Below are 119,012 nucleotides of genomic sequence, written 5' to 3' on the forward strand. Positions count from 1 at the left end.
ATTTGTAATTGAATACTAATTAGATTAGAATTAATATTTAAATCTGTTGGAGATAAATTAATATTTAAATATTAATTAGAGGATAAATCTAACTAGATTAGGATTAATATTTAAATCTATTAGAAATTAATTAAGATAGATTTAAATATTAATTANTCTCTTGGCAATGGCAAGGTTACTGTTAGGTTTTGATTAGATTTGTAATTGAATACTAATTAGATTAGAATTAATATTTAAATCTGTTGGAGATAAATTAATATTTAAATATTAATTAGAGGATAAATCTAACTAGATTAGGATTAATATTTAAATCTATTAGAAATTAATTAAGATAGATTTAAATATTAATTAAAGTCGGAATCTTAAATATACTAAGATTTGGTACATCTTTAGTTGACCATTATATATAATGCATTAGAGGCTATATATTGAGGGAAGAGTACGGCCAAGAGAGGGAAAGTCTCTTGGGTATGCCGTACCAGAGAGAAAAAGAGAAAGAGAGAGAATAGCCAAGAGTTGAGTGCACGTCAGGTGTAATCTTCTCTTAATTAATAAATTTTATTTTACTCGCATATTTTTTTCTTTTGTGATTATATTAGTTTTTGCTGAGGAAACAGGTTTATGGTAAAAATCTAATTTGACACTTTCGTTACGGAATCCCAACAATCAGTACCGGATCCACAGCAGTCGGTATCAAAGCGGGTTGCGGATTCATAAGATCCGATACCGGAGCGAGTACCGAGGCAGGGTTACGACACTTGTAGCAATTCTTGTGTCACTAATTTTCTCTTTATACCTTGTGCGCTGACCTCTTGTGTACGCTGACCTCTTGTGTAATGCAGTGCAAGGTTCTTGTCCTCTCTCCCCTGCAGCTCCTTCTCAAATAGGGTATATCCCCGTTTAATAAAAAAAAAACAAAACAAAACAAAACAAATATCTGAATTTACAGAGATTTGAATATCTCTCTAGACTAGTTGGTAGTTTAAGAAGTTTATTTTCGTCTTCTATTATTAGTGTTTGAGTAGGAGATCTGTTGTTCAAACTTGTTCAGAGAATCAATATATATATATATGTATCAGAAATATAGGAATCATTGAAACAAAACTTTACTGAAACTTCATACATGTATAGCTCACATCATTTTAATTAACTAAAATTTAATTGGGTAGCTACTTAGGGCTTAGTGAGAGACCAATTCTCTAGCTACGTACATTTGATCTGCACTTTTGTTGGCATCCTATACATGAGTATATTTTCCTTCAACCACGAAATTTGATGATTACAGTTAAGTAGAGTTCATTCGCCTACGCATACAATGAAACTTCACCATGATTCATAAATAAAATTATATTTTAGCATGTAGCATTAAACCAAGTACTTTAAAGGCGCATTAGTACATGCAAGTACACCTTACTAGGTTGTGCTTCCTTTTATATCCTTAATTCCTTCAATGAGCCTAAAATAATTGAGATTAAAAGCATTATTATTTCGGCCATTCACAGCATGGAGATTCTATTTCCATTAGTTCACACTCTCATAATTTTCTATTTGTATATAAGGAGACACAACGCAAGATGCGGTGTGGTGATAGGGTATCAAATTAACTTATTTAATCTAAAGATGACGATAATTAATTAGAAGAAATATTTAAAGTTTAATTCACGACAGCTAATGATTAATATAGCTATGTACATGCACGTTTAAAAATAACCTCCTCATGTATCAATTAATCACTTGTCCTAAAATCTACGGTTATAAGGACTAAGGAGTAGTTGGCATTTGTACCAGGATGAAGCAGCTTGCACATGGAATTAAATTGGCCCCTCGTGGCTTTCGAGATCACCAGCTACCTCACATTTTGTGAGACAGAAAATAAATAATATTGGAGACTGAGAGAAAAAAGATATTGGAGAGAAATTTAACGAGAAGAGAAATTAAGACATTCAATTTCTTCTAAAAATCTCTTCATTTTCTTATTCCAACCACCGATCAAACATAATGGGTGGCTAAAAAGTTAGAAGCACAAAAACTGCTGTGCTCCTAATAGCACAGTATCCTTGCTCTCTCTCTCTCTCTCTCTCTCTCTCTATATATATATATATACTTCTCACAACTCATAATTTGTTATGAAAATAAAATAAATGAGAGAAAATTAGTAACATTAGAAGGTTTTTTTTTTGGAAAGCAAAAAAAAATTAGAGCTTGGTGAGATGGTGGTGGAAAAAGTTGAGAGGAAATTAGTAATACTAAAAATTTTTTTTTGGAAACCAAAAAAAAAATTTAGAGCTAGGCGAGATGGTGGTGGAAAAAGTTGCCAAGATTCAAACTCAGAATTTTGGTTCTATTGCCATGTTAAAGAATAATAAATAATTGTTGTTTTTAAAAAATTAAATTATTATAGAGTGGTATTTTAATATTTTATATTCAATATTTATAAACAATATATAGTTAAATTCTTTTGAAAGATGTGTGTATGTGTGTGTGTTTTTTTGGCCATTACTTGACCTGCCTAACTTTTCCTTTTATAGATCTTAAAAATTGCATCTATACTAGGTCCTTATTGTCACCTTTAATTATTAAATCTAAAATTGTAAATTTTATAATTTTATAATCTATCGTTATCTAGAAAGAACCATATATTTTAACCACGTATTAAATCTTTTTTTTCTTGATTAGTTTGAATATGTTAAAATATGTTTTGTGAGTTTGAATTTGACTTCAAATTATAATATAAAAAAATAATATTTACAAATTGAACAATGCAAAGTAATTGCAAAACAGAACTAATCATAAAAATAAAATTAATCTTAATAAAACTCGACCATCATCGAACAATTTCCGACTTTGTCTCCGTCAAAATATCAACAAACCTAACCTTTTCTTCAAGTGTAATGCTTCTATATTTGTTTTTTTTCGTTACCGTTCATTTACTCCTATTCAACTGCTCAGATTTAATTTTTTTTAAATTGTGACTTGCAATAGCAGATCACTTTGGGAGAGGTACCAGTTACTAGGTACATCAAAAAAGAGTATTTTTTTATTTTAATACATGGACAATTTAAAATTTTATCTCTACTATATTATTAAAATTTTTATTCTCTCTTTATTTCCTTTTTCTCTCTCTATCTTTTCTCTCATGTTTTGGCATTTCATATAAGAAAAGTTTCAAATTATTTGACAACATAATTTTAAAAGATAATTTTTCTTTTCTCTTTGTTTAATTGTTTAATATTACAAATGATTTTAATTTTAAGAAACTATTATGCATTAAAATTTCTTGCCCTACCTATATATTGCTTTCTAAATCTATTTTTAATAAAATAAGAATGAAATTTAGATTATTTTTTGATTTAATTTTTTAGTTTTTTTTTCTAGTTCGATCTAAGAATTTTCAAATTTTATCAGATTGTAGGATATTTATTTGTTTCAGTTTTGATAGTAATAACTTGTTGAAATTTGCGATGGCTAATGAATTAGAAAATAATATTCCGATGGAAAAGTTGTGCGGTATTATCTTAAACCTTCTTTTCTAATATTTGTTGATTAACAATTTTTTTTATTTTATAAAATTCGCTAATCATATTCTTATTTACCAACATTACAAAATTTTTAAATAGTAATACAAAATTCCTCTAACTTAAATTTTAATTTTTAATTTTAAATATTTAATATTTAATATTTAAATTCAACGTATTTAGAAATAGAACTATTTCTAAAATTCTATAATTTAAATTAATGCCTAAATTTTAGAAACACTAAAATTTCTAAAATAAATGCCTAAATTTGGGTAATCAATTAATTTTTTAAATTAGTGCAAATTAATGTGTAAATTTAGAACATCAATTAAATTTTCTTTAAATGTTGTATAGTTTAATTACAAAAATAACCTCGAATAAAGTAATCCTTTTACCTGCTAAATATTAAAATTAAATCTTTATTTTCTATTAATCAACTGTTAAGATCTTTTTTATTTTTTTAAAAATAAAGTACCGAATCACTTCTCGTGTTAATTAAAAAAGAAAAAGCAACCGTTTGAAGGGCACCAAATATATTTTGATATAACAATTCCAGTGTAACAGTAGAATTGATCATGGCCCATGCATCCAACTAATACCACCTCTTATCCCTATAAATAACCATTCCTATGGCCCTAAAATCTCAAATCACAGCAACAAATTGATCACTTTCATTTTCGATAAGCTTCTTGTTCTATATCCATGGCTTCTCCATTTCTACTCTCGCTGTTCTTGCTTTGGCTTTTGCACAAGCTCTTGCTTATGATCCTAGCCCTCTCCAGGACTTCTGCGTCGCGGATTTGAATTCCCCTAGTATGTTTCAGTTTCTTGTTTAATTTTCGTTGTGTTCTATGTTATGTTAGTTTGAATATATACTGCTGCAAAGTCGGTATTTATGTCTATTCATCTAAATACTCATGTGTTGATTTTTTATTTAGATATTTGTAGCCAAACACATAAAAAATTTAGTAGGATTTTGAGGGGTCTACATACAAATTTATGCAAGACTAAACTTCTCTCCTGCATGGCATGTATGCATGATTCAGTTTTCATCAATGGGTTTGTGTGCAAAAATCCGAACCTGGTGACGGCGCAGGACTTCTTCGCTTCCGGCCTGAACATCGCCGGAAACACGCAAAACAAGGTCGGGTTCAACGTGACGCTCGTCAACGTCCAGAGGCTCCCGGGGCTCAACACTCTCGGCGTCTCCATCGCGCGCCTCGACTACGCCCCAAACGGCCTCAACCCCCTCCACACCCACCCCCGCGCCACAGAGATCCTTACCGTCATCAGGGGAACCCTCCTCGTCGGCTTTGTTACCTCTAGTCCTAACAACACGTATTATTTTTCTCTAAAAATTTAAGCCGTTCGTAGGACACATTCTTTAAATTTTTCAACAATATTGTTTATTTTTTTTACAAAAATATTACCTTACTAGGTGGAATGTTTTGTTTTTCATTTTCTAACAAAGATTATTAAATACTTGCTATGCTTCTATATAATAAAATCAAAAGTACCGGAAAGATTTATATAATGAAATTATTAATTTCCATATGCTCATTTTTTATATTTTGGAGTACAAAAAATATATTTAATAGTTACAAATAACTTTGATGCAAGTAAGTGATGTAAATGTCTCTTTTCCTGTCAACTTAAGTTATTAAAGAATATTATTTTAATTCTTTTTTTTTCCCTACAATAGGCTCTTCCAACGGGTCCTCCGTCCCGGTGACGTTTTCGTGTTCCCCATTGGCTTGATCCACTTTCAGTTGAATGTCGGCAGAGGCCCTGCAGTCGCCATTTCAGGGTTCAACAGCCAGAACCCAGGGCTCATCGTCATCGCGGACGCTGTATTCGGGTCGAACCCGCCGATCCCTGTGCAGGTGCTGGAGAAGTCGTTCCAGGTCGGGCAGAACGTGATCCAGGAGCTCCAGGCGCAGTTCAAGTAGATATGAGATTCTGAGACCTTAATATATATGAGGTCTCTGATTGATGTTCTTAGTTGTTGGATTTGTGTACTGTGGTTGTTTCGACCTTTGAATAAAGGTAGCAGGTATATATATGTAGTAACTGCTACACTTTGCAACCACTGCTCTGGTTTCGTTATGACTGTGAAAGATGTATTTGCTTTTGAATAATATTGTTGATGATGTGATCGCTTGAATAATATATATATATTCCTTAATGAGATTTCAAATTCTTAATTAAATTAATCTAAGGGTGCCTTTGGTTCGCGCGGTTTTTTTAAAATTTCTAATAATCCAATAAAAATAAAAAAAATATGACGGTGTTTGATTAAACGCACTAAGTAATCTAGTTGGTAATAATAGATTTACTTGGGAATAAGATTTATTCCAAAATACTAATTTCATTTTCTTGAGGGAGGGTGGGTATTCTCATATTAATTGATTGGAGTAATCATAATATGTCTAATCTCTTTCTTTCTCTCTACCCGCCGGCTAGTTGGTATTATTTTCTTTACACTTAACCTTATATATCTCTCTAAACTTATCTTTTTCTCTCTCTAAACTAAGCTCTTTTCCCCTGCTTTTTCTAAAATTTCAACTCTCTCGCTCCCTCTAATTTTGACTATATTTCTCTTTCTATTTATTTAATTATGCTCTCTCCCTCTAACCTATATTCTCTCTTCATTTTTTCTAAAAAAATGTTGAAATTTTTTATAACATTATCTAAAATTAATTAAAGAAATAAATAAATAAATTATATATTTTTTGTAAATTTAAATAACATGACTAAATAATATGACCATACGAACTAAACACAGAAATACCATATTCTTAGTAATAGGATGAGTAGAAATAAAATTCTCGGACATTTTTTTATTGCTAGTAATTTTTCATAGTGCGAACCAAACGCACTCTAAAAGTAAAAAAATTTGTCCGGAATAGAAAGATACATGACATAGACATGAGATGGGAAAATGCAACATGAACTGACCAGTTCGATCTAATCTGACTCGGGTTCAACCAAATTTTACTTTACTCATCAAGTACATATATATATATATGCACCTATCATGTAGAGTTCACCACCGCATGAGGTTGAAATGAGCTTTTGAGTTCGAAACACAAAAGTTCAATTGAAAAATTAACTTTATTCTGCTTTTTCTGTGAAAAAAGTTATGATTTCCGAGTAGCTTTAATAACAAAAAAAGAATTTAATTTATAGTCAAAATATCGAAGTGATCACTGAAGTCGATTCACACTTTGGATTGAACCTGCGAATTTTCAATCGGTGAAGTTCTCGCTAAGGTCACGACGCGTTCTCAAAAGATAGGCATGCAACAACATTTATGGATCGGATAAAATCTAATTTAACACGAATTTTATTGTTACTTGTTTGAAATTTTTGTGGTCGGTCTAAAAAGTAAATAGGCATTACGAGAGATTATCATAAGAGGGAGATTAGTTTTCGCCGCGCAATAAGTTGCAGTTTTTTTCTTAATTTAGAATTAAAAGTGAGTTGGATTGTTATATTGAAACAATACAAAGATGAAATCATACAATGAATTTAGCGTATGGGAATTTAATTAATTAGTCCAAAGTAAAATCAAAGAGTAATTAATGCTAAACCCACACATACTCTTTTACAAGTCAAAGTTCCTGAAATTTCTTACTGTATCAATATTTTGTTTTTTATAATATTAATTCACTGCAATGCATGGATTACTTCACTAGTTAATTATGAAACTAGAGCCTGCAGTCATTAATAAATAAATTTGTATTTTTATTCTTGCTAACTCACATGCAAACATTACCAAATTGTTTGCTTATTCAAACCAATTAATACAGTCAAATGAATAAATCCACAGAAATGAATAACAAAAGCAGATTACATGCGATAATTGGGAAAACCAAACATCAAAAGTAAATTACATCTAGTATATATCTTAGTTTCAATTGGTCGATGCGAACTGAGCCTGAATCCAATCTATGGTTTTCTTGTCCACCTGAAAGGTCTTAGCAAGAATATCATCGGAAATGGAAGGATTTGAACCGAAGACCGATTCACCAATCCTAATGAGACCCGGATTCTGGCTACCCAGGGAACCGAGGGCGACTGCCCTAGTTGGACCATAGTTGAATTCAAAATGAATCAAACCCTTAGGGAACACGAACACATCGCCCTTGTTAAGGACCTTAGAAAAGAGCTTGTTCTCAGGGTTCGACGTGACGAATCCAACATAGAGGGAGCCTTCTATCACAGTCAAGATCTCGGTGGCACGTGGGTGAATGTGTGGCGGGTTGAGACCATTAGGTGCAACATCAAGACGAGCCATCGAGACGCCTAGGGTGTTGAGACCGGGAATCTTGCTTGCGTCGATTAAAGTCACTTTCGATCCGAACTTGTTGGATGTGTTTCCGGGCTTGTCTAGGCCGGAGAAGAGGAAATCCTCAGCTTTCGCCAGTTTTGGATCTTTGCACACGAATCCATTAACAAACACTGCAGGAACATAATTAAACGCATAGTTAGTGTCACTAGTAAATACATATGTACGTAAAAGGAGTAGCAGCTAATTAAAGACCCAACTCCAACTACTTAACCCTAGCTAGTAACTCAAATGGCCGAGAAGAGCTATGTATTAAGTTGCTTACCATGAGACATCTCATCCGCGACGCAAAAGTCTTGGAGAGGACTAGGATCGGAAGCGAATGCAAACGGAGAAGCGACTAAAAGAAGAGCGAAGAGGAGGATTTTAGCTGCCATTTTATATATGTTTCCTAATGCTTATAGGCCACTGCAGAGTAAATGGAACTTAAGTAAATGTTGTTGTTTTTGATGATGGAAAAGAGGCTTGGGTGTTATGAGTCTATATAGAAGAAGAGGAGATGTGGGACTCGGTTTTATGATAAGGCTTCGAAAAGGTCATCATATGATAGAGCCTTGAAAAGGTCATGTTTACCTTTACAAAAAGAATTGAAGCTACATTCCTGGTAGTATGAATTGGTCCTCGTTCTGATGTGGTTGTTGTGTAACTAAAAAGCACTTAAATATGATCAATATAGTAACCTTATCAAAGTACAAAAAATAGTAAAAAATACGGCGGCCGACTGCATAATTAATGAAGGTTGAAGTAGTCCTATATGTGCATGTAAGTTACCAAAATGATTTTCCAGTTTGATCTCATGAACAGTGTTCTCTAGTGTGAACAAATTAATAAAGGAATCGGGGTTGTTGTGGAGCACCTTAAAATAGTTTTCTCTTATTCACTATAATTTCAGCGCATATAAGAAAGTTTTTTTTTAAGAGAAAGATAGTATTCTACCCGGTTGGTTTATTTTTTTTAGAAATAAACTTAGTTGGAAATGTAAAGTAATTAGACTTCCGATTTGGGATCTCAAGTACCAACCACAAATTAAGTCCTTTGCCCTTTACGCTAGAGACGGTCGGTGTATATAAGAAAGTTGGTGGCTCCAATAATAGCACTTTTCTATAGAAATTGATGGGTAATGTTCGATCCTATATTGCAACTTGATCGCTATACGTTTCAAATAGATATATATTCTAATCCCCAAACTTTTACGTATATTTTTGCAATTCAGTCTTTGACCTTCCAAAAAAAAAAAATCTAATATTTCTTGAAAATTGACGATTTTAATCTCTCCTATAAAGTGGCTCATATGTTAAAAAAAAAATTACTTGTATAGCTCAGTTTAATTATTAATTACAAATAGTGATCATAGAAGGTCCTTTCATTAAAAATAGTTCTTTTTTTTTTTCTGTAAGACTCAAACTAAATTGCAATAAATGTGACGGCTTAGAATTTAAGTGTTTAAATAAAACGTTTAGAGACCAAATTTTAATATCACAGAGATTAACCACCCATAATTAGTCTTAACCCAGCAAAAAAAAAATCAATTAACTGTATGTGTATTTAAGTAGATGTTTATAGTGAAGAAAAGGACTACGTCATGCATGAAGAAATTAATGTCTCAATGGATAAGTCAATTTTGATGGCTTCTCTCAACAACCATTGCTATCATCTTATATCCAAATTAATAAGCTCGCTACTTGAAAAGTATACATTTCTATATCATTGTGTGTATTTTATTCTTTTCCCATATATAAGCTTTACCTTAAAATGTTAAATACAAAAATATTTAAACATTATTTTTTTATAAGCTTAAGTTTCAAAAAAATAACGACTGTCACTACAACAGAATTAGGTTATAGGGACACATGTTTGGGACACTTTTGAGTAAGTGTCCCATTTATGCTAAAACTTAAAAACACATCTACTAATGCCTAAATATAAAGCCCAATCCAACCAAAAATAAAAGATTACTCTACTCAACCCACCACACCCAGTCCATTTGGCCCGATTACAAACAGAAAAGAAAAAAAAAAAAGAAAAATCAATTACCATCTTTTCTTCTCTCTTCACTCAATCCACTGAAATTCTAGACGAAGAGCTTTTACTGTCGTCCTCCTCCGCCACCGCAGCCAACGAGATAAAGTTTCGGCGGTTGTTAAATGCTTAAATAAGTGTTGGTAAATTAGCAGCACTCTTTTAGGTTATAGAGACATTCTTTAACTGTCACTATATACCTAGCGACCCCACATATAGCAACACTTTTTAAAAGTGTCGGTAATTTTAGCTAGCAGCACTTTTTTGACATATACCTACATTTAAAAGTGTCGCTATAGACCGTTTTTGTTGTAGTTGTATAATTTAATGTGGTATCAGAGTAGAAAATTCAGAATTCGAGTCATGGGCTAAAAGTCTCCGGTCTAGACTCAAGGAATTTTTAGAAAATAATAATTATTTCGTATTATTTAACACGAAAGTCACAAAAATATGCACATTAAACTTCTTGGGATGAAGAGTAGAGATCGACTTCTTGGGCTTGGCCCATTTTGTGATGTAGCGCGAAAATTTAGAGCTGAAATCACCAAAAAAAAACATAATAGAAATATAGAATGCCTAGATTTGGAAAGGTATGAAGAGTAGAGATCGAATTGTGTTCAATGAGGAGTTTGGCTTGTTCATAGTTAAAAAAAAAGCTAGAAATTCATATACGAACACTACAACAAAAACAGGCTATAGCGACACTTTTAAATATAGGTACATGTCAAAAAAGTGCTGCTATACACTTTTAAAAAGTGTTGCTATATGTGGAGTCGCTAGTTATATAGTGACAGTTAAAAAGTGTCGCTATAACCTAAAAGAGTGCTGCTAATTTATCAACACTTATTTAAGTATTTAGCAACCGTCGAAACTTTATCTCGTTGGCTGCGCTGGCGGAGGAGAACGACAGGAAAGGCTCTTCGTCTAGAATTTCAGTGGATTGAGTGAAGAGAGAAGAAAAGATGGTAATTGATTTTTCTTTTTTTTTTTCTTTTCTGTTTGTAATCGGGCCAAATGGACTGGGTGTGGTGGGTTGAGTAGAGTAATCTTTTATTTTTGGTTGGATTGGACTTTTTATTTAGGCATTAGTAGATGTTTTTTTTAAGTTTTAGCATAAATGGGACACTTACTCAAAAGTGTTCCAAACATATTTTCCTATAACCTAATTCTGTTGTAGTGGAATAATTTCATATTGATAATAATGAAGCTTAAAGTGTGCTTTACATAAACTACTATATTCCAAATTTACAGGTTTAAGTTTTTGGTTTGGATAGGCTCTAATAAATACGTTATACCTGTGGTTTTGTACGAACTTGCATTATAATATTCTATCCCGGAAAAATTGAAAATTGCGAGATTTGACTGAAATATTTTATCCCAGCTAAAAAATGCTTCTTTTGCAACTTTCGTTATCCCCGCTTTATTCTAGAACCAAATGGGTCTAAAGCTTTATAAATCCAGTACAAAAGCTTAGGTCTTTGATGGAGCTATTTAATTAGTTACTTTTTTTTGCATGGGAAATGCTATTGTACACCAAAAAATTAGTGTAAATTTTGCATTCAGCTTTCTTGAACTTTTTATATTAAAGAAAAATATTGATAATGTGCATGTAGGATGTAAATTTTTACCTACGTTTTGGATGTTTAATTAGCTAGCAATATTGCTCTTGCTCCTCATACAATATTTATCCATAAAACAACAGGAAAAGAGATTCAGTACATTAACTACTATCCAGTAATTAATCATTATTAAAATAAATCTTAATTACACACATAAAATAATAATGACACACGTGAATCAAGACATATTACGACTTCCCTTAATTTTATTGTTGATACATGCAAACAAACACACAATGTTTGCTTATTGAGACGAATTAATTAGTACAAACAATCAACTTACTAATAAAATCACACGAAATTAAGTCTCCTTCACGCGTTTATTGTTAATTGTTCTTGATCATTTATATTTGAGTTTGGATCCAATCTACAATCTTCTTATCTAGCTGAAATGCTTTGGCGAGAATGTCGTCTGAGATTGGGGGATTCGACTTGAAGACTGCGTTTGCTATAGTGATGAGGCCAGGATTCTGACTGCTAAGACCTGAAATGCCAAAGCCACTTGTCTTTCCGATATTGTATTGAAAGTGAATAAGCCCTTCGGGGAACACGAACACATCGCCCTTGTTCAAGACTTTGGAGAAAAGTTTGTTATCGGGGTTAGATGTAACAAAGCCAACATAGAATGTGCCTTCTACTACCGTGAAGACCTCGGTCGCTCGCGGGTGAGTGTGAGGTGGGTTGAGACCATAGGGTGCAAAGTCCAATCGGGCTATGGAAATGCCGAGCGTGTTGAGTCCGGGAAGCGCCATTGCGTTAACTAGATTTGCATTAAACCCGAGTTTGTTCATTGTGTTACCAGGTTGGTCAAGCCCCTTGAAGAAGAAATCTTCAGGGGTGGTGAAGTTCGGGTTCTTGCAAATAAGTCCATTGACAAACACTGCGGGAACATAATCCAACACAAATTCCGTTCATGTTAAAATAATCTAGAACAGAGTAATAGAATAATATTAGAAGAGAAGGAGGAGACATGCACACCTGGAGAGTTCTTATCGGCAACGCAAAAGTCTTGGAGAGGACTAGGATCGGAGGCAATGGCCTGAGAAAACACAAGGGCAAAGAGAGCAAGGAGGAGAAAGCGCGTAGCCATTTCTATAATATACCGATCTCTTCTTAGTTAGAACGTAGAGGATGTAAATGGTCGAATGTGTTGTGGTGCTAATGGGTTAGGGGAGAGGGGTATATATAGAGGATAAGGCTACGAAAGAGTCGTTGATAGCTACAGTGTTAGAGGAAGAGTACTACAATGTTAGGTATAGTAATTAATTGAACATGTCAAAGCCAATTAATTAAGATTTTCTCTTTTATACACGTTTCTTTGGAACGAGCATTGCATCGAATAGCAATCCATGAATTTTATTTGATAAGAATTTTTCTATATTTCTCTCTCTCAAAAAAAAGAATTTTTCTATATTAATGCTCCACTAATTAAACCTTCAAAATTTTTGTCTTATCCCTTGAAAATTGCATATAATCATTTTTCTGCTTTTTTTTTATTAATTTCTTAGTTAATTAAGATAGTTTTCGTTTTCTCTCTTTTTTTTTTGGACATCGAATAAACTTAAGATAGTTGAAGAATTAAAGTTAAAAGACTACGTACTATTGCATGACTCATCCAATTAAGGTATGCGAATTCCAATTTTTTTTTTCTATGCAAACTTCAAAAGCTACTTTTCTTTTCAAACAAGACTTGATTAATTAATTTAACAGCTTTTCTCTAGAAACTACGTATAAACACAATCTTACACTTGATTTCTAGTAAATTAATTTTGTGATACATTGAGAGACTTTTTCTTTTACCCAGTTCTAATCAACTGAGTCAAAAAAAAAAGGACACATTAATCGAGGTGCATATTTAAAAACTCATCTTAAACCAGGTTACTTCAATTTATTCAACTGCTCCCTTTGAATTAGTGTTTTTTTTTTTGAGAAATAGATAGCGAGCTACCTGTTTCATTTATTAAGTTAAATGAACTGGGCATATATGTTGGAAGCAGCTTGGGCTTCCAAGAAACAGGCAAAAATACAGGCAAAAAAAGAAGTAACAAGCATAAGAAGAGCGTAGAGGCTAGGGAGGAAAAGAAATAAAGAAAAGAAGAAGGGGTAGAGGATCGCTTTTAAAGCACAGCTGACCAGCTACTGGTGAGAAGTTTGACGCACTCTAGCGACCTTGAAGCATTGGGTACAGATCCACGGAAGGTAGATTGATTCCTTTCCCTCCAGACCACCCACCAAATCGCTGCCAGGTTACTCAAGCAATGTGATGCTTAGCTAGTCCTCAACACGATGCCATGACTTGCAACGAAATTAGTAGCAGCACGTGTTTTGGATCTCCGTAATTAAATGATGAAAGAAGCATAAAATGTATGAATAGTTTCATTGCAACTGGGTCCTTGTTTTTTTTTTTTTCTGACTTAAACATTTTCGTTTATAAACTTTTATGTACATTATATATATGCACTGTAGTCTCAAGCCTTAATTTTGTTTTTATAATATGTTGATTTCGCTCCCTTTTTTTTTTGCAAAATTACTAGCTTATGGCAAAAAACAGCTTGTACATGCATGTAGAATACATATTCTTTTAAATTTGATGTTTAAATCTTTAGAACGTCGGCTCATCCATTTCACCTAGGAGAGAATAGAATTTAAAAAGAAATTAGGTTGAAAAATATGGAGAACTATTCTCTAGCTTATAGTAGTAATAATAATCATAGAAACCTTTCGTTCACTTTAGAGAGAGGGAGAGGGGAAAAAAAAAGAAAAAGAAAAAGGAGGAGTTTATATACATGTACAAAGGAGCATAATTTATATGAATCACACGCAACTAACAACATATAAATTTTAGAATTTAGTGGACTAATATATAAAAATCCCTATCAAACAAATAGTACATGATGTCATTCGTGTCGCAGTGCATAGACTTTTTCATGCAGAGACACGTAAAGCTTAATTTTTTTTGCCATGGAAATAAAAAATTTTAGAAGGATCGACGCTGTTGGAGAATATTTATGAGGTCATTGATAAACCTTTTGTATTCTCACATCATGACCAAATCAAATGTAGTGCTTGGACAATGATACGGGCAAAATAAAGAGAAAAGTTAACTTGACTTTGACATGTTCCATTAATTAATTGACTACTACCTGCTCAACGACTCTTTCATAGCCTTATCCTCTATATATACCCCTCTCCTCTAACCCATAGCACCATAGCATACTCAATTACATCTTCTTGTTAAATAACTAGCTAAGAAGAGAGATAATAGAAATGGCTTCTCGCATTCTCCTCTTTGCTCTCCTCGCTCTCGTGCTTTCTCAAGCCATTGCCTCTGATCCTAGTCCTCTCCAAGACTTTTGCGTCGCCGATATAAACTCCCCTGGTATATATCCTTTTTCTTCCTGTTTTGCTCTTTGTTTCTTTTTCTAGTATTGATTTTAGTATGATTGCTTAGTGGATTTGTGTTTTTGATTTCTTCCACAGTGTTTGTCAATGGACTGGTTTGCAAGAATCCGAACTTCACCACTCCCGATGATTTCTTCTTCAAAGGGCTTGACCAACCTGGTAACACAATGAACAAACTCGGGTTCAATGCGAATCTAGTTAATGCAATGGCGCTTCCTGGACTCAACACGCTCGGCATTTCCATAGCCCGATTGGACTTTGCACCCTATGGTCTCAACCCACCTCACACTCACCCGCGAGCGACCGAGGTCTTCACGGTAGTAGAAGGCACATTCTATGTTGGTTTCGTTACATCTAACCCCGATAACAAACTCTTCTCCAAAGTCTTGAACAAGGGCGATGTGTTCGTGTTTCCTGAAGGGCTTATTCACTTCCAGTTCAATATTGGGAAGACAAGTGGCTTTGGCATTTCAGGTCTCAGCAGTCAGAATCCTGGCCTAATCACTATAGCAAACGCAGTCTTCAAGTCGAATCCCCCAATCTCAGATGACATTCTCGCCAAGGCATTTCAGCTTGATAAGAAGATTGTAGATTGGATCCAAACTCAAATATAAATGATCAAGAACAATTAACAAAAAATGCGTGAAGGAGACTTAATTTCGTGTGATTTTATTAGTTAGTTGATTGTTTGTACTAATTAATTCGTCTCAATAAGCAAACATTGTCTTTGTTTGCATGTATCAACAATAAAATTAAGGGGTCGTAATATGTCTTGATTCACTTGTGTCATTAGTATTTTATGTGTAATTTAGATTTTTTTAATAATGATAATTAATTACTGGATAGTACGTAGTTTATGTATTGGATCTCTTTTACTGTTGTTTTATGGATAAATATTGTATGAGGAGCAAAAGCAATGCTACCTAAACATCCTAAACGTAGGTAAAAATTTACATCCTATGTGCACATTATCAATATTTTTCTTTAATATAAAAGTTCAAGAAAACTATCTAATTTTTGGATGATTGAATGCAAAATTTACACTCATTTTTTGGTGTACAATAGCATTTCCCATGCAAAAAAAAAATGTTACTAATTTAATAGCTCGATCCATCAAAGACCTAAGCTTTTGTACTGGATTTATAAAGCTTTAGACCCCATTTGGTTCTAAAATAAAGCGGGGATAACAAAACAGCCAAAAGGAGCATTTTTAGTTGGGATAAAATATTTCAATCAAATCTTGCGATTTTCGGTTATTCCGAGGTAGAATATTATAATGCAAGTTCTTACAAAACCACAGGTATAACGTATTTATTAGAGCCTATCCAAACCAAAAACTTAAACCTGTAAAGTTGGAATATAGTAGTTCATGTAAAGCACACTTTAAGCTTCATTTATTATCAATGTGTGACTATTCATATATGAATTTCTAGCTTTTTTTTTTTTAACTGTGAACGAGCCAAACTCCTCATTGAACACAATTTGATCTCTATGTACTCTTCATGCCTTTCCAAATACAGGCATTCTATATTTCTATTATGGATTTTTTTTTTTTTTGGTGATTTCAGCTTTAAAATTTTCGTGCTACATCACAAAATGGGCCAAGCCCAAGAAGTCGATCTCTACTCTTCATCCCAAGAAGTTTAATGTGCATATTTTTGTGACTTCCGTATTAAATAATACGAAGCAATTATTATTTTCTAAAAGTCCAGACTCGAATTTAGAATTCAGACTCGAATTCAGAATTTCTCATGTTTGGGGTGAAGATTTTTAGCTCGTGACTCGAATTCAGAATTTCCTACTATGATACCATGTTAAATTATATAATAATCGTTATTTTTTAGAAACTTAAGCTTATAAAAAATAATGTTTAAATATTTTTATATTTAACATTTTAAGGTAAAGCTTATATATGGGAAAAGAATAAAATACGCACAATGATATAGAAATGTATTACTTTTCAAGTACCTAGCTTATTAGTTTGGATATAAGATGATGGTAATCGTTGTTGAGAAAAGCCATCAAAATTGACTTATCCATTGAGACATTAATTTCTTCATGACGTAGTCCTTTTCTTCACTATAACATCTACTTAAATACACATACAGTTAATTGATTTTTTTTTGCTGGGTTAAGACTAATTATGGGTGGTTAATCTCTGTGATATTAAAATTTGGTCTCTAAACTTTTTATTTAAACACTTAAATTCTAAACTGTCACATATATTGCAATTTAGTTTGAATCTTACAGAAAAAAAAGAACTATTTTTAATGAAACGACCTTCTATGATCACTGTTTGTAATTAATAATTAAACTGAGCAATACAAGTAATTTTTTTTTAACATATGAGCCACTTTATAGGAGAGATTAAAATCGTCAATTTTCAAGAAATATTAGATTTTTTTTTTTTTGGAAGGTCAAAGACTGAATTGCAAAAATATACGTGAAAGTTTGGGGATTAGAATATATATTTATTTGAAACGTATAGCGACCAAGTTGCAATATAGGATCGAATAGTACCCATCAATTTCTATAGAAAAGTGCTATTATTGAAGCCACCAACTTTCTTATATACACCGATCGTCTCTAGCTAGCGTAAATGGCAAAGAACTTTGTGGTTGGTACTTGAGATATCCCAAATCGGAAGTCTAATTACTTCACATTTCCAACTAAATTTATTTCTAAAAAAAATTTAAACCAAGCCAATTGAATACTATCTTTCTCTTAAAAAAAAAAAACTTTCTTATATGCGCTGAAATTATAGTGAATAATACAAAACTATTTTAAGGTGCTCCACAACAACCCCGATTCCTTTATTAATTTGTTCACACTAGAGAACACTGGTCATGAGCTCAAATTGGAAAATCATTTTCGTAACTTCATGCACATTTAGGACTATTTCAACCTTCATTAATTATGCAGTCGGCCGAGGCGCATTTTTTAATATTTTTTGTACTTTGATAAGGTTACCATATTGATCATATTTAAGTGCTTTTTAGTTACACAACGACCACATCAGAACAAGGACCAGTTCATACTACCAGGAATGAAGCTTGCAATTCTTTTTGTAAAACTGAACATGACCTTTTCAAGGCCCTATCATATGATGACCTTTACGAATCCTTATCATAAAACCAAGTCCCACATTTCCTCGATCTTCTTCTATATATACTCATAACACCCAAGCCTCTTTTCCATCATCCAAAACTACAACATTCACTTAAGTTCCATTTCTTCTGCAGTGGCCTATAAGCTTTAGGAAACATATATAAAATGGCAGCTAAAACCCTCCTCTTTGCTCTTCTTTTAGTTGCTTCTCCGTTTGCATTCGCTTCCGATCCTAGTCCTCTCCAAGACTTTTGCGTCGCCGATGAGATATCTCGTGGTATGAAATTTAATACATAGCTCTTCTCGGCCATTTGAGTTACTAGGGTTAAGTACTTAGTCGCAATTGCGTCTTTAGCTGCTACTCCTTGCATGTACATATGTATTTACTAGCTAGCGTCGCACTAACTATGTGTTTAATTATGTTCCTGCAGTGTTTGTTAATGGGTTCGTGTGCAAAGATCCAAAGCTAGCCAAACCTGAGGATTTCCTCTTCTCCGGCCTAGACAAGCCTGGAAACACATCCAACAAGTTCGGATCGAAAGTGACCTTAATCGACGCAAGCAAGATTCCCGGTCTCAACACCCTAGGCGTCTCGATGGCTCGTCTTGATGTTGCACCTAACGGTCTCAACCCGCCACACATTCACCCACGTGCCACCGAGATCTTGACTGTGATAGAAGGCTCCCTCTATGTTGGATTCGTCACGTCGAACCCTGAGAACAAACTCTTTTCTAAGGTCCTTAACAAGGGCGATGTGTTCGTGTTCCCTAAGGGTTTGATTCATTTTGAATTCAACTATGGTCCAACTAGGGCAGTCGCCCTCGCTTCCCTGGGTAGCCAGAATCCGGGTCTCATTAGGATTGGCGAATCGGTCTTCGGTTCAAACCCTTCCATTTCTGATGATATTCTTGCTAAGGCCTTTCAGGTGGACAAGAAAATCATAGATTGGATTCAGGCTCAGTTTGCGTCAACAAATTGAAACTAAGATATATACTAGATGTAATTTACTTTTGATGTTTGGTTTTTCCAATTATCGCATGTAATCTGCTTTTGTTATTCATGTATGTGGATTTATTCATTTGACTGTATTAATTGGATTGAATATGCAAACAATATAGCAATGTTTGCATGTGACTTAGCAATAATAAAAATTCAAATTTATTTATTAATGACCGGCTCTAGTTTCATAATTAACTAATAAAATAATCTGCACATTGCGGCGGATTACTATTATAAAAAAAATATTCATACAGTAAAAAATTTTATGAACTTTGACTTGCCATGAGATATCTATAAATATAAATAATATAAGAAAAAAAAGTAGGAAGAGATCTTATTTTACTTATTTTTTATTATAAAAGCGATTTGTTAGAGAACAATAGATCATCGAAATATATTAATTAAAAAGTGAGTGGGTAGAAAGATGAAGCATTAAGAAATGAAAAAGGAGAAGAAGATAAGAGTGACGGAGAAACTGTCATATGACAACTTTTATGAAAGATAATGTATAAGTATAGATATAGATTACGTGACCTCTTCTCTCTCTCTCTCTCTCTCAAAAAAAAGGCAATTTTTTTTGCCTTTTTTGGTTAAATAAATTGACATTTAATTGGCTTCACATTCGAAGGCAGACTTTAGATATGATTATATATGCCAAGCGGTTTATATCAGAGTCCTCTTGTCTAAGCATCATGCTATTCAAAATGAATAAGTATTAATTAATGAGTATTAATTAATTCCTAGAATATGGTACACTATAACAAAATTATATATGTTATAGGGATATATTTTTGGGACACTTTTGTGTAAGTGTCCTATTTATTTCAAATTTTTTTAAAAAAATCTACTAAGGTCTAAATAGATAGCCCAATCCAATCAAAAATAAAAGTTTACTCTACTCAACCAATCCCACCCAGTCTATTCAGTCCGATTACAAACAAAAAAGGGAAAAAAAAAAAGAAAGAAAAATCGATCACCATCTCTCCTTCTCCCCTCACTCAATCCACTGAAATGCTAGACGAAAAGTCTTTCGCTCTCCTTCTCCTCTGCTACTGCAGCCAACAAGGTAGAATTCCGGCGGTTGCTAAATACTTAAATAAGTGTTGGTAAATTAGCAGCATTCTTTTTAGCTTATACCGACACTCTTAAATTGTAACTATATACCTAGCGACCCAAATATAGCAATACTTTTTAAAAATGTCGGTAATTTAGCCAACAACACTTTTTTTTGATATATACCGACATTTAAAAGTGTCGTATACACCACTTTTATTGTACTGGTAGCATATTTGCTTTTATTTTTATTTTTATTATTAATTGTTAAAGTATGTAGCATATTTGTTTTTATTTTTAGTTTTATTTTTTGGTTTTTGAGAGGAAATTAGCTTGTTATCTGTTTCATATTGTTAGTTTAATGAGCCAGTATCCTATCCTGTAATTGTAGCCCAGGTTGAGCCGAGTCATATTTAAAATGACGTGAGGTTGGATTAAGCCGAGTCATGCTCGAAGTGGCGTGAGGTTGGTTGACTAAGTCACAAATGAGACCCGTGGGCACTATATCTATAGGCTTTACGTGAATTGGTTGCATATTTTTAACAGGTCGAGCTTTTGGGATTAATGGTTAGCGCCGACGATCTGACAAGTGGTATCAGAGTCAGAGGTTACGGGTTCTATTCTTGCATGCTGCGAATTGTACTGTGGTGAGAGGTCGAGTTGGGTCGAGTTATGTTCGAAGTGGTATAAGACTGATTGGACCAAGTTACAATCGAAATTTATGGGCTTTGTATCTGTATACTTTAAGTGAATTGATTGCGTATTTTTAATAACTCGAACGTTCGGGATTAATGATTAGCACCTACGACCTGACACACTCAATTAGATATGCAAAATAATCAGGCTTCAAATTTAGTGCGACAAATGTGCGTACGTACAATATTGGTTTTGGGATTGTGTTTAATTTGTATGTGTATGTAAGAGTATTTAGACATTGTATAGCTATCCAATATAGGTTTTAGTTTTTGAATTTAAGACCAACATGCTTTGAAATGAAACTTTAAATGCCAAATCATCTTTCGTTAATCATTATGCAAAAGCTAAAAAAGAAATTCGGACAAATCACACTGTTGGTTACTTCGACTAATTAATTTAATTGGTCTAACAACAAGAAGGGAGAAATTATAGTGATTATGTTGATTAAGTACATTGAGCAAATTCATGGGGATTATTAATTATATGAGTGGCTTAATTATAACCACATGGTAATATATATGATAAGTTTTTCTTGATTAACACTATGTTAATTCTTTGTATGTATTCAAAATTATCAAAATATCCTGAGGATTATAATTATTTTTTTCTTATTTTTTCTTCATTTTTGGCATGAGAGCATGCGTTAATGAATCACAAAAGNCTAATAGCAAAGTAATATAGAAATATGATACAATCACTCCCCATATAAACATATAAAACTTGTACTTTATGAAAAAAAAAAAATTTAGGGAGTTATTAGCTAGTGCCAATGTAAATCATATCTCTCGTTTCAATTATGGAGAATAATATTTTTTATTTATAAAGAATAGCGTGAGTAAAATTCACATAGAACTTGGGCTATATATATGTATTGTAAACTTGAAATGAATTAAAACCCCTCAATTATAAGTCATTTTGAAATAGATTTTTCAGCTTTAATTTTTTTTATTGACATGTTTAATTTTTTTTATTTGAGTCATTTAATCAATTTAATTTAATAATTTTAAATTTAGTAACTCTACTATCTATTAACCATTACGAACCTATGAATTAGTATCGCTTTTCAAAAACTTTTCTATATATACTGTTGAGAAGCCGATGTTTGAAACTATCTTTTGAACACACGCGATGACAAACATGGCTACTCTATTTGTGCTTTTTAATTTGTTTAATTAACTAAGTAGTTATATTCATAGAGCATGCAAATAATTGAATTATATATAGTTTTGACTGAGCTCAGTTATAGCACATTTTAAATTCTCATTTATTTACACTTATGCTTTTATTTTCTTTTTTTTTTTGAGAAAAAGGTAGCACGCTACCCGCTTCATTCATTAGGAATATGAACTAGGCTACAGGGGTGAGGCAGCTAAGGCCTCTGGGAGGAGCGAAAAAAAAAAAAAACAAAAAAAAAACAAAAAACAAAAAATCCACAAATTAAACGATCCGCCTTGCTGGGATAAGGAGGTCCCAATCCTTCAACAGCTGCTTAACTTTGCGAGTTATGTTTAAAGGGTTCAGTTGAACACCTCTAAAAATCGTATCATTTCTTGTCAACCAGATGGACCACCAGCATCCTACTAATACGGAGAGGCTGCTTCTCGTCTTGGATCCACCTTTCCTTAACCTCTATATTTCCCAAACCCGAATTACATCATTATCCAGGTCTGTCACCTGTATACCGGTCACTTCCATCACAATAATGAACTTAGTAAATACACACCTCGTGAACAGGTGATCGACGGATTCGTCTTCCACTCCGCAAAGTACACAAACGGTATTTCCGACCCAGCCACGCTTCGCCAGTAAGTCGGTTGTGGGGAGCCTCTTCTTAAGAGCGAGCCAACAGAATACTTTGACTTTAAGAGGAATATGGAGTCCCCAGATCTCGTTAAGACCCGGATCCCTTGTTCCCCCGTCGGTTAGCGCTAGATAAGTCGATTTCACCGAGAATAGCCTATTTGAACTCCACCGCCAAAATATCTGGTCCGGACTTTGGCCAAGATAAAAATGTGATAACCTATCCTTCAGCTCTGCAATGTCGTCTTCGAGCCCTATTAAAATTTCAGAGTCAATGCCGAAAATCCCATTCCAGTTCCAACCGTCTTCTGTTAAGACCTCGCTGACCTTCAGATATCTTCTGTTAGATATCTGGTAGATCTTCGGGAACGCGCTGCCTAGTGTGGTTTCCCCACACCAGCGGTCAAGCCAAAAGTCGATAGAATTTCCATTGCCTAATTTGTAGGTGGATCCCCATTTGAAAATGGATTTGAGGCTAAGTACTCCCTTCCACCAATGGGACTGGGGCCTAAATGACCTGCCCTCCATCAAAGGTCTTCTCCTTATGTAGTAGAGATCTCGAATTACCCTATTCCACTGTAGATGTGGCGCCTGTTGAAACTTCCACCACCATTTGGTGAGAAGGGCACAGTTCATGGCCCCTACATCCAGGATGCCTAGACCACCTTCTCGCTTGCTTTTACAGATATTCTTCCAAGCTAATAAGCATCCTTTGCCAGCAGAGTTGAGTCCACTAGTCCAGAAAAAGTCTCGGCGAAGAGCTTCTATGCGCTTGATCGCCCAATTCGGTGCCTTGAACACTGAAAGAAAATAGATTGGGAGATTTGTTAGAACGGCATTGACTAGGACAAGTCTACCTCCCCTGGAAAGAAGTTTGGCCTGCCAGCCTTCGATTTTGCACTGAACTTTCTGGATGATGCCCCTCCAGTCCACTTTGGAGGGGGCTTTGGGAGAAAGGGGCAAACCCAGGTATTTGGTAGGGAAGATTCGAGGCGACACTGAAGTAGGCTCGCCAGTCTAATCTCTTTTCCTTCTATTTGGCCTAGATAAAACAGTTCTGATTTATCTCTATTGATAACTAACCCCGAGGCCCACTCAAAAAGTTTCCACAAGAATCTGAGATTTCTCATATATCTTTTTTTGGCCTCACAAAAAAAGAAGGTATCATCTGCGAATTGGATAAGAGAAACTCTGCTCGCATCCGATGGTCCAATACCTTTGAGGAGGTTGTTGCGTATCGCCTCATTAGTCAAGCGGGACAAGCACTCGGCCACCAGCAAAAAAAGAAACGAGGAGAGCGGATCCCCTTGCCGAACTCCTCTTTTGGTCTTGATCCAGTTGGTCGCCTCTCCGTTAATCAGTATTGCGGCCTTCGCGTGACACACGCACTGTTCGATCCAACCGCACCACTTGTCGTCGAAGCCCCACCACCGAAGGATACGGAAGAGAAAGCTCCAATCAATTCTGTCATACGCCTTTTCAAAGTCTACTTTTACAGTGACCCCCTCAATAGCTTTCTTATTACCCCAGCTGAGGAGTTCGGCTACTGTGACATAAGCGTCGGTGATATTCCTTCCCTTCAGGAAAGCAGACTGTGAAGGGGAGATCAGATTATCCATGACCTGTTCGAGGCGATTTGCCAACACTTTAGACAAAATCTTTTGGATACCGTTCAGTAAGCTGATAGGCCTATAATCGTTGGCCCTCGTGGCCCCCTCCTTCTTAGGGATAAGGCAGATGTAAGTATAATCGATCGGGTTGGTGGATAGCCTCCCCTCAAACATCTCTTGAAATAATCGCATGATATCCTCCTTGACCGTGTCCCAGCGAACTTGGTAGAACCGTAGTGGGAAGCCATCAGGACTCGGTGCTTTGTCGCCCCCGAGTTGGAAAACTGCTTGCTTGATCTCGTCTATGTTGAAGGGTTCGGTCATCCTCGCAAGGTCAGGTCCCTGAATGCGGTTTGAACTGAATAGTCTACACCAATTCCCCCCGTGGCGGGGCTCAGGTCCTCTCGCGCGAAGAGGTGCTTGAAAAAATGGTAGAAATGTTTCTTCTTGTCCTCCTCTGAGTGGTATTCGACACCGTTTTCAACTACTACGTCGATCCTATTAGCTCTGCGTCGACACCGTTTTCAACTACTACAAAATAATTTTATTTATAAAACTATTTTCATAGAAGATACATGCATGTAGAAGATCATTCATTATTAAGGTCAAAAATCCACTCCGCAATCTAGCTTCAATTCCTCTTTCCTTTTGCTTTCATCTCGATCTCTTCTCTTATGTTTATTTTGTTCATCTTTTTCTTGCATATCCTTCATGTTCTTTTTTTACCACTTTTTAACAACTAATTACTAAGTCGATCCTACATAAGATAGTATAGTTTTATCAAAGTTGTTTTAGCCCCACCACACACGCGCGCGCATACGCACATTTTTCTTTCATCGCGATATCTTCTCTTATGCTTATTTTGTTCATCTTTTTCTTGCATATCCTTCATGTTCTTTTTTTACCACTTTTTAACAACTAATTACTAAGTCGATCCTACATAAGATAGTATAGTTTTATCAAAGTTGTTTTAGCCCCACCACACACACACGNTCTTCTCTTATGTTTATTTTGTTCATCTTTTTCTTGCATATCCTTCATGTTCTTTTTTTACCACTTTTTAACAACTAATTACTAAGTCGATCCTACATAAGATAGTATAGTTTTATCAAAGTTGTTTTAGCCCCACCACACACACACGCGCGCGCGCACGCACACGCGCACACGCACCCACGCACGCACACAAGCGCGCACACACACACATATATATATAGTGAGCTGGTATGCTTTTGGAAGTACGGAGCCTTCCATGCTTCCAAGTCATTTTCGATGTTGCGATTTTCGAATCGACGATCAAGCTCCGTTAAATTTGATCTCGAGTATTTGAAGTATATCTAGAAAATAAATTTTGTAATTTTTCGACATCATTTGCTTTAGTGATCGAAGGGGCTCAGTGCTTCCAAGTCATTTTCAATGTTGGGACTTTTGAATCGACGATCGGCTCCGTTAAACTTGATCTAGAGTATTTGAAGTAGTTAGAAAATAAATTTTGTGCTTTTTCGATGTCATTTGCCTAGTGATCGAAGGGACGCAAAATCAATAATTTTAAAATCAGCTCCGTTTGACAACTTTGACAAACCATAATATAGTTATACATGAAAACCATAATATAGTTATATATGTTATAGGAACATATTTTTGGGACAGTTTTGTGTATCTAGAAAAAATATGTTATATGAAGTATATCTAGAAAAAAATACTTGCAAACCATAATATAGTTATACATGCTAATTAATGAAGCATATATATACGATAATAGGACAACTTTGACAATACTATATAAAAATTACAAATCAAACAGTACATAAATTTATTATTGAAATGCATGCAAACAGATACAAAGTGTTTGCTTATTTAGAACAAGCACAAACAACCAACTAATTAACTATTAAGATCATAAATAAAGTTAAAAGTGCCCTTCCAGGACGTTGATTGCTCTTGATCATTTAGAACTGAGTTTGGAGCCAATCTACAATCTTCTTATCCAGCTGAAATGCCTTGGCGAGAATATCATCGGAGATGGGAGGGTTCGACCCAAAGACTGTGTTAGCTATAAGGATCAGGCCAGGATTCTGACTGCTGAGACCTGAAATGCCAAAGCCACTTGTCTTTCCGATATTAAACTGGAAGTGAATAAGCCCTTCGGGGAACACAAACACGTCGCCCTTGTTCATGACTTTGGAGAAGAGCCTGTTTTCGGGGTTAGATGTAACGAAACCAACATAGAATGTGCCTTCCACAACCGTGAAGATCTCGGTCGCTCGTGGGTGAATGTGAGGTGGGATGAGACCATTGGGTGCAAAGTCCAATCGGAGTAACGAAATGCCGAGCGTGTTGAGTCCGGGAATCGCCATTACGTCAACTAGATTCGCAGCGAACCCGAGTTTGTTCGTTGTGTTACCGGGTTGGTCAAGCCCCGAAAAGAAGAAATCTTCGGGCGTAGTGAAGTTTGGATTCTTGCAAACAAGTCCATTCACAAACACTGCAAGAACAAAAACGCAAATCCAACACAAATCCACTATATAAGTAATCATGTTTAAATTAATGATGTAGAAAAAGATAACAGAGAAAAATAAAAAGAAGAGGAGGACATATGAGTACCTGGAGAGTTCTTATCGGCAACGCAAAAGTCTTGGAGAGGACTAGGATCCGAGGCAATGGCCTGAGAAAACACAAGAGCAAAGAGGGCAAGGAGGAGAAAGCGTGAAGCCATTTCTATAATATATCTCTTCTTAGTAAGTATATATGTAGAAGATGCAAATGATGGAATGTGTTGTGGTGCTAATGGGTTAGAGGAGAGGGGTATATATAGAAGATAAGGCAATGAAAGAGTCCTTGATAGCCACAGTGTTAGAGGAATAGTATTACAACGTTAGGTGTAATAATTAATTGAACATGTCAAAGCCAAGTAAGATTTTCTCTCGTCTACACATTTCTTTGGCACGAGGATGCATGCATCGAATACTAATCCATGAATTTTATTTGATAAGAATTTTTCTATATTAATTAATACTCCACTAATTAAACCTTCAAAATGTATGTCTTATTCCCTTCGAAATTAATTAAGTTGCATATTAACTAATTCTTCTCCCTATTTTTGTTAATTTCTTGATAAGATATAGTTTCTTTTTTTGGCATTGAAATTAACTTAAGATAGTTGAGGAATTAAAGTAAAAAGATTGTTGTTAATTTTAACTTTTTTTTTTCTTTTTTTCTAAATCTCATTCTCCCTCCCTTAATAAATAATATATGACTTGTTCTAATTAATTAAGGATGCAAATTTCAAATCCTTTAGTATGCGAACTTCAAAAGCTACTTTTCTTTTTGAACAAGACCTGTTCAATTAATCGGCTTCTCTCTAGAAACTATAGACACAATCTTACATTTATTTTTCTGGTTAATTATTAATTTTGTGATAAAGTTAGAGGTTCTTTTTACTAGTTCTAATCAACTGAGTCAAAAAAAGGGATAGCAACTTACGTATTATTTTAACTGCTCCCTTTGAATTAAATTGCGTAGTTAGTCCTCAACATGATGTGATCACTTGCGACGAATTAGTAGCAACATGTGTTTTAGATCTTTGTAATTAAACGATGAAAGAAGGGTACGTAAAATGTAAGAATAGTTTTCTTGTACATACTATATATTCTAATGTTGCAACTTTGTTCATTAAATTTTTCACTTAAATTAATATTTTACTTTCCGAACTTTTATGGGAATTAAATATGTATACTGCAATCTCAAGCCATAATTTTGTTTTTATAATACGTACTATGATTTTGTTGGATCTTTACACTAACCATTAATCCCAAAACTTAAGCCGTTAGAACTACACAACAAATTCACTTAAAATGTATAGATACAGCGCCCACGGGTCTCAATTGTGGCTCGGTCCAACCAGTCTCATGCACGCCACTTCGAACATGACTTGGCCCACCCAGCCTCATGCCGTTTTGAATATGACTTAGCCCAATATGACCTTCCGTCACAAGGCAGGATTCCGATCTATTTAAGCCAACAGATTTTATTCTATTTCTTGCTAAATAACTAGCTTATTTCAGAAAGAAGCTTTTACATGCGTGTATTATATTTTTTTTCAAACAAAAAAAATATGTATACATGTATGTATTGTACATATCCTTTGAAATTTGATGTTTCCATATTTAGAACGTGTCATCCAATTCACCTCGGGGAGAACAAAATTTAAAGAAGGAATTAAGTAAAAATTTGGAGAACCATTTTCTAGCTTATAATAATAAAAATAATGGAAATATTTTATCAGTTCTTCAAAAATCGCAAATTAATTACTTAGAAACTAAAAAGAAAGAGTTTTGGTGCACAATGGAGTATGATTATAGAAAATCACACAAATTAAAGCTAACAAGTTGTAGAGGACAAATACATAAATTTTAGGATTTGGTGGACTAATATATAAAAATCCCAATCAAATAACATATGGTGTATTCGTGTCGCAAATCGCAATACACGTACAGACTGCAGAGACACATGAAGCTTAATTTTCTTTGTCGTAGAAACAAACAGACTTTTCAAACTTGTCCTGAATTTGAACCTTACTAAAAAAGGATATAGTTGGAGAATATAAGATCACTAATCAATCTATTGTGTTCTTACACCATGACCCAATCAAATGTAGTACTTGGACAAAGATACGTGCAAATTAAAGAGAAAAATTAACTTGGCTTTGACAAGTTCAATTTATTAATTGATTACTACCTGCTCAAAGACTCTTTCGTAGCCTTGTCCTCTATAAATAGCCTTCTCCTCTAACCCACAGCATCATAACATTACATCTTCTAATTTACTAGCTAGCTAAGTGGAGAAATTATAGAAATGGCATCTCGCGTTCTCCTCCTTACTCTCCTCGCCCTCGTCCTTTCGCAGGCCATTGCCTCTGATCCTAGTCCTTTGCAAGACTTCTGCGTCGCTGATAAGAACTCTCCGGGTATGTTTATATCCTTTTCTTCTTGTTGCTCTTTTCTTTTTTTTCTGGTTATTGATTTTAGCATGATTACTTACTGGATTTGTTTTTTTTTTTATTTTCTTCTCGCAGTGTTTGTAAATGGACTTGTTTGCAAGAACCCGAACTTCACCACCCCAGAAGATTTCTTTTTCAAGGGGCTTGACCAACCCGGTAACACGATGAACAAACTCGGGTTCAATGTGACTCTAGTCAATGCGATGATGCTTTCTGGACTTAACACGCTCGGCATTTCCTTAGCCCGATTGGACTTTGCACCTAATGGTCTCAACCCACCTCACACTCACCCGCGAGCCACCGAGGTCTTCACGGTGTTGGAAGGCACATTCTACGTTGGCTTCGTTACGTCCAACCCCGATAACAAGTTGTTCTCTAAGGTCTTAAATAAGGGTGACGTGTTCGTGTTCCCGGAAGGTCTTATTCACTTCCAGTTTAATGTCGAAAAGACAAATGGTGTTGGCATTTCAGGTCTTAGCAGCCAGAACCCTGATGTAATCACTATAGCTAACGCAGTCTTCAAGTCGAACCCTCCCATCTCAGATGATATTCTCGCCAAGGCATTTCAGCTAGATAAGAAGACCGTCGATTGGCTCCAAACCCAGTTCTAAGTGACCAAGAACAATTAACATATAATGGATGAAGGATCGAGACTTAATTAATTTTGTGTGATTTTATTTGTCGGTTGATACTGTTTGTACTACTTCCTCTGAATAAGCAAGCACTATGCGTATGTTTGCATGTATTAGTAATAAAAGGGAAGTAATTGTTGTCTTAACTTACGTGTGCCTATTTTATGTGTTGTCAATTGTCATAAAGTTTTTTTTTAGAATATTTAATTAGCAGACAATAGTTAATTAATTTATTGGATCTCTTTTACTGCTGTTCTGTACTAAAAATCACTAATTAAATAGCTACCTTCAATCTCAGAAGCTTTTGCACATGATTTTATAATTTTTATGAACTTTGACTTGTAAAAGAGTATGTGTGGGTTTAGCATTACTCTTTGATTTATACTTTGGACAAATTAAATTCCCATCCGCTAAATTCATTGTATGATTTCATCTTTGTATTATTTCAATATAACCATCCAACTCACTTTTAATTCTAAATTAAATAAAAACTGCAACTTATTGCGAAAACTAATCTCTCTCTTATGGTAATCTCTCATAATGCCTATTTATTTTTAGACCGACCACAAAAATTTCAAACAAGTAACAATAAAATCCATATTAAATTAGATTTTATCCAATCCATAAATGTTGTTGCCCATCGTTTGAGAACTCATCCTGAGTGACCTTAGCGAGAACTTCACCAATCGGAAATTCGCAGGTTAGATCCAAAGCGTGAATCGATTTCAGTGATCACTCCAAAATTCTGACTATAAATTAAACTCCTTTTTTACTATTAAAGCTACTCGAAAAATCATAACTATTTTCAAAGAAAAAGCAAAATAAACTTAACTTTTAAATTGAACATTTGTGTCTCGAACTCAAAAGCGCATTTCAGCCTCATGCGGTGGTGAACTCTATACGACAGGTGCATATATGGACTTGATGAGTAAAGTTAGATTTGATTAATTGAACCTGAGTACGATTAGATTGAACTCTGTTATATATCTTTCTATTCCGGACAAATATTTTAACTTTTAAATTAATTTAATGAAGGATTTGGAATCTGATTAAGGAATAAATTATTCAACGATCATCACCATCAATATTATTCAAAAGCAAATACATCTTTCATTGTCCCAACAAACCAGAGCACTAGTTGCAAAGTGTAGCAGTTACTACATAGATACCTGCCACCTTTATTCAAAGGTACATAAATCGATCCAACAACTAAAGGCATCAATCAGAGACCTCATATATTTTAAGGTCTCAGAATCTCATTTCTACTTGAACTGCGCCATGAGCTCCTCGATCACGTCCTTCCCGACCTGGAACGACTTCTCCAGCACCTCCACAGGGATCGGCGGCTTCGACCCGAATACAGCGTCCGCGACCACGATGAGCCCTGGGTTCTGGCTGTTGAACCCTGCAAGGGCCACTGCAGGGCCTTCGCCGACATTGAACTGAAAGTGGATCATGCCAATGGGGAACACGAATACGTCACCGACACGGAGGGTCTTGAGGAAGAGCCTATTGTAGAAAAAAAAATATTAAAAAAATATTCTTTAATGATTTAAGCTGATAGAGAAAGAGACATTTACATCACTCACTAGCATCAAAGTTATTTGTAACTACTAAAAAATAAAATAGAATATTGTTGAAAAATTTAAAGAATGTGTCCTACGAACGGCTTAAGTTTTTAGAGAAAAACGGTACGTGTTGTTAGGGTTAGAGGTAACAAAGCCGACGAGGAGGGTTCCCTCGATGACGGTGAGGATCTCTGTGCCGCGGGGGTGGGTGTGGAGAGGGTTGAGGCCGTATGGGGCGTAGTCGAGGCGCGCGATGGAGACGCCGAGAGTGTTGACCCCCGGGAGCCTCATGACGTTGACGAGCGTCACGTTGGACCCGACCTTGTTCTTCGTGTTTCCGGCGATGTTCAGGCCGGAGGAGAAGAAGTCCTCCGCCATCACCAGCTTCGGATTTTTGCACACGAACCCATTGATGAAAACTGAATCATGCATACATGCAATGCAGGAGAGAAGTATAGTCAAGCATAAATTTGTGTGTAGACCCCTCAAAATCCTACAAATTTTTTTATATGTTGGACTACAAATATCTAAATAGAAAATCAACACAAGGATTTAGACGAACAAACACAAACATCGACTTTGCAGCAGTATATATTCAAACTGACATAACATAGAACACAATGAGTTAGACAAGAAATTGAAACATACTGTCGGATTTCAAATCCGCGACACAGAAGTCCTGGAGAGGGCTAGGATCAAAAGCAAGAGCTTGTGCAAAAGCCAAAGCTAGAACAGCGAGGAGTAGAAATGGAGAAGCCATAAATATAGAACAAGAAGCTTATCGAAAGTGAACTAGTGATCAATTTGTTGTTTGTGATTTGAGGTTTTAGGGCCATAGGAATGGTTATTTATAGGGATGAGAGGTCAGAGGTGGTATTAGTTGGATGCATGGGCCATGATCAATTCTACTGTTACACTGGAATTGTTATATCGATTTTTCTTTGGTACCTTTCAAGCCGTTGCTTTTTCTTTTTTAATTAGTATTAGGTTTAACCTCTTCGTTTTTACAAATAGTTATAGCAGTAATCATAGCACCAAGATTTTCGTAGGTAATAATTGTTTTTATTCTAATGGCGGTGCGACTTGGGGTGCAACTCCGGTGGGTTGGATCGACCGGCCATGCCAGATTATTCTCGCTAATTATTAATCCTAAAAGTTTGAACTATTAGAAATACATAACCAATTCACTTAAATGGGCAGCGTCCTCACAACACCTAGCTCTAATCTCTCAACACCTGCACAAATTTGCAATATATGAAAATCAAACTCACAACATCTAGCTCCGATATGATTTGTCGGATCGTTGGCGCTAACTTTTAATTCCAAAAGCTTGAGCAATTAGAAATATGAAATTAGTTCACTTAAAGCATATAAACATAATATCCATAGGTCTCGATTGTGACCCCGCGAACTAAGCTCACATCATTTCGAATATGACTTGATCTAATTCGGCTTTCTGTCATTTCAAACGGATGTGAATCTAGGAACAAAATATTGGGCTATTTAAGCCAACAGGCCAAACTACACTTAATCAAAGCTACATACGAAATCCCCCAGTAGTCTCTAACTCGATAGCAACCAAACCCTATCACTTGACTTGGATTCGATTCAGGCCAAACCCTTAATGTTGGCTCGGGCTAAAGTTGTGTTCACATGATCGAACGTGATCAAATTGAGCTAGATCAGGTTAGGTCAAGTTACGTGTGCTCCGATTATGCACAGTAAAAGTTAGCAGGGTTTCTTGGAAGAAATTTAATTAGACAAGAAAATTAACTTTTTGTCGGCATACGACAACACATATAATTAGTACTAAGCAATGCCTTGGAGTAATTATATCTACTAATGTTGATTTATGTTTTAGTTCATTAAATGTATGTCCTAGCATCGCAGCGAGTAGGTTTACCAACTTAGTTATAATTGTAAGTAAAATATTGTTGTTACCCGCTAATTATTGCGCCTAACGCGCGCTATTAGATATTCAATTGCAGCTGTAGAAGAGAACAAATGATTAATTAGGTTTCCTCGTAGAAGCATTAATATACGTTTTTGGTTAACCACCGCATAATAGAAAATTAAAAATAGTGGGTCATTAAGATCAATAAGAAGCTTTAGAATCAAAAATCATATCCTAAACTCTTGTCATATGTGACCCAAACTTTTCCACCAAATATTTATAAAATTATATTGGACCCTATAAATTAATAATATATAGATCAATAAAAAATTGTTGTTTGAGATATAAGAATATCTAATCTCAGAGGAATAGTGAGACAAATACTTAGTAGTAGGAGAATATGCGGTGGCAAATATATATTCTAGGACTAAATTAAGTAGCTCTCAATTATGCAAGCATATATTCAATAGCCACCAATCATGGCCCTTCTCAATTACCTCACACTAAATCAATTATGGGAAAATAAAATAAAATATTGTCAAATTTAAGTTCAACATGATTTGTCCTTTTTTTCAATTAAAAAAATGGTGCAAAATGGGCCTGTAATTGAGTGACACAATATGCCACCCAATCTTTTGTGCATCAATAGCTTATATAAGCCCAAGCCACTTTGAATTCTCTATGGACCATCATAGGACAAGTCAAAACAAAAGTTTGGACATGTATGGGCCGGATTAGGCTCTTGGATTGGATTGATGGAATGATAAGTTGGGTTGGGTCAGCTTGAAATGAGATTTTGTAAAATTAAATGTGTGCTTGGTTCTGAATTTGTCCATCAAATATCAATTCAAAATCTGCAGTGATAAGATCTATAACAGCCCAGCCCGCTAATACTAATAATCCATTTTGTTCAAACCACCGGTCCAAATTACTTTACCCCAGAATACTTTCAATTATAATTTTTTTTTTTTTCTATCCAATGTAAGATTACAGGGACATCATAGGCTCTGTCCATTTAGATTTTGACGTCTTCGTCACATTCTATTCCCTAGCCCCAAGACTACAAAGCAATATAATTTCTATCTAACACTTCTGGCTACCGAATCCGGCTTTGATACTAAATGTAACGACTCAGCATGTTAATATTAATTACTTGTTGCATTAAAATCATTCAATCATAGTTTCTTTACTATCTAATGTTGACTATCGAGGCACCAAAAGATGGGCTACTATGACCCTCATGCTGGTTTCTGATCGGTTATATTTTCTTTTTTTTGAGAGAGAGAGAGAAATATAGCATGCTATCTTTTTTGTTTATTTTTTTAGAAATAAACTTAGTTGGAAATATGAAACAACTAGGTTTCGAATTTGGGATCTCGGGTATCAATTATCAAGCCATTTGTCACTTGTGGTAAGGATGGTTGGTGGTCGGTTATATTTTCACTCAAAGCAAGTATTGTTCGATTTTGATTTGCCTATATTACTGTTATCTTCTAAACATGTAGATCAACCTACTCGAATTTGATCTAACACGGCTTAGTGCATGCCACCCTTGAAACAATATATTTACATCGTATTTATATATATTCAAAATGTTATAAGTAAATTTAATGATTCTACTGGTGATCATTATTGGTTTGAATCTTTAAATTTAACTATTTGTATTAAATTCAGCAGAATCTCCAACTCAACAAACTGTGATAACTTAAAACAAGAATAATAAAAACTTGAGAGATATTAAAAAAAAAAAATTACATAAGACCATTTGAATTTTAACTCCCAAAAAAAAAAAAAAGAGAGAAAGAAAACTAATGAATGATATGTTTGTGGGATCCAAAAGAGATACAATTGTACAATTGTTGAGGTGCCTTAGAGTGAAATCCAAGTATATATACCAAACTCCCAAAAACACTCCAACAGCAGAAAAAAGGACATCTCATCAACCCTCATCATAAAACCCTCTATATATTATGCAACACAATTGCACACATCAAAACAGCAAGACCATGTGAGGGGTTCACTTTTGAGAAAGAGGGGAAAAGGGCTAAAAAGAAGAGGGTTGTCACATACCTAAGAAGGCATGTGAAGAAGAATAACTGCTTCTGACAAACTCTGTGATTTTGTCCGTAAGCTTTTAAACTACATATAGAGAGAGTGAGAGTATGGTTACTTTATTTTTATAAATATAATTTTTTTTATACGTATAAATTTTCGACTGTTGGATAAAGAAATATGCGGTTTTATTAAATAATATGATCTAACGAATAAAAATTATCAAAGATATAGATGTAACGGTCAAAAACTTATGCTTACAAAAGAATCTATACTTATAAGAGTATAGTAGTCGGACTCATATATATATAGTCTGACTAGAATGCTTCTAATAGCACCAAGCACTTGTGCTATTAAATTTTTCACCGTTAGATTTATCACGTTGACCATTTTCACCCGTTAGACCATATTATTCAACCAACTACACATTCAATCCTAGAGGACTACTATCAATCTAACCGCACATCCTTTTATCCATATAAAATTAGGCTATTATACTATTAATAGTACTAAGCGTTTGGTACGATAGGTTGTCGGCTCTTGGATGAAGAGATATGCAGTTAAGATGATAGTGATTTTCTAGGATTGAGTGGGTGGTTGGTTTAATAATATGATCTACCTGGTGGAAATGGTTAAAGAAATAGATCTAATGGCGAAAACTCGATAGCATAAAGTGCTTGGTACTATTCATAGTATAGCAGCCGAACTATATATATATATATATATATATATATATAAAGAGAGAGAGAGAGAGAGAGAGAGAGAGAGAGTTGAGCTAGAATATTCCCAAAAGCATTAAGGGGTGGTGTTTTTGAGTTTTTAGCCCTTGGATGGAGAGATGTAGGGTTGTGATGATGGTGGTAGGTGGAATACCCTTTGATCTAAAGGATATTAGTAATCAAGGAGTAGATCTAAGGGTTAAAAACTTAGAAGCACCAAGGGGTTGGTGCTTCAACAAATATTCTAGCTCAATTCTATATATATAGAGAGAGAGAGTTGAGCTAGAATACCCTCAAAAGCACCAAGGGGTTGGTGTTTTTGAGTTTTTAACCTTTGGATGGAGAGAATGTAAGGTTGAAATGATGGTGGTAGATGATGGTAGGTGAAATAGTATTTGATCCAAAGGTTATTAGTAATTAAGGAATAGATTCAATGGCTAAAAACTCAAAAACCACGGAGTTGGTACTTTTGAGAATATTCTAGCTCAATTATATATATATATATATATATATATATATATATATATATGGACTGCTATGCTCTCAGGAACACGGAGGCCTCTGTGCTCCTGAGCCGTTTTCGATAATGGAATTTCCGAATCGACGATCGGCTCCGTTAGACTTGATCTAGCGTATTTGAAGTTTCTAGAAAATAATTTTTACGATTTTTCGATCTCATATATCTAGCAATCGAAAGAATTCAAAATCAATAATTTTTAACGGCTGAAAATAAAAATTCTATAAAAAGTGATGACATAGCACTAAAACTTTCGATCAGAAATATTGATCTTGTTGTAGATAGTATAAAAAATTGTATCAAAATTTTATCTTATTTGAATACTTCTACACCGTTAAATTTGAAAACGGTAGACATCAACCTTTAAAAATTATTAATTTTGAATTCTTTCGATTGCTACGTAAATGATATCAAAAAATCACAAAAATTATTTTCTAGAAACTTCAAATACGTTAAATCATGTCTAAAGGAGCAGATCGTCGATTCGAAAATTTCATCATCAAAAACGGCTCAGGAGCACAGAAGCCTCCGTGCTCCTGAGAGCACAGTAGTCTTGCTCTCTCTCTCTCTCTCTCTCTCTCTCTCTCTCTATATATATATATATATATATGTATGNCGCGGGCACTCGCGGGTATGGGTCGAGATTGCCAGGTCTAATTACAATATATATATATATATATATATATAGAGAGAGAGAGAGAGAGAGAGAGAGAGTAGGGCTAGAATACTTGTAAAAGTATCATGGGGGTGATACTTGTGTGTTTTTAGCCCTTGGATGGAGAGATGTGAGGTTGAGATGATGGTGGTAGGTGGTGGTAGGTGGAATAGTGTTTAATCCAAGGGCTATTAATAATCAAAAAGTAGATCCAATGGCTTAAAATCTAATAGCACCATGATGGTGATACTTGTAAAAGTATCATAGCTCAACTCTATATATATATTACTTGTTAGACATTATCTACTATGTGGATGTTGAATGAGCCAATCAAGTACAGCCATGTGGCATTCAATGATAGAAGAAATGGTCATTTTCTGATCACATATTTAAACTCTTTGATGAGACAGACCCAGATTTTCTACAATCTTATAATTAGTGTCCAAAAATCTCTAATAAATCAATCGATCTCATCGTTAATTGAAAATAATAAAAAAAGATTTAGTCGTCAGATCTTTTTTTTTTGGCCGAATAATGAGTGGCCGCCATTTGATTAACCTAGTCTTATATTTTTAGATGAATGGAGAGATCAGTAACGTGTGAGAATTTCTTATACACCGGAAAATATAGAAAATTTAATATAAGATAAAACTTAATAATCAAATAATTATTTTGGATATTTCCTAAAATAAGAGTGATATATATGTAGTGTCTACCCTAATAAAACCTTGTCCGGGGGACCACAAAAATAAGTACAGTTATGGGCTTTTCGAAATGCAAATATTTCGAGTAGGTGGTGGTTCAAAATCATAATTGGGTTGTTCTAGCCTTTTTGTTCATAACTTAATTTTCTATCATTATCCCTGATCATAAAAACCCTTTTAACTTTTTGGTAGCTGCAATTAAGTAATGCCCTCTCTTTGCTTTGTGATTGGTTCCTCCTTAAAATTTCATGTAAATTCTTTATGTCTATATTTACAGTTATCCTAGTTTCAAGCAATTTAAGTTTAAGTTACATTTTGATTAAAGAGTCGATTATGCTCGCCTATCTGCAAATCTATTCTACGTGATGTGATTAATAGTGTTGATATATCAAGCACGGCACGAAAAAATTAACCACTGACGACTCAAACTCTAGCATTTTCGAGTGTCACTGCAGTTCCAAACTAAGTCGAAAAGTGGAGTGCTTCAATATTTGTTTACTGCAAGAAGAGTTTATTATGCAACTTATGCATGAATAATAATTTAGCACCATGTCCACATCCAAAACAAAGATGGGGCATCATAATAATAATAATAATAATAATAATAATACAGTTGTTTAATGGAATATATATTGAGACGTTTCGATATCCTAATTAAGATGACGACAAGTTGTGGTCGTTAAGAAGTGTATTTTTGAGAACGTAGTGCAACCTACAAATGTTATCGCTTGGATAAAGATTTGTCTCTCGGTTAGAAACTAAGTATTAATAATTACAATAATAATAATAATAATAAAGCATTAGCCAATTCTAATTAAAATATTATTAGTGTTTTCTTGAACAGTTATTTTCCAATAGCCTGAAATAACAAAATTCAAATATATTATTACATTTTATTTGCCGACATGACAATATGGGCATTCCAAGATCTATAAATTATATGTGTGTTTCTTAAAACTCAAAACCAAATGAGGACCGTGACTAAGGCTTCGTTTGAGATTTGTAGGGGGAATGCGTAATGCACCATGAGAAAATACAGTAAAAAAGTATTTTATTTTTTTTCATATACGATATTAAGTTTTGTACATCACAAATAGTTGATTAAAATATATTTTATACTATTCCATCAAAAAATGCGTAAACATATCCTTATATGATTTCCCTGTAACTCCATTTTGCTTATTAGTATTAAATGCGCCTCACTATCAAAGTCATGTGTCAATATTTATCGAGGAAAGAACAATTTTTATCTACATATATGCATCTGTAAAACTGTGCAACGGACTTTTACATGGCGCCCATCTTGTTTCGTAACCAGATAGAGTAGTCACGAAGACGATCAACATAAAAAAAATAATTTAATTTCATACAGATTTCTACAAATATGGTGAATTCTAAATATATCCATATAAAGTTCAACTTTCATATGTTTTTTCTCTAAAAATTCTAATATTTTTAAATATGTCCATATAGTTAAAATCCGTTAGAAAATTTTAATTAACCATATGTTAAATACTTAATTTTAATTAGTTTATGAGATAACTTAATATTTTTGTCCCTCTTATATTATACTGTTGTGGCTTTTAGAGAGGCATATTTGTGATGGAAAAATTATCATGTTACTTAAAATATAAATAGTTATATAATGGTAACAAATTAGAGAGACATATTTAAAAATACTAAAATTTTTACAGAAACAACGTATGAAAATTAAACTTTATAGAAATGTATTTGTAATTCACTATATTTACAGGAATATGTATGCATTTAACCTTAAAAAAGAAACTCTAAATTGATCGACGGATATATTTTGAAATATGAGACAAAATCAAATATTTGAAAAGCATAAATAGCGAATACAAACGAAGATGCATAAGAAAATGATACGAGAATCATCGGATCATATTTAATTTGTTTTGAGATTTGCATAATATATATATATATATATATATATATATATATATATATATATATATATATATATATATATCCTAACATAATATCTCATTTATAAATAAATAAATAAATAAATAGCCTACTAGTGGCGAAACCTTACTAAAAAAATGCCCTAGTTCACATGCATGGAAAAAGCACGTTTGACTCCCTTACTAATCTAGATCAATGCTAGGAGATCCTATTGGATATAATATTAAAAAAATATAAATATAAGTGTGTTATATTTAATTGATTGCTCCAACAAAAAAAAATAATCATAAAATTAGGTGTCCTTTTTGAAATTTTGGCACCAACGTTACATTTCCGCGCTTTGAGATTTTTGAAAACAAGTGCGTTGTGAGTTGTAACCACCTGTCGTATTCTACCCAAAAAATACGACAAAAATACAGCTTTCAATTACACCCATATACGGTAGCAACGCGCCACCAAAGCCCATCGCCCCCCTCCCTGCGAACCCGTCGCATAGAAATTTCTTATACGACCGTATTTTCCGCCGTCCGATTTTCTACCCTTGTCATCACTGAGCCGTTCATCTTGCTCGTCCAAAAGGGAGAATTGTTTGGAGACCCTTTAGCTATAGAAAATTTAAAACTAGGTTTTTCATTTTTGTTCTTTTTTTTTTGGTTTGACTGATTTTTGGAAATTATTCTTAGAAATTTTTAAAATTATTAGTTGGCAAAACGACGGTTCTGTTAGCTAATAATATTTGAATTTCATAGAAGAATCACGGTCAAATTTGACAAAAAATTGGAATTTACAAATGAAAATAAATCGAAGTTAAAAAATAGATTTGTACTAAGCACGATTTTTAATTTTTTGATTACAAGAGTGTTAGTTAAAAACAGGCAAGGGGCCTATTTCAAATTTGCTTATATGTTAGAGGTCTCCGTACATTTTCACCTCGTTCAAAAATCGCCCCCGCATAAGAACGCCCGTGCGACACGAGAGTACACGGTATTTTTCCAACCTGTAACGATCATTTGGGTACGGTCACCTTCCTTAAAACGACGTATCATAAATCAAAGCAACATTATCGCTTCATCGCTTTACTAATCATATGGGCGGTGAGTGAAGTGCGGTGACCACACCGCCCAACCCTAGTATAAAAGGGGCCTCCGAAACCTCCGCTCACCTCCGCTTTACCGGCCTCCATTTCCTCCTCTCCGCTCCTTCACTCTCTCTCCTTCTCCTACCTCTATTTCCCCTCTCCGCACAAACCCTGACCCTAGCCCTAACGCTAGCGCCAACACCACCGTCGCCACCTCCTCCCCGGAACCCTAACCCTAACGCTAGGTGCTTCTACGGAGAGGCGGAGAAGATGAGGGAGATACTCCACATCCAGGGGGGGCAATGCGGGAACCAGATCGGGGCCAAGTTTTGGGAGGTGATCTGCGACGAGCACGGGATCGACCACACGGGAAAGTACAGCGGCGACTCCGAGCTCCAGCTGGAGCGGATCAACGTCTACTACAACGAGGCGAGCTGCGGCCGCTACGTCCCCCGCGCCGTGCTCATGGATCTCGAGCCCGGGACCATGGACTCGGTGCGGTCGGGGCCCTTTGGGCAGATCTTTCGCCCCGATAACTTCGTCTTTGGGCAATCTGGGGCCGGGAACAACTGGGCCAAGGGGCACTACACCGAGGGCGCTGAGCTCATCGACGCCGTGCTCGACGTGGTGCGCAAGGAGGCCGAGAACTGCGATTGCTTGCAAGGTACTCGATCCCCGCTGTAGATCTAAGAATCTCTGTTTAAATCCTTCTTAAATCTTCGTAGATCTGTTTATTCCGCTTAAGTTATAGAATTAATTTTGATGTTTTATTGTTGTGGGTAAAAATGGGGCTAGTGTTTGTTTTCGCATGCGACTTTTGGTCGGATCTGGTTGTTTTTGAAACTATTAGTACGGATTAAGGCTTGATTCGTGAGTTTTCTTACTAGAAAAATGCAGAGAATGCAGCAATTTTGTTAAAATTCTTTTCTGGGGTAATCCGAAATTTTTTTTTCCGGATCTGCGTGGAAGTAGTCCACGTTAGTTAGTTTTTTTCTTCCTTTCTTTTTTTTTGGGGTAAAAGTGTTGTGCATTATGTTAGGTTGGAATATCTCCTCTTGTCAATTTTCTTTTGTAAGTAGTTTGTTTTATGTTTTTGCTTTTTATTCTTGGTACATTCGAGTATTTGTAGGTGTTGTATGTTTCGGGGAGTTCTCACATCAGGATTTGTGATTTCGGGTGAATGGTGCACAATTTATATATTCTTTACATTGTACTGTCCAATTAGTCTTATGAACTACTCTTGTTTGCCGATTTCAGAGTCAACATTTGTTAATAATTTAAAAAATGCTATTCTTCAGATCTATCTGTTTTAGTTGATCTTTTCCTCTTTCTTAAATGCGATGTAAAGTAAATGTGAAGTTTCTACTGGGACAAGAGTTTGCGTTTGCTCTCGGGTTTTCTGAATCTGGTGGAATTTTGAATATGCCATTACAGAGAAGTAAGATCTGTGCTTCTATTTTAGTGTGATGTAGGAACCTCCACATTTCTGATTTGTTGTGGCTTGGCACCATCTCTCATCTCCTGCTAATTAACCTGCTTAATATTGTTTTTTCATGATAGAACTTCTGCAATGCTATTTGTGATTGTTTTCTTTTCTTTTAAAACTACCTGGAGTTTGAGTGGAGAGTACTTGATTGTATATACTTGATTTTTTGCTTTCAACTTGTTTACACCATTACCACCACTTAATAAATTGTGTCACTCATTTCTTGTATTGTTCTCTTCTACAGGATTCCAGGTATGCCACTCTTTGGGAGGAGGCACTGGTTCCGGCATGGGCACGCTTCTCATCTCTAAGATCAGAGAAGAGTACCCGGATCGCATGATGCTGACGTTCTCTGTCTTCCCCTCGCCGAAGGTCTCGGACACTGTTGTGGAACCTTACAATGCTACCCTCTCTGTTCATCAGCTTGTTGAGAATGCTGACGAGTGTATGGTCCTCGACAATGAAGCTCTTTATGACATTTGCTTCCGTACTCTGAAGCTCGCTACTCCTACTTGTAAGTTGAACTATGTTTCTTTAGCTCAATCTCCTTTTGATTCTGTAAATCCTGCTTGAACGACTTTTTGTATGAATTTAGCGGCTCACAATCTAAAGCTTAGAAATTTAGCCATCATTATGTTTTAGTTCCAATAGATTAGAGTTGTAAAACAGTTGTTGGAGTTTTAAAGTAGCATGGTAGAATTTTGATTGTATCATGCCTATCGAGTGATACCATTTTTGCTATCGTTCATTAGCTTGCTTGTTGTTCTTATGATGTTTATGTTAACCTTTTCCCTTTCTTCTTTCTTTATGTCTTCAGTTGGCGATCTCAACCACCTAATCTCGGCCACAATGAGCGGAGTCACCTGCTGCCTTCGCTTCCCGGGGCAGCTCAACTCTGACCTGCGCAAGCTGGCAGTCAACCTCATCCCCTTCCCCCGTCTCCACTTCTTCATGGTCGGCTTTGCCCCCCTCACCTCCCGTGGCTCCCAGCAGTACCGTGCCCTCACCGTCCCGGAGCTCACCCAGCAGATGTGGGACTCCAAGAACATGATGTGCGCCGCCGACCCCCGCCACGGCCGCTACCTCACCGCCTCCGCCATGTTCCGCGGCAAGATGTCCACCAAAGAGGTCGACGAGCAGATGATCAACGTCCAAAACAAGAACTCTTCCTACTTCGTTGAGTGGATCCCGAACAACGTGAAATCAAGCGTGTGCGATATCCCTCCAAAGGGGTTGAAGATGGCGTCGACTTTCATTGGGAACTCGACTTCGATCCAGGAGATGTTCCGGAGGGTGAGCGAGCAGTTCACGGCCATGTTTAGGAGGAAGGCTTTCCTTCACTGGTACACCGGGGAGGGGATGGACGAGATGGAGTTCACCGAGGCAGAGAGCAACATGAACGACCTGGTCGCTGAGTACCAGCAGTATCAGGACGCTACGGCGGACGAGGAAGAGTACGAGGAGGAAGAGGAGGAGGAGGTCGCCGCTTGAGTGCTCCTTACTACACTTCTGATGTTAAGACATGCTTTCTATGTCTCTGTACTGGTTTTTTACGACTCTTGAATGTGTTGCTTGTGATGATGCTGTGCTTTTGAACCTAAACCTCTGCAAGGGTGTTTGTGTTTCTTCTTGTTGGTTTGGTTGTAACCCTCCTTCGGTATGCGTGTGAGTTTATGACTTGTTCTTGATGGACAATTTCCAATTGAATCGTACCTTCGGGGATTCTAAAGTTAAGATGCTAACTCTCTAAACATCATTTCTAATTCTGTTATATGAAAGTGGCGGATAATATTACCTAAACGCACTCATTTGGATTTCGTGAGTGCTCTAAAGCATCAAAATGGTTGTATTTGAAAAACACATTTTCAAACTAGTTGTTCTGAACGTAGAATCAAAACAAACTATAAGAAGAATGCGTGAGTTTGCCAAGAAAGATCGCTATATTGAACTGTTTTTTTTTTTTTTTTTCTGTACTGAACAGTTTATATCTGATGTACATTGGCACTAACCTTCTGGGTAAATAATGCGAACTTTATCTGATGGATCCGGTCCGGTGGCAGGCAAGGCCAGGCTGTTACTGGAAAAGGCTGTAACAAAGTACCAAAGTTTTCTTATGTGAGTCTTACTTTTAAAAGAGTAATCAAGAGTTCGCTATCATAAATAAATGAATCTATTTGTCAATATTAATAACAACGTTGTCCACAGTAGTATTCTGAGGTCTCTCTGATTTATTTATAAAATATGTAAATTTTGATAAATTAAAAAAAAAATGATAAAATGTCTAACATGACGTACCATATCCTTGCTTCAAGTTAGCTAACCTCGTTGGTAGGTGAATTGCGTTATCTTCCAAAATCAGAGATGCTAACCTTTCAAGGGTAAATATTAAAAGGCTCATACTCAAAACAAATATATAGAAATTAAGAATAAGTTTTAATTTGAAGAACAAAGGTCGTTGTAGTATAGTGGTGAGTATCCTCGCCTGTCACGCGAGAGACCCGGGTTCGATCCCCGGCAACGGCGAACCATTCTTTTTTAGGAAAAGGTTGCTAACTAACATATGTTTACTTCAATTTTCAACATTTATTTGTTTTTATTTTAAATTGTTAACTTATAAATGCTTTTATAATTTTAATTTGCTATATTTTTATACAAGTTTATTAGGTTTTATTTTATAGTTTGCTTAAATATTTATTTATTTACCGTCGTTGTAGTATAGTGGTGAGTAGGGCTGGCAAACGAGCGAGCCGGCTCGCGTTCGACTCGTGCTCGGCTCGATATTCGGCTCGCTCGAGCTCGACTCGAAATTAAATGAGCCGAGTTTGAATAAAATAAAAGGCTCGAAATTCATTTCAAGCCGAGCTTGAGTATTACTCGGCTCGTTCGAATTAGGCTCGAAAAGCTCGAAAAACTCGAATATATATATATATATATATATATATATAGGGTTTAGGTATTTATAAATATAAAATATTTATAAATATAATGTATTTTAATTATATATAGGTTTTAATTTAATTTGGGCTATTATTGTTGGCCCATAAAATAAACCCAACAAGTACAACCGTGCAATTGAGCCCAACTCTAAATTTACATAACACACTCTCTCTTTCAGATTTTCACTGTTGCACATAATCCTAAAACATGATAACATTCAAATTCCCAAATTCCTAATTTTTTTCTCCCCTCTCTCTCTCTCTCTCTCTCTCTTTCTCAACCATCATCCAGTCAGGCAGTCATCTTTGCTCACATTTCTTGCAATTATTTTGTATTTTGAACTATTGGACATGTTGCATCAAATTATAAGTAATGTTCTATAAAAATTAAACTATTGATTATATAATGTCGAGAATTTCAATCGGCTCGTTTAGAGCTCGAGCTCGGCTCGACTCGAAATTAGGCTCGCTCGAGCTCGGCTCGAATTAATTTCAAGCCGAGCTTGAGCCTAGATTTAGGCTCGAAATTAATTTCAAGCCGAATTTGAGCTGACATAAGCTCGCTCGAGCTCGGCTCGTTTCCACCCCTAGTGGTGAGTATCCTCGCCTCTCAGGCGAGAGATCTGGGTTTGATCCCTTGCAACGACCAATACAAATATAGTTAATTGTAAATATAAATATTTTTTTACAAAGTTTAATATTTATATGTTATTTATGTAAAAGTTCTAATATTTTCAACCTTTTTATAAAAGTATTTTATTAAATACATTTACAAATCTTTTAATTTTTTTTTTTAAAATAGTATGCTATTATTTATTATTTATGTATTTTCCAATCCTCTGGATGTTGATAACTGACCTTAACTGTTTGCTTGGTTTTTTTGTACTTGGTTTTGGGTTTGCCACTTACTTTTGTCTTTTTTTCTTTTTTTTTCTTTTTTTTTTTTCTATCAATGTTTTTAGCTACAAATTCAAACAGATGTCCTATAAATTTATCATTAATTAAATGAAATTCGATTCAAAATAGTACTGTTTAAAAAAGCACTACAGCTTTGCCATCAAAATATATAACACTCCAATAGTTCTCTATTATCACAAAAATTAAAATAATAAAAATAACTCTGCATTTAAATCTAGAACTCCCAGGTCTACTTTCCAGGGAACAAAAGGGGAAAAAAAAAAAAAATCAACTTTTTGATTCATATCCATAGGTGGGAAGCATTTGAAATACTTTGCAGTGTTGTTTAAATTTAGGATCTTTATAACACTCTCAACTCTTGAGCATATTCCATATATATTCTCTGTGATACCATACAATGAATAGTTTTTAATATCTGCCGTAGGACGGCTAAAGAAAAAAAAAAATACCGACCGTCCCGAACGCAAGTGGCAAAGAGCTGACGATTGGTATATGAGGTTTCAAGTTCGCATTCGAATTGATTCACATTTCTAGCAAAATTTCTTTCTAAATGAAATAAACGAAACAGATACCATGCTACCTATCTCTCAAAAAAAAGAAAATGTAAAAATTTTAATCCTAATAAACTATGAAAATTAAGATTAGTGAATCTATTCAACTAAAAGAACTTTACTCTTTAGGAACAGAGTGGTCAATATGGCTTATCAAAATTAGTTATGTAAAACCGAATGTTTCTAGCGCAAATGGCAAAGGACTTGATGATTGGTATCCGAGGTTCTAAGTTCGAATCCTAGTTGATTCACATTTTTAGTTAAGTTTATTTCTAAATGAAATAAACGAAGCGGGTAGCATGTTATCTATTTAAAAACGAAAAAAGTTATGTAATATTCAGCCTCCCGAAAATATCCGAGTATGTCACATCCTAAAAATTTCCTAGAGATATGATTTGTGGGTGGCAAATAATGTGCACCAAGCATAGCACATAGTAATGGTAAGCCCTTTCATCCTAGTTGTTGTAATGGTAAGCCCTTTCATCCTAGTTGTTGTCTAATGCCCACAAGGACTTTTGAACCAAGAACACAGAGATTCCACTTTGTTGACTATTCTTCTCCTCTTTGGAATAGTAAGAGATTATGAGATGATATTAGAGTAACCAAAAATTTAAGTTCTCATTAGCCGCCGGTCGTATCTATTGTACCGTATTCTTCTTCTATTTGGAATAAAGAGAGATCACACGACGATATTGGGCTTATCAAGGATTTAAGTGTGTGCATTAGCAAGGACGGAGTATCTATTGTGCTATATCGGGCCAACAAAATATCGGTACGATATAGTTTCCGTATCGATGACACAACTCAATATCCTCTTTTCTTTAAATTAATAAGCAATTTTTAAAATTAAGTTCAAAAAATTTGATAAAGATGCATAACAAGCAATTAAAATATTTTATTGGTAAAAAAATAAATATTTCATATTATTATATATCGACATACATGTAACTTTGTGATTAGCACATATCAGCACAACTCGGTACGCATCGTACTGTACAGTGTCAGCAAGTTTTCGGTACGATTTCGTGCCACGACACTTAAATCCTTGGGCCTAACCCTGGAAGCAAAACCCAAATTGTCTAATTTTGTAAAACTTTAAACATAAGGGGGAAAAAAATCCTTACATCTCGCTTAGTTTTAGTGCCATTTTTCTATTTGTAAAATAAAAATTCTGTATAAAATAATATAAAAAGTGACGGTAGATTACTCGCGATACTTGCATCAATACATTTTGTTTGGCAGCAAAAATAAAAATTTGGAAGCTATTTTTCTTTTGCACGCAATTTTTATTAGTCAAGTAGTCATCTATCAACATACTGCTGTGTATTACAAGCTACCTAAGAACACATCATATTCTTCATCCATTTAAACGCCAAGAAGGAAAAGTCCAACTAAACTTTTTGAATGAACAACATCAAAGTTTCTGGAAAGAGGTTAACAACATGATGCAAATGTGGGGGCAAAACCTCAATTTTCAAGTCCAAAGATTTTGATGGTAACAAATGAGTTTGAATTCAAAGTTGGAAGCTGGAATAGTGATGAGAGTTCAATGTGGATAATTGAATATGACAAAGACGAGTGAGGGGACTGAAATGCAAAACTAAAACTCTTCTGTTTTGTAGCTATGAAGGACAAATGGACTTTGGAAACTCCAATGCATTTATCCAAATTATCCCTCCCATTGACTGATTAAAGGTCAAAAACAGCCGAATGCGAGATGCTTATCTATCAGGGACTGAAAAGATCAAACAGCATGCATGCTCAAAGCTTCACCTATCAAAGATATCTATTTAAACCCAAGCCCATTTTCATCTCAAGACACTGAGAAATAGAGAAAGAGAAGAAGAAGACGAAGGTGAATATGGGAGCATCTTTCTCACCTTACTTCTTTGCTCTTGTATCAATTCTCTTCTTCTCAACTTCTTCAAATGCCGCTTCATCGATGTCCAAAGAAAGCCACGAATCATTCTTCCGATGCCTTCTCCATAACTCAATCCCCCACAACTCCATTCCCGACAATCACCTCTACACCAAAAACACCCCCTCCTACTCCGCCCTCCTCCAATCCTCTATCCAAAACCAAAGGTTCAACGAGACGACCACTCCGAAGCCGTTCGCCATCGTCTCTCCTACGCTCGATACCCATGTTCAAGACACCGTCAAATGCTCTCGGTCGAATGGTGTCGAGCTCAGGGTTCGAAGTGGCGGCCACGACTACGAGGCCCTCTCCTACGTAGCTTATGGCGTTCCTTTCGTCGTTTTAGACATTCACAACCTTAGTGCTATCGAAATCAATACCACTCATAACACTGCGTGGGTGCAAGCAGGCGCGACGGTTGGGGAGCTGTACTATCGAATTGCCGAGAAGAACGCGACCGCAGCGTTCCCCGCCGGCCTTTGCCTGACCGTGGGGGTCGGGGGTCACTTCAGTGGCGGCGGGCTCGGGACCCTAATGAGAAAGTACGGTCTCTCAGCTGATAATGTTATCGATGCTCGATTAGTAAATGCCAATGGAGAGATCCTCGACAGGGAGTCGATGGGCGAGGACTTGTTTTGGGCTATTAGAGGGGGTGGAGCAGCAAGCTTTGGGGTCATCCTAGCATACAAGATCAGGTTGGTCTATGTTCCCGCCACAGTCACGGTATTCGAGAAGTCCAAGAAATTGAGTGACGGAGCACCGACGAAGCTTATTATGAAGTGGCAAGAAATCGCTTATAGGTTGGATGAGAGGCTTTTCATAAGATCACTCCATTCAATTGTCTCCGATAAGAATGGTAATAGAACAGTAAATGTTTCACTCCAATCTTTGTTCCTTGGTGAGAAAGAGGAGCTACTGAACATATTAAACGAGAGCTTCCCTGAACTGGATTTAAAGGCAGAGGATTGCCAAGAGATGAGTTGGGTGGAGTCCACCTTGTTTTTTGCCGGCTACACCAATGGAGAACCCCTGACTATTCTCCTTGACAGAGCACATCAAAACACCACCTACAAGGCTAAGTCCGACTTCTTGACAAAGCCCATCCCTGAATCGGGGTGGGAAAGGATTTGGACGGAGTTGATCAACAGCGGCGAAGTCATGGTCATGATTGTGGATCCTTACGGTGGAAAGATGGCTGAGATTCCGGAGTCTGAGACTCCGTTCCCTCATAGGAAGGGAAGTTTGTACAACATTCAGCATATGGATTTTTGGGCTGGGAACGGACCCGAGGGGGATAAGAAGCACTTGGATTGGATGAAGAGGTTCTATAAGTTTATGACTCCTTATGTTTCAAAGAACCCCAGGGCTGCTTATTTGAATTATAGGGATCTTGATTTGGGCAGAAACAATATTGGGTACACAAGTTATCATAAGGCTAAGGTTTGGGGAAGGAAATACTACAAGAGAAACTTTAAGAGGTTGGCACTAGTGAAGGCTAAGGTTGATCCTGAGAATTTCTTCAAGAATGAGCAAAGCATCCCACCCCTATTCCAATATTGATAGGAGCACCAGAAGCAAAGGAGATTAATTACCTATCCAGCAACTTTCCTTTCTGTCTATTTCACAAAGTCATATGGTGTTATATAGGCTTTGAATTAGAGTCTCATAAACTTATTTTAAAATGTATACTGCATATTACTCCTGAGCAAATTTGCTCCGTTTACTTTTGTATGTTTATACGCATTTAATTTCGTAATGTTTTCTGCTTACTGCCAACAAGAAGAAGTAGAAATACGTACTTGATCATCAGTCGAATCAACCAACAGCTTCAACATTACTTATTCCAGCTTCTTTTTTAATGTCCGATCTCCGTAAAATGTTTCTCATATCTTCAACATCATCCCATCTTTTAGCAAAAGCATGGAAATTTGATAACAAAACAAAAACTCCATGGCTCTTAGTGTCCATCTTGATCAACTCCTTCGCCACTTTCTCCCCAAGGTCAATATCACCATAGCTAATGCAAGCCCCAAGCAAAGTCTTATAAGGTATAACTCTATCTTGAATTGGTATTTCCTTTATTATCTCCACTGCCTCATATAACAAACCGGCTCTACTTAGAAGATCAACCATACAACCCAAGTGCTCAATCTTCGGCTGAATCTTATAAGCCCTAACCATTTGATCGAACCAATAGCGGCCTTCGCCAACAAGACCCGCATGGCTACAGGCCATTAGAACAGCAACAAAGGTAGCGTCATTAGGTTCTACACCTTCCTTTCTCATTTGGGTAAAAAGCCTCAAAGCCTCGTGTCCGTGAGCATTTACCGAAAACCCGGAAATTAGAGCAGTCCATGTATACACATCTTTGATTTCCATCTTGGAGAATGTTAATGCTGCGTCCATCAAACTACCACATTTGGCATACATGTGAATAAGAGCCGTACCCAAGAACAAGTCTTCTTTTATGCCCTGTTGCCGAATGAACCGATGAATGGACCGGCCAAGCTGTAAATCCGTCAACTGAGCGCATGCCGACATCAAGCTATTCATCGTGACCTCGTCGGGTTTAACCATCTCATCTTCCATTTGCTTAAAGAGTTCTAAAGCCTCTTTTATCCGCGAGGCCTTGACATACCCATTGATGACCGAATTCCATGCAACAAGATCTCTCGAATGCATTTCATCAAATATAGCACGCGCATTATCGAATAATCCCAACTTTAAGTACCCATTGATCAAAATAGTGTGCGACGCTGCATCTCTAACTTTCATCCGGCTAAACAATCGAAACGCCGCAACCACATCACCTCTTCGAGCATAACTATTCATAACTGCGTTTCCTATCTTACCAGCCAACAAAAACCCATTTTTCAGCAGAAAAGCATGAATTACTCTCCCATGCTCCAACCCCGCCTGCCCGTGCCCAGACAAAATAGTCGCGAGCGTAATATCATCGACCGCAACATCATTCCGCACCATTTCCTTAAACAACACAAACAGTACATTGCATAAATGAGGAGAACACACATAAGCCTTTAGAACAGAGTTCCAAGAGGCCAAATCTCTCTGCGGCATTTCATCAAACACCTTACGCGCATCAACGACTCGGACCAACTCGCCATACAAGTTGATCAGAGAGTTCTCAACAAAGATATCATGGGCTAACCCTAGCTTGATTATGCAGCAATGGGTCTCTCTCCCTTTGGACAAAGAGGGTAATTTGGTGCAAGCTTTGAGGAGGGCGGGAAAGGTGAGGTGGTCTGGGACGAGAGATCTGGACCGTCGGATTTGGTTGTATAGATGAATGGCTTGGATTGGTTTACAGCTCCTGGTGTAGGCTCGTATGAATGAGTTCAAGATTAGGGTTGTTGAGGAGGATTTGAGGAGTCCACTTGTGGTGGCTTGAGCAAGGATTTGGTTTAGCAGTGTGGTGTTGTTTTTGGTGGTTGAGTTCTTTAGGAGTGTGAGTATGTGTGATGTTGTATCATACTCAAAAAGCATTACTGGGTTATTTTTGCCTCTTTTTTTAGTACTATTTCTAAGGATCTGAGCTAGTAGTAGTTTAGGGTTTGGTTGAGATGGTTAAAGCTGGCTACAACCATGAATCCATTCCGATCCGACCCGCGTTGACTTAATCACTTGAAGTGTCAAAGCAATTTACGCAAACAGTTCCACATTAGATGATGTGAGGAGAATGATTTTGAAATGTAAAACTATGATGCACTTACAGTTTCATATACTGCTCTCTCCTGTAATACAAGTTGGTCACTGTACACTTTTCACCTACAATCCTCGATAAACAAGTTAAAAGAACAAATCGAGAACACTTATTTACCAAATTCAAAAGATAGACAATAAACAATAAACACAAAAACTATATCGAATATTTCTATATTAGACCCAATAATAGCTCATACAAGGATTCACATTCAAACAAAATAAGCCACAAAGAATCCAGCAAAAAGAATGACAATAAATGAATTTGTACTTCTCACTCCTGCCCAACCTAAAAGAATGATGTGAGGAGAATGATTTTGAAATGTAAAACTATGATGCACTTACAGTTTCATATACTGCTCTCTCCTGTAATACAAGTTGGTCACTGTACACTTTTCACCTACAATCCTCGATAAACAAGTTAAAAGAACAAATCGAGAACACTTATTTACCAAATTCAAAAGATAGACAATAAACAATAAACACAAAAACTATATCGAATATTTCTATATTAGACCCAATAATAGCTCATACAAGGATTCACATTCAAACAAAATAAGCCACAAAGAATCCAGCAAAAAGAATGACAATAAATGAATTTGTACTTCTCACTCCTGCCCAACCTAAAAGAATGATGTGAGGAGAATGATTTTGAAATGTAAAACTATGATGCACTTACAGTTTCATATACTGCTCTCTCCTGTAATACAAGTTGGTCACTGTACACTTTTCACCTACAATCCTCGATAAACAAGTTAAAAGAACAAATCGAGAACACTTATTTACCAAATTCAAAAGATAGACAATAAACAATAAACACAAAAACTATATCGAATATTTCTATATTAGACCCAATAATAGCTCATACAAGGATTCACATTCAAACAAAATAAGCCACAAAGAATCCAGCAAAAAGAATGACAATAAATGAATTTGTACTTCTCACTCCTGCCCAACCTAAAAGAATAATTCTAATCCCCCCTCTCCCTCTCCCCTCACAAACTTAAGCAAAACAAGCATAGCATAGAACTATGAACACTCAACACTCTTTTGGCGAATTCTTCGCCTTGTATCTGTACAAGACCTTCTTCTTCTTGAATGTGTTGTTCTCGATCGTCAGGACGACTTTCCCGGGCTCGTAGTTTTTAAACGAGTTTCGGACCGCCTCCTCTTGCGGGCCCATCTTCTTCTCCTTCTTAACAATGATAGTGTATGATCCCTCATCAGTTGGAACGAATTCCTCTTTGTAGTTCACCTCCCATCCCAGCACAATCAAATCCCAAATAACTGTAGTTCCAGCCTGTTTAAATGTTGAAAAAATAAGGATTAAGGAGGGAAAGGAGATTGGTACACTAATAAAGAGATTCGCAGGTATAATTGCCGACACAAAAAAAGTTCTTTAAGAAACATTTCCTAACACAACTAACTTCACCCCACAAATAGGATGACTCTCCAACTTAAGACAGAGTATTTATGTAATGAAATTCACAAGATGCATGAAAATTCAGATTCGGCAGGGGCGTATATATAAGCAAAAGTAGATATAATTTTGCAGGGATGAAGTCGTAACAAAGCTAGTTAGAACCGCATAAAATTAGTAGAAGCTCACACGCTTAAGAGAATGATACCTCAGGAGCAGGAATCTCAATATTTTCAGTTGAATTAGCTTTGATTATTAGCTCAGTAACCCCACCATCTTCTACCGAAAATTCAGCGTCATTTTCACGCTTCAGGCCCCCGTATTTGATTGGAATAGCTTCAGCTGGGATGTATCTAGAGGAGAGAAAACATGCATTAAGATTCTGCATAAATACTTGTTTCTTGTATGTACATGAGTACGCCGGCGAATAACGGAAAGGGGCTTACTTAAGAAGAGTTTCAGTGACCTTCGCTGGACGCGCAAAGACGAACTTGCTCTTGGTTCTTTGGGTCAAGAAAGGAGAGAGAATAGCGCTGAACGCGTAGTACCAGAAGGGAACATTGATGAAGATCTACATGGCAGAAAAAGAATAATTTAGAATAATTTTGTCACATCTATTCGGCTACACTTTATAATTTGAGTAAAAACCCTGGTATATCGCATCCTTTGAAAAGATTAAAGCTTCAATATGAAAATTTCACGGCACATAACACCTCTTTGTTTTGGATCACCAACAACTAGATTTGCTCTGTAAAATGACATGGAAGAGAAATTGGAACTCTGCAATGAAATTTACTCACAGTCCTCGCGACAAATTCCGGGTAGTTATCCTGAAGCAGCTGCACAACCTGCTTCATCGTAGCCCTCAATTCCTTCTTCGACGGCCCAGGCGAGTTCTTCAAGTCCATGATCTGAAGAATCGACGTGACACCGCCAGGCCTAAGATCGAGCTCCTCGATCCCCTTCTCCATCACCCGAACCCTCCACCTTACGAAATTCCCCCTCCCTTCTTCCGTCCCGAACGCCTTCTGATAGAGCTCGCCGTCCTCGAACACGCCCGGCACGTTGTAACACACCGGGTGGCCCTCGCGATCCACGCCGTCCATGTAGCACGCCGCGTCGAGATCGCTCCCTAGCCCTTCCTCGTCGAGGATCGAATCGATGTTCGAGTCCTTCCTCCATTGGAGCGTTTTCTCGAGCATCTCGAAGGCGTCCTTCACTTTGAAATCGCGCGCGCGGAGGAACTTTAGGAGGATCACGTCGGTTCTCTCCGAGCCTTTGCTCGGTAACAGAGGGACTCCCCAGAGTGATACCTGCTGAATTTAACATATTCAATTCGTTCATTCTCTATCAGCTTAAACTTTTAGCTTTTATGCTTTTATAAAAAGCGATTGTTTCGCAATACCTCGACGGCCTTCTCCTCAGAGACTGCTTCTGCGGGCTTCTCTTCTTTGCGCTCCGGCTCGGCTTCAGCTTCTTCGGATTCCGGCTTTTTAGCCGCGGCGGCTTCGTGGATCGTCTCGGAGTTCTCCTCCTCTTTCTCAACCGAATCGGGCTTTTCCGCCTCTTCGGCTTCGGCTTTGGCTTTTTCCTCCTCTGCTTTCTCCTCGGGCTTCTCTTGCTCCGTTTCCTTCCGGAAGAGCTTGTTCTCAGCAATGGCCTCTTCGACCTTCGCTCGGAGCTCCGTTAACGCCTTCCTCTCGCTCTCCTTCAGATCGGAGAGGAAGTTGCTCTCCTCCTTGAAGGAAGCGCTTTTCGCCACAGCAGGAACCGCGGAGTACTCCTCTTCCTGCTGCTCCTGCTCCTGCTCCTGCTCCTGCTGCTTCTGCTTCTCCGCAACCTCCTCCGCCTTGGGGGAAGCGTCGACGGATTCCGCCATCTGAGCCCCGTCGGATTTCACTTCAACGGCCATGATCGATCGAGACGGAACGGATCAGAGAGGAGAGCAAAGGGAATAGTTTGGGCTCTCTCTCTCCTCCTCCCTACTACTATTTTTTTTTTGGGGTTCTTGTGTAGTGAAAGGGAGGAGAAGGGGAGTATTTAGAGAGAGGGGGAAAGGGGGTTTGCAACGGCTACATTTTTGGAGTGGGTGGGGCCCATTCGACAGTGACCAGTGAAATCGCGCCACGTAAGGGGGTTGTACCGTTGGAGGGCTCGTGTATTGCGTGGGGAGAGAATCATTCACAACTGGGCCTCCCCCCCACCTGCTCTTTGTGTTGCCTCTTTTTTTTTCCGCTTTGGTACCTTCAACGGCTAGTTTTTACACACACCTCCGCTTTTTTTACCCTCCTTTTCCCTCTTTCCTAGCTTTTTAGACCCCTTTTTTTCGCCCAATTATGCGTCATCATTTCAATTGTTTCTAAGGTTTTTTTTTTTTTAGTTTTTCCACAAATGGCATTTATTAAGATAACAAAAAAATCTTATCAATTTACGAAGCAATTTTAACTAGACTCGTATGATCTTGGCAACAAACATTTGTTGATAGCTGGAATGGGTTGTCCTAAGCTGCACTCTTCAACATCTAGAAGGTGCTGTGGGGGCTGACTACGTGTCAAATCCCCACTGCTTGCCAGTAAGAATTTAATTGGCATCACCAAATCCATCCGGCAATGCACAAGCAAATCCTGGGTGTATACTGTATAATGTTCATGCTCAAGCCCCCATTTTCTTTTTCTTTCATGGGTCCTAATACAGCAAGGATTGAGAGAGAGGCTTAATAATGAGAATGAAATGTTGTAGTACATTGCATGTGGTTGGTAGCAAAATAATGTAGCATATATATATATATATATATATATATACTCATAATTTGACTAATTGATGACTCAAAAGAATTCAAATTTTACCACTATGACAAGGGTCATAATAATCAAACATAAATACTGGAATTTGTATGATGTCACTCTAGGGTTAAGAGAAGTGCTAAGAGAAGTGTGTTAAACAAGATGTACAACCCCATGTGAATTGCGACGCGCCATGTGTAGCAGAGAGGTTAGGTTTGAGGTGGTCCGGTTGTTTCGGCATTGTGTGCGGCCACTGGAGCACATTCAGGTCTGCAAAATGACTCGGTTAGCCGAGTCGTGCCTGGTCTCTGCACCACGGACTTAGATCACGGTTGGTCGAGGTGGCCTACTTTTTTGAAACATGGTCTTCAACCTCCATATATTCTCCTGTAACCCTGTAATAGAAGATGTTGTATAGCACCTAAGTCCAAGCAAAAAGATAGAAATGCCAGAAAAGATTTAACATTTTTTATTTTTTGGACCAAAGTTTTATTTCAAAGCTTAAAAATATGTAAAGTGGAAAGAAAAAAAAAAAAAAAGTAGCATAAAAGCTTGTCTAGATCATGATAACTAAAATTAGTCCACAAAAGCAAGGAATTTATCTCAAGATGGATATACATTCTCCATAATCTATCCTTAGAGAGAGAGAGAGAGAGATTTACAAGATAAAGCTATACTAATGCACAGTAAAAGATTTTATCAAGCTGAGTGTACAGGGGAATTGCATACCGATTATATGCCAAGAAAGCATCTCCAATACTACCAGCGACTTTATTTCGCACCTTTCTAACACAAACCTATGCCCAAAGAAGAGAATCCAGTGGTTAGTGTATATCAGTAAAACGATGAGTATAAATTACGTATTTCTTTCTATGTGGAAAAAGAAAGAGCTATCAAACTAAGATTGCAACTAACCTGCACAGTATCAAGCGGGCCAGCTTTTGGATCCCTGTTACGATGTATGACAATACCATTGTCACATTTGTTTATAAAATGTGCACTCCCACTGATGTCATACATATTAGGCGGAGTACCTCCCCAGTTTTGTAGCTAAGGAAATGATTATATCAGAAAAAAAGAACATTTAAGAGTTGATATAGATGGGTAGATGAATAAATATTATGTTTCCAAGATAAGATACATATGAGTCGATACTGAAATAAAAGGACATAATTATACCTGTTTTGGATGAGCTACAAACCAGACATGGCAACCATGATGTTGCGCAAAGCGCTTTATCATAGTGAGAATCTGGCTCACATACTCTGTTTCGGTTCTGTTATCAAGATGAAAAGAATGAACAGATTTAGCAATGAGGAACTCAAGGAATTGAAAAGATTTAGCAATGAAGAACTCAAGGAATTCATCATGTAAAGATCTACTAAAAAGGTAACCCATGAGAAAGGCCTAGAGTAACTCAGATAACAGTACGCTCAATGAAAAAAGGGTCAGAAGAACACAATTGTACGAGGAAAGGAAAAAAAATAAAAAACACCCTGAAACTAGTCTATGATAAGGAATAATATGCCCACTGATTTGGAGGTCGTTGATGATCAAGTTCATTGTAGGGATCAATCACAAGTCCACGCACTCTATATCTTCGAACTGCAGCTTTTGCAAGGTCAAGAACCCATTTAACAGATGGAAGGCAATCATCCTCGCATCTGCTGGCGAAAAAAAGAACCCATCAAACTATGCGGCAAAAGCCTAAACAACATTGTAGTGCTTATGCAGATGTATTTACAAGAACATAGACAATAGCAATAGAGAAACAACTATACGGAAGAAGAGAAACTATAATAGAAAAAATGACAATCATCTTATATGAGTTGCTAATAAATTTAATGACATTATCATGAAAATATGTGTCGCATATCTCAGTCATACCGGATTAAATGAAATGTATCATTAAGCCATTCTTTTCCTTGTTCAAACTCCTCAACGCTCATGCGTTCCACCGAATCTGCATAACTATCAGAAACAAGACAAAAAAAAAAATCAAGCAAATTTGATACAAATTGAAAACTTCCTTAAACAAGATAAAGTTCAATTTAGCTACAAAAGGAAGAAAAAATATTGGGCACAATCTAATTTGTCGGTTTTCAAAAACAAACCTAGATTTTCTTTTCTAGTGAGTGTAACTAATTTGCTTTCACTAATTTGCTTTTTATCAGAATACAATTCAAATTCAGGACGTTTTAAGTTATCAAGAACTTAAACCACCCTGCTTAGCATGAGACGAAAGATGAATTGACTTGCTTTAGTTTCAACTTAAAAGAACTAGGCATATTGGTGGTGTCCGGAATATACATCAGAAATATACAAATGTATGAATCATTATGTTTAATTAACTTAATTTTACAACATCTAGATATGCTTTAGTTTGAAGCTCTACTAGGTTGTTTGTCAGTATACAATACAAACGATTCAAATAAATTAACCGTGCCATATAGTGGCAGTTCGACATGTCATACTGCGGTAAGTACTGCATAAGTAGACACAAATTGACTGCTCACTGAAGGGCCTTTGTAATAGTAATGGGAACGCACTAGCCGACACGACGTATTACCGGGCATTGAAGAACGGCTTCCTTATGTGCTTCTCCAAAAGTTTCCTTGCGTGCTCCTTAACCTGATTTTAAAAGAAACGACACTTTTCTATCAAATGAACATGGGAAATGGAAGTGACTAATCAGTAGAACTTGCCTTGTTTTCCATAGAGCAAAGAACAAATTTCCAGCCTACAGTTCTGTTGATATTGCACATCAAAGCATCAATCCATTCACTTTTACCTGAATTGGGTACGCCAGTTACTACAGTTAACTCTCCAGGGACAACCTACTCAAGATGAGAAAGATAAAGAGAAGAAAAATCAAAAGCTGAACATAAAAACGCCTCACATTTTGTGCCTGCACTCTCTAAAGAACGATAGCAATACAAAAAAAAGAGGTGGCTGACAAGCAGTGGAAACACAATTAGTTTGAAAATTTCACCTTATAGAGTTTATCAACATTATTCCAACCTGAAGAAATACCCTGCTCGTATCCATAACAGCCATTATAATAGGCATCTATTTCAGGGAAGAAGTGGCTGAAGGTGAAAAGACCCCGAATAGGATATAACTCAGCATTTTCTATAACTCTTCTCAGTGCATCTGGCCCCAAATACATAAGTACCTAAAGTTATTAAAAAAACAAATCAAAAATCACATTAAATACCTTGGAGAATATTATTCCTTTAGTAGTGTCTGGAATAGAAATCAGTATCCTTCCCTTGGGATAGAGCTGCTTCCTTTGCATTACCAATAATAGTTATACTATATAGAATATAGTAGGATGCAATATACAGTAATAGCCGCTTCCTTTGCATTACCAATAATAGTTATACGATATAGAATAAGGTAGGATGCAACATAGAGAAACATTATGGTGCATATCAGACCTCATTTGCATCTTTACAAACTTCAGCAGAATTCTTCTGTGGCCACTGGACTCTCCAGCATCTGTTTTTATTAACAGAATGTGTTAATCATAATCATTGGTATTAAAATTCAATTGATAACAACAATGGTAAGAAACGCATGTTAACCTTTCTTTACCAATCCGACGAGCCAGCTCTTCAGCTAATGCTTGGCCAGGGGGATCAGCGTCTGTAGCTAGTATTATCCGAGATGCCATGTCTAAGTACTGTCTACAGTTCCACAGGTACTGAAACTTTGTATCCTAGCTTTACAAAAAACATTGGCAAATGTTAGATCTCAAGTCTTAAGCATGTAAAGTTCAAGATATATCTAACAAATTGGACAGAGTTAAGATAGAGAGATAAGTTGCGGCTCCAACTTGAAATGTACAGAGCAAAGAATGCTACTGAGTTCATTTATTCTTGTAGGAGTGTCAATTCCAACAGACGAGAGAATAAACTATGTGTCACCAAGAAAAGTCTAACAAAATGAACCATAGATGAGAGAATAAATTATGCTTCACTAAGAAAAGTCTAACCAAATAGAACCAATAAAAGAAAGAAAACTCATAGTAGCCAGATCCCCAACCCTCCCATGTGGAATTGAATAACTCCTTAATATAGGGTGATCTTGCAAGGAATTCCATTTACAATTGTGCATCAATTAAGATTTTACAGGGGTATATGCGAAATAGATTATTTTTCCAGGGATATGTACGTAAAAGCACCAATATATGACAGCTCAGACCTCCTCCTCATCAGGAACCTTGTTGGCAACTCGCGCAGGTGCACCGTCAGGTACACTAACACAATTTCGGAACCCTGCTTCTTCCATTGAAAGCTTATCAATTTCACCCTCAACCTGCATTATAGCCGAATTGCAAATAGAACAACTTGTAATGCAGGAATTCAAATGAAATATTGAGAAAAGAAGGGGGTTTTATCATTGTCAAACCAAAGAAGCCATGTTGGATAATTTACAATGATGATATCACTTGTCCGTCTTATATCATCGAGACCATAAAATATTTTCTCTGTGTTCCTCTCCTGGAAAAAGGGGAAAATATGGTATCAAGCTGTGATGGTCTCTTAATCCCTATCATATTTAAGGGTCACAGTACTCCGCATACATATGATTAAATTCAAAAAAATTGCCACATCTATATATATGTAAACATATATGTCAAAAACCTGCCAAAATTTCTTGGAGACTTCCCGGTACTTGCAGCTAACAAGAGTTCCATCTCGTCTATATGTAAAAGCAATAACAATCTGAAAATTGAAAACACATTATACGGTTATTATGCCTACTTACGGATAAACATGAATGTATTGTAGAGATCAAACCTTATTGTCACATCTGCGTTGCATTACAGCATTTCTTCTGAGAGTTTCTTCTGATATCATCCTCTCCCCAAAGTATGCAATAAGCTGGAAAAATGAATGGCGTAGTATGCCAATACAAGGAATTTCACGACTGTAAATATATTACGATGCAAAAAGGAGAGAGAAACAAGGAAAACAAAAGGTTGCTATAGCATGGGAATATAATACAAGCAAAATAGATCATCCACTGTACTACACAGGAGCAGAATATTATATGAATGGAAACATTTGACATCTAAATTAAACGAAAGGCGATTGAAGAAGCATGGACTTACCAAATAGTAGATAATTAAAGAACGGTAGCATATAAAAAGGTACCAAAATGTCTACAGAGTTAAAGAGAAGATAAATACCTCTTTGCAAAGTGGCTCTAGTTCTAGATCCTCTTCGTTGATTATCCTATGCTCCTTAACTTTCAAACTGGGACGTTCTCGGATGAATTGTGTCGTAACATCCCCGTATGGCTGCAAAAGATTTTGATTAGAAGCACAATACAAGAAGCACCTCATTCATAAACTCAATATAAATACTTATTCTAACATGAAGAGATATTCGAGTAGAAGAATACCTCTGCATGGCCTTTCCAGCCACATTTACCTCTGAAGCATTTCCACAGGGCCAATCCCCTACAAGACAAATTAGTTGTATGAAGATAAACATCTAACAGTAAAACAATTAGATCATAAATCAAACAAATGGCATGTATGAATAAATTAGAAAGCATATTGTGTATATAATGTGCAAACTAAAGGATAAACTCACCCATCTTCACGGATGTAAACAGATAGGCTTCTCTCCATTGAAGAACCTCCTTTACACTATAATCAACACAACAACATCAAAACAAGCAAACAAACAAAAAATCACATGTACAACTCTTTTTCTGGAAAAGGACTACAAAATTTCATTGTGAACCACAAGTACGCATCTATAATCGATTCCTAGCGAATTAGCTTATCCAGTATCAAGCATTCTACTTCAAATTTCTTCAAATCAGTATAATCCAACTATACAATATGTAACTTCAATATGAATATGGCAAGTAAAAGAACTTATAGTGTTCACAGGAAGGAACCTTTGGGCACAACAAACTACTGTATTGCCCAGGCTTGCAATGGCTACAAGGAATTCCTTCATCCTCCAGCTTACGTCTCAGCATCACTAGTTGCTCCTCACAACCCGCCTTCTCCTTCAATGTTTCCGTATAAACTTGTAAACCAAAGCACCATAATTTGTTAGTTACAAAGTACTTGAAGGAAGGATTTTTCTGAGTGTTGAAGCTCCCTACCACGTCTAGAAGGCGTAATGGGGCCATGCGAGCGAGACCCAGATTGTTTTGTGCTACAGAGAGCAAATTTGGAGCTAGGGTTTCTAGGGTTTGGGGAGAGGATGCGTGTGTGGGTGCGGAGATGGAGGAGGCGATAAGGAGAAATGGGTATGGCGGGGCCCGAAGGGTGCTTGAGGAAGAGGGCCTTGGAGCCGCCCATGGGGACGTTGGAGTAAAGCAGGGTTTGAAGAGAGCGGAGAAGGGGTTTGGGCATGGTGGTGGGGAGAATGAGAGAGAGAGGGGGGGAAAGAGAGCTAGGGTTTCAAGTTCCCATGGAGGAAGACGAAGTGGTGGTGGGGAGGGGGGAACGGTGGTGAAGAGAGGGGTTTTGGGCAGGGTTTATATTTTGAGTGGTCGCGTCGCGCTCCGATCGATCCGATTTCGGGTTGGACTTCGAACTCGAGTCATACAGTAAATGGGTCGGGTCGGGTCTTTTTAAGAGCCGCAGAAACCGAGCCCCAACCATGGAACACCCCACCACCGCCGCCCACGTCGCCGCTCTCCTCCACTCATGCATCGCCGCGCGCGCGCTCCGCCGCGCGAAATCCGTCCACGCGCGCATCGTCGCCTCCCCCGCGCTCTCCTCCGACACCTTCCTCTCCAACCGCCTCATCGAGCTCTACTCCCGATGCGGCCTCCCACACTACGCCGCCCACGTGTTCCGGTCCATCCCCGACCCCAACGTGTTCTCCTGGAACGCCATCGTCGCCGCCGCGTCCAAGTCCCGCGACCTCGGCCTCGCCCACCACCTGTTCGACCAAATGCCCCGCAGGAACGCCGTCTCCTACAACACCATGATCGGCGCCCTCGCGCGCGGTGGCTCGCCGCGCGACGCCTTAAACTTGTACTCTGCCATGTTATCGGAAGGTCTCGCGCCGACGCATTTCACGTTTGCGAGTGTTCTGAGCGCGCTGGGGAGCTCGATGGGGTTGTGCGAGGGTAGGAAGTGTCACGGGCTTGTTGTTAAAGTGGGACTTGATGGGAACTTGTTCGTGGAGAACGCTTTGCTCGGGATGTACGCCAAATGTGGGAGTTTTGAGGATGCGGTTAAGGTGTTCGACGAAATGGCGCAGCCGAACGAGGTGTCCTTTACTGCTATGATGGGTGGTTTGATGCAAAGTGGATCCGTTGAGAAAGCTTTGAGATTGTTTGCGAAGATGCACACGAGCGGAATTCGCGTGGATCCGGTAGCTGTTTCGAGTGTCTTGGGTGCTTGTACTAGAGTAGAAGATAAGGAATCCGATATCCTTCTCGGCCAATCGATACATACTATGGTTATTAAAAGTGGGTTTGATTCTGATGCCCATGTGAGCAATTCGTTGATCGATTTGTATGCGAAGTGTGGCGACATGGATAAGGCTCTTGTGGTTTTCAATGTGACGCCTGATGTTAGTGTTGTTTCTTGGAACATCCTGATAGCTGGATACGGTCAGAGAGGTGATAGCAAGAAAGCTATTGAAATGTTGCAGTTGATGCAGCGATTAGGGTTTGAGCCCGACGAGGTCACTTATATCAGCATGCTTGCCGCATGTGCTAGAACAGGGGACATTGCATATGCCCGTGAAATGTTCGATAAAATCGTGAGCCCAAATGTGACTTCCTGGAATGCTATTTTATCTGGGTACTCCCAAGAAGATTCGCTTGAAGAAGCGATCAGCTTGTTCAGGAAAATGCAGCTTTCTAATGTTCGACCTGATCGAACCACTCTAGCTCTTATTCTTAGCTCATGTTCAGGATTAGGCCTCTTGGAATGCGGAAAACAAGTTCATTCTGCATCGATAAGGCTCGCGCTGCATGTTGACATGTTTGTTGCTAGTGGGTTGGTGGATATGTATTCAAAGTGCGGGCATATAGAGGTTGCTAAGCGAGTTTTTGAAAGAATGCCTGAGAGAGACGTCGTCAGTTGGAATGCGATGATTACAGGCTTCAGTGTCCACTCTTTGAACAAAGAGGCTTTTTGTTTCTTCAAACAAATGAGAGAAAATGGTTTATTGCCTACTGAATTTTCCTATACGAGTGTTATAAACTCGTGTGCTAGATTGTCTTCATTGCCTCAAGGTAGACAAATACACGCACAAACAGCGAAAGATGGGTATGCCGGCGATGTATATGTTGGAAGTGCTTTGATCGATATGTATGCCAAATGTGGTAATGTGGAAGATGCACGAGTTCTCTTTGATTGCATGCCACTAAGGAATATCGTTTCCTGGAACGAGATGATACACGGGTATGCACAAAATGGCTGCGGCAAAAAAGCTGTTGAACTGTTTGAATATATGCTAACCACGGAACAGAAGCCGGATAGTGTTACTTTTATTGCTGTTCTTACTGCGTGTAGTCACTCTGGATTGGTTGATGAGGCGATCAAATACTTTGATTCCATGGAAAAAGACTATAATATTAGGCCATTAGCTGATCACTACACTTGCATAATTGATTCTGTTGGTCGAGCAGGTCGACTAACGGAAGCAGAGGGGTTAATACACAAAATGCCTTGCCAAGATGATCCAATTGTATGGGAAGTTTTACTTAGCGCATGTGCTGTTCAAGGGAATGCTAAACTGGGGAAATATGCAGCTGAGAATCTTCTCAGGCTCGACCCGAACAATTCGTCGTCGTATGTTCTTCTGTCAAATATATATGCTTCTTTAGGTCAGTGGGATGATGCATCGGCTGTTAGAGCATTGATGAGCAATCGTGGGGTTGTAAAAGATCGAGGGTACAGCTGGATAAATCAAAAGGATGGTGTTCGAGCTTTCATGGTATCTGATGATTTGTCGATGGTGGATGCTGAGAGTAAGTTTTTTGATGATCAAATCGAACATCATGCTGGAGAAGTTCAAGTTGGCTAGCTAGACAAAGTTTCTGCCTCTTGATTTGTGGTTCGATTCATTTCAAATTATCAGCTTGTGCTTATCTTTGGATCAAACTAAGTGATCATTGTCTTTCATATGTGATAGGAGCAGTGAACAAATGCCACACAAATGTTCATATAAGACACTGAGATTTCAGTGACAGTTGATAGAGTTAGAAGAGCTCAAGTTACTGCCCATTGCATAGAAAATTGGAAGATAAGGCACTGAATAAGGAGAGCGGCAGAACGCGAGATTAAAGGAAGATTGAAGGAATGGACTAACTGCGGCGACGACGATATCATTGTGATATATTTCGAGCATAATTTAAACACTAGAAATTCATAGGAGCACAACGAGACCATCATAAGTATCTAGATCATGCAGATGAATGCAGCATGATTTTATCCATTCTCCAGAGTAGCTGAAAAGAAGGAATTAACAAGTTTTACCTGCGAAAGCAGAGAGGTGTTGGATACAGCACATATGTTTCTGTTCTGATACAAGTGAAATTACAAAGAGATATGAAGAGGAAAAGAAAACAATGAGAAAAATTAAGATGATGTTTAGTATGCATGAATAGCATTCTATTGTTGTATTAGTACCAATTTTTGTTGTATTAGTACCAATTTGGGAGGTGACATGGAAGAAGAGGGAGATATAGAAGAAGGGGGATTTGTTGAATTCTGGCTAGAAAATTTTGTTTGTGTAATACATAGTGTTTGTATTTATGGATATGATATGACTTATTATGGATCATTCATTGCTTATTAGACATAGTATTTTAGTTTCTTGTGAAGAAGATAAACCAACAGGTTGTTAGGAAAATGCTCAAATTTAATGGATCTCATATTTGTTCTTTTGAAGTCACTTCCCTGCAAAATCATTTTAATGTTTTGAGCTCCTGGTTGCTGTACACGAAGAATATGAGAACAAGGAGAATGAGATATCATTGTAAAAGGATGAGAAAAAGGAGATATGATCATTGTATATGAATACAAATACCAAACATGATTTGTACTGTTATGAAATTAACCTCACATACCTACCAGGTAGCCATCATACAACACACTTTAAAATGTAACATTTGATCTTACAACATCCATTACATTTTTTTGGAAAATTTGAATGGTAATGGTTGTCGAACTTCTCCATCTATCTTTCCATGATGATCTCTCAAATTACTTTTCCAACGAAATATTCTCAGAACAGAGCTCCTTATAATTAGTTCTCGCATATCCTCTTTTAAGTCTTCAAATCCATGTTGAAATGGGAAAAATGATACTGCAATCGCATCAATGATTTCAAGAGCTCGCAGCAGCGGTGATTATGGGGGCAGCTGGTTGGGCTTCCCATTCAGTCCAAGATCCGTCGTAAACTGGAATGTCAGGTTTTCCAATCCGGTAAAGGCCCTGAAACAGGAAGCATCTTTAGTCCCATCTTTTTCATTCTACAGTATACTTAAATCTTATAACAAACATCGAAAGTTACTAAGCACAAGAGAGGATATCTAACCAGGGCAACTATGCAAGCAGTCACACCGGAGCCACAGGAGACCACCATCGGGCGATCGAGAGAAATGCCTGAAGAAAATAGGAATCAAGATGTTACCTCATTAGAAATACGCATTATAGCAAGATTAAGGCACGCTTTGTATGTGAATTTCAATAAACAAATCTCAGCATGTCCAGTGAGGGAAAGCATCATGAGGTTGGTAAATCTCACCTTCTTGCTCAAATCTTTTGCGAAGCTCATTGGGCGGGAGGAGCTTCTGTGCATTATCCAGCATCTGGGATAAGAGCTCTAAGTTAATGGCAAATTTTAAACTTTAAACTTCCTATATCATTAAGGACTATTCAACTAACTCAATTCCCATAGAAATGAGTGATTCCCTCAATATGACATTGACATTTAACCGAATTTAAGCTTCGTTAACACATCACAATGCATTGCTCCCACCTCAGGAAAAGGAATGCATTTACTTCCAGGTATATGGCCGCTCCTTATTCCTATACGTGGTTCTGGAGCTATACCATCAAACCTGCAATGACAAACCAAGAAGATTGTACCAGCAACAGTTTTCAGAACCTCGATGCATTGAATTGAGAGAAGAAATCAACTTTTCATCAACAATTAAATACTCTATTCAGAAAGTAAAGTCCGCGAGAAAATTACCTGCCCTTTGATCGGGCATCTATATGTTGATGGGTTTGTGCATGTATGTTTTCGTTGACCTGTCACATAAAGAAAAAGACATTGAATTACTGGACCAATAATGCTAAAAATTAATGAATCATTGATTCATAAAATATATCTATATATTTATGTATGTGTTTTCATATTTAAGTACGTATCGTCCACAATAGTACTTTACTTCTGAAAAATAAGAGCATTACATTCAAACAACTCATTCATGAGAAGTCATCATGGCATCATCTCATACTACCATAGCAACTTATATGCGCCCATTAACAAAACAGTTTCTGAAAGAGCAACAAAGAAAGAGAGTAAGACGTTCATGTATCCGTTTTTACTAGATTCTAACCTCTTCAATCCTCCAAACTAGATGTGGTTGAATCTTTGCCTTAAATATGCTAGGATTTGGCTGCAAGAAAGAGAACATAGTGAGCCGATGCATGAAATGGCCTAAATATAAGCATATTGTGAGCACGAAGAAGATAACTTGAGAAGAAAATTTGATGATCTACCGTCAACATATACAGTTGCCATCTCAAAATAAACGGTAAAATTAGACAGTACAACATTGCGAAATGATATCAAATTAAAATGATTGGAACAATCAATTAACCAAAAAGAGTTTGGCCTATTACGGCTGCTAAATGTAAGTTTGCTCACCTCTTTTCCATGATAAACCATTTCAACTGCTTGACTAGCAGCAGTGGCTTTCAGAACTGCTCCAGAATCACTAGATTCAACATCAAACCCAGAAGCCCGCCATTGTGGTAAACCTCCATCCAATACCCGAACCTTCTCGTGTCCAAAAACTCGGAACATCCTATTCATTAATGAGTTATCTTGTAGTACATTTCATTTCACTTTGTCAGAGTTAAAAAAAAAGGGAGAAAAAGAGATTCTGCTTCTTGCCTATGTAAATTACACATATGGATAATGGTTAGAGGACATTATGAATGGTATTAACGCTTGATTTACCACAATAAAATGATACCATAGTTGTCCCTCCATAGTTAACCATGTATACTAGTTGCAAATCTAGTTCATACTAGTGCAACTGAACGCAACTGAACGTACATTTATGCATGACAATTATTACAGGCTAAAAGTTTGAGCTTGAGCTTACCACCAAACGCGAGCTGCACTGAACATGCCCTTTCCATCATAAACTATCACTTCATCGTTGTCACTGACACCAAGAGCAGAAACTGCTGCTGAAAAAGCCGCTTCTGATGGTAGCATGTGCGGAAACTAGTGCAACAAATATACGAATCAACATTTAAAGCACGCCTAAGAATGGTAACTACATAGAAACTAGGAAGCTCGCCTCACATTCGATGTGCGATCAGTTATCCCATCGATATCAAAGAATAACGCGCCAGGTATGCGAGCAACCTGAATAAATTAAAAAGAACAGTAACATATGATATGAATTAATTAAAAGTATGTAGGAAGCAGAAAACTATTTAGTTAGAGGGGTAATCCTCTAAAAGTAGTAATAGTTGATCGTATTGGCGGGGTATAATTGATTGCGAATGAGGAGCCAAGTTTCCTGTGTTCTTCCTGAATTTTCTTATGCTACGTAGTAATCAAATTCTTGCCATCAACAAAAAAACATAAAAATTGCCACAGCAACAAGCTCAGCTCATATTTTCATAAATGATTAGTTCCTCAAACCATCTAAAGAACTGATAAAGTGAGTTGTATGTTATAAAGGAACTAAAATACAGCATACAAAACTTAGAAGTGGTAAAGTGTTAGTCTTATCTAAAAGATGGAAACTATCGAACCTGATATTCCAGAAGCGGATCTCTTCGCTCATTCGGCATGTACCAAGAAGCATCCAATACCTAGAAACAGAAGAACAACTTAAAAATCAAAGTAACATAACAAAAAATCCGAGAAAAGGATTCATTATCCCCGAAACTTAAATTTTGAAGTTCTTCAACCACAACTAGCTAGTAAATGAAGCATAAGAGCATCATAACTTATAAAATTTTATAGAATCACTTAAAAATACAATCTAACTGATAACAACAATATTAACTATTGAGGAGCATCAAAATTTTTTAACCAAAGCCATAATATGGATATTCCAGCAATAGCCAATTCCTTTACAAAGATCTTTAAGGAAATTTGTAGTTCAAAAAAAAGGGGAAATTGAAGTCCAATTGTTGCAAAAATGGAAACTTCAGTAAATTAGAACATACTACAAAATAAGTGAGTCTTAATTTTTCACCTTTATTTTGGGACTACTCAAATTTTGATGCAACCACTCAGCAGAAACAAGAGGTTGATCATGGCCCATTGATTGGGTACGTGAAAGCGGAGATTACTGAAGCAGATGGAGGAGTTACAATACAAATATCAACAAATATTAGGTGCCAAATTGTAAAAATTACAACTTTCTAAAGGTTACTCCCTCCTGCAAATGAATAAAATCAAAACAGTCACTAAAATTAGATTAAAAAAAAAGGTTATAAAATTGATGAAACCAAATACTCACGCAACATAACATTCATTTTCCAATCTCATGCTTGATTTTTTTTTTTTTTTTTTTCGCTGTAGCAAACACACCAACAGAGGCTACCTTAAAAACCGAAAAAATAAGAGGGAGAAAAAAGCAAAAACCAATTTTTTGAAAAAAAGAAATCGTATATTTCGAATCATAGAGAGTAAAAGATGCAAACTCGCCTCTTGAGATCATGAGATGTAGAGTGAATCAACAAAGATACAAAATCGAGGAGATTAATTATTTATTTATATACATAAGAATATTAAAAAACAAATAAATAATAAATAAATAAATGAGAATGGATGAGGCACGCCGCTGTTCCCACCTAATGGGATTCTCCGTGGCGATATTTTTTGTTTTATGGGCCGTTATTGGGCCAAAAATTCTTATTGGAGGCCCAATTTGTTGGATTTTATATGGTTGGCTCTTCGTACAGGGCCAATATTGGGCCGTAGAATGTGCATGGGAGGCCCATTTTGCCCAGTGGAGGCTACACCAGCCGCCGAGTTTCTGGGCACGAATCTCAAAGCAATGCTTGACGGTGGATTTAATGATCTCGAACGCTCCCTCATTAATCAGAACAATGTTTAATCATATCAAGTTCAAATTGACTCTGCGAACATATAGCCATTTAGCTTTAGTTGCATTGGGATTTCATTAACAACAACTTACAATTGAAGGAAAATACTCAAATCAAAATGAGTAAAAGTTAAGGGATGTTAATAAACTTTTTAAAAAAAAGAGTAAAAGATCAGGAGTTCATTACAAAACGACATGTATGTTGACATACATACTGCAGTGAGATCGCAACGAATAAAAGGGAGAGATACACATGCTATCACGCTGCATTGTAAACTTTTGGCTTGAAAGAATACAACTTTTTTCAGTGGCCAAGGGATCATATGATTAATCAACAACATTGGTGCGGAACCAGAAACAAGACTCTGTTTAACTTCAAATCCAGAAACCAAGTTTGCCTCCCTGTATAATCTGTTCTACTGCTTTCGCTTCCGCACTTCTTTTTTTTTTTTGGTGCTTTTGTTTGCTTCATTTGATCTTCCTCCTCACCAGTCCTTTGAAGAAATCAAAGCTGCAATACAACCCATTGTAAGACACCCACACCGTGCTGCAGCACATAACAGTAGTGGAAAAACACGAGGTGGATAAGGGTATTTGAAAGTGACATACGTAGTATAAGTGCATAATATATGCTATATTTGCATAAAATTCATTGCAACATACGGAACTTCATTCAAGAACTCTAACATATCCAGGAAACTAGGTCTAGTAGACATATAGAGCCTCAAGCTCCTCTCTACCTCTCGGAAAAGTTTCGTTTTCAGTATCAGCCTAAATCTCCAGTAGAACCAGCCGTTATTTCTAATCTTTAATCGCCTATATAGAAACAATCGTATACATGATAGAGATTACCTATTGCCATCAGGGTGTAGCTCGTAAGTTTTGTTATCCTCGTCAGTAGCCAATAAATATCCAGAGGAAGTTAATCCCTGTATAATGTATGTTTCATTAAATTAGACAAACTTGAACAATTTTTTTTTAAAAAAATTTACTATATTTACTCACCTGAACTGTAACTACAGTTTCTTCTACAGATTGATCCTCATGTTTTTCTTCTATGACAACTTTTTGGCCACTGCAGAAATATCAAAACAGTAAGTAGAAAAAGGAAACAAGAGGTGAAGGTTTTGCACAAGAAGTTAACCAATCAATAGCTTCAGCACCTCCAAAAGAGAATTTAGATTGTGTATGTTAAAGAGCAAGCAAACTTGTTGCCAAGCCCTGAATTGCTCGCAAAGTCTATGATAATGGCGATGGCACATCAAAATAGCAAAGGACAAAGCAACTTAGTGGTGATAACAATTGTTTTCTGCCAAATATATACAATCCATGTTCATCAATTAAGAAAAAACCTTGTTTCTACATCCACAAATCTAAAATCGACTTGCATTACAACTATTTTAAATTCAGCACGTAAGACTAATCTGAAATGAGAGCACTGATGTGTTTGCATGATCATCAAGATATAAAAAAAACCAAATCAATAGAAGGGATGCGGTTCTTCAAACTAGCTTCGTACCTGTGAAGCCATGTGTCATAGTATAGCTCCTCGAGAAACTGAAAGCCTGGAAAACAGGTGGGAAAATCAAAAGCTTTACAGATATCAAAAACAACTTGCTAAGTGCGACTGAAGTATAAATTAGCACATTGCGCAAAAGCAGCAGACGAAAGAGAGCACCATTAGTTTAATTAGTTACCTTGGTCCGAGAAAATCTCAAAAAGATTTTCAAATTTATCGAAAAAAGACGCAAGAATGTCTTCTCTCTTTAGTCTATGTGAAGAAGTTTTTTCTTGGAGCACTGCATTCAAACATGTAGTGGGCTTTTCATTATCCACGTTTAAACCAATACCTGCAAAAAAGAATATTGACTTATCACAAGGGTGTCGATAAAACGCACCTACAAGAAAGAGAAACAACTGGCAATTTTGATTTTCAAGACCATGAAATGAGACAAGTATAATCAATGGATATGATTCAGCTATCTAATGCCATAAACATCCACAGTAGTCACAAGTAGGGAGAAACCTGTTTACCAGCACAAACGTTAAAATTTTTGGATCGGTAGGTTGAGGTACAAAGAATGCCTCCGACTTTAAGACCATTTAAGTACAGATCATTGGGCCACTTTATTCTGACATCTAGCGGCGGCAATCCCTGAAATTTCATTACAGTCAAAATCAAACTATCGTATACTACAGTCTCAAGGGAATTTTAATATGACACTAAAGCATCGAACAATAGATAAATCGAGAACAAGAGAAGCCAAGACAAAATGGCAGTACAATTAAATTCACTGTAGCATGGAAAAGTGTTTACTTTAGTGATACACAACTCCTTGATAGCCTCGGTTACTGCAAGAGACGCAACATACTGCACGAGAGGTAGCTTCCTCCCATCATCCATCTGCAACGTAAAAGAGAACAAGAGGCAACCCGGCGGCGATTCCCATACATTCTTCGCTCGACCTTTGGCAAAGTAGTAACCAAGTTAACTTATGAGAAGAATGTCCGGAACTTACAAACTATATCGCATTCGAAAAGGGTGGCTACAATCCAAAAATTTTGGTTTTACTGCCAAACCTTGACCATACAATATAATTTCATTTAACTTACTTGCCATAGAACTTAAAGAGTATTTCTAATTTCTCAGTAGGGGATTCTGTAATCTAACACTCCAACTTTTTTGGCAGAAACTGTAATGTCCTTACAGAACTTGACGATTTTCTGAAATCAATGAATCGAAAGATCGGATAATGAAATGAGAGTTTTTAAAGTTTAGGTAGTTATTTTAGATTGAGCTATAGCTAAGGTAACAAAAAGAGCACTAATTCATATCTGAAACCAACAAAATTTCTCTCACAAACCTCTTCCTTTGGATTGAATATCTGCAACACACACTGTACCAATCGGGAGCTCATGAAAATTCCTGCCCAGGGCTTCAAAAAATCAAATTATTAAACAGACCCAAATCAAAACAAGCTCAGAATTTTAAGAATTGGATAAGAAGAAGAGATTTTGCTCACTTAGTGACGAGGTCGTGAGTGGAAGAGATCCTCGGGGACCATACGAGGAGCCTCCCAAAGCGCTTCGTGGAAAGCGCTTCCATGTAAAGCTGGAACCCGAACGTTGGGTGGTGGTCGATTGAGTCGACATCGGAGTCCAGCAAAACTCTAACTTCTCCTCCTTCCCCTTCGTCTCCCTCGCTGAGATTTAGGGTTAGGCGGTCGGAGTCGATGGATCGGGCGAGGGCGATCTCTTCGGGGGATTTGGCGGAGAGCACGAGGAGGGTGAGGGTGCGGTGCTCCCCCATGGCGCCGGAGAGAGAGGAGGAGGGCCTGCTATGCGGCGGAGGGCGGCGGAGGCGGAGGACGTGGCCGCTGCGGCGGCGGCGGCGGAGGAGAGGAGGAGGNATCTCTTCGGGGGATTTGGCGGAGAGCACGAGGAGGGTGAGGGTGCGGTGCTCCCCCATGGCGCCGGAGAGAGAGGAGGAGGGCCTGCTATGCGGAGGCGGAGGACGACGACGGCGGCCGCGGCCGCTGCGGCGGCGGCGGCGGAGGAGAGGAGGAGGCGGTGGGCGAGGGGCATAGTTGTTAATAATTCAAACCGAGTCGAACGCACTCTCCTAGATATATATATATATATCGCTCTTGTGAGTATGACATGTGGGCCCCAGTGCGAAATGTGTACACGTGGCGGTTGATGAGTGGGGAAGTACCATCTTCGGTTTATACGCTGGGTTCGCACTTCGATCTCTCGCACTCGAAGCTCTCGCGCACACACGCACACAGCACAGAGAGAGAGAGAGAGAGAGAGAGAGAGAGAGAGTCGGGAGCTAGGGTTCGTCGCAAACGCAGCACGAAGACCGGGGTCGCGGAGGAGCGATGGGCCGGATCGATCTCCGCCGTATGATGGTGATCTCGGCGATCCTGAGGCTCGCCCTGGTGGTCTACGGCGAGTGGCAGGACGCGCACATGGAGGTGCGGTACACTGACGTGGACTACATCGTCTTCTCCGACGCCGCCGCCATGGTCGCCGCGGGGAGGTCCCCCTTCGAGCGCTCCACCTATCGCTACTCCCCCCTCCTCGCCTTCGTCCTCGTCCCCAACTCCACTCTCCATCGATCCTGGGGGAAGCTCCTCTTCTCGATCGCTGGTATGGAAAAAAGATGCGATTTTTCTTTTTACGGTAAAATTGTATGGGGAACCCTGAACTATTGGCTATTTTGAAATAGGATCCTGAAATCAATGTTTATTGTTGTGATTTCAGTAATTTTGTTTAGTTGCATTAAAAATTCGACGATCCTTGGCGTGGGGGAAGCTCCTCTTCTCAATCGCCAGTGCAGGGGAAAGTTGTTTTCTTTAAAAAAATTCTCTCTCTTTTCTGTTTGATAAAATTGTATGGATATTGATGGGGATTGTGAAATGGACCCTAAAATGAAGTGTTTTTTGCTTTAATTTCTGTTATTGGAGTCGGTTGAATTGAGAATTTGGTTAAAATTAATGGTTTTATTAGCTATTTATTGCTAATTGATAATGAATCCAATTTTGTTTTGATTGAGAAGTAGTTTGAGTGGTGAAATTTGACAGTGTCAATTTAGTTTGTGTTATTTTCTAGATTGAATTGGGAATTTGTTAAAATTAATGACTCTCAATGAAATCTGTAGTTTCGTCAGATAAAAAAGTACTTAGAATAGTTCAAATTTAATCCAATCACTGTTAAACTTTGTCAAATCCAATTTGATTTAATGAAAATGACTTGATTTCAAAAGAGTCAAAAGTTTAGGGCTTCAACCAAAAGAAAAAAACAGTGGAGGGATCTAGTTTAAAGTTGCCTAGAGTTGAGGGGATCACCATACATTTTTACTTATCCATTTTGATTGTGGTGGAAATGCTGGATCAAGATGAAAATGCTGCAGTATTTGCTAATTTGTGGGAACTAATGACCAAATCATGGTTTCTTAGCTGGATTTTGGAAATGATGGTTGGATATGATTTATTTCTAACTTATATTTTCATGCAGATCTTCTGGTGGGATTCTTCATTGACACTATTCTGAAGTTACGCGGCGTGCCTAAGGAACTTCGCCTCTGGTCTGTGGCAGTTTGGCTTTTCAATCCCTTCACTTTCACCATTGGTACTAGAGGAAACTGTGAGCCCATTGTTTGCGCCATCATCCTCTGGATTATCATTTGTCTTATGAATGGTGTAAGTTCTTTTTTCCTTCTGTATGTGCCGTATTTACTTTCTTAGTGCTCTGGTTTATTGAATATTTCCTCATATACGGTTAATTTTTCTACTGTCTTATCATGCTGAAGAGTATCACAGTTGTGTTTTCTGACTGAAAACTTTCGCCATTCTATGCATAGTGGCAATGCATTGCATAACTGCTTATTTATCCTAGAGTAATTACCAGTGATTTTAGAATGTATTACTTGATGTGTGGTTGGTTTCGTCACTATTTCGTACCCAGGATTACTGTCTTGCTTGTGGTGGATGTTAATTGAGTAAAAGTGAAGTTAAACATTAATACCTTTGTGGCCCAACTTCTGAAGTAACTTCTCTACTTGAAAGCATAAACGAGACTTTTCGCAAACAGAAAAAGCCATGGGCATTTTGCTAGAGCAGGCTGTCAAAATGAGCTTTTGGGACCTAAAGAAGCTTCAGTTTGAAGCTTTTAAACTTGGTGAAGTAGGAAAGCTACCAAGGAAAGTTTCAGCCTGGCCAAACAAACCTTGGTATCACTAGCCATAGTTTGAGCTAGTCATAGTTTGCTCAGAAATGATGTTGAATTTCAAAAAAGTGATTAGCATTTCCACAATATATTTACATTTTGAAGTTGTTTTTATAGCTCGATATTTAACCATTCTGTTGGTCTTCTTTTCTACAGGTAAGGTGTTCCAGGCAGCATTTTGGTATGGACTTATTGTTCATTTCCGAGTATACCCAATCATATATTCACTCCCTTTTGTCCTGGTTCTAAGTAAACTGAACATTGATCCTTCTGGGAGGACTGTTCTTGTTCAGTGGAGTTCTCAACAAAACTCATTGTACAAAAGTTCCACCAAAATAGCTGTAAAACCTTCATCATGCTGGATGGCTACATGGTGTTTCCTCCGAAGCATTATAACAAGACACACAATACTATTTGGGTTGTTCTCTGGAGCTGTGTTCTTCTTTTGGACTGCGCTTTTCTTCCATCTCTATGGTTGGGATTTTTTAAATGAAGCGCTGCTGTATCATCTCACACGAACTGATCCGAGGCACAACTTCTCTATATATTTCTATTACATCTATCTGAATCACCAGCTGGGTTTCTCAACTTTAGAGAAGCTTATATCTTTCCTACCACAGCTGATGGTGCAGTTTGCCCTCATCTGGCGCTTCGGACTAGACCTTCCATTTTGCCTTTTTTTGCAGACAGTCGCCTTTGTTGCTTTCAACAAGGTTAGTATATGAACCAAATCTTTCATTTGCCCTGCTGATAAATAAATCATTTCTTCTTAACACCACTGTTCCCTTTGTGAGACCACTGATCAGTTTTGATAAAATGTATGGAGCAGTCTCTGAACTTTCAATGAATTACAACTTGGTTTCTAATCTTTTACTTAAATAGATTTCTCCTTCAAATTATTGCAAGTTCATCCCTGGCAAACATCTTTATGGAGCAGTTTATTTGACTAATGAACATAAACACTTTAAACAGCTAATAAACCAGGAATGCTATGGCGAGAAATCTGGTAAATTCCCTGAATAACCTGAGTGAAAGATTAGAGGCTAAATTGCAATCCTTCGGGAATTTACAAGCTACCTAACTATTTTATGATAAAATCCTAGTAAATATATTATCTTATTCAAATCGCTAACAAACCTATATAGAGTTTTGTTTGTGTAATCTGATAACTGTTTATGTTTTCTCTTCAGGTTATTACCGCTCAGTACTTTGTGTGGTTCTTTTGCCTTTTGCCGCTGATTCTCCCTTGGATCAGTATGAGACTCAAATCTAGAGGTTTGATATGCATCTTAGTGTGGATGGGATCTCAAATTCATTGGCTAATGTGGGCTTACCTGCTTGAATTCAAGGGAAAGAATGTCTTCATACAACTTTGGTTAGCGAGCCTGCTGTTCTTTGCTGCAAACATTTTTGTCATGCTTATGATTTTTCACGACTATAAATATTCTCCAATTTTCACCCCATTAACGGGTTCTGATGTTGGCAATTCTAAAAAAGTGGAGTGACTAGTTCCTTTTCTTTCTTTCTTTTCTGTTTTGTCAACTTTTCCACTTGTTGTCTAACTAATCTTACATTGGGCAAACTGATTATGCTTTTTTCTCTCTTTTTGCCTCTGAATATTTACTGTTGGGGAGTTAGTTACAGTTTGTTTCTACACATTTTTTATGTTTTCACAGTTTAATCAAAAGCCAAAAAAACACAAATGAGTGGTATTCTCCCGGAATCATTTATCGGTATCCTAAATGCTTGATTAGATTTGAACTCTGCAGTTGATAACTCATTTAATCGTGTGGGGAAGTGGCTACTGATTCCATGATGCTTGATGAAATCTTAACTGATGAAATGTAGTGTAGTTGTTTGTGCTTAAGCAAGTTTTAAGCCAAAATGCTTATTATACTAGAATTCTTCTGTGACTCTTTCTCATGCAAGCCATGTATACGTTTTGTTCGCGTGTTAAAAAAAATTGAAACCAAATTAGTAATACTAGTATGATTGTCCTCATCTATTCCCTGCCCAATTTTGAAGTACCTTACCAACATCTTGTGATAAAGCTATGTAAGCACTTGTACATGAACTGAGGTGGCACTGCTATTGTGGGCTTAAGGGCTTGACCTAGTGTATCAGTGCTGTAGTAGGCTTGACTTAGTGTATTAGTGGGCTTGTTTCATATATGGGCTGGGTATTACATGTATTAGTGACTGTGTTATTCTCTCTCTGTTTCCATAACTTCATTCAAGTGGTTGTTCCCCAACTCTAACCATCACATTATCGTCTGCAAATGGTCAAATAAATCTTCTTTTATCCTATACAGATAATGTTTATGCATATTGAAATTTACTTTTACTTTTGTTGGATTATTTGAGAATTTTGTGAAGGGGAATGAAAATGTTGAGAGTCTACAGTTGGAGTACTCTTATAACTAATGGTATTCATTGTTTAGCTAAATACTTACTTTATCGAGACCATGAATTTAAACTTTATCAGTTGCAAATTGCATTTTAGTAAAACTTTACTCATATCATTTACCTTATTATTTCAGAATCATTAGTTCAATCAACGAGTCAATTTTACAAGCAATCAAGCCACCTGAAAATCACTGTATCTTCAAGTTTAAGGCATATTATTTATGTGGATCCATGCATACAAGTGGATATATTGTGTGGCTATTGATAATGTCAGAATAATATTGAATTAACAATCAACATCAAGTTGTTCAACTAGTGTTTTCTCTTTTCTCAACTACATAGCTTTTTAGAGCATGGCCCAACTTCAAATCCTGCTCCATTAAATATTGACTACATTAATTTACTTATCTCACCTATCAAACCTTGTCCTTTTCTTTGATTTTTTTTCCCCCCTATTAGATGTAATGATGTGGCCTTGTTAATAACCAGCGACTTTGTTTATATTTTATGACTAAGTCATGCTTGTATGTTTTCAGACATGTTTGCCCTCTTTCTGAGTCCTCCATTTTGGGGACAAATAGGTGCTCTAATTATCATATTTACACTAAGGGTAACATGCTAAGATTCTTGCATTTGTTAATTAATTAATTTATATGTAGGTCCCTTTAATCATAGGCTTCAAATTTTTTTGTAAAAAAATTATATTTTCCTATTTGATAATGATGGACACTGTTTAAAATAATTAGGTAATCCAGAAACCACCAAAGCTCTTGCAATTTGACAAAGCTTTCAACCTATCAATTTTTTTTTTCATTTCTTTAACTAAATGAATAGAAAAAAAAAAAAAAAAAAAAAAAAAAAAAGTAGAAGAAGCCTCATGCACTGTGAGTGGAGCCACTCCACATTTCATACTAGTAAATCCTTAAGCACTTGTGCTTGTTATTAAGGATAAAGGACAAATTTATTAATGATAAAGGACAAATTTATTAATGATAGGCAACATTATTTTACTACACAAATTACATTACATCACCCCTACATGGCAAGTTTACAAACTTGATTGAAGAAAATCTAATGATACTACTTTCTCAAGATCTACTCTACAACATCTACAAATTCATGTGTTATAATTTACAAAATTCGATAACCAATCATATATCACTTAAACTTATTCTAGTTGCCATTGCAATTATTTGTAATATGTAGTTGGATTCTAAATTATGAGCTTTGTTTTGCTTCGCTTCGCTTCGTTCTTGAAGTGATCAATTTTTTTTTTACTAATGTTATTTAAATTTGTCAAAATTTCGCATCTATTTAAGTGGCTTTGTTGTGCCTAATGCTAGGTAAAGTACTATGATGCTTCATTATTTTTATATTAAAGTTGGTTTTCTTTTCTTTTGTTAGCAGAAATGGTGAATAGAGAGGATGGATAAGTGTTGTCTCTTCTTTTCATTCCATTTTTTATTAGAATATCCCTGTCCATCTAAAGTGCAGCATTAGATATACAATTGAGTGGTGAATCTTATCCTCTCATCTCCATTTCAAGCTACTTTTAAATTTATATGATGTTTGTGAAATTTGATTTTAACTTGTGGCCTAGATGATATAGACTTGTAGCAAAGAATCTCACCTCCCAACCTTTCCTTCCCATTTCACTCAAAAAGAGAGGATAAGATACAATATTCCCATTGGCTCATGTTTCTCTTCTCAACAAAAGGTTATTGCTATTGTATCGATAGTACGTAGCGCAAAGAGTAAAGATTTTGATTGCTGGTATTTGAGGACTCAACTTTTAAATCTAATTACTTTATATTTTTAATAAAATTTATTTTTTAAAAAATAAACGAAACAAATAGCATGTTGTTTTTCTCTCTCAAAAAAGTTATATAGGTACATCTGTTGTTCTATATGACGTCTCATATGTCAATTCTCGACAACTAATTAGGTGTATTATGTAACGTACGGATGCATAAATACGTCCAATGCAATTAACAATAATTTCTCAAAAGTGTGTAAGCTTGATTGGTTTTGTGCTCGTCCAGTTTGATTTCTTTAATAACTTTTCTACTTGATCACTCTCAATTCTTCCAAAAAAAAAAAAAAAAAAAGCTGCTGGAGCATCGAGCAAATAAAAAAGTTAAAACTTTTACTACACAAAACTCTAATAAAGAAACTTTTGAACACCAAAAATGAAAAACTTTAATTTGAACTTAATATCACTTTTACGTCTATTCCACTTCACAAGCTTTTCCCTCATCATCACATGAAGCTCCTCTCAATGATTTAGAGGCCTCATGAACCAAAACATCAACATCACAAGTGATTGAAGCCACTGAATAATATGGCCACAATGCGTCAAATTTGTATGGGTCATAGATCAGACTTTGTGGCACACTTCATAATTTCTTTCCTTGGGGCTTTAATGCATGACAGGAACAAGTGATAAATTTAGGTGCGTGTACAAATCTAATTAGATGTACTTTATTAGGTGGGAAAAGCCTATTGGGGGAATAATAAAAGCTCAATCCCGTGAAGTACACGAAATATAGAGCCCGTCTCTTAAAATTCATTCAATCTAGGGACTAAATCATTCTCTTCGGACTTTTACGTAGATGAAATAATCCAATAATTTTTCTCTTTTTTAATGTAAAGTTGAAGTTACACTGCATGAAATTTTTATCAGAAAAAAAAAGAGTATATAAAAGCTAATTAGTTGTGCATATCAGTGTTTCTATGTGCAATTGTATCACAAATTAATATCGTATGAGAGGAGAAAATTCAAGAAAATTTTAAGTGAAAAACTCTTAACGGGTCGAAAGGGGGGGAGAGGCAAACCCGGACCCGGGAAAGAGGGACGAGATCCGGAAAATACGGGGCGCGTGAAGAAAGGGACACGTGGCCCTACGCGAGGCGATTTTTCCTTCGAAAGCGATGGTGCCCCATCTCCCGCCACTTTTGTCGTTTTCCGCGCCACGTCATCAGATTCCGTACGACCCCACCACACCCCACGCCCACTCGTTGCGTTGCATTTGTATTCTACGGCTCGAGCCCCGAGTTCTTCTTCTTTTTTTCTTTTTTTTTTCCCCTTCGATCTCCACCGTCCATTAAAGTGGGTCCCACACTAAACCAGAACGGTGAGCGGGAATTCCACTCCAACGCCGTAACGGGGTTCGGGCGCGCGCCGTTACGACGGCGGCGGCGGCGCCCGACCGAGCCGTTACTGTCGGCCGTTACGAAGCGCCGCGCGCCAAAAGGTCGAAACCCGATGGCACAGCCGCAATTTCCCCCAACTCCGGGGGCGGTTCCTAACAACTCCAGTGGTGGGGTGAAGGCCTTTGTCCACGGCGCAGGCGACAGCCGCGGCCCAGGCGACACGTGGCGGACGCACGGCTCCCCCTCCCACCCACGACCCATCAAATCAACGTCAAATCAACACCTCAGTTAATTAATAATTACCTTTTCTTTTAATAATAATAAAGTGAAAAAAAAAGGAATGTGGAGAGACCCCCCTCACCTATAGCATATTTTGAGACAAAACCATAACTTTTGATATATATATATATATTTTTTACAATTAAATTATTTTGATTATTTTATCAAAAAAAAATGTTAAAATTTATTTAGTTTATCTGTTTGTTAAGGCTACTTATTTTATAGGATTAATTATATATAAGTCCCTATAAATATAGTGAATAATAAATATATTTTTTAAAAATTTAACTTTTATATATTGTTCCTCAGAAGTTCTGTATATTTTTAAATATGTTTCTATCGTTAGAATTCGTTAGAAAATTTTAGTTAACCTAGGTTAACTACATAATTCTGATTAGTTAATGAGATGAATTGACATTTTTATTTTTTTTAATTAACAATTAAAATTTTTTAAATGACATATTTATAAAGACAAAAAAATTATTTCATACAAACTAAAAATACATATTCACAAAAATTAAAATTTTTACCGGAACAATATATAAAAGTTAAATTTGATAGGGATATATTTATAGTTCACTATATTTGCAGAGATCTGGATTTATAGTGATTAGAAGGTATAATTTTTTTTAACTCTTTTTCTAATTATATAATTTCAGGAAAAAAAAAAAAAAAGAGTTAAGAGATATAATAAAAAAGAGCACTGAAAGTTGAGGGGGGGTTTTTCAATTTCAGCTATAGCTAAGGGTGTGCCTATGAATTTTTACCCAAAAAAAGAAAAAGTGGGGGAGAGATCTTCTGATCTCATCTGTTGATCTGCTTGTTTTCTCTCACTTGTTGGCAAAAGGGCCATGATGTGACCCCCCAATAAAAATTCTCGCACACTCCTTTCTTTAATATTTTTACTTTCTGATCCTTTTGTCCTTTTTTGATTAACTTATTAGAGGTGGGGGGCCTTTCTATTATAGGAAATGAAATCATGGGTCTTTTCAGATTTCGCTCATTTATTACACCAGTGCTGTTTTGGTAAACTATGGATTCTCTCCCACCCTTAATTTGTTTTTTTCGTTTTTTTTTATTTTATTGTGTGTATGTGTGTGTGTGTGTGTGTGTGTGGTGGTGGTGGTGGAAATGAAACAATGTGCCGTGTGAATTCCTCGTCAACTAATCGGCAAAAAATCGGGGATTTTATGTGATGAAAAGGGCTTGTTAAATTAATATAATTTGGTTGAGATTTTAAATAAAACAAAAGGATTTGTGCTTGCTTTTGGAAGCTAAGATCTTAGCTTTCTACATTAAAACTTTGAATCTAATCTAATCTAATATATGATATTAAACTTTGATCATCCTAAAGATGTCTTTTACATTTTTTTCTCTTTTTTCCGGTGCCATTTAATATTATGTATAATACATAATCAGTTGACGAGTCAGATTTTTAATATGGCAATTAAGCTAAATATTAACTTTTTTTAACTCTAAATAGATAAATCACTGGTTAATTAGCACAATTTTGTAAAGATCAATTATTAACTAGTGCCTTAGTCTTTTTTTCTTTCTTTGGTGGGGGTGGGGTGTTCACTCTTACTAGCCACATAATTAAGCGTTCTTTTTCTAGTTTCTTTTATCTTGTGGTGAAAATTATTAGAGTAATCTTAAAAAAAGAAGTTAATGTTTCTTCAAACAGCTCAAAAGTACATTTAGAAAAAGCTCAATCCCTACGAAACAACAACCATATATTTTGCATGGTGGTCCTTCCCCTATCTTTGAGGAACCTCCACTGAAGATGGAAATAATCCCACCAACCATTGGAAATTTGGGATGTACTCCATGATCTCCACCATTTTAGAGCACTAAATATGGTACACTTAGGAAGAACATGGACCACTGTATTTTTGTGCCCACATAATTTTTCACACTTCAGTCAACAGTTTGACCCCATTGCATGAATTGGTCATGTGTTTCCTCAATTGAGCATATGAAACACCCCCATGTATAGTTTTATAATATACAAAAACCTACGTATTAATTAACCTAGTTATTTTCTTATTAAAGTTGCTAAACATAGAAACATCAGATGATTAATTAAGTAATGTAGTACTGAGTGCCTGAGCTTGGAGTTTAAGGAATCACATCGATACTAGTTTACAATAAATTGACCAAAGATTAGGCATTGATTAACATAAAAAGAGTGATTACTTAATTGGTTAAGGATATATAAAGCTTGTGTGACACATAAATAATTTTTCCACGAATATACCTACGATGTGGTTTAGGCAATCTGGTGGTGGTCATGAATAGGGCGCTTCTTGTTAAATGGTGGTGGAGATTTATCACAGCACCTCAACTCCAGTGGACCAAGATTATCCACGCCTTATATTGTCACAGACGAAGGCCCCTGCGGGAGGGCAGAGGTTTCAGACCGTTATCATTCTGGTGGAAAGGGGTGTTATCCACCAACAATATTTTCAAATGGGGGCCAATTATGTTCTGGGTAATGGGAGATCAGTCGACTTCTGGCTGGACAGATGGTGTGGGGATACCACACTGCAAGCGTCTTTTCTGGATGTGTATGCGATGTTGGATTGCAAACCAATCCGGGTTAGGGATTGCTACGGAAGTGACGGTTGGAATTGGGACAGAACTTGAGCGAAGAGTCCTCTGTTCCGCCGGGGCTGAGCCCCACCCTTTCAGAGCTCAAAGAGAGAGTTACCAGCTTTCAAATAGGGCACATGGGAGGATAGGATAGGGTGGAGATGGGGCACCAAAGGTAAATTCTTAGTCAAATCGGCCTATCGAATGATGAATGACGGGGATACGAGAGACGGACGTGGTACCTCGATTTGGAGGCTCCGAATACCACTTAAAATCAAAGTATTGTGCTGGCTAGTTCTTAAGAAAATAACACTTACAGCGGATAATCTCAGTAAGAAAGAATAGACAGGAGATAAGGGCTGCATGTTTTGCAGGGTGCATGAGGAGTCGGTGGATCATCTGTTCACCCAATGCGTCTTTATTAAGTTTATTATGGTCTTGGGACTAGAGGACGTTCAGGCAGGGGAGCTAGGTGACGATGTAGGTGTTGTCTAGAATAGGTAGGAAGGAAAGTCTGGTGGACAAAGTAAGAGGGATGGACTAACTGATTTGGCGGCATGCTGGTGGACCATTCGAAGGCCAGGAACAACTTGATCTTTCGCCACATACAGATCAATCCTGTATTAGCGATGCGAAGCCTCAAGCAGTTGATTGACTTTTGGAAAGACCTCCTATGATTTTTTTTTTTTTTTCAATTCCATGCTTTTTCCGAGGCCTTGGTTGCCTCACCCCTGTAGCCTAATTCATATCTTCAATAAATGAAACAGATAGCATGCTACCCATTCTCAAAAAAAAAAAAAGAAAAAAAAAATTTACCTACGATGTTCCCCTATTATATATGTACTAAAGGGTCGGGACAAAAGAGTAAAGTTGAACTACCTACCTATGTATTTACATATAACCCTTTTCCTATTATTTGTAAAGTTATATATATAGTGCTTTTAGTACCTTCACTAGCTCCTAATTAAAGATGGAAATATGATTAACGCCTAATCATTTTATTAGTAACTCTCACGAAACTAAGCTGATCGAATTTTAATATTAATTTATTACAACTATTTTTAGTTACAAATATTTCATGTGGATGTAAGCAAATATACAGCTACAAAAATTAACTACAATATAATAAGCATTTATTATATATATGATGCAAATACATAATGCATGTTGCAAGTAAACATTAAAAACCGCTTGCTTTAGCTCCTGATTAAATTTCCTATTTTTTTATATTATTTCAATAATTAGGTGGTGATTGTTTATTTGTGATAATGGAACTCCTTTTTTATTCTATTATTAAATTTTACGTCTTATTAACAGCTAGAAGTAGAATATAAAAAAACATGAAGACATTTTGTGGATTAAGTAGCAAAAAACCATATATGTTAAAGATTGTGCTAAATTCAATATGCTATAATCCAATATACACGTAGAAGATTATGCTGTAATTAATCTCAAAAACATGATTTTGTTGGTATAAGTAGCCCTAGTCATTTATATACCATTATTCCACCCTCTTAATTAAAACTACCTGTTTTATGCAACAAAAATATACTATTTAAAGTACAAAATATTTATAGGCTCAAATAACTAAAATGAAGTAGCACAAAGATGTATGGCATCGACTTAATCTTATGTAATAACTAATATATATATTTATATATGGCATTGAGCTACTGGAAACTATTTACCTTTGGGTATCAATGATATGCATATAGAGTGTCCTGATCATTAGAAGAACAAGAAAACACAAACTTCCATGGTTGTTCCATCACTCAAAAGGAAGCATCAACTATTACTTGTTCACTCTATTACAGGGAATCTTATAAATATTACACCTTCCTGATTATAGGGTTTTAAATTTTTTTGGACTTTTAATATTGAAAAAAAATATAGATTTAATAAGGTAATTGCATAAATCTTGAACTTTTAAACATGATTCTAGAATTTTAAAACTCTTTTTTAATTTTTAGCATTAAAAAATAGAATTGATCAGACAAATACAAAAATTTTGATCTTTTAAAAACTAGATGTAAAATATTCATCTATATTATAAATGTACAGTTAGTATATCTCATACTATACTGTATCCCTATGGCATGGCACTTTCACATTCACTATACCTCATGTCATGTCTCTGACCTGTTGTACATGTATTGTCTCCTCATGACCCTTTAAACAGTATAGCTTTGTAGACACTCATGCACAGGATATAGTACTATTGACTGTTGACTAGCAACAAGTTTAATGAGGTATACAATGAGGGTCAAGACCTACAGGGAAATAAAAATAAAAACAGGAGAAAAATTTTGGAAATATTTAATGATCAAAATTTTACATCTGAATAATTAGTGCAATGCTTATTAACTTCAACTAGTTAACATATTCTATAAATTTTCTCCAGAAAAGAGTATATTCTCCATTTTAGGAGACATATAATAATGAGATATATAGATGAAAATTAACATGTTAGCTATATAGCTTTTACTTTAGTGTATACTAGTTTATTTTGATATTGTTTAGCAAATGAAGAATAACATACAAATAAAATCAAACTTAAATCTGTTCAAAATATTACAAAAGGATGAACACCAAGTTATTTAGAATTAATGAGGTATATTTTTGAAACTATAGGATGAAATCATTAGATATGAATATAATAAAATTATATTAATGCCAAAGTGAGAAATTTACAAGAAAGAGCACTAAGAGAAGGTTGAGTTTTCAAAGTTCCATAGATGATCATTTAATTAATAAAATTTAAGGGATACATAATATTAGAAAATAGATATCATCAATTCCACTTAGATGATAAATATATAGACATTAATTAATATAGACATTGCATGTTAAGCATATATTTATAACAATCCCTCCCACAATTTCCCAAATACATTTCGAGTTCCTAAGCTCCTTTTTTTTTTGAGAAAATTAGTTCCTAAGCTCCTGTTGATGAAAACCCAAGAAGACAAAATCATCATTTCCAACAAAATCATCATTTCCAATTCCATCCATACTATGATACATTCCCTAACCATCACAACAAACCACACAACTCAAACAAAAGAAAATTGAAAAAGAATAAAAAAAAACCCCACAAACAAGGACAAACCCATGGCTTGAATCATCATGATCACCAACAAAATAGATGACTATTCAGCATCCAAGTCTATATTAGCATTCACAACAACTCATTCATTCAATAGGACTAGCTGAAACAAAATGAGTCCATTATATATATATAATATATATGTAAATATTAACCCTACACTAATTAGAGCTCAATAATTTACCCCTAAAAATCATTCAAACACACACATATATAGGAAACTCTAGGCCTAGTTAAACACCGATAGTGGTATCAAACCCCCGGCTGCGGCTGCCGCTGCATGCGACTCCATCGCCGCCTCCTGATCACGACCATCGACGGGGAGACCGTCGTCGAGTGGCATCATAACATGGCCATGAAAGTAATGCATTGCCCCCTCCGGCTCCCCGTGAGGGGGGGCCGCCGACTGCGGTGTGCCGTCGGCGAGCTGCGGGGGCGACGGCCCCCGGTTGCTGCTGCTGCTACTGCTGCTGTTGTTGTTGGGCCGCTTCCGCTTCTTCTTCACGTAGGCGATCCCACGGGCCTTGGCTTGGCAATCGCGGACCTGTTGGATTTAAAAGCGTTAAATATCACTCTCTAATAGCTTAAGCTTCGAATCCTACGAAGTTAACAGTCTCGACCATTCTCTATCATTGGATAACACCTGCAGGAAAATCACATGTAAAGCGCATAGAAAGCAAATACATTCTGCTGCTAGTAAGCACTGAGATCATTCCTCTGCCAAGCATATAAAAAACAAATACATTCTGCTGCTAAGCACTGAGATCATTCCTCTGCAAAGTGCATAGAAAGCAAATACATTCTGCTGCTAATGAACGGTGGTGAGATCATTAAATCCTCTGCGCAAAAGTTTGTACGCACATGGAGTAGTTTCACAAACTTCTTATAAGTAAGACTTATTACTTGTAATGAGCATGCATGCATGACATTAATTAATTACTCTGCACCGTAAGTCGGTCAGAGTCTGCAGCTTAAGCTTTTAGAGTAATCGGCGGTTTTGTCGCATGCATGCTGAGAAGTAGTGAAGAGTGTGTAGTGTGTAGGTGATTTGGGACCTGGTGGTCGCGGACGTCGTGGAGGAAGAGGCGGACGGCGCGGGCGGCGAAGGGGTTGGCGTCGGGGCGGCCGCCGTGCTCCTCGAAGGCGGCGCGGAGGCGGCCGACGAGGGCGTCGAGGCTGCCCCAGGCCTGGCGGAGGGGGCAGGGGCAGGGGGCCGGCGGGCAGGGGTGGCCGTAGAAGGGGCAGGGCGCGNCTGCAGCTTAAGCTTTTAGAGTAATCGGCGGTTTTGTCGCATGCATGCTGAGAAGTAGTGAAGAGTGTGTAGTGTGTAGGTGATTTGGGACCTCGCGGAGGTAGAGGCGGACGGCGCGGGCGCCGAAGGGGTTGGCGTCGGGGTGGCCGCCGTTCTCCTCGAAGGCGGCGCGGAGGCGGCCGACGAGGGCGTCGAGGCTGCCCCAGGCCTGGCGGAGGGGGCAGGGGCAGGGGGCCGGCGGGCAGGGGTGGCCGTAGAAGGGGCAGGGCGCGGCGTGCACCTTGGTCTTGCCGAACTGGTCCAGGTACCGGAGGAACTCCAGCACGTGCGCCCCGCTGCACCGCGACAGCGCCAGCGGCGGCCGGTGGTTCCGCAGGTACTGCCCGAACGTGTTCCAGTCCCGCCGCTTCTGCGACTCGTATCGGCTCGGCCGCACCGCCGCCGACGCTCCCGAGCTGTCCGAGTTCGGGCTCGCCGCCACGCCCCCCGACGACATGCTGCATGCATACGCATTGCATTGCCGCGCATTTGGTTAATTCATTCATTCATTCATTAATTGTTAGAAAATTAAATTACAACTTAAACTAGAATTTATCCTGACCTGACCTGACCTGACCTGACCTGCAGTATATAATAAGCTTATGCAAAGATTTACTTAATTTTCTACTACCTATATATATATATATATATATATATAATTGTGTGATGATTGTGGTATAGCTGGAGTTTGAACTAGGGGAATGACCGAGAAATTATATTAAATGATTATATATATATATATATATATATATATATATATATATATATATATAAAAATTAAAGATGATGATAAATATTGTGAGCAAGTTATTGAGATATAAAGGAGTGATTAAATTGCTTTTGGCTAGCTTGATAAGCATTTTTTATTAGCTATCAAAATTGATTATGTGTAGGTGATTCTGTAGTAGGGGAAAAGAGAGGAACTGAACATCGTCTAATTAAATGAGGAGTTAAGGCACATGGGGGAGCTGTGTACATGTAAGCTAATGAGGAGTTTTGCATGAGGTGATCAAAGAGAACTTGCCTGTTATATAAAAGCAATATAGGAGAGAGGGAAGGGATTTGATCCTTCTTTTATTTGGCTTGTAATTAGATGTATGGTAATCTAATGGTGAACCTTGTAGGAATCTAGCAAAACCCGAGAGAGAGAGAGAGAGAGAGAGAGAGAGAGAGAGAGTATTTAATTTGTATAAAATAACAACTGGATGTTCCTTATTAGGAATAATCATGACAAATTTAAGTGCTTTTTTAAAGGACAAAATTTTGTTGAAAAGAAAGAAAGATCTTTTCATGGGACTTACTTGAAATCCATGCCTTCTTGAGAACTCAGAGAGGAGTGAGGAAAAAATTCTTAAAAACAGGTCCAAAGAGAGCCTCACAACTACATATCAACCGTGACCCATCATAGCCTTTTAGTTCCAAAATGGAAATATCTCCTAAAATTCCACACACACACACAAAATCCCCAAACCAGATGGTTTTAATGAGATCAACAAGGGGAGCCTTTCTTGGTGTGAGGAAGCAAAGGGTAGTGCTAAGGAGAAATATATGGAATAAAGATATGTATAGAGAGAGAGAGAGAGAGACCCACAATAAAGAAAGACTTGGTAGGTGCAATAGATTGATGATGGTGATGATAAAAGAAGCTATTAGGGAATGAGATCTCCAACACCCATGCAAACAAACACTTCTACATGCTAAAAAAGGATATGTATATATATGGATCCCAAGGTTTGAGCTTCAAGGAGAGGAATGGGTTATATAGAGCTTGGTAGCTAGGTAGCTAGGAAGAGAAAAACTTACCAAGAACACATATATAGTGAATTGATCAAGCTAGAAACAAGATTATTATATGAATAAAACCAAGTGTTGGGTACAGATAAGTATTGAAGAAGAGATCATACTGAAGGAGGGAGCTAGAGGGAGACAAGCAACCAAGAAAAGTAATGTATGAGAGGGGGAAAAGGAAAGGAAAGGGTAGTGGGTATGTATAGAATTTGACTGATTGATAGGTGGAGGAGAAGAGAGAGTAAAGGAGAGAAAAGGAGAGAGAGAGAGAGAGAGAGAGAGAGAGAGAGAGAGAGAGAGGGGGGGAGGGGGGAAGATATTCTTTGTAACAGTTAACTCAGTATAATAATATATTTTAAAATAAATTTGTGCTATTGTTTTTTATCAAACCCTCAATTATCTTATTCGACAAAATAAAATTAAATATTTGTTTTTGGAATTTGCTATTAAGCAAATTTCTATCCTAAATCACTACTTGTAATTAATATATATACATATATATTATTAATATATTAAATATCAAAAAAGTCAAAAATATCAAATTTTTTTTTTATAAACATACCGGTTGAGATTAATAACTTAATTTTCGACCAATACTACACCAATAGTTATCATAAAATAAAACTTATAGAATACATATACATATATATTCTAGAGTAATGCTATCTGTACTCGTAAAGATTAAGTGTAAGACTTACATTCAACTTTTCCAACGGACGCTATTATTCTATTAGGCTTATTAATTTTTTCAATACTCTATTCTGAATTTTCAAATAAATATAATATAAAATTATATTTATATACAGGTATATAAAGATATATAAATAGTATTTTTCTATATTCAATATGACACATTTTTTTTAGAATAAAAATTATCTAAAAAGTCACGATACCTACTTATAAGAATTTGATTTTTGATACACGAGGTCACAAATATAAAATTTAGTTCCTATATTTTTATTCGATAAAAAAGTAAAAAAATATATAGATATATTTTTTTAAGGGAAAAAAAGAAAAAAAGGGAGGAGAGAGAAAAAGAGTGGAGATTGCGGTTGGGGAAGAGAAGAGGTGGGGGCCATAACGTAGACATCCACCTCGTGGGTGTGATGGCAGGTTTCTGACGATTCTCCTTCAAAAATTGCACAAAATGTCACCTCCGTGAGGAAAGGTGTGGCATTAATACCTACTACTACTACTACTACTACTACTACTACTACTACTACTCTGGATCTCTTCTTTTCCTCGGCGCGATGTACTCAATTCCTCGGCTCCCACACCACATGTGGAGGTGCCTATATAGTAATTAATTACTAAGTAGTTAGATAAAGATTAAAAGTTAAATCAATTTTGCAGTCCTAGTTTTGATACAGAAGGACACGACAAGAGAAATTTTTTTTTTTTGAGAAAAAATAACATGCTACCGTTCCATTCATTACGAAAATGAACTCGGCTACAGAATGAGGCAACCAAGGCCTCAAGAGGAAAAAAAATGACTCTTCAGCATGCAAGAGAATGACAGCGAATCCAGAGATGCGAAAGAGATCTAATTTCAGCATGCAAGGTCTCTAATGAGTGTTTGGAATGTACGAAGATCCTTCGGTTCCGCTCAAGCCAAATGACCCACGAGGTGGCAGCAATAGTTGAAAGATCTCTCCTACCCTCAGCTCCTCTCCGCCAAAAATGTTGTTTCATATAGCTAGTTGTGCGGTGTAAATCTTATTAACATGTTATGTTAAATCTCACCTCTCACAAATTTAAATTGCTGAGTATTAATAGGTGCAATGCATAAATAGTGTTAAAAGATAATATTTTAGTAAATTTAAAGCAAGGACTCTAATTTGGTCTGCTAGAATTAATGTTTATTAACCTAACAAGGTATTGACCGCTTCATGACATTTTTGGATTATGATAAAAAGACTTCTATTTTGTGTGTCGAAATATTAATAATATATAAAAGTAATATTGATGAAAGAGAAAATAAAGAGACAGAAAAATCAAAAGAGAATTTTCACGAGAAAAGTATAAAAAAAAAGAAAATAACATAAGGGAGAAACACGGCACAAATAAAACAATACAAGGAACAAATCAAACCCATAAGAACCAATGCCTAAGTTGGTAAGATCAGCTTTAGCTACATTATTATTAATCTCCATCTTAATTTCATTCCCCAGCTTAATAAAATGGTTACTGCATGCATTATCATTAATTAACTATATATATATTTTGGAATCATGCATACACAACAATATATTAATTCATGCCCTTACCTTTCTCTCAGGAGACACTCTAATGCACCCATGAGCCAAACAAAACGCTTGCAAACCTACACCAAACAAGAACAAAACAACTACTAACAACGCAGCACAATCCCATGTAGAACCACACTTCACATTTCTCCTCATAAAATTCCTCATCTTTACTTTCCACCTGCTATGATAATACTCATTCACATCCTCCACAAGCTTATCCAATCTCGCGACCCTCGTTAGCCTTATCGATCTCGTCATCCCGTTCCATAGCTCCGCAACCGCTTTGTCGCTCTTCAAATGGTTCATTATGATCCCTTTCTCCCTCAAGAGTTTCACATCCTCTTCTGTGTCTATAATTCCGTTCATTAGTTCAATGTATCGCGCAAAGAACAGGGGCCTTGACCCTATCGATGCTTCGTATGAAACCAAGTTACGTAACACGATGTCGGTGTTCACGTCGAGACTAATCACGGGTAAATGAAGTGTAGCTTTATCTACATTGAACTCAATTGTCGAGAGATCACCTTTAGTAGGAGATAGCTTTATACCTGCGTAGGCTAGTTCGGCCACCGAAGGGATCGCGATCTCTTCGAGTAGCGGTGTCACACTTACATTGCTTATTTTGGGGGTTTGATCCATTTGGCAAAAGAGAGTTTCCTCAATAGGGATTTTTATGATTGAGAGTGGTGGAACGTTTGCGAGAACTCTCAACGGAATTTTCACTACGAATTTGATGATCACCGATAAAAGTGCTCGAATTCGGTCGAACACGTAGCTTGTTACCGCGATCGTAAGCCGTTTGATGCTACGAATAAATCTTTGCACTTCATTTTCGTCGTGATCATCCTTCGGTGTGGTTTCATAAGGTTCTTCGTGCTTCGGTACAATGTTACAATAGAGGAACTCTAACAAGTGTGCGTATTGTGAGGTATCGACGCATGAAGGGTGCGCAATCTTCTTGAATGGCGAAATTTCCCTTGAGAATCCGACCAACATCGACGATAGAAATTCTACGGCAGGTTCGGGTTGTGGGCATTGGATTTCCATTATCTTTTGGAGTAGAAAGAGAGGAATCTGATTCTCCTGCATCACTATGTCACAAAGAATCATGTTGTGTGCCGATGTTCGGCGCGCGGTGTCCACTAAGTGGATCATCCTAGAGGGAATCCTGTGCATAGTTTTGCCATGCTCAGTTGTGGTGTAGATTTGAAGGAATTCGAGAAGGAACGACGCGTCGATTGCCATCATCCACGCGAGGGTTTCGCCGTTGAGATTGAGGTACCTGTGAATGGTGAAATTGAAATTGCCACATTACTTCACAATTTGGAACTTTAAATGATTGATCAATGCACAATTTCAAAAATAATATACTATATATGGAGTTGAAAGCTACCATTATCTTATAAGTTTAAAAAAGTGGGTTTCTTTTGGTAAAAAAGAGAGATCCTATAAATTTAAAATTTTGTATTTTTACTCTTTTTTTTTTTATTATTATTTACTTTTAATTTTTTTTAAAAAAGCCTGGGCCACCTCAAGAAGCCCAATAAGCCCATTATAAACTTTTTGGGCTGGAGCACAAGTGTTATATATCATTGTCTGGGCTGGTCCACCACATCATCAGCGGACCGCCCACTGCCTCAAAAAGAATGCTTGAGCATAGATGCGATTGGCGGGTCCACAGCTGACTTGGTAAACCACGTTCATCTAGTAATTTGGGCCGTACTTGGTTCATCTCGGACCACTTTTAGCCCGTATCCATTCTTTGGACCTGGCCCAAAACTAATTCCTAATCAGGTCAGCTAGAACTCTCTGGTGGGCCAACTGATGCGGCCAATTTGCTTTAGAGTTCATGGAAAAGCGCAACTCAACTAAGCTGGACCAAAAATTTTATTGAGTTCCGCAACTTTTCGCTCGGATTTCTATTTTCAGCGTGATATTCCAATTCAGAATACACTTTCTGAGATCTAAATGTTGACTCGCAAAACCATCCTACCTGAGCTTGGGACCCAGATTCACTTGTTTCAGCCTTCGAATTTGTATTTTTAAATTATTTTTGTGAAGTTTTCTATATTTTCTATTTTGAGTCCGATTTTTTTTTAATTATTTCTATCATTTTAGACTAATATATATATATATATATATATATATATATATATATATATATATATATATATATATTATGATTTATTATCTTCTGTCGTAATACGATTCGAATATCGACTCTATACAAACGTATCTTTCCGTTAATAGAATTAGTTTTTAGAATTGATTGATAACATGTTTCTCCATGTCGAAGAGTTGTGTTCTTCGTGTCTCTCTTTTCGTCCTTTTGTCTTTTCCCTCTCAACGCTGCTTAGGCTTGCATCACCTACTCTAGCCCAATGGACTCTCTCGGGGTCTGGTCACGCATGAGTCGATTAGAGTATCAGGCCCATTGGATCCTCGAGTCGTGACCCGATCGCAACCGCGTAATTGGGTCCAAATGATATCTGTAGGAACTGGAACTCCAAGATGAAGAAGCCACAATATATGTTACCTGTGATAGTGAGCCCGAATCCGAAGCTCGAGCTTGCCGAAGATGGTCACAATTTGTCGAAAACTCGTGCTAGGGAGTTGGGCTTGGATTCTGCGTGCCGCGGAGATTTTGTACCTCTCCATGTCCCGCAATTCTTCTCGGCAATGGTGGTACGGGCCGATCGCGACGAGCTGAGGAACGTAGGCGTCGGGCTTGTTGCCAAGTAGAGGCTTCGGAACTTCGAAGATTGAGATAGGTTGATCTTCGCCGACTTCGACCTCGTCGTCGTCGATGATTCGACGGATTTGGATCACCCATCGGAGTTCATCGAAAGGATGGTTCCGATTCAAGAACATTTGGAGAGTAATGTAATTTTTGTTTACAGTGTGTGAGATTGTTGAGAAATGTTTGAGTAGTTTTGTTTATTCTGGAGTGAAAGAAACTGAAATCCTAGTTAATTATGCATTAGTACAAGTGTACAAAAGTAACAAAACTAAGAAACTGATCTTTGGAAATTAACATAAATACATAAATTTTCCCTATAAATTCGCATTAATAATGAAGCAGGTTTACATTCAACATCTAGAGTAATGAAGTAGGAGTTAAATGAGTTTTGTAATACTAGAATAAGATTATTACTCATTAATAAATATGTATTGTCCAGTTTTAGACTCTTCTGTATTATTTGATGAGAGACTGTTAGATGCGACAGTTATATCATATTTAGATTTCTGGTAAATCTACTGTAGTGCGTCCGAATCCTTTATATTACTTTGAATCTTATTACAAGCAATAGATCTAATTTTCTAAATCGAAATCTAAAATTTGGTAGGACCTGTGAAGTTTCTTTCAGCTTCTTGGTACCACCTTAGAATGCTTCTTTGAGAAGCAATTTTAAGTTACTTTTGAAGTGTGATCAACCTTTCCAAACTTTTATGGGTGGGGAAGCATAAAGGGACTGACCATAATTCAAAGGTAAAAAAAAAGAAAAAAAGAAGAAAAAAAAAAAGGCATGGACTTTTTTTGAAACCATAGATGGTATGACACCAAGCAATATACCTAAAAAGGTCATAAACAAACAAATGTGTCACCCCATTGACTAGATTGGCCCATTAATTAAATTATAAGCATCTTTGCTTGGTTTTAAAAAAAAAAAAATTAAGGAAAAAAAGGAAAAAAGAAAAAGTTCCCTCATTTATCATGTGATGCACCTCACCTTTTCTTTTTCTTTTTCTTTTTCTTTTCTTTTCTTGGTTAAAATTTCATAATTTAATACCCTTTCAATTACAGTCCATTTTTGTTATACACTCCTGACTATATATATNATAATTAGTCTGGAATACTATTAATAGTAAAATACTTTTTTTACTATCAAGTTTTTAACTCTTGGATGAAAAATTGTAGGGTCGGGATGATATTAGTCAATTAGAGTTGAATGGTCCCCCTAGTGTTGAGTGGTCCCCACTGGGTTATAGTATTTAATCTAATGGTTAGAAATAATGAAAAGAGTTGATCCAAAGGCTAAAAAACTGGTAGCAATAATAGAATTTTGCTACTAATAGTAGCCCAGTCCAACTATATATATATATATATATATATCAATATTTTTAAATTTTACTTTTAACTATCGGAGCTGGTTAAAGTGAGAATTTTGTTAAATTCAACAATTATACTAGCTATTAGTTTGTTAAGTACCGGTAAATTCATTGTCCACTCAGCTAAAAATAGTTATTATGAAAATTTGATAAAATTCTAAAATAAACAAAATAAAAATAGCTCAAAATTGAGAAATATCAAATAATTTAAAAGAAATTAGGGATTATTCCAAAGTAGCATGTAGATGAGTGGATCTTCACTCTTTTATTCTTTTTGGGGATTAATATTTACTATTATGCATCTTGTGAGTTAGAAGTATCACAAGTTCTCTTTGCCTTCTCTCTCTCTCTCTCTCTCTCTCTCTCTCTCTCTCTCTCTCTCCACTTCAAATAATAAAGCAAAGAAAAGTTAGAAAAGTTACAAAGGAATGTGCCATGGCCTTTGATGAAACTCACTTTTTCTTATCCTCATCAACAGTAAAGATTAGGCTACAAACAAATATTGTGTCTCAACCAAATCCAAAGCAGCAATTAATCATGACCCACTTTGATCTGATCCAATTCTGACTCAATTTATATTTCAAATTTTAAATTTTTAGTTCAAATTGGTTCAAGTTATAGCCTCGTGACAGGTGAAATATGAAAATGTTAGGTCAATTTAGATGTAGTTTGAATTTTACAAGCTCAATTTTAACCAAATTTGACTAAATATTTTCACAAGCACTACAACTACACATAATGTTTAGATACTAACTTTAACAACTTGCATAAGTAGGAGAGATGATAGATGAAGGCCTCTACTTAAACCAATCTACAAAATGTTGATATAGATATTGAAAACATCGTTACAATAACTTAAACTTTTAAAGAATAATAATAATCACACGTTATTTAACATGACATTTGTAACACCATAATAGTTCCATGTTGAATAAAAAAATAATTCTAATTGGAATATAAGAGATCTCACACATTAATAATAATAAACTGGGTTTAAGTTCATATTTTGTACCGGTTTGGACCCAACGAGTTATTATTGCTAGCAGGTCAGATCATTATAATTAGTATTAGAGATAAATACTAGCAGAAAATGTAAGAGTTAGGCAAAGTGTGCTACACCAATAGGTTTGGCTGCTATACCAACGGGTCTTGAACTCGTACCACCGTTTGGTTGGGAGTTAAGGGGTGGAATAACCCCTTAACCCCCAATTTATACCCAAACACCACTCTTAAGGGGTGGGGTTAGTAAACCCCACCCCAAACCGGGTTAGTGGGGTTTACTAACCCCACTCCCCCTCCCAACTTTAACCCCGCAGGCATCCCGAGCCCTCACATTTTTCTTCTTTATCAATCATTATCTTCTTATCCCACCTACTCCAACCAAACACTTTTTTTCACTATTCTAGACTAACTCCAACCTTCAACCAAACACAAAAAAATTTTAACATCATTTTAACCATGAACTTAACCCTATCCCTGGAATAGCTATTTTTTCTTAACCCCGAACCAAACGGTGGCGTAGGAGCTAGTCATTTTTAGAATCTTATATCACCTGATAATTCTAGTATATATTGTCTTGGCTGCTACACCAATGGGTCTTGAACTCGTAGAAGTCAACTCTAGAATCTTACATCATTAGATTATTCTGGTATATATCGTCTATTCTGCATAATGCTCTAATAGTACAGAAAAATGATTGGATGAGTTTGTAACGCACAAATAATCCAATGAAAAAATAATTTTGGTTGAAATATATGAGACATGACACGCGAATAATAATAAACTGAGCTTAAGTATTTTTGGCGATTAGATTATTTGGGCAACAACATTAGAGCAGAGCATCACAATTTTATAAGGCACATTCTTATAGAATTTTTCGTCCTCGTAAATGAACTGTAGTTGCGTAATAGGGGAGACTTTAATAGAAAAGGGTTATCTCCGTGTTAGGTCACCGACAAATTAACAAGCATCATGCAACTTTTTTTTTTCTCTCTCTCTCTCTCTATTTTTTTTTTCTTATATATATANTATATATATATATATATATATATATATATTCTTTCAAACTCTTTTCTACTTCTTATCCATGTAAAACTATTCCAAGATTCAATCACCCTCTACTTTCCTTTTTTCTTTTTTTCCCTTTTTTTTTCGTTTTTGGTATTGATGTGTAGAAGCACGTGGCTTTAAATTCTTTTATCTTATTTTTAACTAGGATGGTATAAACTAATAAAAGAAACGTAAGTACGAGAAAATATACACCAGATCTTTTCTTAAACCAAAAAAGAAAAATAGATAGTTGTCTACAGACTAGGTTCTTTTAAATTCGATTATAGATGCTATGAAATAAAATTTTACACCTTTTACGTCAAGGTGTTAACGAAAACAGAAAAAAATAGTATCACCATTTATCAAAAAACGTTATAACAAATTATAAATTTTACTGTTTAAACTCTCTATAATTAGTTATAATTTATAAATAATCCTGGTCCGTAAGCAAGGTCCACGCATTAAAATATTCAAACAAAATAATCATATACTTTTTTTTTTTTTCATTTTTTGCGTCTCACCGACCAAATATTATTTTGGGGCTCGAAACGTTTACATGTGCCGTGCCGACCAGGTCTTGTGACCGTAACAGAAACAATTCCAAAAATATTTATTTAATATTTTTTTCCAAAACAAAAAAAAAATTTCCTAAATTTTGGACCACGTTAAAACATGCATGTATTGACCCAACCAATTGGACCTTAAAAAAGATAATATATAAGTTAAAAAAGGGATGAAATGTTTGCATGATCCATCTACTATTCCTATATGACAACTTGGTACTTAATTGCACTTTCGATTTAAATAATTAGGTTAATTTTATACAGGTCCCTACAAATATAGTGAATTATAAATATATTCCTATAAAGTTCAACTTTTATATGTTATTCCTGCAAAGGTTCTAATATTTTCAAATATATCATTCGGATTTGTTACCGTTAAAATACTATTTATTTTATAAGTGAAATGACCTTTTTACCATCACAAATATATCCCTCCAAAAGTTTCAATTATTAATTAAAGAGGGATAAAAATGTCAATTCATCTCATTAACTAATTAGGGTTAAGCATTTTACTTATGATTAACTAATTTTTTCTAACGGATTCTAATGACAGAGACATATTTGAAAATATCATAATTTTTGCAGGGACAACATATAAAAGTTGAATTCTGTAGGAATATATTTATAATTCACTATATTTATAGGGACATGTATGAAATTAATCCTAAATAATTTATATCCGAACTTTGACATACACTCGTCGGGCGCAATATCGAGATTGTAGAGGGACTATGTACACATTTTGTGCTTTTAAAAGGACATGGAAGTGAATCTTGTGGAGCCAAATAAGATATCCTATTCAGACCAAACCGGCCTAGCTAATTGGATAGCAATTTGAGTCAAAATCATAGCCTCATTTTTAGGGCTTATTCAATTTAAAATAGCGTTACTCTCTACCCTTGGCCACAAAAAAGTGTCACAATATTGTTTTCAGTCTCCTAAGGGGAGGCCATGATAGAATTTATGTATTAAAAAAAATAAAGGATAAAAAGATGCTCACCTTGATCCGAGTATGTGGAGTTGTTTTCGATTATATGATCCTAACTTGGTGTAACACCACGTTAAATTGCGCTAAATAATTAAGTATATATTCATGCATACAAGGTTTCACGAATATTATTGTCACATCTATAGTTTGAAAATGTGATCAGGAGTCGCTATTTTGAGAGCTTAGACTTTGTATCATTAGGTCGTTTTGGAATAGATTGAACAAAAGCGATGGAGTTTATGTTGAAATTTTATAAAAAACTAAGATTGTACCTTTTATCATGATTTCGATTTCTGTACCCGAATTATTGACGGTGATTCTTTCTTGTAGTTCGTCCTCGTTTGCGATCTGCAAAGTAGCAAAACGTTTCGAGTCTAATTCTCTTATCCTCGGAGATGGAGCCGTCACAGACAATTGGATTAGGGTTAGACCGGGACTCCCGTATGTTACATATTTATATATAACCTAATCATAAGATCTATCGTATCTTTATAGATCGACTTAAATAGATTGACTGTATCTATATGGATCGCCTTAAATATATATCACGTGGGCCACATCCAACAGTTTACCAATATCTTTTAAAAGATTCGTCGAAAAGAAGTATAATTTCGACTTGCTTATTATCTGAAAATAAAAGCTTGTTTTCGGCCTCGATGTTGTTTTTATTTTTCGATTAAAGTAACTATTCTCATTTTTGTTACATGCCTACACTGATACACTCTTCAAATAAAGACATTGTGTTTCCTTTTTCTTGAATTATTGTTATATATTTTAATTAGAAATGACTCTCCACAATTTGAGTTTCTTTTTTTGTTTTTTAAAAAATGGTGTTCTTGAGAAAGCATATATTGAAAAAAGAGCATATATTGAAAAAAGAGGATCTCCAAACTTAGTCATTATATATTGATTGAATTTGACAATATCTGATAAATATAGTTTGCCCATAATAAAATGAATCAGTTAGTTCAAAATCTAGTTGTTTTATATTTTCTGCTAGGCTCATTTGAAAATGTTGTTGTTTGATTTGCTCTTATACCAATTGTTGGAACTAGTATTTGTGCTGATACCAATTATATAACTTAAGATGTAAAATCGAATAAAATAATATGGAGTAGAGATATTGGAGGAGGAAGAAAATAACTAAACTAATACTTTATTAATAAAAGGCAAAATTACATTCTGATACCAATTGTTAGAAGCGTAATTTTCTCTAATACCACTTGTTGTTGTTTGATTTGCTCTAATACCATTTGTTGGAACGAAAGAAGTATAAAACTAAATCTTTATTAAATATTCTTAGACTAAATTTCTATGGTGGATAATTTTTCACACATTTATAGCCGTCTATATACAGGCATAAATCAAAATTCTAATAACAATAATTAAACAAGATTTAAACTTATCTCTTATGTCTAACCAACAAAATATTAAGAGATAAACTTGACAGAAATAAATCTAAATTAATAAAAAATATTGGGTTACTTATCAACAGAAAAAGAAAAAAGAAAAAAGAATGAAGCGAAAAGCATATTACCTTTTTCTTTCTAAAAAAAAAATGAATCAATTAATATCATTAATTTCCAAAAATGAAAGAAAAAACCTAACTATATAATTGCACTAATAATAGGCAATTTTACTCTAATTTGTGTGGCTTTGAACTTTCTCTAATTCCTCATTTCTCTTCCCTTCTAGTGGGGCTCTATGCAACTAAATATAAATTAATTGCATCAACCCCACCTGATCCCTTGTGTTTTCACAATAAAAGGAGACATCAAATGTGGGGTTTCTCCACTTTCTTGTTTTTTTTTTTCACTTTTTTTGTTTTTTCTTTTTAAACTTTTTTTTTTTTCTTTTAATGGTCCCCTCCTCATTATTAACACTATTTAAATTTAAAAGTATTGCAGGGATATGTAACCCTTTGTTAGAGAACCAACCATTTTGTTTATTTCCTTAACTCCTTTCTTTCTTTATCTTTTCTCTCATTCAATGATTGTTTGCCAAATCTTAACAACATATGGTTTAGTTTCTTAGCAATGAAGATAATGACCAACTCCACCAACTATTAATTCTAGAGTATTAAATTATTTTAACACATCGTTTAAGGCATAAATGTTTAAAATTAAGTAGGTGAATCTCTCTCTCTCTCTCTCTCTCTCTCACACTCACACACACACACACACACATTTAAAAGCTTAAAGGATTTATCAAAACTCAAACACAAGGCTTTTTATGGTAATATATACTATATTAACAAAAATGTAAAAATTTATGAATGATTTTGCGTGAATTATTGTTTGTTGTTCATTAGCGAAAATAGTTATCGCTTTTGTTCGAAGACTCTGCATCAATACTTTTGTATGAATTTTTAGTATACCATCAAAGTATTGATAAAGAGTTCGCTACATAATAAGGCTTACTTTAATTAGATCTTATTGAAAAATATTAGGTAGAAACTAATTAAGCTCTTTTATTATTATTATTATTATCAATCCATTAACTTGCCAACTCCCATTATGATGAGATCATAAGTAAAACAAGATCCTGGACAAAAGAATATACTTTGGTTTCAGTTTTCAACCTCCATTATTAAAGTTCACCAATTTATTGTACTTGATGGTCAGCTTCTAGAAACATCTATGTTACTCTACCTATTTTATTACTTAGTACTCTTAACTCCACAGTACTATATCCATTGGATTCTTCTATAGTTTTTTTTTTCAAAAAAATCTCATTAGAACTTTTTGTAAATTAATTTTCTATTTGAATAAAATTATTTGATAATTTTAAATAAATATCTTAATATTATTAGTTATTGTAGGAATAAATGCTTACAATCACAATTAACATAGCCAATATGATTAACGCAGTCAATCAAAAATCGGTTAATAATTTTAGAAATTAATACCAATAATGATGTTTTATATCGTCATATAAAAAATTTTCTCTTTTTGAGCATCACTCCAGATATCTTAGAATATTATGTTTATAGATTGTTGTTGTATTGATATAGATAATGTACGTTTTTTTTATTATTTTATGCATTTTGCTTTTTTTTTTTTTTTTTTTTTTTCTTGGAGAAACAATGTATTCACTTATCACCAGAACACCTAACTCACTGAAAAAGAAAAAGAAAAAATCCTATATTTTTCCTTGTTCTATTCCGGTGGTGTTGCATGGACCTACAACTATATATTATGCAGGGGAGAAACAAAACTACTGAAATAAGAGAGAGGAGAGAGAGAGAGAGAAAAAAGTCTACACAACTAAAATCATCTTCCTCCCTCCCCCTCCCCTTCTCTCTCTCTCTCTCTCCTCTCTCTCTCTCTCTCTCTGTTGTTTGTGTTTGTGTTTGTGTTTGTGTTTTGTTTGTGTATGTATGTTTGTGATTTGAGTGTATACCAATCCCATATTTTTCTTCTGGGATCCTTTTATTTTACACCATAAAACTAAAAAAAATTTAGAAAAAAAGGGAAAAAATCGCATAAAAATCCGACCTTTCTCGCTCTTTTTGCTACTCTCTGATCTTAAAATTCAGGAAAAGGAAAAAAAAATCGAATAAAAATCCGACCTTTCTCACTTTTTTTGCTACTCTCCGATCTCAAAATTCAGAAAAAAATTGAATAAAAAATCGACCTCTCTGATCTTTTTCCTATAACACCCTAACCCTAGATCGAAGATCAGGGCCTTTCTCTCCTGGGTTTCGAGTTCGAGGGTTCTAAAAGCATGGCGCGGCTCGAAGAATCCGTCCCTAGTTATGGATTTGCGAATTTGAGTAAAAGCTTCTCAGGTTGGGTTTCATTTCGATTTGTTTTAGAGCTAATTTTGGTGTATTAGTTCTCTAGATCTACTATTGCGGCTAAATTTGATAAACAGTTTGGTTTTCTTTTTTGATTAATTTGGAATTGTACTGGTTGGATTGGATCCGTAAGAAGGTTTAAATTTTTGTTTTTACTGTGATTTTTTTCTCCTGTTTCCCCAAAAAGCTTGCTTTTTTATTGTTCTGTGTTTGTGTTTTCAACAGTATAGATAATTAATAAATATTCATGTATCCCCTCAACTACAGGTGATTCTGAAGCGAATCCCTTACTATTTTTTATGTTTTTTTTTTTTTTTAAATTTACACCTCTTCAACTTTTGGTTCTTTTGATTTATTAAATTAGAGATTCTGTCGAAAGTAGCGATTATTATTCAGTTAAATTTAACTATATTGAGCATTTTTCAGCTAATGGAACTGTAGATTCGTGTAATATCTAACATTAATTTTAGCAAATCCCAATTTATTTTAGGAAAAGTAACTCAAAAGCAAAATAATTAGCAACTGCGGAGGTATCAGCTAAGAAAAATAGTTGAGTGGTACGTTTCAAAAAAATCCTCTGTGTGATTGTATTCTATAATGAGCTTTTAATTAATCTTATCAGTATAATGCAAAGTGTTAGTGTTCCTGGCCTTGGAATTTTAGTTTTGGCATCTGATCTTATCTAATGGATTTCTTGTTCTCCTTTACAGATGCCGCTCAATTCGATGCTTCGCAGTATGAGTTTTTCGGCAAGGATGTCGCGGAGGAAGTTGAGCTGGGCGGATTGGACGATGCTGCCGATGGCCGGGATGGTGCTCTTGGTGATGAAGAGGATCAATTTTCTTATCTTGGGGATAGAGCAGAGGTTAATCTCTTGGCCTGCTGATCTGCGCACAAATTTAAGAGCTCTGGCACTAGAGATCTAAATTTAAGATCATTTTGGAACGATCTCTGCTTTAGAGAGTATAAACTAATGAGATGTTGTTCGTCGAAGAGAAGTGGTGGTACAAGGCACCATTGTAACACCTTTGAGTTAAAGGATTGATTTTTTTGAATAATTGTTTCCTATTTCTGCACCCTCTCCCCCGAAGCCCCCGTCGCTCGCGTGCTTGCTTTCTTTCTTTGATTGAACATTCATGAATTTGTTACCTAAGAGCTGACCGGTCGATTAACTTTTTTTGCTTTGGCTAAATTTTCAGGACGAAGTTTTAGGCTCTTTGTCTGATGTTGACGACCTCGTAAGCACGTTCTCAAAGGTCAGTTTTTCTGAATATTTTGTGTCATATGTTAATGCAAATGTACGCTTTATAGTTTTCGAAATTTGTCTTCTTCATGTTTATGGTTCGTACTTCGGCACAACATAGGAAAGCTGTGTTCTTTTTACATTATTCATTAACTTAATAGTATATTATGAGTTTTCAAACTTCATCAACTTGGTTAGAGATGAGACCGAAGCTTGTTTTCCTTAAGCCAGAGCTTGAATTTTCTAAATTTTGGCTTGATAGATCCTTCTATTTAAATTCTCGAGCTTTTCATTAATGGACTAGTTTATTTGTCTCTTTCAGTTGAACAAAATTGTTAGCGAACCAAAGCGCACGGCGGTACTCGGTCACAGAGGATCATTTTCTAGAGAAAGTGAGTAGTACAATTTTGCTCGAGTCTATTATCTTCGCCTTTTTTAACGTTTGGAAAACTACCATGTGGCTCCTTTTCTCGTGGGTAAAATTCTATAGTTAGTAACGCATAACATGCTTTAAGCTTAACATCTGTCTTTATGCATGTTTATTGTTTCATTAATCTGTTTATTAAACTGATTTTCATTCCTTGCTTGATCACAACTTAAATTGTTGGTTTAGGTTCTACTGCTACGGACTGGGCACTGGAGCCGGGCTTTTCCAACTGGCTCGATCAGCAAATATTAGGCGCTGATAACGCCCAGGATGGGAAACGATGGTGGTCTCAGCCACACCCTTCATCTTCTTCAGCTCACTTTCGACAACGCCGGCCTTTGTACAGAACATCTTCTTCCCCTCAACAGCAGCAACTATACGATCCAAATGAGCCCATTCCTGTACCCAAGTCACCTTATAATTTGTATCCTCCGCGTCAAGAGCTACCCCAAACTTCTCCAAATAACTTGCACCACAGAAATATCCGGTCACCTCCGCAGAGATATCCTTCCCTTTCTTCTCAGATCTCTTTGGCGGGAATACCTCGTGGGCCGCACTATGGAGGACACCAACTAGGCTCGGCATACTATACCCCTTTCTTGCCCAATTTGATGCAGCAACAGAACAGTTTAATGCCGCCTCAGTTGTTGCTGGCACGACAGCAAATTCGGTTTAACCAAGTTCAACCGTATTTACCGCACTTGAATTCTCCGCCAGAGACGATGAATAGGTTCTCTCCGATGCATGGCATGGCCGAAATGAGTGATCCACGAGCCAAATCAAGACAAGTTGGTAATGGGCGGCCTCGATTTCAGTCTAAATACATGTCGGCTGAAGAGATTGAAAGCATTTCGAGGATTCAACAAGCTGCTACTCACAGCAGTGACCCGTACATTGACGATTACTACCACCAAGCTTGTTTAGCCAAGAAAGCCTCAAATTCGGAAACGGCACATTATTTTTGCCCAAATATTACTAAAAGTAATTCTTCTCAATCTCGGGGTAAGGACGATCCCCAACCGTATCTTCATATAGATGGTCTTGGTCGGCTTCCCTTCTCTTCGATTAAAAGGCCTCGCCCTCTTCTTGAAGTCGATCCCTTCTCTTTATCTGTTGAAAATAAATGTTCTATGAAGCCTCTCGAGCAAGAGGCAATGCTAGTAGCGAGGATCATTATTGAAAACGGCTTTGCCCTTCTCCTCGACATAGACGATATCAATCGATTGCTGCAATTCACCCAGCCGCAAGATGGTGGTTCCCAACTGAGAAAAAGAAAACAGCTCCTGCTAGAAGCCCTGGCTGCGTCGCTACATTTAGTTGACCCGTTCGCCGCTGGTAAAGCAATGAATTCTGTGGGACTAACCCCAAACGACGACCTTTTGTTCCTTCGATTGGTTTCTCTCCCTAAAGGTCGGAAGCTTCTTTCTCAATACCTTTGCCTTCTGACACCGGGCAGCGACATTGCTCGCATAGTTTGTATGGCTATTTTCCGCCATTTAAGGTTTTTATTCGGCAGTTTACCCTCCGATTCTGGTGCGGCCGAAACCACGAGAAATCTCGCGAGTGCTGCGTCTACTTGTATTCGTGGTATGGATCTTAAATCCCTAAGCGCTTGCCTAGCAGCCGTCGTGTGCTCCTCCGAACAGCCGCCCCTCAGGCCGCTCGGAAGTGCTTCCGGTGACGGGGCTTCAGTTGTTATCATATCCACTCTAGAGAGAGCGACCGAACTTTTAACAAATTACCATGCTGCTGCCGATTACAGCGCACAAAACCGGGTTTTGTGGCAGGCGTCATTTGATGCTTTCTTTGGGCTTCTCACAGACTACTGCAAGAGTAAATACGACTCCATTATGCAATCCTTGGCTGTTCAGAATCCCTATGGCGCTGACGTTGGCTCCGAGGTAGCAAAAGCCGTTAGCAGGGAGATCCCTGTCGAGCTTCTGTGGGTGAGCCTTCCTCATACCAACGAGCAGCAGCGTAAGCTGTTACTCGATTTTGCTCGGCGTTCGATGCCTGTCACTGCATATAATGCTCCCGAGGCAGGTAACGGACCGATAACTCCCGAGTCGGTGCATGGTTAGTTCACCCTAGGTGGTACGGTGATTGCGAACGAAAGGACAAAAAAAAAAAAAAAAAAGNATGGTTTGGTAAAAATATAAGCAAGTTGTAGAGAGGATGGAACGTAACGAGTGATAATAGAACCGAGGGCAACCTTTTCCCGCACAAAGTGATAGTCGATCTCAATATCCTTGGTTTGAGCATGAAAGACTAGATTAGTTGTGAGATGCAAAGCAGATATGTTGTCGAAAAAAAGTAGGGAAGGTCGAGGTTGAGAAATGCCAATATCACGTAAAATATGCGAGATCCACGTGAGTTCAGCAGTTGCTGAGGCGAGGGCCCGGTATTCGGCCTCGGCCGTGGATCGAGACACAGTAGGCTGCTTCTTTGCGCACCAAGAAATACAATTAGAACCAAGAAAAGAACAATAACCTGTAGTAGATCGACGCGTAAGTTTGCATCCTGCCCAGTCCGCATCAGCAAAGGCGAATAAGTCCAGCGAGCTACGAGCTAGGATGCGAAGCCCTAGATGTAGACTTCCCCGTAAATATCGGAGTATCCGCTTTACTAATTAGTAATTGGCATTAGTAGGAGCATGCATATGCTGACAGGCGACATTGACCGCGAGTGAGAGATCCGGGCGAGTAATGGTGAGATATTGAAGAGCACCGACAACGCTTCGATAGTGCGAGGGGTCACTATATAGTTTGTCTCCTTCCTTAAGTGGAGGTGGTTTAGAGGTCATAGGGGTGGCAATGGGCTTGCATTGCTCCATAGAAGCCCGAGTTAAGATATCAGAAGCGTATTTTCGTTGTGAGAGAAATAAACCATTTGAAGAGCAGTGTACTTCAATTCCCAAGAAGAAATGTAGAGAACCCAAATCTTTCATAGGAAAAACCTGACCAAGAGCAAAAATAAGTCGATCTAAAAGTTGGTGCGAGTCACCTGTGAGAACAATATCATCCACATAGAGAAGTAGAATAATAGTATGATTGTCATGACGATAGATAAATAATGATGGATCGAAGATACTACAAACGAACCCATAACCAATCAGAAAGTCACTGAATTTGTCGAACCATGCCCGAGGAGCTTGCTTGAGCCCATACAGTGCGCGCCGAAGTAAACAGACATGATCGGGATAAGTCGGGCCACGAAAACCAAGTGGTTGCTCCATATAAACCGGCACTACGAGGTCGCCATGTAAGAAAGCGTTTTTAACGTCCAATTGACGAATCGGCCAATGTCGAACAGTAGCTATAGTGAGTACGATACGAATAGTACCCGGCTTTACGACCGGACTGAATGTCTCAAGAAAGTCGACCCCCTCTCCTGATGGAAGCCCTTGGCCACAAGGTGGGCTTTAAGTCGATCTAGTGACCCATCCGCATGGAGTTTTGTCTTGAAGACCCATTTACATCCGATGACATTCATCGAGGGACACCGTGGAACAAGCTGCCATGTTCTATTTGTTGCAAGAGCGTCCAATTCCTCACGCATCACTGCTGTCCACCCAGAGTGCTTAAGAGCCGATTGGACAGTGTGCGGTTCGAGAGGAATTGATGATAGGGCAAGATTAGCATACCGTGGGTTAGGCTTGAAAATTCCGATCTTGGAGCGGGTCACCATAGGATGCATAGAGGAAGTGGCCACTTCTGTCGCAGGTGGTGCGGCATCGACTGGAGGCATAGACGAAGAGCTGGGAAGATCAGCAGGTTGCAAGTTTGTTGTAGTAGTTGTAACCTCATCGGAGAATAATCGAGCAACTTCTCTTGAGTCAGTTGAATCAAATAGAGAAGTTCGGCTAGATTGAGTAGAGTCAGTAGAGCCGAGAGTGGAGCCCCAATGCAAGAGATCCCCGATAGAAGTAGCAGCGATCTGAGAGGAAGTAGCAAATGGAAAGTAATGTTCATCAAAAATAACATGTCGAGAAATATAGATACGACCGGTAGATCGATGAAGACAGCGATAACCCTTGTGTTTCTCACTGTAGCCTAAAAAGACACAAGGCAATGATCGTTTGTCGAATTTATTCACCATATAACTGCGAAGATATGGAAAGCAACAAGATCCAAAAGTACGAAGATGTGAATAGTCGGGATCCTTTTTGAAAAGAACTGAATATGGACTTTTCTTGCCTAGTGCTGCAGACGGAAGCCGATTGATCAAATAATTAATAGTGGTGAATGCCTCCACCCAGTAGCAGTAGGGCATTGAGGCCTCAAATAGTGCAGCGAGTCCAAGTTCCACAATGTGGCGATGCTTCCTTTCTGCAACACCATTCTGTTCTGGTGTGCTCGGACATGAAAGTTGGTGTTGGATGCCGCAATTGCGAAGATGAGAAAGAAAGGCATTACTAATGAATTCACCCCCGCCATCCGATTGAAAAATTTTAATTTTTCTTTCAAATTGATTTTCAACCAATTTTTGAAAGGTGAGAAAAATATCCAAAAAATCTGATTTGCGCTTCAATGGATATAACCAACAGTAACGAGAAAAATCATCAATAAATACTACGTAATATCGAAACTGTTGCATTGAAGATACCGGCGCTGGTCCCCAAATATCACAATGTAATTTATTCAAAGGAAAAGAACATCGAGAATTAGATATATAGAATGGTAATTTTGAACTTTTGCTGATCTGACAGCTTGTACACAAAGTGCCAGAAGACTTAGCTACTGAAATTAAATTATTACTCCGCAAATGCTGCAAGATTTGGCTATTCGGATGGCCCAATCGACGATGCCAAGTGAGTTCATCGGTCGCCTTATTTCGCTGAGAGAAGAAGGCTGCAAGCTGCGGATCTTTATTGGTGTACAACCCTTGATGATTATTTCCTGTCATTAATACTTGGTGTGTCTTGGAATCCTTAATAGAAAAACCAGATGCATCAAATTTAAAATAACAGGGATGATCTGTTGTCAATTTGGAAACAGAGAGAAGATTTTTCTTCATTTGCGGGACAACCAGGACATTAGAAAGCGAAAAGCGATGAATACCATTACCAAAAGAGCCCGTACCCACATGAGTAATCGGTAGGGAAGTTCCATCTCCTACTATCACACTATCAGATCCAGAATAAGGAACCAAGTTAGTAAGGTTACCTGGCTTATCTGTGATATGAGCATTGGCACCAGTGTCGGGATGCCATTCATCATCATGCACATCAGTGATATGGAGAGAAGCTAGACCACGGGGAATGTCGTCACTTTGATAGCTGTTATCGAATCGAAACCAGCATCGCAGAGCATCATGGCCTCGCTTTTTACAAATTTGACAAGTGAGAGGATTGTTGCCAGTAGAGGAAGTCAAGGCTGCACGATCAGCCCCAGGCGGCGGGGTAGATTGATAGCCCTCTGATCTGCCACCTTGGGTCGTCTGAGGAAAACCCCGGCCTCGAGAGTTGAAGTTATGGCCTCTACCTCGGCCTCTGTGCCGGTTGCTTCCGCGTCCCCGTTGTGACACAAAAGCCATAGACACATCAGGAGCTGGGCTTGAGTGTCGCTTGATTCGTAATTCATAGCTTTGGAGTTGGGGAACCACCTCTGTATATAGCGGAATAGGAGGTCGGAACATAGTCGTCTTGAATGGCTCATAGCTTTCATCGAGCCCTTCTAATAACCTGAAAACTTTGGTAGAATCCGAAACAGGTTTGCCAATAGCATGCAGTTGATCACAAATTGATTTAAAATTACGAAGGTAAGTAGGTAAAGGATTATTTCCTTTCCTGATGTGTTGCAGCTGTGCGAGTAGGTCGAATTCACGGGCGATCGAGCTCTGCTTGAAGTGGTTGGTTAATGCTGTCCACACTTCAGCTGCAGTTTGAAGACCGACGGCATGGCCGAGAACCTCTTCGGAGAGAGTGCCCACGATCCATGATTTCACAAGGCGATCGGTCCGTACCCAAGATGTGTAGTCTGGGTTGTTGACGGTGGCTCCACTTTCTGAAGTCGACATCTTAGGTGGTGCGATAGTCTCCCCCATGAGGAAACCAAGTAAGTCCTGACTTTCGATCAGTGACACTACTTGTGTTTCCCAGAGCAGATAGTTGTTGTCATTGAGCTTCAATGTGACGAAATTTGCCACATTAATGGTGGAGGGAAAGGGAAATTTCGGGTTAGCTAAGGATGCCATTTTTTTTTTTTTTTTAAGATCTTTGGTGCCTTAGCGTGGCTCTGATACCATAAAGAAATTGGAAGCTTACACACTTCATTAATGTCCGATTGAGAAACTTATACAAATAAAGGAGAACTTCTCACACTTATTGTGGAGGAGGTTACTCCTATATTGTGGAGGAGGTTACAACCATACACTCTCAAGAATACAAATTTATAAATTCGAAAACTATCAAGTTGTGATTGGTGCAGTTGGATCGTTTGGTGTGGTTCGGTTGTCCTCTTGATTCCGAATTGATTTTGATTTAGTAAGTTGGTTGAACTGGCTCAATGTGGTTTGATTTGATGCTTCAATAATTGGAGCTTATAAAGGGATGTATTTGTAAAGATAAAAATATTATTTCACTTATTTGCTGTTAAAAAATAAATAGTGCTCTAACGGTAACAAACCAGAGGGACAAATATGAAATCACTGGACTTTTGTACGGATAAAAATAAAAAAATAAACTTTTAGAGATATAGTAATTTACTATTCGATATGTTTACAGAGAACTATATGAAATTACCCCAAGAATTTATGTGGAAGTTAGGATCGCAATCCAAGGACCGCCCACGAGTCAAACTTTCTGATTTCGTAGAAAATATTTTTTTCTTGAAAAAGTAAACTTGGCTGCATATTTCTTATTTAAAGGCATATCAATCAAAAAAAGATAGTATAAATGAAATGCATGTCCTTTTTGATTCTATATGTCACCTTATTGTGCCAAAAGCCAAAATTCTCCTTAACATGGACCATACAACCAAGGGTGCAAAAAAAAAGTAAAAGGCATATTTGGTGACTACTAGCTTGATAACATATAAGCATTCTAGGAGGTGCTTATTGCTTCAATAAGCATCCCTAAAGGAGAGCAATTTGGTGGAGAGAGAGAGAGAGAGATAGAGAGAGAGAGAGAGAGAGACATATTCCTATTGAATAAATAAGATAAAACTTTAGTGGAGAGCTCCACAACGACGTCTCGTTAGAGAGTCCTCGATCTACTGCCACATGTTAGTTTTGCCTTCAATTCAAGATTTTGTTGCGTGCTTTATAGTACTCACACTACAAGGTTTGCAATTGTAATTGTTACAAATAAATAATTGGTAAATTATAGGCCGCTTTGAGGTGGCACCCTCAATTTTGTTTTGTTACATGATATATATATTTTACTTGCTGATCAGTTATTTTAGTCAATTAAAATGGAGAATTTACCCAAATCATTAATTAGCATTCCGTGGATCTGAAAGCATTAATTAATCACTTTCTAACGAATAAAATTAATGACTAACTAGCTAAAAAAGCCATTACTATATACTAACTAAAAGTTAGAATAGCTAAAAAAAAGGTTAAAAGTTAAGGACATGAGTTGAGGGCTTTTTTCAAATTAAGTGGCCTATAGTTGAGAGGATCTCATTACATTTTTATCCCCCCAAAAAAAAAGAAAAAAAAAAAGGAAAATGAGTGAAAGAGGTATCATATTCTGTGCAACATAAACAGCAATTTGATACTTGCCAAATGAGCAATTAAAGTAATTAGACATATATACTTTCCAATCAAAAGTAAATGTGAGCAAGCTTGTGATCAACAAATTCTTGTTATTCTTTGTAATTAAAGCATATATATAGTTCTAATTATATTGCAGTAGCTCCAATTAATGCTGAGGGAATGATTAGAAAAATAACTCATGCTCCTCTTTTAGACCTTTCTTTTACATTTATTTACATTTGTCTATATTCTAGTTTTTGAATACAAAAGCTATTCCAACAGCAAGGCCAAATTGACCAATTTGTATTTCGTGCGATATCACACGTCATGTATATTCTCAAGTTCAACTAACACAAATATGAGCTTTTACACAAGCGTGAAATCTAAACATAAAAAGAGTACGAGTTCAGAATCCATATATCATTGTGACACATGACATCTAAATAGTGCATAAGTAGAAAATCAAATATATTGGCTAGGAATGAATTTCTCACTCATCAATTAAATAATAGCTTTATTGATAATTGTAGATTGTGTTGATTGGTACTAATGTAGGATTNTCCTATATTGTGGAGGAGGTTACAACCATACACTCTCAAGAATACAAATTTATAAATTCGAAAACTATCAAGTTGTGATTGGTGCAGTTGGATCGTTTGGTGTGGTTCGGTTGTCCTCTTGATTCCGAATTGATTTTGATTTAGTAAGTTGGTTGAACTGGCTCAATGTGGTTTGATTTGATGCTTCAATATTAACCCCTGAGAAATTCTAGACGCAAATTTTAACCTAAATTTGAATGTGCAGAAATTTTCTACACACAAAATGATTCTATCACTCATCGGTGGTAGAATCGTCTCGAGTGTAGAAAATCAAATTGACTACAAGATTGTAGAAAAAAGTGTATCCCCTGAGATCATGTTTGAGGGCCTGTTTGGTTTACAGAATTTAAATTTTTTTTTTGCTGGAAATTAATTTCTTGGGACATCTAGTTTTATGATATAATTATTGGATTATGAAAACTTTTTTGTTTGGCGCATACCTTAGAATATACAGGAATATATTATTTCTGCTTTTGGTTCAACAAGAAACTTATCCAACTATGTTTATAAAATTCATGCAATACTCTTTCCTATAGAGACAAATTATATATCATTTTACACTAAATCACTTATGTAAAATCGTAACTATTTGTGTATTAAATACTCCTAAATTTAAGGGACTCATAACATTATTTACCTTATATTACTCGATTTAAATTTCGGAAGAGATATAAAATTTGCAAAGAGATATATTAGTCCTTTTAAATCAAATTTTTTATAAAAAAAAAAATTACAAACACAGGAGGTGGGTTTTTGAATCCCACGTTTTAAAAATTATAAAATTTTGCAAAAATTTTTAATTCCTCCCGCATCAAGTTTTTTTGACAAAACAAGCCCTTAATGTTTTTTTTTTTTTTTTTTTTTTTTTTTTTTTTTGTGAGAGATAGATAGTACACTACCCGCTTCGTTTATTTTATTTAAAAATAAACTGAACTGGAAATGTGAATCAACTAGGATTCGAACTTGGAACCTCTGAGTACCAACCACCAAGCCCTTAATGTTGTTAACATTGATTTGCTTCAACCAGGTCTACTGTGACACCCGAACTTCCCAGGAGGAGTTTAGCCCTATTATATTTTATATATAGAACTATCTGGGGTTTCACAATCTCTCCCCTGTTCTCGTCAGACTCAGATTCACAAGTATCAGGCGATGTGAGACTTGTCTAGCTAGTCTTGTCATTCCGACCCTAACTCAGCTGAGACTCATATCATATTTCCGGCTGGTAATTGGCTCTGATACTAACTATGACATCCCAACTTTTCAGGGGTCATCTATTTTACAACTACTCTCGTCCTAACATACTTAACTTTTTTAATTTTTTGGGCTTAGTCACCACTCAAATTGCTTAAGTCGGATTAAGAGTTTATTCCTGTTATATTTTATATATAGAACTATCCGGGGTCTCACATGGTGCAAACTTGCATGAGCCATCATGTATACAACCAAATTCCCACCCACTGCCACAATAAGGAAAAGAAGAAGTCGTACCAAATACATTCCCCCTCTGCTAAGAAAATAAAGCCGAGAGGTGGAAAATCTCTTTCGTTTTATCCGTGCTTATTCGTTAAACATTTGCTAAAAATTTTAATCTGTCATATCCATCGCGAATGAAGTAATAAGTAACAGTTAAAATTCAGAACAAATATTAATCCACCTCGAAATCGTCCCAATCAACCGAAAAAAGGGTTGGTAGGTGAAGGTGCACAAGCACAACCAAGTTCGAGCATCTATGTTTGGCATGATCCACGTGTGTATTTACCGAATTTAGGTATCTTGGTATTTTGCACTTCTTAAAAGAATCTTAATTGAATCCTACTCAACCCATTTCTCACAATTTTCCTTTTAATTATTACCCAACTGGGTTTGTTTCAAAAGATTTTGTAGTGGGAGAAACTACAATAATAAATGGCATTTCAAGTGGCTTATAAATGCTACCAAAACCATGCTCATATATGCATTTTCTTTTCTTTTTTTTTTTGTACTCCTACATGTGTTGTATTGCAAGTGGCTTGGTCCATGATGACTTGGTACGCAAAGACTAGGGAATTTCTGCGACTTCTATATATAGGTTAGAAATAGACTTAGCTGAAAATGTGAATCAATTAAGATTCAAACTTAGGTTTCGGGTACCAACCGTCAAACTTTTTTGCCACTTGCGTTATGAACGGTCAGTGATTTGGGAAAATGCTAGCTCTAATGCTTGGTCAATGAGTGGACTTTTCCTTGATGCATCCAAAAACCTAACTTATATGTTTAATTATTCCAAAGTTGTGGACCCTTTTTGAGAATTAATTGCAAAAATGTTAGGCAAATATGTAGCCCAATCAAGGTGAGGCATTTGTGGAAATTTAGATTCTCCAATTCTTTACTTTACTCTTGTGTGGCGTGGTCACATCATCCAATGGCAAATAGTACAAATTCATGGGTATTTCATAAACTTGTAAAATATAATATCACCAGCAAAGTCAATTTTGAATTGTACCTAAGAACATTTTTATTTAATTTAAAATGTATGTATATATGAAAGCTTGATAGTGAGGAGTAATAAATTGGCATTAATAAGACAGTTTGAGAGGAATATTATAAAAACAAATTTTCGAAAAGGGTTGATTTGTAAAAACAAAAAAAATTATTTTTCTGCGCATGTTAAGTAATTACAAATGTCTATTTAGATATAACACGGTTATCTAATGATAATTTTATATAATTTAACATTTTAAATATAAGCTTTTTTTTTTTGAAAGATAGATAGCACGCTACCCGCTTCGCTTATTTTATTTAAAAATAAATAAATTTAACTGAAAATATGAATCAACTAGAATTCGAACTTGGATCTCAGATACGAACCACAAAATTTTTTGCCACTTGCTTTAGGGACGGTCGGTCATATATGAGCAATTTTGTTCTTGTACCGATTGATTAAATAAACAGATATATCAATAAAACATAAATGCATCCAAATAAACCTTTTTTCTTTTTTCTTTTTTCTATTTTTCTATGAGGCTCTTATTCTTTGCGTGCTTCAAAATTGATCAAAGTAAGTAACCTAATGGGTATTTTAATTAATTACCAATTAAATATATTTTACTAAATATATTTTCACACTAGACCAACAACTTAATTTATTTCTTTTATTATTTTAAATAATAGCCAACTAGCTAGGGACGTGTATAAGTGTACTCCATCGACCAAGTTATATTTTTATATATATTTCATTATTCCTACAACTAAGTTCGTGTAATTAATGGAGAATATTTATGGTGATTGCAATGACCAAAAATGATAAATTTTATAAATAGCTAGAATAACTAGGCGGGGACTACTATTTATGAGTATAGACCTCCTTATACTTATAAATTTTTAATCGTTGATTGATGAGATGTGCGGTCAGGATGATGATGGTCCCCACTTAGAATGATAATGGTCCTCTAGGGTTGAGTGGGTAGTTGGTTAAATAGTACGATCTAACGATTAGAAATGATTAATGGAATAAATCTAATGGTCGAAAATTTATGAGTATAAGGAGTTAATACTTATAAAAGTATAGTAGCCGGACTCGAATAACTATATATAGGGAGCTTGAATTAAATAAATTCGGTGGCTCACATGGTCTTTAATTGTTTTTAAATGCTCCTCATCGTTACAATATTAAAATTTATAACTTTATGTGGGTCTTTACCTACAAATTAATTAATGCTTGAAAAATTGTGCTTCTTTTAAATAGAAACCAAGATATACTTTTTTTTTAAATCAGCTATTTAGTAAAGGGCAATAAAGGCGTCATAAACATTTGGTAAAAGCGTATGTAGTTTGCTGGATCGATTATTCAATTTTTCAAAATTTTAATTTTATTTTTAAAATTTTTTAACACTTGTCGCTTATCGTTACAGGTTTAATTATTATAATAATAATTTATACAGTTCTTACAATTATAAATTTATTTATATAAGTAATTAATTTAAAATTTAAAATCAAAGTGTCATTA

General features: G+C 36.6%; 21 protein-coding genes and 1 non-coding gene across 31 annotated transcripts; 10 read left to right on the forward strand and 12 right to left on the reverse strand.

Moving 5' to 3' along the window:
• Positions 4,181-5,686, forward strand: LOC109725200 (germin-like protein 8-2; the record flags this gene model as incomplete). The annotated part of the gene is made up of 3 exons (XM_020254299.1): positions 4,181-4,328; positions 4,562-4,853; positions 5,218-5,686. Coding segments are annotated over 3 exons (687 nt in total), but the record flags the coding sequence as incomplete, so codon positions are not given.
• On the reverse strand, positions 7,383-8,267 carry LOC109725010 (putative germin-like protein 2-1). Its single transcript, XM_020254049.1, has 2 exons — positions 8,132-8,267; positions 7,383-7,979 (listed from the first exon to the last, which is right to left on the reverse strand). Exons 1-2 carry the CDS (start codon positions 8,241-8,243, stop codon positions 7,432-7,434), a joined length of 660 nt encoding a protein of 219 aa, XP_020109638.1. The 5' UTR covers positions 8,244-8,267; the 3' UTR covers positions 7,383-7,431.
• On the reverse strand, positions 11,602-12,642 carry LOC109725278 (germin-like protein 8-2). Its single transcript, XM_020254400.1, has 2 exons — positions 12,483-12,642; positions 11,602-12,384 (listed from the first exon to the last, which is right to left on the reverse strand). Exons 1-2 carry the CDS (start codon positions 12,592-12,594, stop codon positions 11,849-11,851), a joined length of 648 nt encoding a protein of 215 aa, XP_020109989.1. The 5' UTR covers positions 12,595-12,642; the 3' UTR covers positions 11,602-11,848.
• LOC109725277 (germin-like protein 8-2) lies at positions 14,732-15,666 on the forward strand. The gene is made up of 2 exons (XM_020254399.1): positions 14,732-14,883; positions 14,985-15,666. The coding sequence occupies exons 1-2, from the start codon at positions 14,772-14,774 to the stop codon at positions 15,518-15,520; spliced, it is 648 nt and encodes a 215-aa protein (XP_020109988.1). The 5' UTR covers positions 14,732-14,771; the 3' UTR covers positions 15,521-15,666.
• LOC109725274 (putative germin-like protein 2-1) lies at positions 18,104-19,056 on the forward strand. The gene is made up of 2 exons (XM_020254396.1): positions 18,104-18,291; positions 18,446-19,056. Exons 1-2 carry the CDS (start codon positions 18,180-18,182, stop codon positions 18,991-18,993), a joined length of 660 nt encoding a protein of 219 aa, XP_020109985.1. The 5' UTR covers positions 18,104-18,179; the 3' UTR covers positions 18,994-19,056.
• On the reverse strand, positions 22,392-24,496 carry LOC109724810. Its single transcript, XM_020253736.1, has 2 exons — positions 23,779-24,496; positions 22,392-23,362 (listed from the first exon to the last, which is right to left on the reverse strand). Exons 1-2 carry the CDS (start codon positions 24,494-24,496, stop codon positions 22,392-22,394), a joined length of 1,689 nt encoding a protein of 562 aa, XP_020109325.1.
• LOC109725275 (putative germin-like protein 2-1) lies at positions 25,959-26,936 on the reverse strand. The gene is made up of 2 exons (XM_020254398.1): positions 26,774-26,936; positions 25,959-26,654 (listed from the first exon to the last, which is right to left on the reverse strand). The coding sequence occupies exons 1-2, from the start codon at positions 26,883-26,885 to the stop codon at positions 26,119-26,121; spliced, it is 648 nt and encodes a 215-aa protein (XP_020109987.1). The 5' UTR covers positions 26,886-26,936; the 3' UTR covers positions 25,959-26,118.
• LOC109724671 (germin-like protein 8-2) lies at positions 28,991-29,946 on the forward strand. Its single transcript, XM_020253564.1, has 2 exons — positions 28,991-29,135; positions 29,244-29,946. The coding sequence occupies exons 1-2, from the start codon at positions 29,024-29,026 to the stop codon at positions 29,777-29,779; spliced, it is 648 nt and encodes a 215-aa protein (XP_020109153.1). The 5' UTR covers positions 28,991-29,023; the 3' UTR covers positions 29,780-29,946.
• On the reverse strand, positions 30,850-32,175 carry LOC109724633 (germin-like protein 8-9). The gene is made up of 3 exons (XM_020253513.1): positions 32,017-32,175; positions 31,496-31,787; positions 30,850-31,309 (listed from the first exon to the last, which is right to left on the reverse strand). The coding sequence occupies exons 1-3, from the start codon at positions 32,126-32,128 to the stop codon at positions 31,063-31,065; spliced, it is 651 nt and encodes a 216-aa protein (XP_020109102.1). The 5' UTR covers positions 32,129-32,175; the 3' UTR covers positions 30,850-31,062.
• LOC109724834 (tubulin beta chain-like) lies at positions 40,991-44,133 on the forward strand. Its single transcript, XM_020253768.1, has 3 exons — positions 40,991-41,577; positions 42,644-42,913; positions 43,217-44,133. Exons 1-3 carry the CDS (start codon positions 41,184-41,186, stop codon positions 43,888-43,890), a joined length of 1,338 nt encoding a protein of 445 aa, XP_020109357.1. The 5' UTR covers positions 40,991-41,183; the 3' UTR covers positions 43,891-44,133.
• TRNAD-GUC lies at positions 44,851-44,922 on the forward strand. Its single transcript has one exon. It is a non-coding gene; the product is annotated as a tRNA-Asp (tRNA).
• LOC109725288 (berberine bridge enzyme-like 26) lies at positions 48,386-50,478 on the forward strand. Its single transcript, XM_020254429.1, has one exon. The coding sequence runs from the start codon at positions 48,666-48,668 to the stop codon at positions 50,280-50,282; it is 1,617 nt and encodes a 538-aa protein (XP_020110018.1). The 5' UTR covers positions 48,386-48,665; the 3' UTR covers positions 50,283-50,478.
• On the reverse strand, positions 50,538-51,704 carry LOC109724811 (pentatricopeptide repeat-containing protein At4g14820-like). The gene has a single exon (XM_020253737.1). It carries the CDS (start codon positions 51,702-51,704, stop codon positions 50,538-50,540), a length of 1,167 nt encoding a protein of 388 aa, XP_020109326.1.
• On the reverse strand, positions 52,922-56,202 carry LOC109724744 (patellin-4). Of its 3 annotated transcripts, XR_002220085.1 has the most exons (6): positions 55,268-56,202; positions 54,663-55,178; positions 54,309-54,433; positions 54,071-54,215; positions 53,400-53,742; positions 52,922-53,065 (listed from the first exon to the last, which is right to left on the reverse strand). XR_002220085.1 is itself a non-coding variant. In XM_020253669.1 (5 exons), exons 1-5 carry the CDS (start codon positions 55,772-55,774, stop codon positions 53,482-53,484), a joined length of 1,554 nt encoding a protein of 517 aa, XP_020109258.1. In that variant the 5' UTR covers positions 55,775-56,202; the 3' UTR covers positions 53,256-53,481. The 3 variants fall into 3 exon arrangements, 2 of the variants coding, with proteins under 2 accessions (XP_020109258.1, XP_020109259.1); XM_020253669.1 differs by lacking the exon at positions 52,922-53,065 and having other exon boundaries at positions 53,256-53,742; XM_020253670.1 differs by lacking the exon at positions 52,922-53,065 and having other exon boundaries at positions 53,256-53,742; positions 54,663-55,175; positions 55,268-56,201.
• Positions 56,583-63,060, reverse strand: LOC109724743 (twinkle homolog protein, chloroplastic/mitochondrial). 2 transcript variants are annotated; one of them, XM_020253668.1, is made up of 20 exons: positions 62,778-63,060; positions 62,565-62,698; positions 62,252-62,307; positions 62,058-62,115; positions 61,843-61,953; positions 61,451-61,534; positions 61,295-61,375; positions 61,085-61,150; positions 60,852-60,965; positions 60,233-60,366; positions 60,086-60,146; positions 59,638-59,820; positions 59,351-59,482; positions 59,215-59,276; positions 58,533-58,616; positions 58,178-58,309; positions 57,825-57,921; positions 57,561-57,695; positions 57,375-57,442; positions 56,583-57,040 (listed from the first exon to the last, which is right to left on the reverse strand). In XM_020253668.1, the coding sequence occupies exons 1-20, from the start codon at positions 63,028-63,030 to the stop codon at positions 56,992-56,994; spliced, it is 2,094 nt and encodes a 697-aa protein (XP_020109257.1). In that variant the 5' UTR covers positions 63,031-63,060; the 3' UTR covers positions 56,583-56,991. The 2 variants fall into 2 exon arrangements, with proteins under 2 accessions (XP_020109257.1, XP_020109256.1); XM_020253667.1 differs by having other exon boundaries at positions 58,178-58,312.
• On the forward strand, positions 63,267-66,447 carry LOC109724742 (pentatricopeptide repeat-containing protein At4g20770-like). Its single transcript, XM_020253666.1, has 2 exons — positions 63,267-65,612; positions 65,777-66,447. The coding sequence occupies exons 1-2, from the start codon at positions 63,281-63,283 to the stop codon at positions 65,818-65,820; spliced, it is 2,376 nt and encodes a 791-aa protein (XP_020109255.1). The 5' UTR covers positions 63,267-63,280; the 3' UTR covers positions 65,821-66,447.
• LOC109724748 (thiosulfate/3-mercaptopyruvate sulfurtransferase 1, mitochondrial-like) lies at positions 66,632-70,669 on the reverse strand. 4 transcript variants are annotated; one of them, XM_020253677.1, is made up of 12 exons: positions 70,556-70,669; positions 70,101-70,196; positions 69,652-69,711; positions 69,194-69,256; positions 68,988-69,112; positions 68,525-68,684; positions 68,214-68,273; positions 67,844-67,902; positions 67,628-67,709; positions 67,394-67,457; positions 67,184-67,251; positions 66,632-67,080 (listed from the first exon to the last, which is right to left on the reverse strand). In XM_020253677.1, exons 2-12 carry the CDS (start codon positions 70,167-70,169, stop codon positions 66,973-66,975), a joined length of 918 nt encoding a protein of 305 aa, XP_020109266.1. In that variant the 5' UTR covers positions 70,170-70,196; positions 70,556-70,669; the 3' UTR covers positions 66,632-66,972. The 4 variants fall into 4 exon arrangements, with proteins under 4 accessions (XP_020109266.1, XP_020109262.1, XP_020109263.1 ...); XM_020253673.1 differs by having other exon boundaries at positions 70,101-70,286; positions 70,556-70,668; XM_020253674.1 differs by lacking the exon at positions 70,556-70,669 and adding an exon at positions 70,368-70,437 and having other exon boundaries at positions 70,101-70,286.
• LOC109724747 (biotin--protein ligase 2-like) lies at positions 71,080-74,324 on the reverse strand (the record flags this gene model as incomplete). The annotated part of the gene is given in 9 exon segments (XM_020253672.1): positions 71,080-71,466; positions 71,808-71,884; positions 71,961-72,030; positions 72,475-72,520; positions 72,653-72,805; positions 72,990-73,110; positions 73,273-73,421; positions 73,820-73,881; positions 73,979-74,324. Coding segments are annotated over 9 exon segments (1,008 nt in total). The 3' UTR covers positions 71,080-71,423.
• On the forward strand, positions 74,715-78,328 carry LOC109724745 (GPI mannosyltransferase 1). The gene is made up of 4 exons (XM_020253671.1): positions 74,715-75,107; positions 75,975-76,157; positions 76,842-77,398; positions 77,876-78,328. The coding sequence occupies exons 1-4, from the start codon at positions 74,837-74,839 to the stop codon at positions 78,188-78,190; spliced, it is 1,326 nt and encodes a 441-aa protein (XP_020109260.1). The 5' UTR covers positions 74,715-74,836; the 3' UTR covers positions 78,191-78,328.
• Positions 88,227-91,502, reverse strand: LOC109724749 (protein G1-like1). 4 transcript variants are annotated; one of them, XM_020253680.1, is made up of 3 exons: positions 91,315-91,502; positions 89,564-89,969; positions 88,227-88,764 (listed from the first exon to the last, which is right to left on the reverse strand). In XM_020253680.1, exons 1-3 carry the CDS (start codon positions 91,323-91,325, stop codon positions 88,450-88,452), a joined length of 732 nt encoding a protein of 243 aa, XP_020109269.1. In that variant the 5' UTR covers positions 91,326-91,502; the 3' UTR covers positions 88,227-88,449. The 4 variants fall into 4 exon arrangements, with proteins under 4 accessions (XP_020109269.1, XP_020109268.1, XP_020109270.1 ...); XM_020253679.1 differs by having other exon boundaries at positions 90,813-91,502; XM_020253681.1 differs by having other exon boundaries at positions 91,416-91,494.
• On the reverse strand, positions 93,555-96,419 carry LOC109724812 (putative UPF0481 protein At3g02645). The gene is made up of 2 exons (XM_020253738.1): positions 96,085-96,419; positions 93,555-94,830 (listed from the first exon to the last, which is right to left on the reverse strand). Exons 1-2 carry the CDS (start codon positions 96,417-96,419, stop codon positions 93,555-93,557), a joined length of 1,611 nt encoding a protein of 536 aa, XP_020109327.1.
• On the forward strand, positions 104,465-108,865 carry LOC109725033. Its single transcript, XM_020254079.1, has 5 exons — positions 104,465-105,048; positions 105,768-105,922; positions 106,257-106,313; positions 106,623-106,692; positions 106,914-108,865. The coding sequence occupies exons 1-5, from the start codon at positions 104,985-104,987 to the stop codon at positions 108,806-108,808; spliced, it is 2,241 nt and encodes a 746-aa protein (XP_020109668.1). The 5' UTR covers positions 104,465-104,984; the 3' UTR covers positions 108,809-108,865.

This window comes from Ananas comosus, linkage group 19 (assembly GCF_001540865.1).
Source record: "Ananas comosus cultivar F153 linkage group 19, ASM154086v1, whole genome shotgun sequence".
In the NCBI taxonomy this organism is placed as follows: domain Eukaryota; kingdom Viridiplantae; phylum Streptophyta; class Magnoliopsida; order Poales; family Bromeliaceae; genus Ananas; species Ananas comosus.

Excerpts from the sequence above, each read along its gene's own strand:
- LOC109725010 (XM_020254049.1), bottom strand. The coding sequence starts at position 8,243 with ATGGCAGCTAAAATCCTCCTCTTCGCTCTTCTTTTAGTCGCTTCTCCG. Across the intron at positions 7,980-8,131 it reads CGCGGATGAGATGTCTCATG|TGTTTGTTAATGGATTCGTG; the intron begins GTAAGCAACTTA and ends ATGTTCCTGCAG.
- LOC109725278 (XM_020254400.1), bottom strand. The coding sequence starts at position 12,594 with ATGGCTACGCGCTTTCTCCTCCTTGCTCTCTTTGCCCTTGTGTTTTCT. Across the intron at positions 12,385-12,482 it reads TGCCGATAAGAACTCTCCAG|TGTTTGTCAATGGACTTATT; the intron begins GTGTGCATGTCT and ends ATGTTCCCGCAG.
- LOC109725277 (XM_020254399.1), top strand. The coding sequence starts at position 14,772 with ATGGCTTCTCGCATTCTCCTCTTTGCTCTCCTCGCTCTCGTGCTTTCT. Across the intron at positions 14,884-14,984 it reads CGCCGATATAAACTCCCCTG|TGTTTGTCAATGGACTGGTT; the intron begins GTATATATCCTT and ends TTTCTTCCACAG.
- LOC109725274 (XM_020254396.1), top strand. The coding sequence starts at position 18,180 with ATGGCAGCTAAAACCCTCCTCTTTGCTCTTCTTTTAGTTGCTTCTCCG. Across the intron at positions 18,292-18,445 it reads CGCCGATGAGATATCTCGTG|TGTTTGTTAATGGGTTCGTG; the intron begins GTATGAAATTTA and ends ATGTTCCTGCAG.
- LOC109724810 (XM_020253736.1), bottom strand. The coding sequence starts at position 24,496 with ATGACCGAACCCTTCAACATAGACGAGATCAAGCAAGCAGTTTTCCAA. Across the intron at positions 23,363-23,778 it reads ACGCAACAACCTCCTCAAAG|TGTTCAAGGCACCGAATTGG; the intron begins GTATTGGACCAT and ends ATTTTCTTTCAG.
- LOC109725275 (XM_020254398.1), bottom strand. The coding sequence starts at position 26,885 with ATGGCTTCACGCTTTCTCCTCCTTGCCCTCTTTGCTCTTGTGTTTTCT. Across the intron at positions 26,655-26,773 it reads TGCCGATAAGAACTCTCCAG|TGTTTGTGAATGGACTTGTT; the intron begins GTACTCATATGT and ends TTGTTCTTGCAG.
- LOC109724671 (XM_020253564.1), top strand. The coding sequence starts at position 29,024 with ATGGCATCTCGCGTTCTCCTCCTTACTCTCCTCGCCCTCGTCCTTTCG. Across the intron at positions 29,136-29,243 it reads CGCTGATAAGAACTCTCCGG|TGTTTGTAAATGGACTTGTT; the intron begins GTATGTTTATAT and ends TTCTTCTCGCAG.
- LOC109724633 (XM_020253513.1), bottom strand. The coding sequence starts at position 32,128 with ATGGCTTCTCCATTTCTACTCCTCGCTGTTCTAGCTTTGGCTTTTGCA. Across the intron at positions 31,788-32,016 it reads CGCGGATTTGAAATCCGACA|TTTTCATCAATGGGTTCGTG; the intron begins GTATGTTTCAAT and ends TGCATGATTCAG. Across the intron at positions 31,310-31,495 it reads ACCTCTAACCCTAACAACAC|GCTCTTCCTCAAGACCCTCC; the intron begins GTACCGTTTTTC and ends TTTCTACAATAG.
- LOC109724834 (XM_020253768.1), top strand. The coding sequence starts at position 41,184 with ATGAGGGAGATACTCCACATCCAGGGGGGGCAATGCGGGAACCAGATC. Across the intron at positions 41,578-42,643 it reads GAACTGCGATTGCTTGCAAG|GATTCCAGGTATGCCACTCT; the intron begins GTACTCGATCCC and ends TCTCTTCTACAG. Across the intron at positions 42,914-43,216 it reads GAAGCTCGCTACTCCTACTT|TTGGCGATCTCAACCACCTA; the intron begins GTAAGTTGAACT and ends TTATGTCTTCAG.
- LOC109725288 (XM_020254429.1), top strand. The coding sequence starts at position 48,666 with ATGGGAGCATCTTTCTCACCTTACTTCTTTGCTCTTGTATCAATTCTC.
- LOC109724811 (XM_020253737.1), bottom strand. The coding sequence starts at position 51,704 with ATGGTGCGGAATGATGTTGCGGTCGATGATATTACGCTCGCGACTATT.
- LOC109724744 (XM_020253669.1), bottom strand. The coding sequence starts at position 55,774 with ATGGCCGTTGAAGTGAAATCCGACGGGGCTCAGATGGCGGAATCCGTC. Across the intron at positions 54,434-54,662 it reads CGGAATTTGTCGCGAGGACT|ATCTTCATCAATGTTCCCTT; the intron begins GTGAGTAAATTT and ends TCTGCCATGTAG. Across the intron at positions 53,743-54,070 it reads TTGAGATTCCTGCTCCTGAG|GCTGGAACTACAGTTATTTG; the intron begins GTATCATTCTCT and ends ACATTTAAACAG.
- LOC109724743 (XM_020253667.1), bottom strand. The coding sequence starts at position 63,030 with ATGCCCAAACCCCTTCTCCGCTCTCTTCAAACCCTGCTTTACTCCAAC. Across the intron at positions 62,308-62,564 it reads GTAGTTTGTTGTGCCCAAAG|TGTAAAGGAGGTTCTTCAAT; the intron begins GTTCCTTCCTGT and ends TGTTGATTATAG. Across the intron at positions 61,151-61,294 it reads TCTCCAAGAAATTTTGGCAG|GAGAGGAACACAGAGAAAAT; the intron begins GTTTTTGACATA and ends CCCTTTTTCCAG.
- LOC109724742 (XM_020253666.1), top strand. The coding sequence starts at position 63,281 with ATGGAACACCCCACCACCGCCGCCCACGTCGCCGCTCTCCTCCACTCA. Across the intron at positions 65,613-65,776 it reads GTCGATGGTGGATGCTGAGA|GAGCAGTGAACAAATGCCAC; the intron begins GTAAGTTTTTTG and ends CATATGTGATAG.
- LOC109724748 (XM_020253677.1), bottom strand. The coding sequence starts at position 70,169 with ATGGGCCATGATCAACCTCTTGTTTCTGCTGAGTGGTTGCATCAAAAT. Across the intron at positions 67,903-68,213 it reads TAGTTTGGAGGATTGAAGAG|GTCAACGAAAACATACATGC; the intron begins GTTAGAATCTAG and ends TTTATGTGACAG. Across the intron at positions 67,458-67,627 it reads AATGCATTCCTTTTCCTGAG|ATGCTGGATAATGCACAGAA; the intron begins GTGGGAGCAATG and ends CTCTTATCCCAG.
- LOC109724745 (XM_020253671.1), top strand. The coding sequence starts at position 74,837 with ATGGGCCGGATCGATCTCCGCCGTATGATGGTGATCTCGGCGATCCTG. Across the intron at positions 75,108-75,974 it reads GCTCCTCTTCTCGATCGCTG|ATCTTCTGGTGGGATTCTTC; the intron begins GTATGGAAAAAA and ends ATTTTCATGCAG. Across the intron at positions 76,158-76,841 it reads TATCATTTGTCTTATGAATG|GTAAGGTGTTCCAGGCAGCA; the intron begins GTGTAAGTTCTT and ends TCTTTTCTACAG.
- LOC109724749 (XM_020253680.1), bottom strand. Across the intron at positions 88,765-89,563 it reads TCCGCCTCTACCTCCGCGAG|GTCCGCGATTGCCAAGCCAA; the intron begins GTCCCAAATCAC and ends TAAATCCAACAG.
- LOC109724812 (XM_020253738.1), bottom strand. The coding sequence starts at position 96,419 with ATGTTCTTGAATCGGAACCATCCTTTCGATGAACTCCGATGGGTGATC. Across the intron at positions 94,831-96,084 it reads ATTCGGGCTCACTATCACAG|GTACCTCAATCTCAACGGCG; the intron begins GTAACATATATT and ends CACCATTCACAG.
- LOC109725033 (XM_020254079.1), top strand. The coding sequence starts at position 104,985 with ATGGCGCGGCTCGAAGAATCCGTCCCTAGTTATGGATTTGCGAATTTG. Across the intron at positions 106,314-106,622 it reads TCGTAAGCACGTTCTCAAAG|TTGAACAAAATTGTTAGCGA; the intron begins GTCAGTTTTTCT and ends TGTCTCTTTCAG. Across the intron at positions 106,693-106,913 it reads AGGATCATTTTCTAGAGAAA|GTTCTACTGCTACGGACTGG; the intron begins GTGAGTAGTACA and ends TTGTTGGTTTAG.